The 144179-nt window shown below is 41.5% G+C and overlaps 2 protein-coding genes and 1 long non-coding RNA gene across 7 annotated transcripts in view; 2 read left to right on the forward strand and 1 right to left on the reverse strand.

Annotated features, from left to right (window-relative positions):
* The window catches only part of Dusp19 (dual specificity phosphatase 19), an 11249-nt gene extending 7007 nt beyond the window's left edge, over positions 1–4242 (reverse strand). For both annotated transcript variants that reach the window (XM_075984738.1, XM_075984737.1), the window contains exons 1-2: positions 3886–4242; positions 84–130 (exon numbers count right to left, since the gene is read on the reverse strand). In XM_075984738.1, the coding sequence (XP_075840853.1) occupies positions 84–130; positions 3886–4108 (270 nt within the window). In that variant the 5' untranslated portion in view covers positions 4109–4242. The remainder of the gene's footprint in view (positions 1–83; positions 131–3885) is intronic.
* A 30328-nt stretch (positions 4243–34570) lies between these two features.
* Positions 34571–108131, forward strand: Nckap1 (NCK associated protein 1). Of its 4 annotated transcripts, none has more exons than XM_075984740.1 (32): positions 34571–34760; positions 45497–45514; positions 46470–46580; positions 60523–60615; positions 60904–60960; positions 61686–61828; positions 61910–62000; positions 66147–66284; positions 67329–67377; positions 69782–69938; positions 72561–72617; positions 73429–73525; positions 73789–73895; positions 74764–74896; positions 77475–77556; positions 79361–79419; positions 82285–82430; positions 83930–84062; positions 87037–87156; positions 91143–91282; positions 92454–92585; positions 94164–94382; positions 95007–95137; positions 95319–95416; positions 97286–97379; positions 98000–98082; positions 98425–98505; positions 100639–100732; positions 102271–102387; positions 102794–102903; positions 106384–106473; positions 107255–108131. In XM_075984740.1, exons 1-32 carry the CDS (start codon positions 34653–34655, stop codon positions 107369–107371), a joined length of 3405 nt encoding a protein of 1134 aa, XP_075840855.1. In that variant the 5' UTR covers positions 34571–34652; the 3' UTR covers positions 107372–108131. The 4 variants fall into 4 exon arrangements, with proteins under 4 accessions (XP_075840855.1, XP_075840856.1, XP_075840857.1 ...); XM_075984741.1 differs by having other exon boundaries at positions 60529–60615; XM_075984742.1 differs by lacking the exon at positions 45497–45514.
* Positions 108132–109992: 1861 nt separating this feature from the next.
* Positions 109993–114503, forward strand: LOC142857103 (uncharacterized). The gene is made up of 2 exons (XR_012911763.1): positions 109993–110351; positions 110920–114503. It is a non-coding gene; the product is annotated as an uncharacterized LOC142857103 (long non-coding RNA).
* Positions 114504–144179: the final 29676 nt, after the last annotated feature.

Here is a 144179-nt window from a genome sequence, read left to right on the forward strand (position 1 = left end):
CAATACAGTTTTCCCATGGGATGGGAGAACGGCCATCCCCCTGGATGCAGTCCTAGACCTGAAGCATCCGTCGCTGCATTTACCTTGTACTTCCTCAGTAGCTCCAGATCATGAGCGGCATCCTGTGACCCTGAGGAAATAAATCATATGATCCTGAATACAAACACCACCATTCTGAATCTTCACACGAATTTTATGTAAGGATTCTCTAAAAAACACAACAGCTTGGGGGAAAAAAAAATCAATGTGGGAGAATATCAGTTTAATTTTTTAGAAGGGAAATTTGGTAATATTCACCATGAAAAGTTAACTTTTGTATCCATCTATGGACTTTCCCATTTTGAATAATTTATACTAAAATTATAGATGTTGCGGTGATTACCTCTAAGGATGTTCACACGTAACGTATAAAAACAAAACCAGCAAGCAAAACAACACCAAGTCCAATGTAGGTGCTAAGATAAGTAAAAGATGGTACAATTACATAGCGAAATCTGTATAGCAATATGTACCACTAGAAATAAAAATTAAAATAGGTAAGGCATGGGATACATATTCTCAGTATGTTAGGAAATAAATACGCATTAGAGGGGCTTGGAAGACGGCTCAGTGGGTGAAGTACTTGCTGAAACAGGACCTGAGTTAGATCCCTACCACCCACATACAATCCAGGCATGGTGTGAAATGTACCATAAAAAACAAAAACGTGTTTAAAATCAGAAAGTACATGGAACAAAACACTAAATGTGGGGTTACAGGTGATTTTTTTTCTTACGTGAATTCTATTATTTACAATAAACACCTCTTTGTTTTATAAAAGAAAGGGTATTAAGAAAGTCAGACACCTGCAGAGGAAGGCCAGGCCAGCTGGCGAGGGAACACACAGTAGCTCTGCGGTCCACGGCTCCCACCCACCCACTGTACACCGCTGGGGCTGTGCCTCTCCCGGTCTCTTTCTGTTGAAGACGGCTCCCTACTCTCCAACACAAATTCTTATCTGAGAATGGCCAGTTAGCACAGAGCAGGTTTCACGAATGCTCAAATGGGACATTTACAACGAAGGATTTCAGGACTGTTACTTTCCTGTGACTCTGTTTCCGTACACAACACTTTCCCTGCCGCCCTTCCTTGCCTGAGGAATCGGCTTCCCTTACATGATTTCAGGTCACTGAGCATCCACAAGTACACAGTGGGTCCCAGCTGGGAGGCTCCTTACTAAACACGCATTCTGCTTCTTTCTACTCGGAAGTTAGACTTCCAAAAGATGGGCATTTAACAGACGTAGACGGTGGGTACAGAAATTGTCTGTTCTCTCGTCTTTCTGTAATTTCCTGCCAGTTTGAAATACCTCACAACTAAAAGGTAATTCTCAGCTGTCAACTCTAGGAAGGTTTAACCATGTCGGGGATGGCAAACACGTTCAGATAAATTAGTTTTAATTTAATATTTAGTGAACATACCATCTTTTAACAAATTACTCTGATCTGTTTGTATTTTAAAATAGTAAACCTGCAACATGGCTTAAGTGAAATCCTTTCCTTTCTCACCCTGTGCTTGCGGTATTGAGGTATGTACTCCACTGCGGGGTCTCACTCTGCTGCTGACGCTGCGTTCACCCTGTAGCCCAGGGAGCCGTGAACTAGTTATTTTCCCGCCTCAGCTTCAGGAACAGTCACCACTGCAGCTAATTAAAATTCTGGTTTTTAAAGTATTTACTTATTTATTCATTTACTTTTTTTTTTTTTTTGGTTTTTCAAGACAGGGTTTCTCTGTAGCTTTTGGAGCCTGTCCTGGAACTCCCTTTGTAGACCAGGCTGGCCTCGAACTCCCAGAGATCCGCCTGCCTTTGCCTCCCGAGTGCTGGGATTACAGGCGTGCACCACCACCGCCCGGCTTTTCATTTACTTTTTTTCCCATTTATTGTGAATGTAAGAAAGAAGGGGAGAGAAAGAGACAGAGACAAAGGGCGGACGAAGACAGAGCGTGTGCCTGGGGAGGTCAGAAGCAGCTTCAGGAAGTCAAATAACTGAGATGTGCTCATATCCATATTATCACTCTGGATACAGTGAACGAGATCTGAGCTGTCCTGCTCAGTCAAACCATTCACTTAAAGTTTTGCTGTTCATTTGGTGAGATCATATATTTTTTTCTTTGAGCTGAAAAACTAGATGGCCTTATTTATTCAATCAATTTAAAGAGAGTTTGTAGTGATATTTCATTTGTATTTTAATAAATAAAGCTTGTCTGAAGACCAGAAGGTAAAACCAAGCCACTGGAGGCCAGGCCGTGGTGGCTCACACCTTTAATCCCAGCACTAGAGAAGAATATAAGGCGGGATAAGACTGAAATTCATTCTCTTTCAGTCTGAGGATTTCTTTGAGGTAACAGCTCTCTAGTGGCTTAACCGCTTTGCTTTTCTGATCTTCAGATTGGGCCCCAATATCTGTGTCTGGGTTTTTAATCGTGTATGATAAGTCTTAAAACTCGTGGTATAACGAAAACTTCCACTGCTTGAGTGTTGTCAAGGAAACATTCACAATGCCAGAACAACTTCATCGGGTGTTACTTCAGGAAAAGCAGATGGTTTGGAGGGTAGAGAAACGGCTCAGTGGCTGAGAGCACGTATTGCTCTCACAGAGGACGGAGGTGACGTTCCCAGCACACACACGGTGGTTCACAACCGTCCTTACTCCAGTTAGGGGAATCCGATGACCTCTTCTGATCTCTGGGGTTACCATGCACACACATGATGGACATGTAACATGCATACAATACATGCATATAAAATAAACTAAAAAAATACTTTAAGCAGATGGCTTTGGCGGTCTAGAGAGAATAAATGCATTGCACCACCTAATGTAAGTCTAACTGCAAGCAACACAGTATAATGGCAGAGGGTAAGAGTACATCAGACGTGGACCTGATGCCCAGCTCTGCTGTTTACTAAATCTGGTATCTGTGCAAATCACTCACCCAGTCTTAAAGCCCAGTCCCCAATTGTAACTTGGAGATCTTTAAAAGCATTGTATGTGTATACTTCATATTGTGGGTATATCTAACTCCCGAGTCTGTGTCCATGTGTTATTTTTCTCATTCATAAATATGAAGTAATGCAGATCTACGGGATAGGCTGGTTTCTAAAGAATACCATACTAGATCAACACGATAACAAGCGAGTACTCTCCAGGCGGTAGTGGTGCAGGCCTTTAATCCCAGTACTCGGGAGGCAGAGGCAGGCAGATCTCTGTGAATTCGAGGCCAGCCTGGTCTACAAGAGCTAGTTCCAGGACAGGCTCCAAAGCTACAGAAAAGCCTTATCTCGAAAAAACAAAAACAGAAGCAATAACAACAACAACAAAAATCCCAATCTCTTACATGCTTTCTTCTTTTGCTATCTGTAGGCGATGCTTGCATACAAATTCAGTATTTCCACATCACAAGACATGAGGCCAACAGACTCGTGGATGTAAAATAGAAGCCTTGTTTTCAGCACAGCAAAGACAGACACCGTGAGCAGATGACAGGGGAAGTAAGCTTTCAGCGTCCTTCCAACAGCCAAGGAACCACGTGCTTATTTGCATTTTAAAAGGATATGGTCTTTTCACAAAACAAGAAAACACAGCCTCCCATTAGCCTCCAGAGAAAGTTAAGAAAATAAGAACATTTCTTCTAAAATTCTAGAATCAGGTGTCAAAGTGATAAATGTTGATGTGAAAGAAACATCCCTATTTTTTTCCTAACCTAAAAAAGTAAACATTTCAACTTTCCGTCAGGATAGCTGATGATGTTACTGTGCAAGGGGGATTATTAGGCATAGAGGAAGCTGATGGCAAAGGAATCCAGTTCAAAGGACTCCACAACGCAGTGGCCAGCCAGTCTACTCACCCAGAAGCAGCCAGGGCTTAATAACGCCAACTTGCAGGTCCAAGCTAAGGTCCTGCACGTAGCCATAACCACCCCCACCGCCGGGCTCCGCTTCCACAACTTCAGCTGTGGCATCTTTCCAGGTCTCTATAAGTTTCTTTCCAGTTAGCGTGGTCACCCTGGTGCACTGCTTCCTGAGGTTATTCCGGGAGAATGCTTGGATTTCTTGGTTCAGGGAGTGCATTACATGAGCGGAGGAGGAAAGGCGGCAGACACAAAGACACACCGCCCTCACCGGGCGTCACGACCCGGAGCTGGACCCTGCAGGTGACAGCCACTCGGCTAAGAGCAGCCCGGCCCCGCTGTCCCGAGCGCCGCTGTAAGGCGACAGCTGATTGGCCGCTGAGACACAGGGGCTGATTGGATGCCGCTTCCCACCTGCAGCCGGAAGTTCTGGGTCTTCCGGGTCCGTCACCGCCCCTCAGCCGGGCGGGTCCTCAGTGTTTCATCCCTGCTGAGTTCTGCACGCGGCGTGGTTTTTCTGAAACGCAGTCGGGGAAAGATGGTGTCTCCTAGCTCTCAACTCTCCCAGGGCAGTGGGTTCCGGGACGGCCCGACTCCTGACGACGGTGCGGTGGAGATAGCTGCTGAGCCACGGTCGCCTCCGAGGGCTGCTCCTCCTTTGTCCTCACTTTTTTCCCCTCTGCTGTTACTCCTAGGACAGACGTTGACTAGATAAAACCACTGAGTGTATCAGTGAAGCGCCAGCTGAAGTACAGCGTAAATAAAAGGTCGTCTTAAATAGGTTTCTGTAGATTAGCAAGGCTGAAGATGTGTGTCTTCTGACTTTGCACGCCTTATACAGAAAGCATGGCAGCCGTTCTAGACGTAGTTGGGAAAAATTAAGTATACAAACACAGAAATTCTCCAACCGATAAATAGGGTGACGATTCTGCCTGCTAAAGATGATTTGTTTTGCAAACAAACTGCAAGATTTTTTTCAACTGAAATTTTCCTTATTGACCCTTACTAAATGCAATTTTATGATAATTTGAGTACAATGTATAAAGACTTAGAAAAAATGTATTCTCCAACATTACATACAAATGTTTCTGCTGCTTTTAAAACTTTCATGAAAGTAAGTTTATGGGCTGACTTTTTGTGTTTCTTCACAATTATAGGTTACTGGAATTGCAGGCTCAAGTGTCCTGATAGTTGGAGGTAAGACCTTTGGGAGGATAATTGGTATTGTATTAAAACATATGACAGGATTAATGACTTCATGAAAAGGCACAAGAACTTCCTTCCCTTACTCTGGGCCAGGTAAAGGAGGACAAAGGAAGTTGGGAGAAGTGGGTGTCAGTAAACCAGAAAGTAGGAGCACACCAGGAGCCTTGCAGAGGCTAGCATCTTGATTTCGTATATCTTGACCCCCAAACCACAAGAAGTAAATTTCTCTTGCTTATGCGACACAGTTTATAGTGTTTTGTTTTCTCCTTCAAGTGGAGTTTCGCGCTCACCGTACCTGGCTGGAACTCTGGAGTGAAGTGTAAATTATTTGTCTCCTTTAGTCGATCACAGGCTCCTCCAAAACAACCCTCACCATAAAGCAGTCCATGTACTTATCCGACAGTGAGTACTTACCGCACGCTGCACTCCGCTAACAACTTCTACACACTTAATAATTTAGACATTATGTCATTTTACCTCACCATGAGCTTAGTATATATAATAAATATTTAAACAAATCCACAGTTTACAGCTGGGGAAACTTGGATGCAGGCAGAGTATTTCACAGCTATGTTTTGAACCACAAGTAAAGCCTGGGTGCGTTCCAGTCCAGAGCTTCAGTTTTTTGTTTTTGTTTTTTTTGTTTGGGTTTGGTTTACTTTTGGTTTTTTTTCAAGACAGGGTTTCTCTGTGTAGCAGCCCTGGCTGTCCTGGAACTCACTCTGTAGACCAGGCGGGCCTTGAACTCACAGACATCTGCTTGCCTCTTCCTTCCAATGTTGGGATTAAAGGCCTGAGCCACCACCACCCAGATTCTTTCTTCTTTACTACAGAATCCTGCTTTGCCCCTCAAAGTAACAGTAGTTATAATAACAATATTATATGTGCCAGGGGCTGCATAGTTTAAACACATTAGTGTTTAACTCTGAGTCACCAATAATGCATCCGTGTCACTCTGAGAGAAGAAAGAAAAGAGCTTCCCCTTGGGCTGTTTAACCAAGAGTGAGCCCAGACTTGAATTCTCTACTTGATGTTGCCTGTGTCTCCCATCCCTGTCTGAATCTGTGCCTGCCTGGAGGCTGTGCTGCGACTCTGTCCCTGTCCCTGTATCTCATCTGTGTCAGTTCCTGTATCTGTGTCTATCTATATCTATATTTGTGGCAGTCCCTGTGAGTCTGTCTGTTGTCTGTGTGTCTGTCTTTTCTGAACACTGCAGAAAACATCACATGGGGAGGAATGATATACTTTATAGAAATCTTTAACAGAGTTTACAAGTTCAGTATCAGCCCCAAGTGACCCAGACAACAAGCAGTGCTACAAATATCATTGTTTATCAGTCAATATCCATGTGCTTGTTCAACATTTATGATGGATATTCATTTTAGAATATTGCTTTTAACCTCTGCCGTTTTCAGCCGATGATACACATGTATTTTTATGGATCAGGGGCATAGAAGAGTACATAATTTTAAATTACAGATATGCACTAGCTGGTAGATTTGTTATATTGCTTTATTAATATAGTTTAAACAAACAGGCCGAGTACATGGTAGGATAGCAGTCTTAATTTTTAAGTGACCTCAGGGTGTATTTTTAACTCTGGCTGTGAGGTCCAGCAAAAGATCCACTGTCCTAGAATGTAAGAAAAAAATTATTGTAATCATTACTATAAGGTGCTGTTGTAGTTGTTATGATTATTAGGGGGAATAAAAAATTCTGTTTCGTGGAGCATGTGTTCGAGTAGAGGGAGCAAGCAGGTGTGTTTGTGTGTGTGAGAGAGAGACAGAGAGAGACAGAGAGAGAGAGAGAGAGAAAGAGAAAGAGAGAGAGAGAGAAGGAGAGAGACAGAGGACCATGAAGGAACATTAAATGCTAAACACCATGGTGAAAGAACAGTGTGCTGCTAGCTACCAGTTGGTGAAAGAAGGCCCATCCAATAAAGCAAACTTTGAAACAGGCTTGAGTAACGTGCGGAAGCCAGCATTAGAGGTATCTGGATAAGAGAGTCATACGAAATGTCTGTGCCGTGCACTGAGAATGTGTCTAGACAACAGAATGCTGAGAAGTGGGAGAGGTCAGTGTGGGGCTCAGGATGTGGCCAGGTGGCTAATAAGGCTTTAGGGAGGTAGTAAAGATCAATGTTGGAGGAGATAGGGACAGAGAGATAGCAAGAACTTTGTGCTGTATTCTTAGTGAGATCAGATGTCACCAGTGAGGCCATTGGTATAGTGAGCCCTAAAGTTGACAATTTCTTCAAGGTCTACCTCAACTTCAGAAGGCTAGAGCACACCCCTCACAGAGTGGATGACATCCATGAATGATTGACCTGGGAACCTAGAGGCCGGGTCATCTTCGCCTAACTTGGTACAAATCTAAAAGGTCACTGTAACTGTAAAGGATAGTATATGGTTGGCCTCGGCTGTCATAAAGTCTATTTAATCACGTGACTTCCTTTCCCCTTCCACATGTACTGATCCAAGAATACTTTTTTAAAAGATTTATTATTTATTTTATGTGCATGGGTGTTTTGCCAGCGTGTGTACCTGTGTACATCATGCATGCAGTGCCTGCAGAGGTCAAAGCAGAGTATCAGATCCCTGGGAACTCGAGTCACAAGTCAACTGCCCTGTGGATGCTGAGAATTGAACCTGGGTTCTCATGTAGATCAGTCAGTGCTCTTAACTACTGAGCCATCTCCAGCCGCCCCCAAAAGCAGTTAAAAACATTTGAATGCTAAACTATACCTCAATCTGCTTCAAATGAAGCTGAGTTGAAAAGCAATATGTTACTTATTCTGCAGAAGAAAAAAAATCAGAAGCAACTAAGTTTGTGAGGAGGCCGCTGCTGTAGTCAGAAAGTAAGATGGCGCTTGCTTGGGCTAGAGTAGCAGCAGAAAGGGAAGAAGCAAGGTATATTCTACATAAACGTGTTCCTCACCTTAAGATGAAGCTATGCCCCAAATCCATCTCACGCTGACATACTGTTAGGCTGGAAATACATTGGATATGCTGGACCTATTGAATATTGGAGCATAGTCACACACCCTTAATAGAACATTGTTAGTTTGTTTTTTCTCCTCCGGATGGTGAGGCTGACTGCCAGCTGGCAGCTTTCCCTGCATCTGCCCAGCATTGCAAGACAGCATAGTAACTCACATTGCTATTCTAGGCAAAGATAAAGTTTCAAAGTACATTTTCCATACATGATTATCACCTTTGCAACATTATAAGAAAAAAAAAACATCATAAATCAAAACATTACAACCAGGGACAGTTTGTATATGAGAATCAAACCACAAGGAATTGCTAATAGGATCAATGCAAAGGATATTTGGATAATTCCAAATCATTAGCTGAATAATAAATTCGCCATTTATTAATAAAAGGTTAATGCAGAAATGAGAAGCAATTTGTGATATATTATGTGTTCTGGATAGTCTTATGTCAACAAACAAATTAGAGCTATCTGAAAGGAGGGAACCTCAACTGAGAAAATGCCTCTATAAGATCCAGCTGTAAGGCCTTCTCTTAATTAGTGATGATGGGGGGCCCAGCCCACGTGGGTGGCATCATTCCTGGGCTAGCGGGCCTGGATTCTCTAAGAAAGCAGGCTAAGTGCTTTTTTTGAATGGAAACTGAGAAGCAGTGGATCTGGGGGAGGAGGGACTAGAAACAGGGGATAGGAGAAGCTGCAGTTGGGATGCATTGTATGGGAAAAGAATAAAGAAAAACATTTTTAAAAAAAAAAAAAAAGAGGCATGCCGGGCAGTGGTGGCGCACGCCTTTAATCCCAGCACTCAGGAGGCAGAGGCAGGTGGATCTCTGTGAGTTCGAGGCCAGCCTGGTCTATAAGAGCTAGTTCCAGGACAGGAACCAAAAGCTACGGAGAAACCCTGTCTCGAAAATCAATCAATCAATAAATAAATAAAATAAATATAAAAAAAGAGGCAGGCAAAGGGAGAAAGTCAATAAGCAGCACTCTTCCATGGCTTCTGCATCAGCTCCTATCACCAGGTTCCTGCCCTGTTTGAGTTCCTGCCTGTAAGCCAAATAAACTCTTTCCACCGCAACCTGCTTTTTCGTCAGAAGTTCTGTGACAGCAGTAGAAATCCTAACTAGGACATTATGCTTAAAGTAACTGTTGTTGGAGTACTGGCATCCAGTGGGCAACTATTCACAGGGTCTGAACTTCCCCAGAAGCTATCTTCTGAAAATGTACCTTTTGGGGCTTAAAGATGCCATTCAAATTACTGAACCGAACGAGGGGATGTGGTGCAGAAAATTGGCAGAGAAATCTCATGTATGGTCCCATTCTGGCATCAGAAAAATGGGGAGCCCTCAGCATCAGACGTGAGAAGAGGTCCAGGAATGAGTGGCAAAAGAGACTCCTGAGACCAAATAAAAAAAAAAAGTTTTTTTTGAAACAATGTGGCTTGTGTTGTCATATGCCAATAAATGCCATCAGGGTGACAACTGAGACTATTAAATTTATATTAGATCATTAGATTTAGAGCCACCCTCAATAAAACAGGTATTATATCCAGCACTGTGCTAGCACCATCCCATGTAAGCTGCCAGATAACTCAGTGAAGTAGATACAATGTACTTACAGAAAAAGTTCATTTAATCTGGATAGTAATGGAGTAGCCCTTGGTCACACCTTAGGATTTGTTAGTAACAAGGTTGATTTAATACAGCTCTGCAACATAAGAATCTGTGGACTTGACACATTTTGTAGAGGTTGTATAGAACTATTTCTTACATTTAGATAGCTGCAGTCATTCTTGATAATACTGTGCCCTCCACAGACACGTCCCCAGGCCATTCTTCCCTGGGAGATAGCTCAATCGAGACTCCCTTTCCTGAAGATCTAGGTGTTGTCAAGTTGACAGATTAGGCTAACTAGGGCAGACATCAGTGCACTGATCTTTCTACGTTATCTAGTTTCATGTGTTGTTTCTTGGGAGAGGAACTAAGGTCCAGAGAAATAAACCATTTTTCCAAATGTCACATCACTTGTGACTCCCAGATCCCTTGATTCAATATACAATGCAGAGTCTTTGTATCGAAAGTATTTTGGGTAAAATTATTCACAAAGCTAGCCTGGTGCAGAGGTGTGGGCAGAAGCACCATACTTGGGCCTGTGGTGCTTGCAGGAGAGAAAGAAGCAAAATGCTATGAGAACCAGGCCAGAGAGAAAAGGAGGCATTTCACCCACAGGGTGGCACCACCTGTGTTCCTCCGTGATCAGTAAGGGGCCGTTCTGGGAGAGGGGTCCTTCCCTTCAGGAGCATCATTTAACCTCCGGGCTGCACACAGTCGTGCTAACTTTAATGAGAGCAGGATCACTTAAGGATTAGGATGAGATCAGGCTAGGAACACTCCCTTGTGGAGGGGTGGAGGCCCACAAGGCTCCTCCCTTCCTGAAATCATAAGATGTGAGCATTGACTATGGGTGGGACTCCCCAGCTGTGCAGCTCTTCGCGAGTCACCCAGAAGACTGGGGGTCCCCTCAGTGGTGCAGCAGCCTTTGAGACACCCAGCCTTCGGTAACCCGTTGATTCACCAAAAGGGACTTGAATAGACTCGGTGCCATCTCTATCTGAAGTGATCAGATACTCATTTCCTTTACATATAAATAAATTTATTTTTATTTTATGTGTGTTGTTATTTTGGTTATATATACGTCTGTGTGTGGGTTTCAGATCTTTGAAATGGAGACAGTTGCCACACCTCCCAATAATGCCAATCGCTATGAGTTTATGGGGACCAATTACATTCAAACTTTTCCCACATGGGCTTTTTAAACCTCAAAGCCCACCACAAGTAAAACTCTTCCTCTAACAAGGCCACTCTTCCTAGTTCTTGTAATCCTTTCATATAGTTCCATTCTCTGTAGGAGCTTATGGGACCATTCTTATTCAAACCTCCACAATGTCCAATTTATTATAACTTTTATTTATGACTAGTAATGTCATTTGTTTTATTATTTTGGCATTATGCCATATTCCAACCTGAGGAATTAAATGAACAGTCACATTACAGAAAAAAAAACAACAACATAATATAACTTTAATTTTTTCTAATGAAGTTGAGCTTTCTTCATGTCGTGAATATTATTAGTGACATTAGTAGAGAGAAGGAGCTAGAATTGTGAGAGACCTGGATCTCATAGATTTGTGAGATAATTTTGTCTCTGGATCTACAGCATCCAAGTCTGTGCCATCACCGAGTTCCCGTCACCGGGGTTGTCAAATCTAGACATGAATTCTTTTCTTTACCCTAGGAGTATCAGCATACACTATCTGGATCTTGGTAACTAAGACCCTTGGCTACTAAGTCCCAAGTCCAATTTCTCTCATGAGATGGATGGCAATAGACCTTCTGAGATTCTGACCCCCCCCCCCGTACAAAGGTGTCATTGTATAAAGCCTCCCATCAAGTAACTTACAGATTTTTAAAAGCCGTATGGAATACGAAAACCAAAGTTAAAATAAGATACCCTGCGTGGGTTGGAAAAGGAACTTTAAGATAAGGTTACCGTGCAAAATCCCAAAGACTGGGAGTATTCATTGATTGATTACCCCCACCCAGAATCAGAATTCAGGCTATTATCATTATTGTTGAAGACACCAAACCGGGTAGAAAAATGAAAATAATCAGGATGGGACAGAGCTGGAGGCTTCCTCACGATTGTGTGACATTTTGTCGTGCTTGAAGGAAGTGTGTGGGCTGCTCTGAGAGAATTGCTAGCAGGCCTTCCCAACTATGGAGCTTGTGTTTTATGCTACAATACACTAGGTAAGACGTGTTCACTTGTGCAATCAGTGCACAACTTCTATGAAGAGAAACAACTCTTCCAATTAGATCTCAGGCCCTCCCATAGGAAGGAAGCCATATTTGGTACTGTAAGCCCTGGCAGAAGTCTGTGACTGAGGAAATCATAGGCCCCAAGGCATCTGTATATTACTGCTGCTATCTGTCAGAGGGGGCTTCTGTTCTGCAGTCTGCAATGGTTACTGTGAAGGCATATGGCTGGTGTGGTGATTTGACAAGGAATGGCCTCCATAGGCTCATATACTTGGATGCTTGGGCTCGGGTTAGTGGAACTGCTTGGGAAGGATCAGGAGGTGTGACCTTGTGGGAGTAGTGTGGCCTCTTCGGAGGAGTAAGTCACTGGCATGAGGCCTGCTACCTACAGATCGGTACGTACAGGTCTCATCTATTTATCCAGCACCATGCCTGTCTATGTGCTGCCAGGATCCCCCCCCCCCCGTGGTGACAATGGACTAACCCTCTGAAACTGTATGCAAGCCCCCCCCATTACTTTCTTTTTATAAGAGTTACCTTGGTCATGGTGTCTCTTCACAGTAATGGAACTAAGACATTAAGACAACTAAGATAACTGCTCCAACTGCTGAGAGTGAAGAATTGTAAATGTTAGACACACACACACACACACACACACACACACACACACACACACACGCTCGCACATTGTGGAAATGAAGTGGAAAGACTATAAGGGCCAAAGGAAGGGGTAGAGTTTGGGGAAGCCCATCTTGAGCCAGACTGGCTGCCATTACCCACATCAGAGTCTCATGAGATCAAGTCTATTTCCTCGCGAGCTGGGTGTGTGGTGGCCCACGATTTTTATCCCAGCACTCAGGAGGCAGAGGCCAGTCTGGTCTACAGAGTTTCAGGTCAGCTACATAAAGATCCCGTCTCAAAAAAACAAAAGAAAAATTTCCCTCACGGAGGGAGGGTTGAGGTTCCCAAAGCTGTTGGGGTTCCCAGGGCAACCTTTCCCTGAAGGAGTATCAGCACAATGATGAGTCAATGGGGCGGAGTGATCTCCAGCGCCGTGGTTGCTATCAGTGAGGCACTGGCGGTGCACGGTGTTCTGAGGACACGACTGTTTCGGGTTACTCTGATAAACCAATCAACTCATTGAGCTGCACTTGAATGGAATCCCTTCTGTGGCAGTCTGCACCCTCTCTATCTGGATGACTATCTTTACAGCTTCTCGGGAGAAGTCACACAACAAAGAGCTAAGGGATCAGGGAATGAAGAGCAGGAAGAAACGAGAAGCGAGCACACCCGATAACACGCTTCTCCGCTCTCCAGATAATTTCTCATATTCTCTATCCTCTTCTTTCCCCTTCCTCCTGTGGTACTAGGTATTAAGCCTGCATTCCCGAACATGCCATCCAAGTATCCTACCAGCTCGGTTTTTGCTTTGTTTTGGGAGGCGGTCTCACTGAGTTGCTCAGGCTGACTCTCAACTTATTACCCGCAGCCCAGGCAGACCTTGAACCGGTGTTCTCCTGCCTCAGACTTCTGGGTGTCTGGGAGAACAGGCCTGTGCCACCAGGTCTGGCTTCCTTTGTCTTGGCAGATTTAGAGCGCCTATGCCAAGTAGCACACCGGGCATTTTCCCAGCGTTGGCTTTAGTCTAGCTGAAAACCTCAGTTTCAACAAAGTAACGAAAATGCAAAAAGTAGTGAGCCACAGATCTCGCGTTCCCTCTGCGGCCTGACATTTTGCATGACAGTCTGCCATGGAAATATGTAATCTTTATTAATTCAGAATGACTGCATGGGTGAAGTCTCCTTGTGAATGTTGCACTCAGAATCCTTCACTTTGCATTTCAGTCTCTGGCCCGAGTTAGCGATCCCATCTGCAATCACTGGCGAAGCAAAGGCGCAGCCTGAAATGAACACGGGGGAAGAGCTCCTCCTGCGGTTTCTGGCACCTGCTCCTGATCTGTTCACAGGCATTTAGTAATTAGTTAAATTAAAGCCAGTTTGAGTGCAAATTTCCTTTGTGAATTCAAGGCCTCATAAATGAATTTGTTAACAGTATATTTTAGTCCCACAATGGGGTTTTGTCTTCTTTGCATGGCTGTGTTTATGTTATATAATAATATAAAAAGAAACAATAGGACAGAAATAGATCCTTCTGTCTTCCCTACAAATATTAATCATTTGAGTGTGCAGGGTAATATTTAAGTACTTTCCATTGTCTAAAAAAGCAGGCCTTTTCAAAATGTAGAGAAATTTGGCTTAAGACATAATTCAGAATTTTAATTTTCTGAGATATACTTTATACATATAAAAAGTAGGCTTAGCATAATTGTCAATTTCTTTTTCATCTGTTATTTCCTCGAAAAAGAACATTTTATAACTTACTTTTGAAATTAATATGTTAATTTATCTTATAATTATATGATATATATGTTAATTATGTGGACTATATTACAGTGGTTTATGCTCCAAAAAAACCTCATGACCAGGAAATCAATCAATATACTTGTGGAGTATCTGAAATGAGTATAGTGCCTCATCAAAGGCTAGGAAGGTACAGAAACATCTATTTCACTGAAATTTAGGGATCATCCATTATATGGCATAATATCATTAGCAGAAAAGAAATATTTCCAGGTGAACAACAGCACATTTAAGATGTTGTTTATAAGATGTATTCTACTTTCAGAAAAATTAGTAAGATTTTTTTAATGTACATTCTAATTGATAAAACTCAAATACAAAAACAAAAAAAGAGACTCTGTTTTTCGAGAACCCACAGATCCATAGGAGAGGGGTAAAAACCAATCCAGAGCCGCTGAAGGGACTGCTCAGCAGGTGAGAGCATTTTGTTCTTCCAGAGTTCGGTTCTTCCAGAGCCGCTGAAGGGACTGCTCAGCAGGTGAGAGCATTTCGTTCTTCCAGAGTTCGGTTCCCGGCACCCATATGGCCACCAGCTCACCACACTCTGTAACGCCAGCTCCAGAAGATGTGATGGTTTCTTTGTGGCCTTTATGGGCCCCTGCACAGTTGTGGTGCACACATACACAGTCAGGCATATGCATACACATGTACATAAAATAAATTTTGTTTTGGGAAAAAAACAACGCAGAAAAGAAAAAAAGAAATCATAGAAAGGAATCTTCATTTTTAGCAAAATCATAGATGTAAAACTTAAAACATGTTTGCAGGGACACATCCTGGGTATCAAAAGTACAAGCTTAAATTAATCTTTACATAGTGTACTAATCAGGTGTCCCTAGAATAATCTTTTTTTTTTTTTTTTTGGTTTTTCGAGACAGGGTTTCTCTGTAGCTTTAGAGGTTGTCCTGGAACTAGCTCTTATAGACCAGGCTGGCCTCGAACTCACAGAGATTCACCTACCCCTGCCTCCCGAGTGCTGGGATTAAAGGCATGCGCCACCACCGCCGGGCCCTAGAATAATCTTAAAGGATGACTATATTAGTACAAAGGGGATTTATTAGATTGGTTTACAGGATACAGGCCGTCCAAAAGAGTTGTTTGCATGCCAGGGAGGCTGAGAAGTTGGTGGAAATCGGATACTGAAAGGACAGCAAGATTTCTGGAGAGATATCGTCTTCAGTTCACGCTAAAGGATGAGAAATCCGGGTTAGGGTTATCGTGAAGTGACAGCCACTGCTACCGCAACAGGTTGGACACATTCAGAAGCTAGGGTAGAGGTGAGCAAGCAAAAGTCAGTAGTGCTTTTTCCTCTGGGCCCCTGCCGGAAAATGTTGTGCTACCAGGTCTCCCTCCTCATTTTAATCCTTCTAAGAAACGCCCTTGCAGTCCCACCGACAGATGTGTATCTCAGCTGACAGTCAAGATTAACCATCATATACACACTAGATTATGTAAGCCTTGAAAACCATGCGGAGTTATTTGGGTTTATAGTTTATGATCATTGAGGATGTCATAATCAAATATTATAACAAGAGCTTAAGAAAACATATCTGAGGACAAGCTAGGAAACTAAAGTATTAATTTAACTATAAGGGGCATGGAAAATGTGATGTTGTTAAAACCCCTTTAAAAACCGATGACTTAGAAAGCACTGTTTTAAAGAATAATTAATGGGGGGGTGGAGAAATGACGCAGGGCACTCACGGCTCTTGCAGAGGACCTTGGTTGGTTCCCAGTACCCACATGGTTAGTTCACAACCATCCATATATCCAGACTGCCATGGACAGCAGGCACCCATGTGTATACACATCCATGTAGCATAAAGAAATACCTTTTTCCTACAGACAGAGGAGTACCAAGGGATCAAAGGGATTCTCTCCAAGCTCAGTCGAGTGAACCAGGGACGTTACCCGTGTCACTTATAGGAACAGAGGCGTTTGATTAAGAAACTCCACCAAGATGTCCACCCCAGTCAACGGCTTGTCTCTTCAACAGACATGATTGGGATCTTGGGGTGGGGAGGGATCAAATGAGGATCCCTTGAACCTCCTGAGTCTTGTATTGCTCTCACCTCACTCCATAAAAGAGTGTTAATCTCATGAGGGTCCCATACAGGTCAACACAGGTGCCTTGCTTCAAAATGACTAGGGTGATGTCTTCCCTGAAGAAGATCATTAGACTACAGAAGCCTATCAAAGAAGACATGACTGTATCTAGTCAGTGAACATGACATTGACATTTAATCTATATGGTGTATTTTATTGTTTGGTTATTCTTCTGTTTGTGGGCAAGCTAGCCTATGGTATTGAATGGCCTGCTTGCCTGCAGCTCCCAAGCAAAGGCATTATGGATACACACTACCACTCTGAGCTCTTATTTTACAAGTAATTTTTGTTTTTTTGTTTTTCAGGATGGAGTTTCTTCGTGTATCGTGGTTCTCTGGCTATCCTGGAACTCACTCTGTAGTCCAGACTGGCCTTGAACTCACAGAGATCCACCTGCCTCTGCTTCCCTGAATGCTTGGATTAAAGGCATGCGCCACCATTGTCTGGCTACAAGTACATTATTAGCCTTAGAATTGGACTCAGACTACATCCTCGTACATTTTAAGATGCGCAGACTTTGCTGGCCCTCCTACCCCCAGAGGTCATTACTGAATTAAATTAGTAGCACAGATGATTCTGACTCGCCAGCTGTAGAGTCACACAACTAGTGCTCATCTCTATGGCAACCATTTCTAAGATAAATGTGTTTCTGAACAATGGGCCCAAAATAGGTTATTACCCATTTTTATAGATTTCCACCATAGCAGCAAAAAACAATTTAGAAAAACCCGATGCATTCCTTAACCAATAAGCACACGGACAACAGACACATGCAAACCCGCAGAGAAAATATGTCTAAGAGCGTCTTTGGGTTTGGGGAGAGCTGTTTTCTATATTCCATTTCACATTAGTGTGTGAATAGATTCTCTCTCCGCTGTGTGGGCTCTGGAGATCTAACTTAGGCTTGAGAGACTGACAGCAGAGCCTTCGGCCTGAGTCATCTCTCCAACCCTGTTTCACGCTTTGGGGGCTGAAGCCTCAATAGCTAAGGAGAGTTTCAGAACTGCCCTGACAATCTGGTGAAGACTTTACTTTTAAAAACGTGTGTTTGTGATGGAAGGGTGCACATTTGTGTCTGAGGATTTAGGGCAGCTCCAGGTGTCGTTCTCAGGAGGGCTGCCTGCTTCCTTTGGAGCCTCCACCGTACCAAACTAGGTCCTCTACATGTGGGAGACAGTTGTGTAGTTTGTTCTGAGGGGCCAGGTAGATACAAATGAGCTGGCTTTTTGGAGCCCATTCCCTATGGTGGGATGCCATGCTCAGCTTTAGTGTAGCAGGGAGGGGCTTGGTCCTGCCTCAGCTTAATCTGCCAGGTTTTGTTGACTCCCCATGGGAGGTCTTACCCTTTAGGAGGAGTGGGTGAGGAGAGGTGAGGGGGAGGGAGAACTGTGGTTGGAATATAAAATAAAATAATACATACATGCATATACATACACATGCACGCGCGCGCACACACACACACACACACACACAAAATGCAGGGTCTTTTGTTGACCTGATGCTCACAAATTAGGCTGGACGCACTAGCAAGCCAGCCTCAGGGATCCTCCTATCTCTATGTTCCCTGAGCCTGGATCATGAGGACACACTACCACGTTCAACAGTTTATGTGGGCTCTGGGGTCAAACTCATGTCCTTACACTAACTAGCAAGGCCAAGTGTTTTACTGACAGAGCTATTTCCCAGCCCTGGTCTGATTTTATTGATTTATTTTTATTAGAGATGGTTGCATTTCCTTAGAGATTAGAATATTTTAAATATCTTAATTTTCCAAAAGAGGAGTGATTGAAAAGGGTTCAGGGTTCTCATATTGGGGCAAACACCATCACACAGTTTTATGGGTAGCACAATTTGGTATTGAATTTTTTTTTTAAGGACCCAAAGTTCAGGTGACTAAGGAAGTGAAAGTGGCTCTGGAAAACATTGGGGGGTGAATATAATCAAAACATGTTGTGAGAAACTCTCAAAGAACTAATAAAAAATCCACTGACACCCCCACTAAAATGTACTTATTCTACAAACATATCTCTGCTGGGGTTTCAACCTCAGAGTCACCCCAACCCCAGAGAGCAGGCCCTCAAATGAGTTGACTAGGAAACTGTCTGTAGATGTATGGACCCCTGAAGGCACAGACGCCTCTACTCAACCCTCTACGTTGCCTGAAAGTAGAAACCTGGTTCCATGGATTTTGCGGTTCTTATTTTCAATATCACGTCACAGTTTCCAGTGCTGTTAAATTCTCTGTGCTCCACGATCTGGACAGATAGCATCTCTATGGCAAGTTTTAGTGAGATTCAGTACCTAAGAGTCCTTTTATCGGTGTTCAGTTATTTAGAAATGTCAGTATGTGAGTATGCTGTATGCCTCCTAGAACGACTCCTTTCTTTGGGGTCTACATTGTGTTTAATCTACATTAATGTAATAGTGTATTGGTCTATAATTTGAGAAAAGAATTTCTCTTACGTAGGCAAAGACTCCTCTTTCTTTTCCTGACCACTCAGACCCAAATAATCACACAGAAACTATGTTAATTGCAACACTGCTTGGCCAATAGCTTAGGCTTCTTATTGGCTAGCTCTTATATCTTAAAATAACCCATTTTTATTATTTTGCTTTTTACCACAAGGTTTGTGGTTTACTGGTAAGGTTCCTGGGCATCTGTCTCCTTCAGCAGATACATGGCATCTCTTTGACTCTGCCTACTCTCTCTATCTCTGTTCTGATTTCCCACCCGGCTTTACTCTGCTAAGCCATACGCCTAAACAGCTTCTTTATTAATCAATGGTAATAAAACATATTCACAGCGTACAGAGGGGAATTCCACATCACTCTTAGTGGCAATTTCCAGTAAAATTTGAAATGTAAGAGTAACTGATCACATTTAGAAGCCATAAATAATTTGAACGCTCTTGACAGATTATATCTAAATTAATCTCCAAAAACGTTATAGCCACCTGCAGAAGTACCTCTTTTACTCAAAATCACTGTGGACTGGGGTAACAGCTCAGCTGGCAAAGGCACTCACATCACGCCTGACAACATGGAGTCAATCTCTAGGATGAGCTCTGCCACATCGTCCTCTGACCGTCACGTGTGTGCCTTGGGATGTGTGCGTCCTCACCTACACCCACTAGAAATAAATAAAAATATAATAAAGGTTTTAAAAGCAATTCTTTTATAAACATTTTTTCTGTTTTCTAAAATATAGAATCGTGTTCTGCGGCGGACTTCTTGACCGGTGACGGAAGAACGACCACCACACCAGGATTCCACTCAGAACACGCTTTACTGGAGTGCCCTTGATTGATGGGGGGCAAGGAACGAGGGGGCAGGAAAACGAGGGACAGGGAGCAAAGGGGCAGGGAGCACAGGGGAGAGGCAGCAGGAAGCGAAGGGGAGCAGGAAGCGAAGGGGAGCAGGAAGCGAAGGGAAGGGGGTGCACTTAGGCAGCCGCTTAAATAGGGAATTGGCACACGGGTTGCCCTGTGATTGGCTGCCACCAACAGCTGACACCAGACCGCATCGGGATTGGCTCAAGAATCTACATCCACCGCGCATGCGGGAAGCGGGGAGCGCAGCTCTCAGTGGAATAGCCAAATATGGAGTTGTTTGTAACAAACAAGACAGGGTGTCGGCGCCATCTTGTAATGGCGATCCTGTCCGGCTCACTACAGTGTTCCTCTTAATGTTGATGATCATTTTTCTCATGCTGTAACAAATGAAAAAAATAGGTGTGGGCAGTTGTGAGTTATCAAGAGCAGAAATTTCATCTCACAAATAATACAAATCATAGAGGTTAATATTTCATTATTTTATTATAGCTCTTTTTAATGACTTGAATTAAATTTAAATTTTACTAAATAAGAACTAAATGAATATATTGTCAAACTTGTTAATAAAGATAATTTTCCCAAAGCTACAGATAATATTACCAACAAAACACAAACAAAACCCACTTTCATCTTTTTTATAATGGAAGGAGCGGTCACTATTCTCACTAGTTGAACCAAAATTATTTTATAGTTTACCTGTCAGTATAAATCCCTAGCAAATACTGAGGGAAACAGTCAATAACTCTTCACTGTGAGTATGAATATTATCTGATTAGAAATTCAGAAGCTGTTTCTCCTTATATTTACAGCCCGAGTACTTTTTACATAATCAGATTCTGTGTTCATGCCTCATTGTCTGAATACACTGAACAGGCAATGGTCAGGAGTGTCGTGAAGAGGACAGGCAGCATAAGGCTTGGTTGGTTCATCCTCAGAGTTTGTAAAGGACGGACTGCCTAGGAGAAGAAAAGGCAGTTATTCTGGAGGGGATTATTGTTCTTTCCTGCCAGTGACTCAGTGCAATGGGAAACCCCATGCATTCTTCATCTGACTCTCAAAGATAGTTAGAAAGCAGGGGTCATGTGACCACCATATCACATGCTGTTAGCTTAGATTCCGTTTGCTAGAGACATACATACTTAGCTGATCTCATAAGTTTGGCCCTTTGGAATGGCTGCTGCCAGAAGTGTTGCTTTTGAAAAGAGATTTACTTATTTATGATGTGTGTGTATGTGCACCGGTGTGCACTCGTGTGTGGCAAGAGATGTAAGAGTATCAGATCTCTCCCTGAACCCAGGGTTTGTGCCAGGCTGAAAGCCAGCATGCTCTAGTGATGTTCCTGTCTCTGCTTCCTCTGGGATCTGGGTTACAGAGGTGTGGGGCCCCTGGCTGTGGATACAAACACCAGCACCCCAAGGATCTACCACACCCAGGGCAGGAAAGTGAAAGCCACAGATAGTGCTACCAAATGAATTGTCTATGACCTATGGACCCATTGAAAGTAAGGTTTCACTGGGCCCTGGGTCTTTCCATTCCCTGCCCCTCTACTTCCTCTTGAGTCTTGTGTTTTACAGTATGGATATGAATACAGGGTTACGGTCCAGTGTTCACTACCCTCAGGCTTGGACTGGAAACTGAGGACAGATACAGGGAAGGCATTAGCTAATATGACTACAGACCAGCTACCCATATTCCATCTTGACCTTTACTTGCTGTTGTCTACTTAAAATGTCTGGTTGTATGAAGAAAAAGAACACTATGGGGATTTGTCTTTCGAAATAGGAATACAGAGTTTATGATTCTATGCAAGTCGTGTGGCTGGCGCCGTAGCTGCCAGCAACAAGGGAATTTCCATTGCAAAAAAAACTGGAGTTGTAAAACTGAGGATTCCTGAAAAATTTCTTTTAAAGGATTCTGGTCTTTGGGAAACAGGAAAACCTGGGAATCATACCTGGCTTTGAAAAGAAAACTGTTGTTTCTATGCTAACTGATCGGGAGTAATTTTTAAAAAACTTTGCCATGATTGGGGGGAAAAGCTCAAAAAGAGAAAGAGAAAAAGACATAAATCAGATAATTGATACCAGTCTCTGTTCCTTTGATCCCCCTGGCTACTCTGCTATCAGCACTGACTGGGCCTTTAATTCTCATTCTGATTAATAGTGGGCCCCTGCCTGCATCTTAGACTATATGGCCAATTATATATCAGTTCAGTAAAACTGATGGCCCTTAGATCCAAGTACACCTCTTTAGAGCAAGATGAGTCCATTTTGAACTCATTCACTAAGACCAGTGGGGAATGTAACAGGGCCCTGGATTTTGTAGGCTCTGAGACCTCAGCAAGACTGACTCCATGGTGGAAGTAATACCCAGCCTGTAAAACTCAGCATGTAGATAGCATCACTGCCAACACTAAAACAAAGGCCTAATCTATCAAAGTCTTAATTTTTAGCATAGCACAAATAAAAATAAATCTGCTTTAGATTATTGGCAAAGAAATTATTTCACACTCAAGTTTGGGAAAATATCACTAATAAGTTAAAGCTGGCTGGGCATTGTGGTGAACACCTATAACCCAGAACTCAGGTGACTGAGACAGGAGGATTGCTGTGAATTTGAGGCCACACTTCAAATCTCTGTCTCAAAAAGAAAAAGGAAAGAAAGAAAAAAGAAGAGGGGGGAAAAGGTCAAAGCTGGGGGATGAGTACCCCACAAAATTAGTCTCTCTCTGTCTCTCAGAGCTTTAGGAAACTCAGAACCTTCTCATTAGAGGCAAGACTGTTTCTTTAAGTGAAAAGGACACAAAGAAAAATAAACCACTCACATGAATTGAGCTAATTTGTTCTGCTTGGCCCGAAGAAAACAGTGTCCTCATTACTAGTAACTGAGTATCTTTTTTGTACTGTCTTATCCCACAGTAAACCGAGGCCACTGACCTAACTCTGGTAAGCACTGTTACCTAACGCAAACTGCTCTTTTTTTTTTTTTTTTTTTTTTTCCGAGACAGGGTTTCTCTGTGGCTTTGGAGCCTGTCCTGGAACTAGCTCTTGTAGACCAGGCTGGTCTCGAACTCACAGAGATCCACCTGCCTCTGTCTCCCGAGTGCTGGGATTAAAGGCGTGTGCCACCACCGCCCGGCCTGCAAACTGCTCTTTAACTTTACATCAGAGCAATAGATGGCTTTTTACGTTCTGTTTTTCTCTACCTAAAGAAAACACTAGCAGTTTGAAACAGGATCAGGTGCATCAGTGGGTGGATTGCCACTTGTTCCAAAAGTCCCATGACTTTTAGGGGGGATACTTAGGGGGTGGCTCTCAGCTCTGAAGCATGTGGGTGTCTGGGTGCTGGAGAGCCTGGCCAGTCCTCGCTGCTGCTTCTCTGATGTTTGCCATCTTGGCGGTAGCTTCTGTCTCTTCTTCCTCATGTTGAGTCTTCTTGGGAAGAGGATAGGAAGAGGGTGTACCAGCAACAGATTTCCCAGGATACTGCTTCACACAGAGCAGCTTTGAAAGCTGAAAAACTGGCTGCGTGTGCTTCAGCAGCAGGTTTCAGAGTCTAAATTTGCAATGTTTCTGCAATCGTTCTAAGGCAGATTAAGTATGGCTTATGTCATGTGCGGAAACCATGGACTCGCTATAAAACACTGCATTTAATTTAGGACAGAACAGCCAACCCTGTGCTACTTACAGCAACAGAGAAAGGGAAATTCAGACAAATGACAAGCTGCAGACAGTTTAAATCCTCTTGTGAAGCAGCAGCTTCCATTTTCTCCTTTCCGTGAAAGCATTTGGCCAAGGTGTTCAACTGAAAAACAAAACACATTGGGGTTCACATTTCTATCTCTCCTCCTACCTTCTGTGGGAGCTGCCAGGCCTGGGAGCCAGAGAGCGTGATCAAGAGGGAACTTGGGAGGCTGATACAGTGGGGTATTTGGCCTGGATTAAACGTTGATTATAGAGGCTATTCTGCAGCAGAGGCTAGTGTAAGGAACCCATCAGGAAAGGAAAACTCCACACTCTACAGTTGTAGGTGACATAAAACTTCACTTCTGCCACTTATGGCCAGCGTAAACACAGATACTCCACACAGTTACTTCCTGTTCCAATTATGCCTCCTCTCCCTTCCTCCCTCCCCCCCCCTCCCTCTCCCCCCCCCTCCCTCCCTTCCTCTAATGGTTTCACTATATAGTATAGGTAGACTGGAGCTTCATATATCCTTGCCCCTGCCTGCTATGCTTCCTATTGGCCGAGAGCTGGGATTATAGGCATAGCTCACCATGCCTGGCTCATTTTGCCTCTTTTGATAGATGTTATAATAGAGTTCTGTGTAGGGTCTCTGAAGTTTTCTATATACCTAGGAAAACAACGAGCTCTTTAAAATTGTGCTGGACTATAGATGTAGCTCACACGTGCAAAGTCTTGGGTTGGATGCTTAGCACCAAACAGAAATAACAACAACAACACCCACAAAAACACAGTGCCACGAGTCACACCTCACACCCGTTCCTTGGATATATAGTGTAGGGTCCTTGACCCAAAGCTAGTGGGGAATCTTAGTACTCAGGATAAACATTGTATCAACGTGTAAAGAAAAAGCGATTGCAATCACTACAGTCATTATGCAGTTAGTTGGCCTGCCTTGGGATGAGGGCAGAATTACTGCAGCTTTGCGTCTCTGTCTTCTTTGACTCCGGGGGGAAGATGAGTGAAGATGAGTTGCTCATTCCATTCCTTTCTTCTGAGTCAATTCATAAGACTGAAGTATCATCGCCCTCTTTCAAAACAAAGCAGTCCAGATGAACTCTGTTATTTCCAACGCCGGCTGTGTCAGCCAAGTTTCCTTTCCAGCATATGCAGTTTCTGTAGTTTACAAACAAGCACGTGCATGTTTATCGTGTACAGTAAGTACACGACAGAATCGCTAGCATTTCTGAACAACTTCCCAATGTTTCCTGCTCGGGTCAATCAACTGCATGACTAAAATCCAAGACAAGAAAGCATTTATTAATACACTGTAAATGCTAAATTTCACTTTGCTATTTTAATTTATAGAATCAACTATATGACATGAGTAAAATGGATAAGAGGTGAGATTTTCTTCTCTTCACAAGGTAAAGATAACTGGTTTATTCTTTCATTTCTCATACATACAAACTAAGACCGCAGAATGGGGAACATAAGAAGGACTGAAGATCGGAGTGAATTCTGATTCTAAAGGGCTGTAAAGTATCAATGAGTGGAAACAATTAAAAATGATACAATAAACGGTACAACATTAGTATGGAAACAACCTAGGTGACGTAGAATATCTTCACATTTTTAGTTAAAAACATCGTTGAGAATTCCTTTCCCTTTCTAACTCCTTTCATGTAACCTCCCACCACTTCTCCAGTTCACAGCGTCTTCTATAGTTACGCTTTTGCACGCACACACATGCACACACACACATGCTCACACACTCACATACACGCACACACACATCTATTGGGTCCATTTACTACTGGTCTTATAATCCATCTGTTCAGCGTTGACCACTTATTATCATATGGCTCAGCCCCAGGGAAAACTTATTCTCTGATTTTCTCTCCCTCAGCAGCCATAGACTCCCCGGAGCTCTTTGTCTGGGGATGGGTCCTTGTGAAAATTTCCCCCCATCCGCGTTGGCATATTAACTGCTGTAGTCTTGGGCAGGCGACCACACCGTAGACCTCATGGACCAAGAGCCGCTGTCATATTTAGAAGGGACTGTCTCGCCCAGACATCCTGGTCCACTGGCTCTCACCAGTAGTCTACTTCTTCCATGATATCCCCTGCTTAACTGTAGGGCTGTACTGGAGATTAGCAGCTGGGGTTGGGCACCACAGAAACACCTACTCTCTAAACTTTGGCCAATTGTGGATCTCTGCAGTAGACTCCATCTGCTGCAGACAGCGGCTTCTTCGATGAGTGGCAAGAGCTGCACTGTTGTGGGTATAAGCAGTACTATTGAGATGCAGTTACAAGTCGTATTGGCTGAAGAGATCTGCAGCAGCAGGTTCCTCTCCGGGGTCTGTGGCATCTCCAGCCATGGCTAGTCAGCCAGGTCTCTAGCACCAGGCGTGACCCCTGTTTATTAGGTGGACCTTAAGTCCAACAAGACAGTCACTGTCTACCCAAGACATAAGTACCACTCCTGTCCCGAGGGGACATCTAGCCGTGCTGGCCGTTGTTATGGTTTACAGGCTTCACAGCACTGTCTCATAATATGTGAACCAGTCCTCGGAGAAGATTCCAGGTCAGTTCCAGCTTAATTACTCCAAGTATTGTATTCAAAGGATGTGGTTCCTGGGATCAAACTCAAGTCAGCCATAGCGAGGGCCTTGTGCGGCCAGGGCCTTGTGCGGCCAGGGCAGAGCCATCTCTCCAGTCCCTACAACGCTGAATTTAAGAAGTACTGAACACCTGAATTATTATAAACATTTAGACTGCAAGACGTCTTAATGAGGAGAAATCATCTTATGATGAGTTTGTATACTTTAACATAATGCATATTTTATAATAAAGAAAAAGTTAATGCCCCTAACATTTGCATACAATCACCTTAGAATTATAGTGATTATGGTGTGTGTCTCACATCAAACAGTGAAAATACCATTTTCAGAAATTATTACTTTGAAATAGGAGTTTTTCAAGGAAAGCAATTTAATATAATTAGGCAGGTTTTTAATTTTTTTGGTTGAATGCTAAAACCCAATGCGTGAGCTATTTAAAGAAGGCTATTGTGCATAGCCATCGCCCTCCTCCTCTTCTGCTCTCCTTCCTCACTGTACTCAATTACAAGAAAAGGCCACAGCTTCTATTTTTAGACAAGCCAATGCAGGTACCAATGTCCAGCACACACTGCACAAAAAGGGGCGATAACGATAATGAAGACCGTGAGAACAATGACAGCCCACCTTACTGTTAATTTGCGTCTCCTGGAATGGTCTCACGCAGCAACAATCCAGTGAGTTAGATCCAACCATCTCTGCTAAGGTGAAAAATCAACACTGACAGCATCTTCCAGCCACAGGCCCCGCAGCCATGCCCGCGCAGACACACCACAGGGAGAAACAGAGCTGGGTCTCACCTTTGCGCAGCTGACCTTTAGCTTGGGCTTTGCTCTTCTAAATAACCATTTAAACACGTGACGTGAAGCTTGAAGGAACGCGGGATTTTTTTTGACTGTGCCTGGGGTGGTACTTAGGAACACTCACGTCCTAGGCACGCGCTCGCCATTGTGTTACGCCACCTACCCTAAATAGTGAACATTTTTTCACATACGCCCCATGTTTTGAGAAGTTGAAATACTTTTATTTCACTGAAAAATTAGAAGATATGACAAAACTTTTCTAATCTTCCCAAGAAAATTATTTTTTAAAATTCTGTAGAAAGTTGTGTGTGTGGTGGGGTGTGTGTATTTGTGAGTCCAGGAACCCACAGAGTCCAAAAGAGGAGATCAGGTGCCCTGGAGTTGGAACTATAGATGGTTGCGGGACCCTTGATATGAATGCTAGGAGCCAAACTCTGGTCCTTTCCAAGAGTAATATATGCTCCTAACTATGGAGTCCACCCACAAAGAAATTCTTATTTATGCTGCTGCTGCTGCTGCTGGTGTGTGTGTGTGTGTGTGTGTGCGCACATTCATGCATACACACGCATGGAGGTCAGGGGACAACCTTGGGAGTTTTCTCCTGTTTACTTTGATGTGTGCTAAAGATTGGGCTTCGGCTGCCAGGCTTGCGGGTCAAGCACTTCATCCAATGGGCAATCTCACATGCCCCTGACATGCAAATTCTGCTGCTCTACGTCATAGCATGGGTTAACAGGAGCTCTGCCCCTTTCTCATTGTGAGTTTTGGCAGGACTCCCTTCTCTGCTTCACAGGAGCAATAGGATTTAGCTTCCTACAAGGCTTTGCTATTAAGATGGAATTCAATAACCCGTATCAGACAGTTGGGAAGACATGCACATTCTAAGTGCTCAGATCTGGTGAATTAACACCATTGTCTGGGGTTCTTTTACCCCCACCTCATTAAAACAAAAATTACTTTGGCCTCATGTCAGCTGCTTCCTCCCCATCTCTTTCTTTCTCGCTCTTCTTGCCCTCTTAAAGGTCATGAGCTTGCAGTTTGCCAAGTTCAATGAGCGTGTCTCTACTTAGTTCTCTCATCAGTCAGCGGGGTGGGACGCAGCTTCACGATACAGTAAACACTGTATGTGTGGGGCAAGCTGAGTTCAATGCCCAGCTCTGAACAAAAACAAAGCAAGGCAGTGTCCAGTGGTCATTTGGTTGACCACGATTAGTTGAAATACTCTCTCTTGACCTCCCAGACTCCATTTGTTTATGATTGGCAGGTACCTCGTGGGTCATTTGCCACCTTCATTTCCTTTACTTGGGGCCTACAGTTGGCATCTGTCAGGCATGGGTACAAGATGGACAAGGTTCTATTTTGCTTATTCAACCTACTTTCCAAAAATTATCTAATTTAATTGTACAAATACCAACTTACACTCTCCTCCCCATTTTTTTTAACCTTTCTTTTTTCCTGTTTTTCAAGACAGGGTTACTCTGTGTAATGGGCACTGGCTATCCTGGAAACTGTTTTGTAGACCAGGCTGGCCTTGAACTCTCAGAGATCTGTCTGCCTCTGTTTTCCGAGGTATTAAAGGCCTGCACACCACACCTGACCCAACTCTACTCTTATGGTTCAAATTTGCATTTCCTTGAAAGCCCCATTTATTATCACACTCAGTTTTCCTCCCAAGTTTTGAAAGGACGTTCATGTTCAGAAAAGACCAAATGTAAAACTGTGAGTGGGTCACCTTTGTTTCAACTGGGCGTGGGGATTATCACAGGCTTTTGTTGTTGTTTTCTACTTCTTGAGTTAGGGTTTCACTGTGTAGCCCTGGCTGTCCTGGAACTCACTCTGTAGACCAGGCTGGCCTTGAACTCACAGAGATCTGCCTGCGTCTGCCCCCCAAATGCTGGGATTAAAGGCATGTGTCAACATGGCCCAGCAGGATTATCACAGGTTTAATCTGTATTCCATCTCCAGTTCTGTTCTCTCATTAACAGTACCAAAATTGTATGTCACAATCTTACACAATTGTGTGTGAGGTGCTGAGGACTGAAGATCAGATCTTAATTTTTTATTTTTAAGGCCAGGTCTTTACATACGCTAAAGAAGCAAGCGCTTGTGAATTCCATTGCCAGATATAAAGTCTAAGATTTAAAAATAAACCAAACCAAAAAGGATCAGTAAATATTTGTATACACTCATATGGAAAATAAAAACCTCATGAGTCTTTGGTGTTTTCAAAATAACAAGGAAAATTAAAAGCAGTCGTGCACTGAAGTTGTTCACTGGGTCAGACTTCTTCCCATAGAAAATGCTGAGGTTCTTTGGAAGATCTTAAGAGGGGCTCTGAACTGGACCTTGGCTGTCCAGCACAGAAGCGTTAAGCACGTACGAGGTGCATCACTGAAGATCTAGAACACTGTAAGATGATGCTCTCTGGACGGGAATGATTAAGCTTGGGGCTGTAGTTAATTTTTCATTGCTTTCTTTTTTGTCCTTTTGCACGGGTTCTATTTCTGGCATCTCCTCTGCTGACCGCTGGAGATGGCTTACGTTTCCTGCTGGCTGTCTTGACTGCTCTTCTGCCACACTGTGTTGTACTCCGCTAAGCTCTAGCTCCACCAGGATACCGTTGCACTCTCTCTTCTCAATTCTCTGTCTTGATCATTTTTAATGGCTCAAGTCCCATGTCTTATAGTCTCTGCCATGCTGGAGAACAGAAACTGCAGTAATGATTTAGCATTCACCTTACTATCTATGTTTCCTATGACCTGTGTTAAAACTGTAATAAAACCTCCCATACTTCCCCATAGCTCTTTGCCTAGAGTCAATTCCTCTGTTCACACTACAGTCTGACTAAACACAGTTCTTAACACAATTTTTAAAATGTTAATTCATTGAAAAACTTCATTAGTTTACTATTCTTGCTTTACTGTTCCCACGGTTTGCCCTGTTTTTCCTCTCTGGATTCTATTTTGGCAGAATGCAGCAGTTGCCCGAAGGAAGAGATGAGGGGCATATGTAACTAATGTATGTCTATTACTCTAGTCTTAGGTGCTTTCAAAGAGAAATTTATCCATCTATTTTGAGCCAGAAGTACCAGTTTGAGGTCTGGTAGAAGGAAAACTGTTGTGTTTGTCTTCAGAAACAGGGAACTGTCACCTTAGACTGCAGACATCGTAATCAGAGGGGTTTTAACCTAAGCACACATGGAAATCCTGCCAGCAAGTTTTCTCTGTTCTTTTTTATGTAGAGAAACAATAGAGGGCTGGTTAATAAGCTTTCTCGTTGGGATTGCCAGCCCACAAATATTGACACATTTTATAATTAATTTGTTATTAATTATAAAAGTTTGGCCTTAGCTTAGCTTTTTTCTTATAGCTTATAACTTAATTAACCTAACTTAATTAATCATAACTTAATTGACCTCTTACTATTAATCCAAGTTCTATCACATGGCTTGGTTAGCTTTCCTCTGTCCTGACTTGTTTTGCATCCCATTGGCATCTCTTGCATCTACAGCCACCCCTCTGACTTCCTCTCTCTCTGCTAGAAATCCCGCCTATCCTCTCCTGCCTAGCTATTGGCCATTCAGCTCGTTACTACACCAATCACAGCAATACATCCTCACACAGTGTACAGATATCCACAACATTTCCCCCTTTTTGTCTACCATAGTAAAACTATCTAAGGTAAGAACAATTATCAGGTAATAATTACATCACAATGTCCAGCTCAATGGATCCAGATTGTTGTAGAGTAACCCTTCTATATACTGTGAATGTGTGTGTGTGTGTGTGTGTATTGGTTACTAAAAAACTGACTTGTACCTCCTGTTTCCTCTCCGTCTCCTAGAATCCCCTGTGTGCCTCAATTCTTCTTCCTCTTCCTTTCTCTCCCTGGAAATACCCCCTATACCTTCTACCTAGCTATTGGCTGTTCAGCTTTTTGCTATATCAATCATAGCAATACATCCTCACATAGTGTACAAATATTTCACAACATGCTGGGTCAGCTAACTGATTTAAAAATCAGAAAGTAAGATTCTTCACAAAAAATGATAATCAACACAAACAAAAAACCAGTAAGACAAAAAAAATCAAAACAAAACAAAGTGAAACAAAAAGTTCACAGAAGCAAAACATGGGTTGGAGCTCTTCTGTTGGCCAATTTCTCCTTACCCTAGAGTGTGGTTGATACATTAAGTGGCACTTCATTAGAGAACACTGGTTTTTGGTTTGGGGGGGAGGAGGGGCGAGAGATAGATTACACAAGGTTGAGCTATAAGGAAGTGGGGAGGATCTAGGAAAAGTTGGGGGACGGAAAAACAGGATCAAAATATATTGAATGAATAAAAAAAAAAACCAAAGATCTCCCACATCAACATAAAGCCCCATAGGCTGTGGGGCTGCAGGATGCAATTTCCTCATGAAAAGATAAAATAAAATACATAATTAAAAAAAAAACCCTTCACAAATAGTAAAAAACATTACATAAGCAATTCTCTGTAGTTTCTGGAGAAAGCAAAACTCATGTATCTGTTGTATCTGTCAGGGAAAATAGGTCAGACAATAGCTGTGAACTGAAGGATGGTAACTGAAGGAAACATTCATGGAGATTGGATAGGGCTGAGGGACTGTAGAGGAAAACACTGATCAGATGGATGAAGGAAAAGATATAATCTTACCAACCTATCTTTAGTACAATAAACTTTGTTACAATAAACTTCGTGCATGAATTTTGGAATCAGACAGATAAGAGATCCAATACCAGATCTGTTACTGTCTATGGGGTGGCCCTTCCACAGTTAAGGAATAGTTGTGTGCATGTCATTTTCCTTATTAGCTTAGTACATTTGCATTCAACTAGGACCTGGGTTTTATTCTCCAGCATTGTAAAGAAGGAAAAGCAAATGGACGGGATGGAATGACAGAAAGAAGGTGTGTGTGTGTTTGTGTGTGAGACAGAGAGAGAGAGAGAGAGAGAGAGAGAGAGAGAGAGAGAGAGAGAGAGAGAGAGAGAGATATGGGGTGGGGAGGGAGAAAACAAAATTATATAACATCTCAAAAGTTTCTTCTTGAGATAGGTAGTATAAACATTAATTTAATTTCTATTCCTTATTTTATTTTCTTAATACAGAGATTATAATGTAAGTTGAAGAAACTATTATCATTAAAATCAAGTTTTGCTGTAGTAAACCCATTCCTCAAGAGGCCTCAAATTCATGATCTTTTCTTCAATTATTGTTACACACACACACACACACACACACACACACACAGCCTATTGAGGCTGATGTTTAGGGCTGAACACTTGGAATTGGATTCCTGATCAGGGAGCCCATCCTTGGAGAGGACTCATCTTCTTTCTCCCAGAAGCCATGGTTATAGTTTTTCATTTAGATGGCTGTGGTGGTTAGAATGAGACTGGCCACAACAGCCTTCTGTCTGAATACTCGGTCCCAGGTTGTGGAACTATTTGGGAAGGATTAGCAGGTGTGGCCTTCTTAGAAGAGGGGTTTCCCTGGGAATGAATGGGCTTTGAGGTTTCAAAAGCTCATGGCCTGCTCAGGGATCGCGATGCAAGCTCCCAGTTACTACTCCAGCATCATGCCTGCCTGCCTGCTGCCTGCTGCCATGCTCCCCATGATGGTCATGGACTCTAAGCGTCTGAACGTAAACCGCCAGTTAAACTAGTTCTTTTACAAGTTGCCTTGGTTTCAGTATTTTATCACCTCATTAGAAAAGTAACTAAGACAACTACCAAGTTCAAGACCAGCCTGAGTTACATAAAAAGATGTTATTATAAACCAAAACAACAAGCCTTTCCGCCACAAAGAAACGTCTATTTTCTTACTTTGTCTAGATGGTCAGAATTCTTGCCTTAGCTAAGCTCAGATTGTCATTTAGGACATTTTTGGTGGCACTGCCATTTTGGGGTCCTGCTTTGGACCTAACTCCAGTGCCAGGAGATCTGACACCTTATTCTGGCCCCCGTGTGTACCAGGCTTGCACTCAATGCACTAACATACATGCAGGTTAAAACATTCATACACATAAAATAAAAATAAATGCATCTTTAAAAAACTCTGCTGCCCATCTAGACAGAACTGATCCCTGGTTCCCCTAAGGACACACGCTGCTGTCTGCATCCAGGGCCTTCACATTTTCTCGTCTGGTTGTCCCCAACTTCTCCCAGCAGCTGTCCCTTCCCAGTTTCCTTTGAATTGTCTCAGGTTCCAACCCCAATCTCTGGTAAATTTTTAAAATGTTAGCTAACAGCTTGGCAAGTCACTGAATAAATTCAATTTCCCAATTAGTTAATAACAGAGTAAATAGCTCAACAGATGGTTTCTCTGAGATGGAGGGGAGAGAAATGAGCAGGAGAGCGAGAGCGAGAGCGAGAGCGAGAGCGAGAGCGAGAGCGAGAGAGAGAGAGAGAGAGAGAGAGAGAGAGAGAGAGAATGAATATATGCATTCATTCAAGACAGGCAGGTCTATGAGTCGTGCACACTGACAGAAACTTTTGACGCTTTGGGTGGCACTAGGACTCTTACACAGCCCTTGCGGAAAACCTATTCTGTGTACTCTCTCGGTATCTGCAAGGAGTAGACAGAGTAGCTTTTCAAAATGTCTTAGAAGCTACTAGTGACATTTCACTAGAAAGTAGCTTCGACGACTCCCGTATCTTATTATCTTCAGCATGCCTTTTATTGAAGGTGCTGGGGGCATTTTGTGATTGATTTCAGTTAATGAATACACTGTAAAATCAGCTTATATTAGTTAAAGCCCCAAATATCCAGTGACCCCTGAACCACAGCGGTGGACGTTGTCGCTTTGCTCATTCACGTGGAGACCCAATTTGTTCATGTTTGAAACCCTGTGTGATCGGAAGTGGCCATGCACAAAGAATCCTTGGGAGGTGAGGAGTAGAAAAGTAGAATCGCTGCTTCCAGAGAGGACTGGGATTTCAGGTGGAGGTTGGGAGCGAACCCTCCTTCGCAGAACAAACATTCCTTGTTTGTTTTCTTGCCTACCCCATGCCGGAGCCTATTCGTGTCCCCACCGGATGGGTGCGGGTCCTCGATAAGTCTCCATTCTGATAATCAGGAACTCGAGCGGCCCTCACTTCCGACCTCCTTCCCCCGGCTGGAGGCGGGAGCGAGGCCCGGGAGGCCCCGGAGGCAGCGAGGCCGTCGATGCGGCTCGAGCGGAGCCCACATCAGCCGCGTTCTCCCGGGAGCGTCCGTCGGGGCGTGGGGGGACCGCAGGCTCCGAGCCGCCGGGCCCCCTCCCGGGACACGAGTCTCCCGGTGCCCGCCCGCAGCCCGGGGGCTGCCGAGCCGAGGCGACTTTGGGGGAAGTCGAGGCACGCGGAGCCCGAGGCCGGGCGGGGCGCACAGGGCGCAGTTCCGCCGCCGACCTGGCGGGGGCGCCGGCGCGGCCGATCAGGTGACCGAGCGCCGGTCCCGGCTACGGGAAGCCGCCTGGTTCTCAGCCGCCGCCGCCGCCGTCACGGCCGCCGTCGCCACACCTAGCGGAGGAGCCGGGAAAGGCGGCCCGGCCGGGTGGGGAGGGGGAACCGGGGTGGAGAGCGCCGCGGGTGGAGGCGGAAGGGCGGCGGGCGGGCGGGCGGAAGCGAGCGCCGCGGCTGCTGTGTCACGGCGCGGGTGGGCGCGCGGCATGGGCGCGCCGCGCTGAGGCGGAGGTCGCGGGCGGGCGGGCGGGCCTGAGGGAGGCGGCGAGCCGGGGAGTTGCGCGCCCGGCGGCGGCGGCGGTGGCGGCGGCGGCCGCACCATGTCGCGCTCCGTGCTGCAGCCCAGTCAGCAGAAGCTGGCGGAGAAGCTCACCATCCTCAACGACCGGGGCGTCGGCATGCTCACGCGCCTCTACAACATCAAGAAGGTGCGCACGGGCCGGCGAGGCCGGGCGGGGGTGCGGCGGCGGGGGCAAGGCCGCGGGGGTGGGGGGCGAGCTCGGCCTGCTCGCCCGGGGCCTCGGGGAGGCGCCGCGGCCTCGAGTGAGTCGCGGGGTCGGCCGGGCGGGAGCCATTTCCCGGGCCGGCTCCCGGGCGGGCGACGGAACCGGCCGGGCCGCGCATGGCCGCCGCCGGCGCCCGGGTCTGCGGGAAGGGCGAGCGCGCGGCCTTCCCGGGCTGCGGCGCACGGGCCCGGGTTTCTCGGCGTGGGAGTGGGGGAATGTGGCGCCCGACCCTCCCTCCGCTCCCCACTTGGACCCTTGATTTTTTCGGTCGCTGGATAAAGCACCCCCCTTCCCCCCGACAGCATGTTGACGTTCAGGAGAATTTCATTTTGGAGATGGACAGGAGGGGGAAGTGAGGGTGGAACCGGTTTTCGTCTGAAATAGTTGAGGGCTGTGAGTCACTGGAACAGGAATAACAACCTTTCCTCTCTGCTCCTCCTCGTCTTAGTTTTCCCAACCCTATCTGATGAGCACCAAAGCACCGTGCCTTACAGTACAATGGCTGTGTAAAATAAAAACCAAATCTGTTCCCGTTGCTGTTCCGATGATTTGAGTAGCTAGTGCAACTATTGCAGTCTGTGTCTTCAGATTAGGGAGTGCAAGGCTCTAAATAAGTTAAGAAAAGTAGAGATAAAGATAGGGGGGGGGGGGAATGCCATTAATTTACCTTAACAGGCAAACAATCCCAAGTCCATTTATTTTGAGACAGCTGCCATAAGCCTCTGAATTTAGTAGAGAAGTTTGCTTGTGGTACAGTTTATACCCCTATATCCTTGTGGGTTTCTATGTGTTAGCCATGTTTTTTCTTAATCTCGTTTTAAAACCGTAACAAATATAGTTTTGACCATAGCAATAGAGTACAGGTTGTGTGTGAGTATTGATGAAGATTCTTTTAAAAATTAAAGTCAGAGCATTCCAGAATAAACTTGTCATACTCCTCCAGTTTGATTTAGACACTGTCCTTCTGAAGCACACTGTTTTCAGTTAGTGATACTAAGCGTCTAGAAAGGAAGGATGGCTGTGTTGTTCTGGCTACTCCCTTGGTTTCAATGAATGGTTGTCTCTAAACACAGCCCAGTCTTGACCTGGAATGTCCCCATTCTGTTTGTGACATGGCAGAGCCCTCTGCATTCACTCCTTGATTGTAACGTTTCGGGGTTAGGAAAATCTAATTTTAGGTAGTATAAGTTGTATTGGTGGCAACTTTTGGATTTCACTGCTTAAGAAATTTGAAAGTCAAGTTCTATATGGACTTTTTTTTTTAACCAAGTTGCCGGGTAGTGGGGGCATACACCTTTAATCCCAGCACTCGGGAGGCAGAGGCAGGTGGATCTCTGTGAATTTGAGGCCAGCCTGGTCTACAATGCTAGTCCGTCCTAGGACAGGCTCCAAAGGTACAGAGAAACCCTGTCTTGAAAAACCAAAAGAAAAAAAAAGAAGCCCAGCAAGTCAAATGTTGCTAAAAGTAAGTAGTGCTGCGGTATTGTGGTTAGAGGAAATGGTTATGATGGTTTCCAGAAGAGGAAGTGAGAGTAACATCAAAAGTGATTTGGGTGCTTGAGTGAAATGCTTTCTTTAATGCAGTCAAGTCACTAAACATTTTTATAGAATAAAAACAAGACTGTAGTACTTCATTTTCATGGAAAATAGTAAATGGAGTTTTAAGCGTTTAAACTTATAATTACAGTTTGCTGCCCCTTTTCAAAGTGTTTTTCGCTTCCTGTTTTGGGAAACCGCAGGCTCTTGTGTTGACTACTGAAATGGGAAATAAGTGGATGCCATCATTATATCTAATTGTCGAGCATCTCGAGTTCTTGAAATGCTATAGTTCATCACTTACCTATATTTAGTTTCTTGAAATATTTTGCCTACTTGGCTCATGAATTTCTTATGAGAAGAGTAATTCATTTTGAAGACTAATACTCAGGGCATTATCTAGCACACAAGGCTTTGATTAGTGTTCACCGAAATCGGCTCTGTGTGTGTTAAATGCATCTGTTTATTTTGTGAGAGGGAGAGAGCAAGCGAGCAGGTGTGTGTGGAGGTGAGCTTAGGATAACTTGTTTCTGTGATCAGACTCAGTGCCTTTACCCCTGAACCATTGCTGGCCCTTTGGATAGAATTAGAATCTTTTAGCCTATGGAATTGCCTGCCTATATCAGCTGCCTGTCTAAACCCAGCTGGCTAAAGATCAAAACATTTGTTCAAATAACTTGCCAAAGAAGAAAGATCTGTTTATCTTGTGTTTATAAGGTTCATGTTGTCTGTATTCTTATGGCAATATAAATCACATATTTTTATTTTTAAGTTTTGTGTGTATGAGTGTTTTGCCTGCGTGTATTTCTGTTCCACTTGTGTGCCGAGAGGCCAGAAGTAGGTCTTAGAGCCCCTAGAGCTGGAAGTAAAATAGTTGTCAGTTCCTGCTCACACTTCAGTACCTGGCACAGACGCTCCTATCCATCATCCTATTTTTCCCAGTCTAAAATCGTTAGTCTCAAGTCTTCCACAATCCTATTTACACGCTGCATTTGGTTAACTACACCTCTCTCTAATCAAGATAGGAGCGTCTTGACACTGGATTTAATGTTCCTGGTTTCTCCAGTGCTAGAGAAACATCCAGTGGATAGAGAGTAAATGCATGGGGAAAACCTCTCAACATTGAGACTACCTAAAAGATTAGCTTATGAGCAATCATTTTTCAAGATCCTTTTAAGACCTTTTGAGAGATATTTGAAATTGTCATATATATAAATCTATTTACACATTAACAATTTAAGGTTTTATGAAGTTTGATGTTATTAAAATACTAAAGTACTATGCTTAAACAAGGAATGCTTTCATCATTGTCTAATTAAGTATACATTTTACCAAAGCCCACAATATTGTTAAATTCTTAATACAATCTTAAGAACTTACTATATTCACAAACAAATGACAAATACAATATGGAAAACAATGAGCAAGAAATCTTAGGCATGTGATTACCATTAATTAAACTCTTAATTAAACAAATTTAGCTTGAGTACTGTTAATGAAGCAAACTTAGGCTAATCATGATTTCTAACTGTGTTTCTTTTATTGTAGGTTACATAGTTCTCAGTGTATAAAGTTACTATTTGACCTTGTGATTTCATACCCAAGATTGTGCTGGAAACCAAAATCCAGAGGCTGGGGTTGCTGGAAGTGTTCTGACACCACGCCACACTCCAGCTTCACTCATTGTCTTTGAAAATAAAAGTCTAAAGTGAAAATTAGGGAAGAAGAGTTTTATTTCATTGTTTCTATTCATTCTGATTTTATGTTTTATATATACTTCCTCCAATTTAGCAAAATGTCCTATTTATTTCTTTTAGTTTTACTGATTTTTCTTTCATCTTGTACACACACGTTAAAATGCATCGGGGCCAAATCTTAGCATAAAGGGCTCAGAGGAGCCAGCTCAGCCCGAAAGGGCTTGCTACACAGGCATAAGAGTCTGGTTCAGGTCCCAGCCCCAACCTAAAGTTCCAGATTTGTAATCCCAGCTCTAGGGATACAGAGACAGGTGGGTTTTAGAGCTTGCTCCGCTAACCAATCAGCCTAATCAGCCAGCCCCAGGTCCCAGTGAGAGACCCCCCCAACACACACACACACACGGTTAGGTAACTTCTAAGGAATGACACCAAAGGTGACCTTTGGCTTCTACATATATGTGTGTATGTATATACATATATACAGACATATGTATGTACATGTGCACACAACTACTGTCAACCTATGTAAAGAAAATCACAAAGGAAAATTGTGATCCAGTTGCCCTCACTCCCCCTCACTAACAGCACAACTTCCTTGTGGTCTGTAATTGACAAGGATGTTTGTGTTCTTTCTGGCCGGTGGGTCTCCACAGAACCAGTAGAAGTATAAAAGGTTGCTGGGCAAAATAAAGGTTGCTGTTCTTCCACCTGAAAAGAAGCCTCTGTGTCTCGATCCCGGCACCCGCCTACCCCCACCTTCCAGTCTCTGCTATCCAGCCTGCGCTGGCTGCAGCAGAAAATAAATTTAGCATGTAAAGTTGATACAAAATATATTTTACCAAATACATTTGAGTTAAAATTTGAAATTGCTAGCTTAAAATTTTCTCTCCTTTTAATCCATTATAAAGCCAAACGGAAATCTCCATTGATACTCACTGATACACTAACATAAAAACGACCCTTTCATATAAATTTCATCACAAGTAATCTGTAGTAAAAAGAAAAAATATTCCTTTACTTGTCATTTCTATAAGGGTATTGGCATCTTACTATTAATTGTATATTCCTTTTAGATGTTTAAAAAATTGAATTGGGTCTGTCCACAACTAGATTTCTGATGAACCTACTGTGGAGATTTCAGGAGCAGTGAGATGACTCAGTAGGTAAAAGCCCTTCCGCCAGGCACAGTGACTGGAGAATGACTTCAGAGCCACAGGGCGCAAGGACGGCACTAACGCATGGCATACGTGAGCGTGCCTCCTTCCACATGTCTCTCTGCACCCCCCACCCATGCACACAAAATAAATAAATAAATTTTCTGAGCTGGAGAGATGGCTCAGCACTTAAGAGCACTGGTTGCTCTTCCAGAGGATCTGGGTTTGATTCCCAGCACCCACATGGCAGCTCCCCACTGTCCTGATTGTCAGTTCCAGGGATCTGAACCTTTTCTGGCCTTCGGCGGCACCAGGCGTGCCCACAGTGCACAGACAGGAATTAATACAGACTAAATTCCACAACTTCTGTTCAGTAGACTAGATACAGATACAAAGTAGGTTATAAAATACTCGTGCTAGCTAATATTTAATTTTTTTTAATGTGTGTGCGCGCGTGTGTGTGTGTGTGTGTGTGTGTGTGTGTGTGTGTGTGTGTGTGTATGCCCCAGTGTTGAGGTCAGAGGACAACTTTGGGAGGTTGTTCTTTTGTCATCTGTGTGTTGGGGATTAACTCTGGTCATCAGGCATGAGAGTAAGAGTCTTTAGCAGCTGAGCCATCTAGCAAACTTACTTTTAAAAAAAATAGGCAAGCAGACTATACTTCCCTTAGATTTTCTTTTTCCCATCCAAGTACTAACCAGGCCCGACCCTGCTTAGCTTCCGAGATCAGACGAGATCGGGCGCGTTCAGGGTGGTATGACTGTAGACAGATTTTCTTTTTCCAAAATGAGACATTGTAAGTTGAGAGTCACATTCTAGGTAAAGCTTTAATATTAATTTGTTTTAACCTTGAACAAATTATTTACCATTCTTGACTATAATTTATTAAGTGAGATCAGTGATTCTTAACCTACAGTTCAATTGTCCTTTTTCATCACACATTAGAATTGTCTTGGGAAAAGTTGAGAATGTCTGGGTCTTGGCATGGTTCTAACAAGTCAGGAAGTAGTGGTGGCCCTGAGAAGCTAGGAGAAAACAGCGGTGCAGTCAGCTACTGCCCCCTCTCTCCCCACAGCTAACATTCAGGATGCAGTCAGCTACTGCCCCCTCTCTCCCCACAGCTAACATTCAGGATGCAGTCAGCTACTGCCCCCTCTCTCCCCACAGCTAACATTCAGGATTTGGTTGGTCAGCTAGCTTCTAACTACAGTTTTGGACGGTGGCGCATGGCTCTCTTTAAACACAAGTGTCTTCACTGTATGTGCCTGCCCTCGAGGCCTGCTGGGTGCCGCCCTGCATCTTCTGCCTTGTGAAGCCTGGCTAGGCTGACTGTGTCTCCAGTCTTCAGCACTACTGATTTCCAGTCTCAGGATCTGAAGTAGACAGTCCAGTTCTCCCTCATGGTGCAGTGCTGCTATTAACCTCAGATTTTGAGACTTAAGTTGGCTTATTTATGTCAAGTATTAGTACAGTGCCTGGTAAAAAGGGATGCCTGGGCTTGGAGAGAGACGCCTCACTGATGAAGGGTTCTTACTGTCCTTCAGAAGACCTGAGTTTGGTTCTTAGTTCCCATATCTGGCTCACAGATACTGTGACTACAACTTCAGGGGATCCAACATTCTTCTTTGGCTTCTACAGACACCTGCAATCAACTCTTTCTCCCCCCCCCCCCAAGCTTTAAAAAAGGAATAAACAGAATACGTGTTGTCTGCTGTCCTTCTGTTTCTGGGTCTTGGAGCAGAGCAGACACTTCATAATTCACGCCCCTTCCCATTAAGCCCAGCTCTGTTGCACTGTTAGAATCATTCCTTAAGTACCCTTTCACTACTTGACAGTAGAGTTGACATCTTACTAGTGTTCATACAGAGTAACTGCAGACATGTGTTCTGCAGTGTTTCTTTAAAGATCTACTTAGTATCGCGCACAAGTATCTCAGTGTACAAAACTAAAAAAAAATCTTTGTTTCGTAAACTGAGGTAGTCTGTGTGTTGGAACTCAGACATGTAAGAAATGTGGTGACATAGTTATCTTGCGAATTGAATAGCTGTTAGAAACTTTAATGCGAGTCATCAGAATAATTTTATTTAGAATTGTTTGTTTTGATATGTACAAATGTTTGCTCACAAGTAAATACATGTACCATGTGCCTGAGGAAGTCAGAAGAGGGCTTGGAATCCCCTGGAATTGGAGCTGTGGATGATTGTGAACCACTGCAGGTGTGCTGGGACTGAGCCCAGGGTCCTCTGCAGGAGCAGCAAGTGCTCGTGACTGCCGGGAATTAGAAAACATTTTAGTAAATGATTCTGAAGGATGTAATGGTTTGAAACTCTTAGATCATGATTTTCCCAAGATTTATGCCTGAAGAACAGAAATTATAATTTCTTTATCTTTAGATCTGCAATTACTAACTTTAATTACGAGTTAGAATCATTAATAAAATTACATGAATTTGAAAGCATTTTTAATAATTTTGACACACTTTTCTCTCAGCCTCTTAGTCTAAACTACTAGTAAAGTATTTCTTTTTTTCCCTACTCAGGGAAAGTACTAGTCTAAAGTAGATATGCTGACCAAAATATAGGAGGTGCAGGAGAAAAAAGATTGGAATAGTAACCACTAATTCTGCAAATCAAGATTGTGCAATAGTTAAAAAAAAAGATTTATCAAATCAGTTTTGAGCAGCTGAGTTATGATAAGAATGTAGTATATTTTCATGTATCACCTGGACATCCATCTAGAGATACACCTTCTGGTGTTGAGAATTTAATTTAGAGGTTTGTAGTGACTAAACCCTTGATTAGGTCACTTTGTTTCCCTGAATCTCCTCTGTTCAGGTATGTCTAAAGCACAGTACCTTTGAATACAAGAACTGTCCAGGAAATAGTGCTTCTGTTTTCTTACTTTTGACTGTTCTGTTAATAATCTTTTATGAATAGATAGTGGGATTTTGCGAGGGCATTATATTTGACTTTTTGCATCTTGGCAGGTTGTTGGGGAAACGTAGCTTTAAGCATGTAAGATTGAGCTGTGTAGTCTTAGCTGTAAACACTTGAGGACAGGACTAAAAGGATTTCAATGGTAGGCTAGCAGAAAAAACTCAGAGCTTGTCTTGGTGTTTCTAGTCAAAGGCATTTGTTTTGTGACTTATATGTGTTCTGGAAATCGATTTCTGGTGATATCATTAGATTTTTTTGTTTTATGAGAAAATTTACTTACAGATGTTGAATAGCAATATGAATGTAAAATTGAAAGTTTTACTTTAAAAGTGAGATGTGATTTAGAACAATATTAAAATACTTATGTTCTATGCATTGAGATGAGCATTTTTCCTACCCTGTGTATATTTTAATCTTATGTCCACCTATAAGTTAGGTAGTAATAATATTTTTTAAAAAATATTTATTTATTTATTTATTATGTATACAATATTCTGTCTGTGTGTATGCCTACAGGCCAGAAGAGGGCACCAAACCCTATTACAGATGGTTGTGAGCCACCATGTGGTTGCTGGGAATTGAACTCAGGACCTTTGGAAGAGCAGGCAATGCTCTTAACCTCTGAGCCTTCTCCCCAGCCCCAGTAATAATATTCTTAATTAAATCATTGGGCTGTGGGCCACTTGGGCCAGAGGACAGGTCCTCTCCCCCTCCCTTGTGCCCTCCCTCCCCCTTTTCCTTCTTTTCTTTCTTTTTGTACTGAGCATCCCTACTGGGGGAGGAGGTGGGCGTGTGCTCAGCATGAGTTACATAGCCAGCCCACCAAGGGGGCATGCAGGCTAATCTGGCTAGCCATCAAGCCTCTAGGATCTGCCTGTCTCTACCCTTTCCCAGTGCTGGGATTACAGGCATTCTGCTGCACGGGGCTTTTACTTGGTTGCTAGGATCTCACAGCAGAGTTGAGACCTGATGAGGCATTTCTCAGCTCATGTGGTTAACATGTTTAGATTCAGTCTTGGTTATGAGCCTTTCTGCGTGTGTTAGTACAGATGGCTTTAGTAGCTAAGTGTAGTGATGTTAGTAATTTTATAAAAATTCCTACTTTCTAGGATGACTAATCAAAAGTGAAGAATTAATTATTATTTTGATAGCATGAGATACTTTCAAAAAACAGTAGTGGGAAAATTAATCTTTAGAGACGGATTTCTGGTCAGTTAGAATTTTTCTGCTGTGGTAGTGTTATGTGAACGCCGTGACTGAGCTACAGTGATAGCTCCTTAGTAGTGATTACCTGGGTAATTTAATCAGATCATTGTTTAGGGTTTTTTGTACTTTTCTCTTTTTTCCTGAGTATTTCCTATATAAATATCTTTTCATTAGGTAAAAATGTTAAGTAAGTTGGTTTTAGAAAAAGTAGACTGGAACTTTCGTGAGGTCCTTCTATTTGTATCAGGTTTTCTTTTTCTTTTCTTAAGCGTTCATTGTGTGTGAAGTACACCTGTAAGTCCTTCCTACCCACAAACATGCCAACCTCTGTAGTGAGTATGGAGCTTTTTAGGACAAGTTGTAATTATTGTCTCCAGTTTAGTAGAAGACACCAAGAGATGAAGGATAAAATCATTAACTCTTGATTTTACAGCTGTTAAGTCACCTAGCCAGGACTTGAACATGGGGGTCCTATTTTAAAACTCATGTTCTTGGATATTGTGGTAGAATATATTCTAGGCATATTTGCGTTCATGAGTTCAGTCCTCAGCACCAGAAACCCCAAGTAAAACATAAAGCTATATTCTTCCCGTAAGCAAAACAAATACAGTATGTTGGACCCTAGGGTAAGTGAGGAATAGTGCGGCTGAGAGAGGGCCTCAAGTTAAGGAGGTTACAGGAATGTGCTGGTTCTCGATACCGTGACAGAGACTGTACTGATGACCAGTCTCCGCAGGAGACCGGCTTGGGTGACTGTCACGTTCCTTATTATAACCAGCCCTGATAACGCTGTACATTTCTGAGCACTTCTGTGCCAGTCGCTTTGTTAAAGCTTTACGTGGGTTACTAAGCTCTTGAAACCCTCATGACACTGTGAGGTAAGTACTTACCTTCGCCTGCTTACTGAAGACGAACTGAGACTGGGAAGTGTTACAAATGTGAGGCCCCAGAGCTAGCAAGCGGTAGGGATCGCAGCCTAACTGCTTAGCAGAGTCGGGGTCACCTCTCAGGGGTGCGCTTACACATGCCCACCGAGCACACACAAAGAGGCCATCCGCTTCTAAAAGAAGTTATGTATGATTTTAGCTGTCCACTGAACTGAAATTCCTTTTTTATTTTGTTTTCCATTTAAGAAGAGCTGCTTATATACAGATATCTTTTACGATCTTCAGAAATGGGTATTGTTTTTATTGATAGCTGCTAATACTGTTAAAGTAATATGTAGACTTTTAAATAACTAGAATATAAAAGATACATATCATGAAAAGTCAACATATTGAATCACTTTAGGACTCTGTACTCTTAGGCATGTTTTATATAAGGAAATGCTAATCTGTAGCTGTTTCTAAAGGGCAGTTTCTTAGTTGTATGAGTCTTGGTTATGTGAGTCGAATTCATGTTATATATGGTATCTTGAAGAAAGAGGACAAATTAGAAGACCAGTCTATCAAAAACTATTTCAAAGAAATCATAGCCTGAGGAAAAATAAGTTTATGCTAATATTATGTAGAAATTGATTTGCATAGTAGCCTTGTCATTCGCATTAAAGGTTAAGTTCTAAATTTAAAAAATTGTTTGATCTAATTATGCTGAGAATTGGTACTACATTCCTATTTCCATTTATAAAAATAGGGATGTTTTTATTGGCTTTCTTTATTTTATACTTTGACTTGAAAGCTAGGTGATATTTTAAAAATAGTTTCAATTTGAGCTGAAGTACAAAGTTCATCTTGTAATAATTTATTTTTATTCTTGGCTACCGTTTCTTTTTAAGGTATGTAAAATTTCACTAATGGCTTTTGCTCCTATTTTTATAGCTGCATGTAGTCTTTATTTTTCCTTCTTTTGAGTATTATTTAAGTTGGTTTAGAAAGATCACCAAGATACTGACATGGTTATACACTTACACAGTAGTATTTAATCTATATGACTAGTGTAAACTATATAAATCTATTGTGTGATAGAACTTGCTACTTAAGTACCTTATCAGTTGTAGCACCATACAGTTCTCATTTTGTATTGTTATTCGTAGTCCGCAGTGCATAAGTTTTCTACTGAAAAGTATGTCATAGTTTGACAATCATTGTTTACACGTAATTTTCTCTCTTTTTATTACAATGCTTCCCCAGCAAGGACAAGTTTGGAAGGTTTGCAAAGCTTTTCACCTTCCCTCTGCCCGCTTGCCCGCTTTCAGATCAGTCTCATGTTTCATAACTTCTCTTTCTGTAATCCACAACATAGCCATAGTAAACCAGAAGGTCAGGTTACAGTACTGTACCCCCTCACACATGGCAGACATCACTGGGAAAGCATATGCTTTAAAAATGGAATAAAAAGCAAGAATGATACAATTTTTAATATTTTTCCCCAAGAAAAAGCATCTCATCCAAGCAGTTAGCTGTCACGTACTGTTGTGTTGGTTCTGCTGTTAGCCTTCCCAGTAGCACTTGTGTGGTGCAGAGGAGGCTGCACTGTGAGGTGACCGGATGGGGACAGTCCCAGCATTCCGTGTTTGTGAGAGAGGACGGGCAGGGACAGGGGCTGCTGGTGTGAGGGGACACAGTGTTGTGACGCAGACGTCCAGAGGAGCAGGCAGTACACATTAGGAGTGTAGGCCAGCTTCAGTGTGAGCAGCTTCCAGTTCTTTTGAACTAGGGCTCTTGTGTATTAAAATGTTGACAGTGAATGAGGAAACCATTTGGAAAAGACATTTTCAAACATAAGTCTTCATTTTATAACACTCAGAAACATTTTACTTAATATTTAATTTTGTAATACCTTATTAGCGCCAGATGAAAACAATCCTACCTCAAACCAAAAAGGTTTTTTCATTTCTTTTCCTTTTTTTAGGTTTGAGCTTTTTCCTTCACTGCTGTTCTGCGCTAACTGCTTTAAAACTTTCCATGCGTTTTTTTCAGTAGAAGAACATCTCTGTACTGTCTCCCATCGCATATTTCAGCTGTGACAATCCCTGCACTTTGCCTGTTCATTTTATCACCTGCTCACCAAAACAATAAATCTTCCTAATTTCTGATTTCAGATGTGCTATTCTTGATTTTAGGAAGATAGATTTCACTTTTCTCATTGCTGTTGTCTCTTTAGGCGTGTGGAGACCCCAAGGCTAAACCTTCCTACCTTATTGACAAAAACCTGGAGTCTGCTGTGAAGTTCATAGTCAGAAAATTTCCTGCTGTCGAGACGCGCAACAACAATGTAAGTCGTCCCGATTTTCTCCTCAGCGCCACCCGTGTGTGAGAAAAGCAGTGTTCAGTGGGGTGTTTCTCCCATTAACCTAACGCTGTGTGCAGCATTTGATGCACAGACTTTAGACCTTGCTTAAATGCTTTTAAAGACAGTATTCAAATCTCTGAAATTAGAAAACTTCTAGCAACATGTTCTTTCTTTCTTTTTTTTTAATATTTATTTATTTGTTATGTATACAATTCTGTGTGTATGTCTGCAGGCCAGAAGAGGGCACCAGACCTCATTACAGATGGTTGTGAGCCACCATGTGGTTGCCGGGAATTGAACTCAGGACCTTTGGAAGAGCAGGCAATGCTCTTAACCACTGAGCCATCTCTCCAACCCCTCTAGCTACATGTTATGCGGAAAATTGAAATTGTAATTTCTTACACTATTTTTTTTTGAAGTTAATGCATAGAAGATAAACAGTGCTCCAAATGTGTGTGTGGTTACTTGGGGCATCTTGTTATCCTTATATCATTAACGTAATTTTCTTTGGAGGTTGGCAGTGGCTTCACAGATCTCTTACTGCTTTCATAAACAGCTGATTTTGCTTTTAAGTTGTATTTGCTTCCCTGGCATTTTCTTGGCTTCCAAAAGCATTTGTGGAAGTTAGTGAGGTTATGGTATAAGGTCTTTATTCCCATATTAGTTCCTATGTGAAAGGTTTTTTTTTGCATAAAGTTTGGTCATATTTAATCTTTCTACTGTGTTTATTTGGGGAAGTTTTTTAGAGTAATCATAGAAATAACCAATTTCAGAATTTTGTTTTACTGTAACATACTTATAAAAGTTTTATTGACTTGGAATCTTTTCACAAGGCATCATTTTGCTTTTATTTTTCCTTGATGTTCCCATACTGCAACCCTTGCTTTCTTTTTTGCTTTATAAAAATTTAGTCTAGCAATTTCTCTTTATGAGTGCCCCGGTCTTGAGAATCTATTTAAAAGGTAGATTGTCACGTTTTTATCCTCAAATGATATGTATCGTAGGTTTATATTTCTCTTGTTTCTAATGCTTAAAACATTTTAATGTAGAGAGAAATGTTAGTCAGAATTAATAAAAATAAGTCAGGTACTCTAAAAAAAATGTCTTGGTTTAGGTTGCTTGTGCTTTTTAAATACTTTTTTTAAAGTCTGTTTTTGTAGAAGTTTGGGTTGGTAAAAATCTTAATTTTATAAAAGATTGAATGTATTTATGTATTAGGGTTTTATTTATTTATTTATTTATTTTTGGTTTTTCGAGACAGGGTTTCTCTGTAGCTTTGTATCCTGTCCTGGAACTAGCTCTGTAGACCAGACTGGCCTCGAACTCACAGAGATCCGCCTGCCTCTGCCTCCCGAGTGCTAAGATTAAAGGTGTGTACCACTGATTGATTGTGTAAAGGAATCACAAAGAGATCCTGATAAGAAAAATTATTTTCAAAGCACACACTTTTTAAAAGACAGTTAATTAATATGATTAATTAAAAAAAGAAGCCAGCATGATGGTATTTCACTGAATAATTTCCATACAAACAAAGTAAATAGAAAACTTGTATTTGTTTGCATTGCAAAGTAAAATAGTTGCATAATCTACCAGGTGTGGTAGTGCACTGTTTTGGGCAGAGACAGGCAGCCAGATTGGTCTACATAGGGAGTTCCAGGCCCCCAGAACTGCATTGAGACTTTTTCACAGTCTCTGTGGAAAGGCCAAGTGTTAGGTGTGAACAGTAATTTGCTCTCATTTGAGAGATTATGAACTCATCCGAAATGACAGAGTTTTAGTGGAAATCTGTCACTTAATTCTGTATTGCTTGTTTCTATAAAGTATCTGACGTGAAAATGTCTTAATTTAGCATGGTAATTTTCATATAGCACATTTACTGAATATGAGATCTTATTAGGACCTGATTAGGTACATATTAACTGTTTAATAATAATAAATATTTTCTTAATAACCATTTAATAGTTTTTACTGTTCTCAATATGCTTGGCAGACACTTGTAATGATACTACTCTGCTGATCTTTGTCCTTCAATAGTATTTCTTCCTTTTTCAGTATTAAAAGCATAAAATTTGATAAACACTATTGATATATTTCACATGCTGTACAATTTATCTCTGAAGTGTGAGGATTAAGGTTTTTAGTGTCTTCCCAGAGTCATTCTGAGTCACAGGTACTCTATTATTGGCCCACACGAAATAAACTGTTTATGTTTTTAATGTATTCAACAACCCTGTCACTTTTAGAGCAGTTACTCACCCAGAAGAGACTCTGCTTCCTGAGCATTCGGGATCCCTAATTCCCTGCCAGCCTCCCGGTTCTAGGCAAGCACTGATGTATTTATTCAGTGTCTGTGCCTATTCTAGAACTCTTATGTAAAGATAATCATGACACGGAGTATTTTGTGACTGGCTTCTGCCATTTAGTACAGTGCTTTCCAGGTTTATCCAGATGCTAGCAGATTTCACACTTCACCTCTTATTATTGTGAAAATTATCCTGCTGTGAATGTAAAATATTTTATGGATTCATAAACTAATAGATGTTTGTATTGTTTTCCTTTTCTTGACCATGAATAATAGAGTATTATGGACATTTTTTGTGTGTAAGCATATATATATATATACTTAGTTTACTTTTAATGCTCATATTTTATGAGTAAACTGCTGTGATATGCATGTTTTCTGCGTTGAACCTATAAAATTGATAACATGATGTTAACTGCTGGGATTATATGTACAGTTTACTCTGCAGAGCTTGTTTGTCATATGCTTTGACAATTATTCCGTATATGATACTCTGTGCTACTTGTCTTTTGTTTGTTCACAGTGTATTATGTATTGACGCTTTCCTTTTTTTTTTTTTTTTTTTGTTTTTGGTTTTTTTAAAACAGGGTTTCTCTGTAGCTTTGGAGCTTGTCCTAGAACTAGCTCTTGCAGACCAGGCTGGCCTTGAACTCACAGAGATCTGCCTGCCTCTGCCTGGGATTAAAGTGCTGAAATTAAAGGCCTGTGTTGACTCTCTGAGAGGTTTTGTATCAGTTTTAGTCTGGGTCTGCTAAATAGTGGTGATAGACTGCTGGCCAGTTTAGATTAGGAAATACGAAATTGTTGGTTAATGAAGGTTACACACCTTATTGCAGCACTCAAGAGACAGAGGGAGGCGATCTCTTGAGTTTGAGGCCAGCCTGTTCTACAAAGTGATTTTCAGGCCAGCTAGAGCTATATAGTGAAACTCTCTGTCTCCAAACAAAAATTAGTTGATGTAAGTTTAAAGATTTGAATGGCAGTGTCTGGGATTCATGGGAAGTGGCAGATTTCCGTCTGCTCTTCCCTGTCATCTTGTGCCACAGAACATGCTCGTGTGTGCCCACGGTTGGCACTGTGCTTGATTCCTGCTTTACAGGTAGCACTGTCCTCCGTTTGAGGAAAGGAACTCAAGAACAGAGATTGTTTTCAAGAAAATTAAAAGTTTTTTGAAGTTTCTAAAATAGATTCTTTACGAAAAAGGTTACTCTTACAACATTGCAGCTGAGACTGTTTCTGGTTTTGGTCTCTTCTTTAGTAACTGGCCTCTTCTTCTCTCTAAGCCTTTTAACTCTGGTGGAAGCCATGAGCACAGCCTTGAGGGGTCTGTGAGAGAGAGCGCTGCTGTTGGCAGTGGGGTGTTAGGTAGTGCATCCTCGCCATTTCCATCTTGTTCTTATTCAGGGCTCTTTGTGCACAGTTACTGTGTATTCAGTTCTGGATTTAGGGAGAAAAAGCTGTACCAAAGAATGAGGGGTGCCTCCATTCCCCAGCTATAATACTGAACTAAATGCTTCAGATGCTTCTGATTAAATTGATGAAATGAAGTTTTGTTATAACCTACTGGTCTTGTAATTACAGTAGCCACTTATTTTGTCTTTGTATGTGCTAGGCTGTGTATTTTAGTAGATTTCATTTAATTTCAGACTGTCCAACTTATTGAACTATTAATTTCCATTATCCTGAAAGTTCAGCTGTAAAGATGTCTGCATTTCTTCTAGATGTCTGAAATCTATTCTGATCCAGTGTGAGGAATACAGTGGAAACCCATTTAGAACAATACTACTGTTCATAGGAAAATTTTAAATATCCATGTGTGCATATTTAAATTCTTGCTATTTTTCAAATACTTTCAACTTAGTTTTTTTCTTCTAGTTTTTTTTTTTTAAATAAGAAAATTACTACCCTGTAATCCCAGTTCTTAGAGGGTAGATACAGGAAGCTTAGGAGGTCAAGGACATTTCATTCACAGTTACAAATTCTAAGCCAGCCTGGGCAACATGAAACCATGTTTCAAAATGCAAACAAACAAAAGAATGAAAAAAATTCTGTTACTACAAAAATTTTCTTTATGCATTTGTATATAATATTTTATTTCCCAGTATAATTGGGAAATATTAGTCACTGCCAGATATGTATAGAATTTATCTTAGGGTCTAAGAACAAGGACATTGTTGGCGTGTAGAGGGTAACAAAGGTGACACAGGGATTCTGGACCAGAAAACAGACAGTTTTCAAAATACTTTGAAAGCATATGCCTCATATACTTCAAAGTAAGCTGATGAAATTCCATTTCATCATAACAAACTGGTTTTATAATTATAGTAGCCATTTATTTTGTCTTTATTTGTGCTGGGCTGTACATTTTGGTATATTTCATTTAATTTCAAACTGTCCAAATTTTCATATTTTCTTTTCTTTTTTGGTTTTTCTAGATAAGGTTTCTCTGTATATCCCTGGCTATCCTGAAACTTGCTTTATAGACTGGTTGGCCTCAAACTCAGACATCCCGCCTGCCTTTGTGTCCCAAGAGTTGGGATTAAAGACATGTGTCACCACCACCGGCTTAAAATCATATTTTCAACCAAAGAAAAATATTTTAAGTTATAGATATTATATATCTTATATATTCTTAGGGAAGCACAATATTACAAGAGGCTATGCAACAGAAAAATTATTTTCTCTTTAAACTCACATTTTTAAACACTTTTTTTAATCCCTGGTGCTTGATAATAGAGAATATCAAATATTTGATGAAGAACAAGCCTATTTAGCACCGACATTCACTTGTATTAAATACTGCCTTAGAACTATGAGGACCCAAAATGTTTTTAAGCTAAAAAATCCCAGTGCTTTTTAAAAAGCAAATTAACTCTCATTAATGATGTTGTAGGTAGGGTTCCTGAAAATAACCTTGTAAAATAATAAGATCCCCAGCTTTAAAAACCAAAGTCTGTTGGTGTGGTAGTGGTTTTGGTAGATGCAGGACTGCCTTTGATATGCCCACTGTGTGAAGGAGGTTGAAGGAAATGATAAAACACTTAAATTCCTTCCTAGGCAGCCCTTAAGGGCTTTTCTTTTCTTTTTTTTTATGATAGAAAACATTTTTTTTTTTATTAGACAGGTATCAAGAGTCAAAGGGCTTTTCATGGTTTGCCGTGGTTTCCGCTGTGAGGATGGTGTAGTGGTTAGGGTGAACTTTGGAATTGGAACCGAGGTTATGGACCAGCTAAGATATTCAGGAAACATCTGGCATCTAGAGGCGCCATTTTTCTTCTGTCTAAAATGAAAATAATTCCCATCTGAAGGAGTTGAATATGCCTTAAGGCATTCAGTGCACTCTGGGAGGTGATTTTAAGAACAGTAGGTATTGTTTGTTACCTTACCTCCTTGATTCCTTGTTTTACCTAGAGCCAGTAGGTTTCCAAGTGACCCCTCCCATTGCGTCTGTGGCTTTGATGAACTAGCATGCTGCTTTCTGTGGTTTGAATGTCTGCTATCCTTTGAGCAGCTCCATGTTAGGCAGCAGACTTTGTTTCTAGTATTGAAAAGTATTCATTTTTCCTTTCTATTGTGTTCCCTGCCCTGAGCCATTATCATGGAACTTGCTTGTTTAAACTAGAATCTTTATAGTCTCTGTTCACTTTTATAAAACTGCAGGCTGGTTATTTGGGGCTTGTCTTCAGCTCTACACAGCCTCATGAACTTAACCTCATTCAGGTATAAGTTGTCTGTTGAGACAGGTACTGTCTGTCATAAGCCAAACATTGATTTTCATGCTTTCTAATCTCCCCACTTGCTATTCCTTTCATTCTTCAACAGGGGGAGTAAACCACACCAGTATTTCTCTCTGGCATCTCACATACCAAACCATTCCCTCATTTTTGAATCTCTGATGTCCGGGAGATATAACTCTGATGTTTAGGAGGTATAGATCACAAGTAAACTTGGGTTTAGAAGGAATCATCATGATATACAGTATTATAAACTTTGGCGGTGTACTTCAGTATGAGTGCATGTATTTCCTGATGGGAGCTTGATAGAATGTTGGTTTTAATTAAATTGAACTTTAATTCTAAAAACTAAAAGAATTTCAGTTTAGTGAGAAATAACACAGGCAATAATATTATTTTAAATAACAACAAGAAAGAAGACCTGATGGTTTTAAACAAATATCGGTATTTACTGGGGAGAGGAAACCAAAGAAAGATGGGCACAGTGGAGGGTCGTGTACAGCAGGTAATGTGTTAGGTTGAGAGGCCCACAAAGAACTGAGTAGAGACACTGCAACAAATTGTACGTTTTACAAGCGCCAAACTGAAGTGACTGAGGTAAAGCAGGTGTGGTTCTGCTTTAGGGATGTGTGAAAGGCGACTAGTGTCACCATTTCTATACTGTACTAAACAAACAACTCAGAACATTTGATTTCAGCCATGAATGGCTGTTCTAGCTCCGTTGTATGTTAGACATACTTTGAACTACCTCTTTAGTTAAAATGGGGAAGTTTTCTTAATAAAATGAGACAGTTAAAAAAAATTGTACGTTTTAATCTGGAACTCAGGTTAGAGTTAGGAGTAAGCTAAGAATCAAAGAGAGCATTGTTGGGATTTTAAGAGACTTGAGAAAGTGTGTTAACCATTGAGGACAGAGAGAGGCTGACTTGATAGGAGAAACTGAAGTAGTGTCCTGGCTCAGCTCCTGTTGATGATGGAGTGAGGTTGTGATCAAGTCAGCGTGTGTATCTGCTTTCTCTTACTGTAGGCTTCATCAGGCACTTGTAAGAGGGAGAGAAGGACCTGGGATAGTTGCAGTGATGGGCCATTTAAACTTAAGATGGACAAGAAAGGGACTAGGCTATGATGATGAGTTGACTAGTCAAGGGAGCCTCTGAGCTCAGAGCTTTAGTGGAGGTATATTCTCTCTCTCTCATCTCCAAGCTTCTCAAGAATGATAGATGTCTTAAAAGAAGCCACGATAACTTACAAGATAAATTTTATAATTTTGTTTTTGGCTTCCAATTAAGGAAACTACCATTCTGCCCCGTTAGTATGTACCCAGATAATTCATGACCTTCCTCCATCAGGCTCCCTGTCCCCACAGCACTCAGCTGTGGCCTTTCTTCCTGTGTGCACAGCACAAGACCTTTCCCTTTCCTGTTGTTATCAGTTGGTGAGTGGCTTGAAGCAAATGTGGGAAGTATAGCTTCCCACCATCTTTGAATTTCTCCCTAGAAATAGTTGTAGAACTGGCTTCTCAACTGTGTGTTTACCTTCGGCACCAAACATGTCTAGTGAATCCCTCACTGTCCTTCATGGTTCATGTAGTAGTCTGTCTTCAGACTTCCTCAGCTTCTCCCACAGTGTCTCATGCTTCATTGCAGTATTTGTTCACAAAGAAGGAATGATTTATTTAGCAATCAAATTTCGTTCACTTGGCTATCTGTCTCAACTGAAAACTAGGAAAGAAAGCAGGTCTAACTGAAGAAAATCCAAATTTTCTCTAACAAAATAAAAAATGTCTTTATAAGATATGTTGTAGCAGCACTGATTATTCATAATTCCAAACTGGCAACAGATCCCCATCAACTAACTGACTAATGAATAAACAAAACATGATTAACACTCCCTATTCCTAACTGAATTTCTGGAGGCTCAAAGAACACTACTGATACACAGTTATGCTACAACTAAACATTAACGACATTATACTAAGTGAGGGAGTCAATGAACCAAGCTGTGCACACTGTTTGAGTCTGTGCTACAGAAAGTGTTTAGAAAAGGGGAGGTTTATTGAGACAGGAAACAATTATTATTTGCACTGGGCTGAGAGTCAAACCTAGATTAATTGCCAGTGAGCACAGGGAACATTTTTGGAATGATGGAGATCTACTAAGCTAAATAGGGTTGGTGGCTTAATAAGTATAAATATACTAAAATTATACAAATGTATAATCTTTGGAAATAAGAAGTGATATTCTCTAATCACTGAAGTTTATCCACGGGGCTTTCTGCTTCATAGCTTAGCTAGTTGAGTTTTCTTAGTTCTACAGGAATATATGTAATTTTAAACACACTATGCATTAAAGGGTACTACTTTTCCTTGGAAACATGATTATTGAAGGGAGAGAAATAAAAACCTTAAAAATACAGTGCCTAAGGGGCAGGAACAGGGGAGATGGCTCAGTGGCTCAAGTTTGGATCTCAACCACATGTGTAAAAGCTGGCCATGGTAGTGCGTGTCTGTAACCCCAGTGCTGGGGGAGGGGGGTGGCCTCAGAGACAGGGAGACTATCAGAGCTTGCTGGTCAGCCAGTCTGTCCAAATCAATTATATATGGAGAACTTTTAGTAGGATCCTATGATCTTTAAAAAAAAAAAAAGGAACAAAACCTTTGTTTTATTTTGAATTTTCAGGTAACTTTAAAAGATTTATTTATTGGTATGCACATAGCATTTTTTTAGTTACTTCTTTCTTTTATAGTTATCTGTTCTGGAATGACATGATCAAATAGTTTGCCCAGTTTTGGGGATTTAATAAAGCAATTCAGTCACTGTATATCTGTATATGTTAAGATACCCTCACCTGGGAAATGAACGTATACCAGGTTTTGAGTTCACTTAGTAAGCAGAAAAGTTTAAGTTAAGGCCTTCTTTATGTTTTTCCTTTGGGAATCTTGAGAATCACCTGTTTATAGTGCACTCTGCACTCAGGCTGTAGATGCTGGAGCTCTGAGGAAACAGCCCCGCCCCCGTTCCTGCAGAGCTTCGTTCGGATGGACGTGGTAGACTACAAAGTGGATAAGTGTGCACTTTCTTCTTGAGATGGGTGGGTGAAGCACAGTTAATACAAACCCAGAGACAGACATTGGGCTTCAACCTGAAGGTCAGAAGAGCAGAACTGCGAGCCACCGTCTCTCACCTCCACCTCAGTCCAAAATGGCCATCCTGCCTCCAGGGATCTCAGAATGAGACTGGGTCTGAGAGCCGTCTCCTCCTGCCCTATAATCCTCTGTAGTTCTGGGATTAAGGGCCTGCACCACTGCTGCCTGATTCCTATGACCAGCTAGTATGGCTACTGGGATTAAAGGTGTGTGTCATTGTTGCCTGGTCTGTAAGGCTGACCAGGGCAGCTGTTTTACTTTTCTGATCCTCAGGCAGGTTTTATTTATTAAAATACAAATGAAATGCCGCTACAGTGTGAGAAAGAAATAGGAAGCAAGGAAGGGTTTTGAGCAGTGGTTCCCACCCCTCCTAGCACTGTGGCCCTTTAATACAGTTCCTCACATTGTGGTGGCCCCCAACAATAATTATTTTTGTTGCTCCTTCACAACTGTGACTTTGTTACTGTTATGAATTGTAATGTGAATATTTTATACACAGGATATCTGACATGCGATCCCTGTGAAAGGGCCATTTGGGAGCCACTGAGTTAGGGACTAGTAGGAAGGAAGCTTATGTTAGACCAGTAGCCCTCAGCAGTGTGGCCTTCGCTGAGAAGGGAGCAAAGGACGTCCAGACGTGACTAAGCAGAGGCACAAGCTCTGAGGTTGGTGGCATGCCCCAGGGCCAGTGTGCCGGCTACTGCACGTAGGGGCTACTGAGAAAGAAAACGTCAGGTGCCTGTGAGATTATATTTTATTTTAAGCATGCCAGGAGATTACTGACATTTAAAACTTTATTTTGAAATAACATTAGACAGACATAAAGTTTTAAGGATCACAGAGCTCTCACTGCCCTTCCCACTGTGTAGCGTATTGCATGACCTCCATTAGAACTGTTTCTTCTCAAGGGGTGTGTGTGTGCTGTGCCTTCAGGTGCACACTCTGCTGAGCCCTGTAGAGACACCTGAGGATCACAGGTCCAGAGACCAGTTAGGGAGTGGGAGCTAGGGCAGCTCAGAAAGGCATATGAGCCCTTTCTTATTTAAACTATAGTGTGGACTCTTACCAAGACACTGAACAGTTTTCCTGAAACTAGGCTTCTTGCTTTTCTGGTTTTGTGTTTTGTTTTTGGCATAGTTTTGAAACAAGATGAGTCTGGGCAGGAACTCTCAATCCTGCCTTAGCTTCTGATTGCTGGAATCACAGATGTGTGTCACTATACAACCCAGCGTTTTTCCTTTGAGAGCAATGAGCTAGACCAAGAAAAATATGTTTATATACAGCAACTTCAGTAATGAAGGTGATAACTATACTTAACACCTCTAGCCATGTTCTTGTGTTAAAGATTAGTGAGTTAGTCCTGCTAAGTGTTGGTTCCTTCAGGGATTTACTAATGCCTTTCTTAGAAAGTAACAAAAAGTAGCAAGTGCTAAATTTCAGTTTACATTTGTCTGTCTGAAAAATGCTATCTTAATTCAACTGAGATTAACCAACAAGATATTCAGTGTAAAAATGCAATTTCCATGTCTCATGTATGCTCTATTTCAGATTTTGCTTACCTATTTTAATATTAAGGACAATGGCACTGGGCCAGAAAACATAATGAAAGCATTATACAAATGCTTTGCTAAAGTATTTTCATGTATCACATGAATAGGCTTTTCAGTTGTTGAATACATGATTTTCAAGTAGAACCTCTGTAATGTTCTGCTGTATAACAACACCAGTAATTATTGCACGTGCATGTTTTAAATCATCTCCAACTTTGAACCTGGCATTGTTTTTAGGTTTATCATTCACTTTGAAAACAAAAATGTATTTCTTTCTGTTTTTTCCCTTGTAGTTGAAGCCTGAGAATTATATTGTCTGACATCTTTCATTCATGGTTTTATGAAGTTTATTTTCACTAAAATAGGGAACTTAATTGTGACCAGTAGGTAGAATCATATGATGCTTTAAAATACTAGATGAGTGCTGGACGCCCAGTGCGTACTCAGCAAATCCTTGTTTAGGTTTAGTCTGCGTACTGAGTAGTGTTGGGATTAATGATACAGTAGTTAGTGTTTGCTTGTTTGGAGTAATGGTCTGGAACCTCCTTTATTATTCTCCTAACATTTAATACACAGTGTGTAGGTGTTAGCCACTATCCAGTATTGTCACGTGCCAGTTTATACAATTGCTTTGGTTAAGTCTATCGATTAGTTTCCACGTGGTAATGAAGGTGTTAGACTTTGAGCTGTTAAGTAAGCCACTTACCCTTTTTTGTTTGTAATATTGGAGATGGACTGTCTAAAAAGCATTTCTTCCCAAATACGTAGTCTGTCATTATGATCCTTCATTTAAGACATTTGGATTGAATACTTCCTGATATGTAGAGCTGTTTTTGCAAACTAAAGCCATGAGTCTTGAGCGCTGGCTGTCTCTATTGCTGGGATTACAGTGACAAGCTAGAAAGCAGTGCCTGCCCTCAGGAGGAAGGTTTTGTGCTGAGGGAAGATGTTCAGTCAGGGATGGTTTCTGGAAAATGGTGTTCGCATTTAAGATGAGTGGTTTAGGATAGTGGGATTTGGATATAAATGTGAGATTTTGATAGCTCTATAGGGAAACAGTTAGAAATCATGAACTGTGCATAGAAAATAGCAAAATTGGTTTACTGTGTAGTCTGTGGATGGATGTAGGGGAGATTGAGTCTGGAAAAATAAAGGGACAGGCTGTAGAGAGCATTAAAAACCCCCTCGCTTGGAACTTCCCGTGTACTCACTGTAGCTGATACAGAACCTAGTAATACTTGCTTTGGGAAAATTAAAGGAGAGATTTAGACCAAGGGGCTTCTGTTATTGGAAAGGGAGATGGTAGGTGAAGACAGAACACATTGAGAAGAATGAGATTCTCATCTTGGCTGTTTTTAAGTAGATGATTAACTTTGCTAAATTTGTTTTGGGTCTTATAGGTAGTACATGTAATTTTATAAAAATTAGTCATAATAATTTTATAAAAAACTATAAATATATATTACTTTCTTGATACATGAAATGAAGGTTTGTGTAAAAGATCATTAAGGTTTATAAGAGCATGATGTGTCATTAACTGCAGATTAGGATGTTGAGGTGGAAAGGAAGGCACTGTTAATATTTGCCTTAGAGGAATTAAAATAAATTGGGATTAAAAAGTCCCAGAGCAGCCATATTATGCTCTTCATATCTTTTTGTTTGGTTGGTTTTTGTTCTTTTGAGACAGGGTTTCTTTACATAGCTCTCACTGTCCTGGAACTCACTATATAGACCAGGCTGGCCTGATTTTCACAGAGAGATCCACCAGTATCTGCCTCTGAGTGCTGGGATTAAAGGTATATACCATCACACCTGGATTTTCATATCTTGTTTTTTTGAGCCTTTTCTCTATTGTACATTGGAACTAAATTTATAGAACTGAAGAATACAGAGAGACAGGGAATTGTTCTGAAACATATATATTATACAAAATAGTTAACTCTTCTCATAGAGGGAGGACACACACTTGACTGCAGGTGTATAACTTTTTTCATATTTTTGGGGAGAAAGAAGATTGAGTTACTCATGTTTCCCAGACATAATTCCTTCTTTATATGTCCTTACACAGAGGTATGTAGGGTGTTTTGCCAGACTGCTTGCTGTTTTCAATCAGCTTTTCTGGAAGACAATTTTAATGATGTTAGGCTTAGTTTTGTAAACTTTCTGACTTACCATAATGGCTCGATATAGTTATGTGTGGGGATGTCTCCTAGTGCTCCTATGTAAGTATACATGACCTTATAAGGACCTGGACATGGTGTGGACTTTTGGTACCATGCTGGACATTTTTAAATGCTGTCTTGTAGTTTTCTCATGTCCTCAGTGCTTCTCAGACATTTCTCAGGTATTTAGATCACTCGAGCTATGTTGCTTAAAAGGCAGATTCTTATCAGCAGGCCTGAGGAGGGGCAGAGATTCCGCCTTTCTAATGAGACTCTAAGTGATAATCGTTAGACAACACACAGAATATCCAGGCTCTGGATGGCTGCCTGGGCACACTGTTAAATAAGGCATCAAAAAGGACTGGTCTCCCAGAGATGATGGCAGTAGTTGATTTACTAGGGAAAGGTGGTACTTGTTAGCTCAGTAATTCAGCTGATTGTAATACTTCACATTTCCTTCTCTCATGTCTGAACTCTATAGTCTTGCTTTTTTTTCATTTATTTTTTGTTCTTGTGATTTTTGCTTTTGTTTAAAATATTATTGTGTTCTGTGGGTCTGATCAGGGAACCGTTACTGTATTTTATGTTTGTATCTACATTTTATTTTGCATGCGTAACGTGGCTTTGCCTGGATGTTCTTTTTGGTAAGTTCCAAATTTATCTAGCATATTGGTTTTTGTAGTGTAAGCTGTAATGTTTTACATCTTCTTTTCTCCCATTTTTAGTGGACATAATCATTTGTTTTAATTTTTTTAAAGCGTTCATCTGACGTATTTTCTCCTAACATCTCCAGTTTTCTGTTGTAGTGCAGTCTGGTACTAATCCGCCTTGGCCTGTTTTATGGCCTCCCGCTGTCAGCTGCTGATTGCATTAGTGGTTGCCCTCTCAAGTGATTAGGTTTGAAAAAAACCTTAATCATTTAGAAGTCTAAAAGCTTGTGCTTCCATATAGCAGCCATGAGAAAGATAGTGTGCAGTGAAACTTGATACTTCGGTTCTTTCCTAAAATAAACTCTAATTTTGTTTTTACAGCAACAGCTTGCACAACTACAGAAAGAAAAATCAGAGATTCTGAAAAATCTGGCGTTATATTACTTTACATTTGTAGATGTTATGGAATTTAAGGTATGTATTTTAATAAGTAAACTTAAAGATTACAAAAATGAATATTTGTTAACAGTATAAATTGCATTGTCACTTTTGTAATAAAAATAGAATTCTTCCAGAACCAAAGTCTAAAGTATACTTTATACATTTGTGTTTTCTGAATTTAAAAGTTACTTTCTTGGGGCTGAAGGTGGGGCTCAGTGGTAGAAGGAATACTTGCTAAGCGTGCAGAAACCCTGGCTTTCACCCTCAGCACTTCCTCCAGAAGTCGTACCAATAGAGTTTAGTTTATGCTTTCCTTTTCAGGACCATGTCTGTGAGTTGCTGAACACTATTGACGTTTGCCAAGTCTTCTTTGATATTGTGAGTATCATTTTGCGGAAAATTTCTAATTCTCTCTGTTTCCAAAGAACTCAGGGAACCAATTATTTTTCTTTGAATAAACATTTTATAGGAGTATACAAATTATAGCATTATTTATTTGGCTTGCTGAATAACTTTTTAAAAGAAAACTTTTATCATACATTTTTGTATGTTATTGAATATAAGTCTTAATTCATTTGTAAAATAGCTGTTAAATTTAGCATATTATCATAATACACCCAACTATAAAAAATTGAACAGTATTTTTCTGTAGTCATTATTGATAGAATTTTCCTTTGGATGACATTTTGTAGGTACAGAAAGTTGAGGTAAGAAATGTGTCCATTAACTTAATAGTAAAAATATCAAAAATTCAATACTTCTTTTTGCTTTATGAGATTGGTACCAGTCTCCCTCCCTCCCTCCCTTCCTCCCTTCCCTCCTCTCCCCTCCCTCCCCTCCCTCCCCCCTCCCCTCCCTCCCTTCTGGTTCTGTCCTTTTCATCATCCCAGCTTGAATACAGTAGCCAAAGTCCTTTTCTTTCTTCCATGAAATCGCGTCACAGACAGAACATTGCTGCCATAGACCCAGATCTTACATGTTTAGAGAGAGACGCTAGAAATCTAGAAATGGGAACAAAGCTATAGAAATGGTATGTAGATTTTTGTGTGCTTCAGAGTTTTACAGGTAGGAGTTAAACTTTTTGTTTTGTTTTGTTTTTCTAGACTGTGAACTTTGATTTAACAAAAAACTACTTAGATTTGACTGTAACCTATACAACATTAATGATATTGCTGTCCCGGATTGAAGAAAGGAAGGCCATCATTGGACTCTACAACTATGCACATGAAATGACCCACGGAGCAAGGTAGACAGACGTCACACAGATTCTTGTAAAGCTCTTGATCTGATGGCTTATCACTCACTTGCATTTGATGTGTGTTCTAAGTGACCGAGAATACCCACGCCTTGGTCAGATGATTGTGGACTATGAAAACCCTTTAAAGAAGATGATGGAAGAATTTGTCCCCCATAGCAAGGTAAGAACCATGTTTTAGATGTGTAACCATACATGTAAGGAATTGCTTAAGCTTGGGGAATTAAAGAAATAACTTAAATAACTTACTTTGGGGGTATAAATTATAATGGCTATGAATAACTTTTTTATTTGTGAGTTAGGTAATTGATTTAGATGCATGATTGTGTAAAGACTTGGGAATGCAGTGATTCATTTAAATGTTAAATTGAGTATAGTAAAGAGTGCAGTGCGGTCTCTCAGGTCGGCCAGTACACTCTGAAATATTGTACGTCACTTAACCACCTTTATGGTCTTGAACTTTTCTTTTGACTAAAAATATCTTAAAGTAGCAGTCGCTCATATGGATGTTATAAAAATCAAAGCGGTCACTTCATCAGAAAAAGTTGAGATACATAATATTGCATTAGATTTGTCTGGCGGGAAGGTTGACTCTTGAGTGTCCTGAGAGGTCAGACTGCTGTCAGACATGGACATGACCATGGTCCTGGTTCATTGGGACTTCCAGACTGCAGACGGTGGAGACTAGAAGGGACGCCATTAGAAACAGTTCAGGAGCAGCGTGCTGCATGAGAGCTGAGGGTTCCCTGGGTTTGCAGTGAGGCCTGGAGGTGCAAGGGCAGCTTTGCAAACAATGTCACCTTCATGAGCATGTGATAGGGTTCAAATGGGGATTTGCTAGACTTGAGGTAGCTATCGGGGATTTCTTCAGTCTAGCATCCTTGGCAGTGTGCTTGTTCTTGAAAGAATATTAGTTTAGTTTTATAAAGAATTTAGAGATGACTCTGCAGTTAAGAGAATTGATGACTCTTCCAGAGGACCCAGGTTTGATTCCCAGCATAAGGCTTTTGCAGGCACTGCACACATGTGATGCACAGACATACATTTCAGTCACATGCAATAAATCATTTAAAAAAGAGTTTACTATATAATATTTCATCCAAAGACTTTAGAGCTACAGTGTTGACTCAATTTTAGCTGTATTGTGTCTTAGTCTCTTGATGAAAAAAAGATTGCAGGGATTTTGTGGAAAATGTATGAAATGTCTTTGAAAGATGTTTTTTTTTTTTTTTTTTTTTTGGTTTTCGAGACAGGGTAACAATCCTGTCCTGGACATCACTTTGTAAATCAGGCTGGTGTCAAACTCACTGAGATCTGCCTGTCTCTGCCTCGCAAGTTCTGGTTTTAAAGGTGTGTGCCACCACCACCCGGTGAAAGATATTTCTTAATGAAGTGAATTTGGTGGGAAGAAATCTTGTTGTGGTAACTACCCTGCAAGCAGGGTCCGTTGCAGACCTACATGCTTCCAGAAAACTTTAGGAGGTGCCTCATCCAACCTCATCATTTATAGGCAGAGACTGAAGACTGGCGAAGATGACCAAGTAAAACCCTTGGCAGCAGTGCCTAAACCAGGACAAAGGCTCTGCTGTTCTTTGTTAATAATGCCATGCTTCTATGATGCTATAATTTTTCTTGACTTTCAGTTATTATCAAGAATTTTTCAATGTTTTCTCATGAAAATTTGAGGATATTTTTTTCAGTTTAATTTCTTTGTATAGTTGTATTTGGTAGGTTGAACATTTATAATCTGAAAACCCCAAATTTAAAATATCGTAAGTCTAAAGCATTTTTCTTCTGAGCACTGACCTGATATCACATGTGCAAATTCCCCTGACCTTATGCTCAGGTTGCTTTATAGTTTTGTGTAAATGTATAGGGCATATGAATATATTTTGTGTTTGAAATTGGATATGTATCTATTCCAAAATTAAAAACTGTCACTTCTAGCCGGGCGATGGTGGTGCACGCCTTTAATCCCAGCACTCGAGAGGCAGAGGCAGGTGGATCTCTGTGAGTTCAAGACCAGCCTGGTCTACAGAGCTAGTTCCAGGACAGGCTCCAAAGCCACAGAGAAACCCTGTCTCGAAACCCTCCCCCCCAAAAAAACAAAAAAAAACCCTGTCACTTCCGATCCCGAGATTCTAGTTAAGAGATATTCAGCCTATACCTGTAAGTTTTACATATATTTAAAAAATATCTTGAAGTTAATTAGGTTATTAATTTGAAAGAGTTTGAAACAGGCTAATGAATGTCATCACACTGAAGTACCTACCACTTGTGAGGATGTCAGTCAAGCACTAAGCTTGTTGTCTGCTCCTTAGCCGAGTTGTTGCTCTTCTTACCACTATTGTCTTCCCTGCCCTTCTTCCCTCTGTAGGTCTATTCTGATGTTCCTCTGATCCGGTGTAGGCTTGTTTTTAATTTGACTACTGCACACTCTTTTCCCCTTCTCTCTATTGACGTCGAGATACTTCTTTAAAGTTCTTTCATCTTTGAAAGTTCTCAGTTGGGATTAGAAAAGAAGACGTGGCAGGACCGTGTGCCTGTTTGAGGACTACAGTGTGGTGGTTACAGTGAGCAGTCGTTAGCACTTAGCAGATGATTGTGCATTACCTAGGAACAGTATTCATCTGAGTTGGATTAGTTGTTTCCTAATGTTGATTTTTCTTATGTTTCATGATATTTCCCAGTTTTGTAATTAATAGAATAGCTATCATCTATCTGCCATTTTTTTTTAAACTAACCACATAATTTAAAACGTTCTTAGTTAACTACATCAGAATCTTACCTGAGAATTAATAAAGATTCCTGGTTTCTTCTTGCAGAGATCAAGCAAACACATTTTAATGGAGACCTAGATCCCTTTCAACTGGCAATTTGGTTAAAGAAAAGCCCTTTACAGAGTTCTTAGGCTTAGGCAGGGATAGACACAGCACAAAGTAGGAAACAGCTTGCCATGGTGGCGCACACTAGTCCCAGCACTTGGGAGGCAGAAACAAGGGTCTCATGAGTTTGAGGCTGACCTGTCTACATAGTGAGTTCTAGGCCAGCTAGGGCTACAGAGTGAGACCCTGTCTCAAAGAAAAGCAAAACAAAAATTAGCAATAAAGAAAGCACCAAATAGGCTGGAGAGCTGGCTCAGATATCTTAATACTTACTCCTAGGGCTAGGGATGCAGTTCAGTTGATAGAGTGCCTGCCTAGTATGTAAGGAACTATGAGTTTTGTCTCCAGCTTCCCACTTAATTGAGCATAATTATATGTACATACCTGTTATCCTAGCCCTTGGAAGGGGAGGCAAGATTAGAAGTTCAAAGTTATCCTCAGCTACATAGTGACTTTGAAGCTAGCTTGGTGTATGTGAGACCCTGTTTCAAAAAACAATGAAAAGTCTTTGCTATGGGCTAGGGAGATGCCTTAGTGGTTAAAAACATTTTCCATGCAAGAATGAAGACATGAGTTTAAATCCCTAGAGCCCATGTAGAAGCCAGATGCAATAGCAAGGGCATCTGTAGTCTAATATTTCTACAGAAGATGGGAGACAGAGCTAAGAGAGTCCCCAGAAGCTCAAGGTCCAGCTAACCTGATAAAGCACTGAAATACCAAGAAACACTGACTCAAATAAGGTGGAAGAGTAGGACTAACCTCCCAGAGTTGTCCCCTGACTTCTGCAGGCGTGTCTCTGTATTTACACAGATGAATCCATGCACATAAAAGCTGCCAGAAAAGGAAGGAAGGATGGACTTTTAGGCATGTGATCACAGACTCCTTTCCTTTTAGTGAGAATTGTTAATTTAAACTTAAGCATGAGAGTTCAGTGCTACTGTTTGAGAAATATATAAATAAAGAAGATTCCCAAGGTTAGCACACAGTTTAACCTTTCAGTAAGTAGCTTGTGGAGCTGGAGAGCTGGCTTTTCTAGAGGACCCAGTCAACCCCCAGCATCCACATGGCTGCTAAAACCCTGTAACTCCCGTCCCAGATGATCCTGTATCCTTGGAGATCTTCTGAACTCTGCGAGCATCGTTCACATACATGTGCCCAGACATACATGCAGTCAAACCACCATACAGGAGATAAATAAATACTGCAGTATTGTTCTGTTTTGTTCTGTTTTAAAGAAAGTAACATGGTTTCCTGATTAAAGATCTTGCCTGGGAATATAGACTATAACTTTCGCAGTATTTAAAACAAAAGGAAACTGAAACCCATTATAGAGCGTGGTTGGGGTCAGTCATGCACAGCCTTGAGGCCGAAGTGTAAACGGAAGGGAAGCACACCTGTTCTTCACCTTATTCTTGTTTTCTCAGTCTCTTTCAGACGCACTGATTTCTCTCCAGATGGTGTATCCTAGACGGAATCTCTCAGCAGAGCAGTGGAGAAACGCCCAGTTGTTGAGCCTCATCAGTGCTCCCAGCACAATGCTCAACCCAGCCCAGTCCGACACTGTACGGTCCAGTTCTGTGCAGTCACTTATCATTTGAACATGTTACTGCATTTTCTCTAAGTAACATTGGCCTGTCAGGTTTATTACAAAATGAGCATAAAAATCACACAGGGGTTTTAAAAAAATTCCTCAGCTCTAAAAAATTGAAGTTAATACAAATGACAGTTTTATTTTTTATTTTGGGCTGATGAGATGGCTCAAGGCATTTGCCACCAAGCCTGACAACCAGAGTTTGATTCCTAGGCCTTGGTGGAATAAGAGAGCCAACATGGGCATGCTTGCCCATACAAATAAATGTAATTTTAAAACATTGTTTCTGTCACTGTATAAAAACTTGAAGATGTAGACAAGTATAAAGAAAAAAGCAAACCTGTCGGGCTGGAGAGATGGCTCAGTGGTTAAGAGCATTGCCTGCTCTTCCAGAGGTCTTGAGTTCAATTCCCGGCAACCACATGGTGGCTCACAACCATCTGTAATGAGGTCTGGTGCCCTCTTCTGGCCTACAGACAGAATATTGTATGCATAATAAATAAATAAATATTTTTTTTAAAAAAGCAAACCTGTCAAATCTTACCAATTAGAGAAAATCATTATCATCCGCTATATTTTTTTTTAATTACTCTCCGCATATGAACATGGCTGCTGCTGTTACAGAGAAAGCGCACAGACCATGGATTCACGTGGAAGGAGATGTAGAGAGAGGATCCAGGCACACAGTCTCTTTTCACATGACTAAAATAAATCTTTTGGACAAATGGAAACTCTTAAAGTAAGCTCAAGAAATTGGAAGCTTACCATTCTCCAGGAGACAGTTTGGCAACAGTATAGTTCAGAGATGGTTGAGGATGTGCAAAGGCTACAGTTCACATTGTCCTCTGTTGGTTGCAGCTTTAAATAATTATTGATTCTTACCCAGTGTCTCAGATTTCTTGTATTTGAACCAAGAATTGAACAATAAGAATTAATAGCACAGGCAGAGAGACACTAAGTAGGAAGTTGTTTAAAGAATTTATATTAAGCATGGGTGTGTCTTTCTTTTTTTAAGATGCCTTGTGAATACCTCTCCTTGGATGCAATGGAGAAATGGATTATTTGTAAGTAAAATGGGTTAGTTATGGGATTACCCCTTAGGTTAGAGCTTCAGTGAGAACTAGCTGGTGACTTGCCTTTATCTGTAGTGAGCACCTGTGTGCTTTTCGCTCACTCATTTCCCATGCTGATCCCAGCAGGATGTAGGTAGTCAGTAAGTGCGGAATCTAAAGTTAGGTCACATAGCTCCACAGTGACAGAGACCTGGGAGAGCTAATCCCCTGCCCATTACCATGAGAATAGTTTGCGGTAGTTTGTGCTTTTTCCTGATGTATTAACTGTCAGCTGTCTATTAGTGTTTCTCCAACTATGATGAAGGACCATTTTTCTTTAATACTTTAGTAAAATAATGACTGAGCAAGTATTAGACATAAAAGCCATAGTTTTGTTAGATTTGGCATAATCTAACAATTAGATATTATTAAGTTTGCACTTAAAATGACTACATATTTTGAAATAATCAACCTGTATACAAAATATCATTACAGACTGATTCTTCCAGTAACATTAAATATGAAAGAGGAATTTATTAGCACATACCACCTATACTTAGACATTTTAGTTAGTTTTGTTACTTTTCAGATTTGTAAGAGTAATATTTTTTTCTTAAAAGTTTACATTTTTGTGCCTTACCTATGAAGCTAATTTTAAAGAAAGGTGAGGTGTTTGAAGTGTTGATTATGCTGGATGATGTAATGATTCTTAGTTTTCACTTTGTGTTTGGCTGTGATTGAAGAATGGGTCTAGGTAGGTAACCATACAAGTGTCCTGGTTAGGGTTTCTGGTGCTGTGATAAAACACCGTAACTAAACACAAGGTGAGGAGGTTTATTTCACCTTACATGTCCTGACTGCAGAGGGAAGTCTTGGCAGAAACTCAGGGCAAAAACCTGGAGGCAGGAACTAATGCAGAGGCCATGGAGGGTGCTGCTTACTGGCTTGCTCCTGTGTTTGCTGAGCCTGCCTTATAGCTTCCAAGACCAGGGTAGCCTCTGCTCAGTGGGCTGTACCTTCCCACATAAATCATCAATGAAGAAAATAACCTACATGCTGCTTACAGCTCCACCTTTTCTCACTTGAGGTTCCTGTGTCTTAGATGACACTTGCTTGTTTAAATGACACAAAACTAGCCAGGACTTTGGAATTAGTTTTAAAAAAAATAGGGGCAACTATAGAGAAGAAGAAAAATTTCAACAAAAGTTGAGACTGCATATGTAACAAGTACTAAGTAAATGTTGAATGAATGAACCATGCTTCATGCATTGGTGTAGAAGGCTAGAGAGGGCATTTATAAACATATGTGTAGCATTAAACATCTGTGTGGGGTTTCCAGACTAGGTAACCAAAGGTAAAAAATACTTAGAATCCATGTCAAGAGAGCATGTTGTACTTTAAGAGTTAATACTTGGACTCCCCCCCCCCCCCTTTCTTTTTCTTGAAACAGAGTCCCCTGGCCTATCCTGGGCTAGCTTGGGACTCATTATGCAGACCAGACTGGACTTGAACTCACTTCTTGCCTGCCTCTGAGTGTTAGGTTAAAGATGTGACCCACCATGTCCTGCCTGCCTCTGAGTGTTAGGTTAAGGATGTGACCCACCATGTCCTGCCTGCCTCTGAGTGTTAGGTTAAGGATGTGACCCACCATGTCCTGCCTGCCTCTGAGTGTTAGGTTAAGGATGTGACCCACCATGTCCTGCCTGCCTCTGCTACTTTAGTATTGCTGGTTTTCACTCATCCCTTTAGCTGTAAAAGAATGATACAGTCTTGACTACTTCACAGAGTAACCACGTGGGGTAGTGTCTGCGAAGATGAGTAGACAGGCAATGTTATTACTCTAGTATTCCTTCTGGTGACTACAAAAATTGATTACTTTTATCTTTCAGTTACTTTAACAGCTGTAGTGATTACCATGGTATGTGTTAATTTCTGATCTTTTGCTTAAAATGTGTTTTTAATGTTTCTTTTTTAAAAAAAAATTTCATTCATAACCTCCTCTTAAAGGATATTTTCCCCTTTTGTTAGTGCATCTTCAAAGAACTTACTCTGCAGAATATAGAAAATGATAATTTAAAATATTGTTCTTAATGGTGGCGCATTTGGGAGGCAGAAGTAGGTGGATCAGAGTCAGCCTGGTCTACAGAGTGAGTTCTAGGACAGGATGCAAAGCTACACAGAGAAACCCTGTCTTGGAAAACCAAATGTGTGCGTGTGTGTGTGTGTGTGTGTGTGTGTATGTGTATTGTTCATATACATATGTATATTTTCACATGTGTGTAATGCAATATGAATCACTTAGGAATCTCTATTCAGTGATGGAGGGTATTTCCCCATCTGTAGAAAGTTACATTGTAACCAGAGGAATTTGTTTGCAGTACTTTTAACTTGTACTTGTTTTTCTTTGTGTTTGAAGTTGGCTTTATTCTGTGCCATGGGATGCTAAATACGGAGGCTACCGCACTGAACCTTTGGAAGCTTGCTCTTCAGAGTAGCTCTTGCCTCTCTCTCTTTCGGGACGAAGTTTTCCACATTCACAAAGCTGCAGAAGATTTATTTGTAAACATTCGGGGGTATGGTATTTTTGCTTTATTCATGTTTGGTAGGAGAAGGTGATGAGTGCAATGTTTTTAGTAACAGATTTTGGGGTTAGAGCGTTGGCCACATCCTACAAGGAAGGTGTGGCCTAGACTGTCTTTGAGCCTAGCAAGTTGCTTTTAACAACATCCTGATAATGGCTCCTATAGGTGATTTTACTAATTAAAAATCTTTAGGGTTTCTTACCCTTTCAAATTTTGTGTTATAGAGAAATATGTTCTCTTTTTAATTCACACATGATTTTATACATAATTATTACGAAAACAAAATATAGGATATATTTCCCAGCATGGTGTCTTTAGCGTTTAATTCCAGCACTTGGGTAATACAGGCAGGCAAATCTCTGACTTTGAGGCTTGCTCGGTCTATAGAGTGAGTTCCAGGATGGCCAGGGCTACACTGAGATTGTCCTGTCTCACCCCCAGTAAAGAACAGAGTGTATTTATACAAGTATTTGAAGCAATCAAAAAAATGCCTTTAAAGTAGGGCCGACAACACGGCACATAGGGATCACGGTTCTTGATGGCAGAGTCTGCCCAGATGACGTATTAGTCATTCTCTGCAAAGCAAATACATCTCTGAAATGATTGTCAGTATTCTTTTTGTTGGTATCTTTAATAACTTCATTCTCTTGAGGACCTGTAGCCAGTATATGAAAAGCCATGTTGAATTCACATGTGAGAGCAGTCATATAATGTTTTGAAATAAAGAGCACATAAAATACCCCAGAATTCCTTATACTTAGCTGAATATGTTGGATAAGGTAACCGGGGAAAAAAGTGAAATTTGTATATATTCATGTCCAATTCAGTATTTCATAAAGTTGAGACAAAATGAAGCTTTATTAGTTGTTAAAAAAATAAAAACGTATCTAGCACTGGTAATTTGAACCAGTCTTGCATCCTAGTGGGCCTGTACATTACCCTGAGATGCAAACTGAACACAAGTTCTCTGGCATCACTGATGTTTTAGGGAAAATAAATAGTTCTGTGCACTCTGAATAATTTATTATTTTTGTTTCCAAACAGAAAATAAAGTTTAGGGATATGGCTCAGTGACCTTGTGTGTGAATAGTCTGGAACAGTTGTCACATACCGTGTAGGATGTCTCTGTCTTCACAGATGAGCCTTTGTACCTTGTCAGTCACCACTGCATTCTTACTCCTTCCTCTGTTACTCCTGAGAGCAGTGTCCTGACTTCTGTTGTATTGACCAGAATACTTTAAATACATGAGCATTTAAATTATGCAGTTAATGTTAAATATTTTCAGTGAAGTTATGCATGGTGTAAGTAGTAATACCGCAAAATTATCTTTGATCTGTTAGATTTTTTAAGGACTTATTTATTATTATTTTATTTGAATGAGTTTTTGCTTTCATATATGTCTGTGTACTATGTATGTGCTGGTGTCTCAGGAAGCCAGAGAAGGTGTTGGATTCTCTGGAACTACAGTTATGGATACTTGTAGAGTTGTGAGCTGCCATGTGGGTATTGGGAACCAAACCGGGTTCTCTTCCAGAGTAGCAAATGCTCTGAACTTCTGAAGCATCTCTTCTCTTCCTGCCCTAGGTGTTGTGCTTCCTGTTCCCATGAACCCTCTTCTTCATTTCTCTTCCTTTGTTTTTCTGTTTTGAGTTATCAGTCCCATTAAAAAGAATTGTCATAGTCAAGTCATAAAATGAATGTGTTCATTACAAAGGCCTATATAGACTGCTCGAATGTAGAAATTGGGTTTCATCGTAGTGTAAATAGCTCAGCTAAGTTATCAGGAAGATTTTTTTTTCCTTTTATGGATTTTGGGTTTTTATCAGTAGTATTCATGAAGTTATTTATTAATACACTTTAGTGGTATTTCTGAACTGATTAATATTGGAGTTCTGTTTCTTTTACGTTTTATCAGGGTCTCATGTAGTCCTGGCTAACCTGGGAGTCACTGTAGAGCAGGCTGAGTTGCATTCACAGAAATCCACCTGCCTCTGGCTGAATGCTAGAATTAAAGGCACGCACAACAGAAGAAATCTGTGTGTGTGTGTGTGTGTGTGTGTGTGTGTGTGTGAGAGAGAGAGAGAGAGAGAGAGAGAGAGAGAGAGAGAGAGAGAGAGAGATTATGTAAAAATAAGCCACAGTTCTCTCTTAAAAACAATGTGATCAAAATGCTCTCCTGCCTTAGCTTTTGTCCACAAGGCGCCTGCACTCAGAGTTGCTGCTGTTGATCCTCACTTGTATCCTCTTAGAACTGAGGTGTGCTTATGAACAACTTGCTAGTGTCAGAAGCAGTCACTTTTTGAGTACTTGAGAGACTGGGACATCACTTAATTACATCAAAAGGAAATTTTAATATATCTAGGGCCTTAGGAAATAATACAATTTTCATTTTACTTTCGGATTTACTGTAACTATTATCTTTCTAAGAAGATTTGATTTCAGTATGTAAAGTACTTGGAAATACGTTTTAGGTAGGTAGGCCTCACCCTTAATTTCCTTTGTAAATTGTTTTTGTTGTTGAAAATAAGTATTTCAAATTGACTTTTTATTTTGTTCACTCTTTTTGACTTTCAAATTAAGATTGACGCAGTTCATATTTTCCTTGTACGCAGCTACAATAAACGTATTAATGACATAAGAGAGTGCAAGGAGGCAGCTGTATCACACGCGTGAGTACTTTTATCTGTGAGGAGTTTCTTCCTAAAATACGGCTTTGTTTGATGAGGACAGGCTAGTGATTGTGAGACACAGAGGACGAGAGCCTTGTTCTGAAGAGAAGTAGGTTGTAGCCTCTGTGACTAGTGTGGATCTCCCAGGTTTGAAATACTGATAAAATAAGTTCCATGCAGAAGACTTTTGTTTTAGTTGTTATTTGTTTAAGAATTATTTGACATGTATTTAGTTAGTGAGAATAAGCATGGATGCATGACTGTGCCTGGGCCCAGCACCTTTATTGTGGCCAGAGGATACCTTGGGGGAGCTGGTTCTCTCAGCCCACCATGGATGGTCTGGGTTGGTGGCAGGTGCTCTGTAGTCCTTCCTGTTTGCTCCTGCTGTGCTTTCCAGGCTATGCTGATTAGTGTGCACTCTCATGGAAACTGTTCTATTCTTACACGGATGCAAGCAGTGAGAGAACGTGGCACACACAGGCAGTATGTTAACGCCTCACCTTGCTCCAGTTTTATATTCTAAAATTAAGAAATATATAGAAATGACTGTACTTAAGACCTGTAAACAACTTTCTAGTTTTCATATAAAATAATTCAATACCTCAACATAGTGATTAAATATGTGACTTCATGGTCTCCATGAACTTAGAGAAGATAGGATGGTGAGCTGGCCTGTCCATCAGTCTCCTACCAGACATAGAGAAGACAAGCACACTCTAGCTTCAAATCCTCACTCTCTGTCTTGTTCCCTGTGCCTACATTTTCCTCCTGGGGGAAGCACGAGTGACTGTGACGATCTCTTTCTCTACAGCGGCTCGATGCACAGAGAAAGGCGCAAGTTTTTAAGGTCTGCACTGAAAGAGCTGGCGACTGTCCTCTCTGACCAGCCTGGCCTGCTGGGTCCCAAGGTAACTGACGGATGAATGCTCCTGGCTGCAGCATAAAAGCACGGCTTCTTTAGGGAATTTGACCAGAGCTTGAGCCAGGGATGGACTCGCTGACTTGGGCCTCGACATCACCCTTCTCTCTTTTCCTCGCTTCTTAGGTGCACACTCATCTTCGTGGCACTGCAGTGCTCTGTCTGGGAATGACCACCTCTTTTAAATTTAGTACAAGAATATGAGCAATTTTATTTTTTAATCATTGAATAATTAGTCTTTTTTTTTTTCAGGCACTTTTTGTCTTCATGGCATTATCTTTTGCCCGTGATGAAATTATCTGGCTACTGCGTCATGCAGATAACATGCCAAAGAAGAGTGCAGATGACTTCATAGATAAGTGAGTTAGTCACATTAGAGGAACACCTACTTTCTGTTTATTTTTGTTTATGGGTTGTGAGTCTGCGGACTTATATTAAAGCAAAGATGTTTTGAAAAACTCTTTGGGGTTCTTTATATTTGTAATAGAAGAAATACTGATAATGTATTACACGATGTAATTAGAATACAAAAGCTCTAAGACTTTTAATAGTTCTATTCATTATAGTAGTGATAAAAAAAAGTTGTTCTTTGGCTCTGCCCAGTAATATATATCCTACACATTTGGTTTTCAAAATTAGTACTGCACAAAATATTAAATAAATATCATAGCATGGTCTCGTTGCCATCAGTGTAGCATTTAAAATATCTTTTTTATTATTTTTAATTTATTTATTTATTAAGGATTTCTGCCTTCTCCCCGCAACCGCCTCCCATTTCCCTCCCCCTCCCCCGATCAAGTCTCCCTCCCTCATCTGCTCAAAGAGCAATCAGGGTTCCCTGACCTTTGGGAAGCCCAAGGACCCATTTGAAATATCTTTTAGTCCCTAGTTTCTCAGTCAGAGTAAGATAATTGAAAATAGAAATGAGTGCATTTAGAAAATCTTATATCTTGTTAATACTCTGACAATTTTTTTTTAAAAATCATGTAGCTGTGAGAAGGGGAATTTTTACTTGTGTTTGAATATTCTGCTGCCAGTTTTCAGTCTTACCATTTTTTCTTTTCATGATTTTATTGCTATAAAAGAATTTTACAAGGAAGTAATTGACATTAAAAATTAATAGCCTTTCTTAGGGAAAAGTTCTAGAAATAATACCAAAACCATGTAGTATGTTCTGTGACAACAGCGGACTTACTCTCTGAAACCTTCCTCTGACTTTTTACAAAGGCACATTGCTGAGCTGATATTTTACATGGAGGAGCTCAGAGCGCATGTCAGGAAGTATGGCCCGGTAATGCAGAGGTACTATGTGCAGTACCTCTCCGGCTTTGACGCTGTCGTCCTCAACGAGCTCGTGCAGGTAGGAAGTCTCCTAACTCCCACCCGTTGACATAAACTGCATGTACCAAATGGGGTAAATAGAAACAAGCCCTGGTCACTTTCTGCCAGAGAGACCATTGTCTGCAGGTGAAGAAACAGGAACTTACATAGTTGGTCATTTCATGGAGTTTCTGCGCACGAGAATGAACACAGTATAGAAATAGCTGCTTTTTCCTATGATGGATGTGTATGCTAGCCAAATTCGAGAGGGCCTTGCAAAAGAGCGTAGTTCTAAATCAGCACTTGGGAAGATCATGCTGGCCCAGCGTGGCTGAAGCATTGGTAGAGGCTGAGAAAGAAGAGAATCCCTGCAGCAGACCAGGCGCGCTGATGAGAGCCTGAGCTCGGGTGAGATGGCAGTGCAGCTGGTAGGGAGGACACCCTTTGATAGCGAGTTATAAGATGGCAGTGAGTGGAAAGTCTGTCTGAATCTTGCTCAGGTGTCCTAATTTTATTTTTATTTTGGAATTTCCTCTGGTTTTTAATCTTGGCTTTTTGTTAAAATTTTTTTTCTGTAATTTCTTTGGTCTTTTTACTTTAACATAGATTTTCTTTACTTTTATTTTGTTTGTTTTATTTTGCTTCACCTTATAAACTCAAAGGTTTAATTAATGTAAATCAATGAACAGTAGGAAAAAGGACCAATAAAATTTTCTCTAAAGCGCTGGTTTTTCTGGCTCTTATTTTTTTCAGCCACTAGGTGGCGCTCAGGCTTTTTTTTTTTTTTTAAAGATGGACATTAAAGTGGACCAGAATTGGGAGCCTAGGCAGTTTGGATGCTCACCTTACTAGACCTGGATGGAAGTGGGTGGTCCTTGGACTTCCCACAGGTCAGGGAACCCTGATTGCTCTTCGAGCTGATGAGGGAGGGGGACTTGTTCGGGGGAGGGGAAGGAAAATGGGAGGCGGTGGCGGGGAGGAGGCAGAAATCTTTAATAAATAATTAATTAATTAAAAAAAAAGACAGTATGACAAACATCCTCACATGAAAAAAAAATAAAAAAAAATTTCCCAGAGCATTGTTGCCTTGTAATTTTATTTACAGATGAGTTTTAGCCTATCATTGCTTTTTACTATTTATTCACAATAGCATATAATTTTATGATAAACTCAAACTTCCTAGTTTCTTGTAATTTTTAAGACTATTGTAGCACTTTGGATACTTACTAAGAAATTTTACAGGTTTTTGTTATATTTCTAAAATGTTTAATCCACTTAATCTGTATTGGCATGTTTTATCTAAAATAGCACTAATACTGAAATTTCTTAGCATTTCTTTTGGGATTGTAGTAAGATTAGTAACATTAGCAAGAATAATAATATTAAAGTTGCTATGCCTACCAATAGTTCATCTTTTTAAGTTACTTTAGCTGTAAAGGTAGAGAAAATAATAATTGTTGAAGAAAAAGGGCAAATATAACTAATTGCCCTTTGGTATCTCATAAGAAGCAGAGCCAGTGTTTAGACTTAGGTCTTAACAGGAAAGACAGCTTTGTGCTTTCTTCAGGGTACATTCACCGTGCTTCTAACATTTGCTAAAGTGTAAATGTAAAAGTAAGGCTGCAAACCTGTTAATGAAGTTTGTTGTTAATGATTTTAGTTTTTATATTATATTGATGTATAAAGAACAAAATTTAGCATCTTGGTTTTTAAATTTATAGTTTAGTGACATTTACAGTGCTGTGTAGTCTTAGTGTTTTCAGACTGTATTTATACACTGCTTATGAGCTAAGCATCTATTGTTGTTTAATTTTTTTAATTCTTTAAAAAGATTTATTCATGCCGGGCGATGGTGGCGCACGCCTTTAATCCCAGCACTCGGGAGGCAGAGGCAGGCGAATCTCTGTGAGTTTGAGACCAGCCTGGTCTACAGAGCTAGTTCTAGGACAGGCTCCAAAGCCACAGAGAAACCTTGTCTTGAAAAACCAAAAAAAAAAAAAAAAAAAAAAGACTTATTCATTTATATTTTATGTGTAAGGGTCTTTTGCCTTCCTGTAGGTCAGTGTGCTGTGTGCATACTAGGTGTCCATGGCGGCTAGGAGAGGGCATGGATTGCCCTGAACCTGAGTGGCAGACAATTGAAAGTCACCGCGTGGTGCTAGGAATCAGATCAGATCCTGGAAAAGCAGCCGGAGCTCCTGACCTCTGAGCATCCTCAGCCCATCTGTGCTTTTGTTGTTGACTTTAGAGTCAGGGTTTTAAACCTTAGTTCTTTACGTCTATTAAAAATGTTTTTATTTGTTTCAATTTTGATGGAGTGCATATTCCTGTGACCAAGAGCAGTCCCAGCATCTGGTGGATCCCCCACAGGTCTCTGACCGCCCTGCTGCTGCAGGTTCACCTTCTGGAGCTGCTCTCATGCATGTGGGATCCCACTTCATCGTTGATTTTATTTCTTTCATTAGCATAGTGGGTTTGAGATTTATTTTATAGTTCAGATCGGCATTTCATTCCTTTTTTTTCCTGAGCAACAATTCTGTAGTGAGGATGTGCCGTATTCACTTGCTGATGGGGCTGTGAGTTGTCTAACTAGATGACTTCATATTGTTGTTTTTTAGAATCTCTCTGTTTGCCCTGAAGACGAGTCAATCATCATGTCGTCTTTTGTTAACACTATGACTTCCCTAAGTGTGAAACAAGGTAAGTTAGGGCACGTTGTCTTTCAGTTAGAGATTCAAATTAAATTTTATACAGTCTTCTCCTTTATGTTTGGATATGTTTGATCTGTTACCTTTGTCTTAATTTAGTTCTGTCAGAGTGTAGATTTCCAAACTGGATTTCAGGTGGTGTTCATAAAAGTTTAAGAATTATTTTGTGATGTTTGTGTCTTAGGAGAAAAGGACGCATCTCTGACCGGAGGTGAAATGGTGTAGTGAATATTGTGACGTGTCTGTGTGGCTCTGGCTCGCCTGGGTCAGCAGTGCGCTAGTGTCAGGGATAGCAAGTTTATCTGAAGCCAGGCGCAGTGGGAAGGCAGAGGCACCCCAGCGAGACCCTGACCAGGAAGCCAAGTAATAGTAATAGTTTAAAGTCTGTACCAGTGACTTTATGTCTGTTGTCCCATTTAATCCACAACATTAAAAAAAAATAGTTACTACTTTTATTTGTCATATTTGGAAACTCTGAGTTCCCTAAAGTGTTATGAGTTAACCTCTCAATTATTTATAAGTAAGACTAGTAATTAGAGGTTAGGTATGCCAATCTCAAAAATTAGGGTTGCACCTACACCTGCTGACCATTGTTCTGAACTTTCTGTTCCGATAGTTTGATGTGTTTTAGTTTGTGTTCTTTATAAAAAGATGTCAAGAAGCCTGCAAAGATGAGATCGATAGCTGAATTTTAGTTCTGTCAAGCTTTCTGCTGCATATATAGCAAGGAGCCTGCTACAGTGTTGTGTAGTGGTGCTTGGTTTGTGTGGCGTTACCTTGTGGAGCTTGTGCTGACACTGTGCTCTCTCAGGCTTGCGTTGTAACCACATGAAGACTCAGCTCTTCCACAGAAGCCTGCGTCTCTTGGCTTGGAGAAGGGTTGCAGTCTTAGTGCCTGAGTTAAAATATATTGGTTTCATTTGTTTACTTAGAAAATTCACTTAACATAAAATATTCTAACTGTTTTTCAGTGCATCGTTCAGTCATGCCACTCATTGCCCAAGCATTAATCTAGAGAGCTTCTCCATGCTGGAAATTGGAGCTTTCTCTGTTGCTTAAACTCCGCGCTCTGCTCCTCTCTGTTCCTACATGGGAACACTGCTCTACTGAGCACTTTTGTAAATTTGCTCTACAACAGTACCAAGTGGAACCGTGCAGGTGTACCTTTGTGGCTGGCTGCGTTTTTGTTGTTTTGAGACTGGATTTAGTATATTACTTTAGGCGTCTTCCAGCTCTTGAGCTTCTTCTGCCTCAGCCTCCCAAGTAGCTGGGATTTCAGGAGAAAGCCACTGAATCTGTTTCTAAGTCACTGAACATGCAATCAGTGTTCAGCCATATGTAGAATTTTCTTCCTATATAAGACTAATATTCTTTCGTGAGTTCTATGATGTTTTATTAACGTACTCATTTTTAGCAAACACTGAAGCTGTTTTCAGTTTGAAGTATTTTGAATTACCCAAGTATGACTGGATGTACAAATACCATTTTGAGACTCTTTTTCTTTTAATAATATACCCAGAAATTGAATTGTCTTAGCTGTTTGTTTGTTTGTTTGTTTGTTTTGGTTATATTGGTTTTGAGACAGGATCTCATTAGGTAGCTCTGACTGTCCTGGAACTGTGTAGACCAGGATGTCCTAGAACTCATAGACATCTACCTGCCTCTGTCTCCTAGGTGATAGGATTAAGTCCTGCACCACTAGCCCATTTTGTGCCTTAGTTCTTAAAGTATAAACTATAATTAGTGATTTGTAAAATGATTAATTTCTTTTGTCTCCCTTTTTTTCTTTATTACAGTTGAAGATGGGGAAGTATTTGATTTCAGAGGGATGAGATTAGATTGGTTTAGGTTACAGGTAAGAATAACTTGATTTTTATTGTTCTGTTTTGTTTGAATATAGTATAGTTTTATAACTTTTGAATTAACTTATTGAAAAAAGTGTCTTTTCTGTGATAAACCACAAAAATTAAATATTTTGTACATTTTTAAACATGTATAAATAATATTTCTAACAAGCCAATGTAGAGGTTTTTAATAAAATAGGTTATGATTGTATGATATGCATAAATTTATAGCCCTAGTTCTCTTGATTATCCTGCTTCATATATTTAAATTTAATATGAAAGAAGAAAGTTTCTTTTGACAGAGCACATTTAAAAAGCTATAAACTTTTTAAAAAAGTTTTAAAAAGTTGGGATGTGAATGCTTTACAGTGCTTAGCATAAATAGCACTTCCATTATAATACCAGAGCAGCTGCAGACAATACACGGTGTTAATGTATTTCAATAAATATTTATAAAGATAGGAACTGGTCTAGCATCACCTGATCCATTGCCCCAAACTTTTACTTCTGAACTACAGAACTGCATAGTTTTGGATTTCAGTAGGGTCACTTTATATATAATTTTTGAGTTGTTTTTTTTTTTAAATCAATCCTATTGTGCAGTAGAAGGCTGCTTGTTTGTTCCCAGCTGCTCAGCCCTGAAATAATTACACAGAAACCATATTATTTGCAGTACTGTTTTGCCAATAGCTTAAGCTATTTATTGCTAACTCATCTTAATTAACCCATCTCCATTAATCTGTGTATTGCCACAAGAGACTGTGGCTTACCCAGTAAAGTTCTGTCTCTGGCGGGGCTACATGGCTTCTCCTTGACTCTGTCTTCTTTCTCTCAGCATTCAGTTTAGTTTTCCTGGCCTACCTCTACTCTTCTAAGCCACTGGCTGAAACAGATTCTTTATTCATTAACCAGTAAAAGCAACACATAAACAGAAGGACCTCCCACACCACTGTTGTCTTTGTGTACTGTAAATTAGCAGTAATTTGCTGTCTTTATTGTTAGTAGTTAAGAAGGACCTCCCACACCACTGTTGTCTTTGTGTACTGTAAATTAGCAGTAATTTGCTGTCTTTGTTGTTAGTACTTACAGAAAGAAGAGGGAGTTACCCCGTTTAAGAGTTTTATAATCTAACTATGGAGAGAAGGCATGCAAAATATAAAAAAAATAAAACATTTGAAAATGTAAAAGACTGGGGCTGGAGAGGTGACTTAGCAGTTAGGAGCACTGGCTCTTCCAGAGGACCAGGGTTTGATTTCCAGTTCCCACATGGCTCACTGCTGTCTGTAACTTTGGCTCCAGGCAATTCGATTCCCTCTTCTGGCCTCTGGGCACTAGGCATTACACACAGTAAATAGACATACATCAGGACGAAATATCCATACACATTAAATAGATGAATAAATTAATTTTTTTAAAGGATTGAATGAAAAGATACTACAGATATAAGTGTTAGCTAGCTAATATCAGCATTGGGAGGGAGAAAGCTCAACTGGTAGTAATAATGTTTATACAGAGTTAGAAATTAAACATGAATTTAAATATGAAGGTAGCTTGTTCAGGAAAAGGACAAAACGGAGTTAAGTAAAAATAAACAGTTGAATATGAAGTTTTCCCGTGAGGCGGAACTATGGACGACAGTCGTCTGTCATCACAGTTGATTCCACACGTGGAGGAAGGGGAGTGTTAGAGAACAAGCATGGCCGGGAGCGGTGAGGGCTCTTCAGATACTGACAGTTCTTAGAGTGGAGCCGAGCCACAGGGTCAGCCTTTGGAGAATCACGGCTGTGTACTTTGTCCTCACTGGCCTCTGATCAGTTTTGATTCTGAGATTGTTATTTTTTTAATAAATCATTTTCATGGTTCACTTTTTCCTACTCTTGAGACCTTTTTATCTATGCATTATTAGTCATTTTCCTCCTAACAGTGGTCACATTCCCTAATCACTTTAGTCCCTTAGGCTAAAGGGACTAGGAGTCCTGAGGAAGAAGCCCCCTAACGGCCAGAAGTGTCAGCATCTGGAATTCTGTTGCCCATCACGGTTAGCCATTTCCCACAGTGACTTATCTGAGTGACTATTCCAGCTGTCAGACACGTTGTCAGCATGTCCTTCTAATAGACTTCTGCCCTTTTCGCTGTCTATCCACACCCACTTTTCCTACTTCTTCCATGAGCAGCCAACGTTGTTAAATAAAAATGGCCATTACACAGAGCCCTCAGCCGTTCACCCAAGGGGTTGAACCCTTTAGCATGATACATAATCTGGTTGAATCTTCCTTCACCACTCCTCTTGTTGCATCCAAACCCTGGTCACTGTGACCTATATTTATCTGTAAGCACCCCTCCTGGGACTCTCCGTTATTCACAGACAGGATTCTATTATTGGATTTGCTATTCAAGTCATGGAACTTCTTTCTCCACAGCCCGCTTGAGAATGTTGGTTAAGTCTTACCTTTCTTTGTCCATTCATTTTAATAGTTTACTTAACTTGCATAAGTTTGTAGAAGCCATCAGATTAGTTTATTATGTTGTCCAGTGTTGTGTGTGTGTGTGTGTGTGTGTGTGTGTGTGTGTGTGTGTGCGCATGTGCGTGTGCAGAGCAGGGCACACATGGAGTTGGAAGAAAACCCTTGGGAGTCAGTTTTTTTCTTCTACCATGTGGGCCTAAGGGATTGAACTAGATCATTTGGCTCAGCCACAAACAGGTCTACCTGCCGAGCCAATGCACGAGATCCCACTGTGAAGAATTGTAGAAAACAGTGTTACTGGTACAGTTTTAATGTTTTTCAATAATGGACTCCCCCCCCACTTTATAATGACAAGATTTGAGGCATTAGTGTCTTCCTAAACTATTGTTGTTTGTTGTTGAACTGCTACAGGCATACACTAGTGTCTCCAAAGCATCACTTAGCCTTGCAGATCACCGAGAACTTGGAAAGATGATGAATACAATAATATTTCATACAAAAATGGTAGATTCCTTGGTGGAAATGTTGGTAGAAACATCTGATCTCTCCATATTTTGGTATGTTGTAATTTTCTTTAAATCTGAACTGGAAATGTTTTTTATCTGAAGCTGCTTGATTGGTTTTTGTTAGTACAGTTCTTAAGATAGTTCAGTAAGGGAACAATAGACTTTTAAACTTTCTAACAAGCTGGGACCTGGAGACTCACACCTTTAATCCTAGCACTTAGGAAGCAGAAGTAGACAGATCTCTGAGTTCAAGGCCAGCCTGGTCTACAGAGTGAGTTCTAGAACAGCCAGATCTACACAGAGTTTGCCAAATTGAGGTTTTTAGGTCTTTTTTTTAGTTACTCCTAAGAGAAACTGTTCATGGAGTGAAGTGTCTTTCTCGCATTCTGTTTGAAGATGTGAATCTCACATTACGGGCTCTTTTAAATATTTAATCTGAGTGTAAAAAAGTCATGGATAAATCAAGGAGAGCAGATATTGGAAGTTAATGCCTGGTAACCTCCTGCCTCTAGTTTTAGACAGTTGAGTCACAGGAGCGTGTGAAGCACAGCCTCTCCTATTACACTTAGTGCTAGCATGTACTTCTCTCATTTCCCTCTCCAAAAAACCTGTTTCCTAAGGGAATCTATGTTATTGTCTCCTTTCTGTCTAAAATACTATGAGGAGTGAAGGAGTGAACTAGGCTGTGGTCAGACTCTGCTTCCTGGCCTGTTGTTAGGGGGTGACTTGGGACCCCATAATGTGTCTCCTAAAGTGTGGAGATGTCTGCACGGATGGTAGTAGTGGTGTCCAGGTGTAGCACAGAGATGATTATCAAAGGCTTTTTGATTTTAGCAGTTTGTTAGGATAGCTTTTATTACTAGTGCTAGAGAAGAAGTCAGCAGGACTGAAGGCCTGCTTCTCAGGAACACACTTGCCGGGTTTAGTGCCCTCTCCTCAGTGTTAAATTTATGAGAATTTTAAGATTATTTGGATCTATTACCGTCTGATCCAAAGCCTATCATAGAAAGAGGATGAAACATTTTTGTTTGGGTTATTTTTTTTAGCTCTAGAAAGGTTTTTACTATAAAAGAATATAGTTAGAAACTTCTTCCTCTATTTTTAGAGATAAAAGCACTTTGTATAATATTTGTTTTGTAATTTTCAGTCATATTTTATCCATATTTTAAAGTTGATGGCATATGATTATTTAGTACCAATATTTTTCTCATTGATATTTAAAATAATAGTGTCCTTATAATTCCTTAGCTATGATAAAATTTGAAGATAAGAATTTTTAATGCGTGTATTCATACTCTGTAGATATTGCAAGTTATGTGTTTTAAGTTTTTGTTTAAAATGTTTTAATGTTATTGGAAGAGTATTACTTTGAATGAACTATCGATATGTAAAAAGTACTTTGGGGAGACATTTTTAAGGGAATAAATGTGATCGTTGGTAGCCTTTATTCACTGGAGTTTAAATTAACCAGCCATTGGCACTGTGTCATTTTTTGTTTGCATGTAAGCTGTGGTGTTGCTGGTTGATGCCTTTGCTGTCTCTCCTATCAGTTTTTACAGCCGTGCTTTTGAGAAGATGTTTCAGCAGTGCTTGGAGTTGCCCTCCCAGTCGAGATACTCCATAGCCTTCCCTCTCCTCTGCACCCACTTCATGAGCTGCACACATGAGCTGTGTCCCGAAGAGGTAACTTCAGTGCAGCGCTGTGCTTTCTACAGCAAAGCTGGATCAGATGGGTAGCCAGCCAGATGTTTAATAAGACCCAGTTACTTAAGTTTTATTCTCACCTAAGCCTCTTTATGTAGATCGGGAAAACACTTGAATAAATCCATGATAAAACACCGATCAGTAAGATGCATGATAGAGGTGTGGCAACTAAGAATGTACTTGGGTGAATAGGCATGCATGTATATCAGTCTTTTACCCTTTAAAATAACCGATACGGCTGGTATTACTGTTTATAGATTCAGTAAATTGACTATTGGATTTAATATTTAAATTTATGTACTTTTCATCTTAACACTGAAAGGACTTGAAAATTGAATTTATGGATTACTGACTCATTAGCTTCATGGATTTGTTAGGTAGAACCCAGGTTTGTACACTTTGAGGGAGATATAAACACACAGCTCCTGAGGAGAGCTAATCAATAATTTTGGAAACCCTAAGTATCTGTTAAAAATATACTGGGTATTAAAAGGAAAGGCTTAGCTTGGAAAAATAAGTTTCAGTCATCTGTTAGGCTGCATGGGGATATAGTTATGATACAGAGTGGGGTGTAGGGTAATCCCAGCACTCGGGAGGCTGTGGCAGGAAGATGACACATTCAAGGCTAACCTGAGCTACCTAGAGAGACCGTCTCAGAAAATAGTATTTATAATGAATATTTTAACTGGCTAAAAAGAATAGAATTTTAATGTTCTTACTACAGAAATCAAGTTGGTGAGTAATTGAATCTTTCTCCAGTATACACAAAGATGATGATGTCAGGATGCTGGGAGTGACTGCTAGGGGTCTGCAAGGCCCCGGGTTCATCCCCAGAATAAAAGAAAGCCATACATAAATAAAACATCTAATAGATGCACTTATATTTGACAGCCAGTAAGGAAATAAAATGAAAAGATCTTTTCTCTAGTCTTTAAAAGAATTATCATTTTATAAGTGTGGCAAGACTATACATTGAAAGCGAGAAATGTATCTCTGTGTAAGTTAGTGTTCATTCTCTTTTCTTAGAGCTGCAGGATGTGTTGAAAAGAAACTTGAGGTAGCATATCTAGCTTGTGAGTATTCCATGGCAAGAGCACTTTGAGAAAAGTTGAGGCCACAGAAAGCTTTTTGGGAACCGAAAGAAAGACTTGTGCGACCTGTTAAGAGACTCAGCAGAGCCTGATGGCCCAAGCCTGTACTCTGCACTGGACGGGCAACTTAATGAGAGCCTGTCTCAAAATAAAAAGGCAAGTGGAGGTTGGAGATGTAGGTTTTTTTGTAGCGTACTTACCCAGTTAAACTGTACCTAGTTCTGGGTTCAAGCCACAGTATCTCCCCTCCCCCCAGAATCCTGAGCTGCCCCACATACAAATTGACCAGTATTTAATATTGGCTACAGTCTCTTTTGTTTGGATTCATATTAAAGTTTTTAGGTCACTTAAAATAAAATTTAAGGTTGATAAATTCAGAAATGAATATTTTATGTGTTAAGTACAATTATTTTGACAACATGCAGACTTTCTGTATGTTACATAAATATGGAAGACAGAAGGAAACTTTTTCTTAATTTCTCTTTGTAAAATATCTCGTGTATAGTAGAGAATTTATGCCTTCATATATTGAACATTCTAGTTCTTTTGTTTGGTTGGTTTGTTTGTTTTGTTTTGTTTTGTTTTGTTATTTTTAGACAGAGTTTCCTTGGGTATCCCTGGCTGTTCTGGAACTCATTCCCTAGAGCAGGCTAATTAAATATTTTTAGTTAGCAATTCGTTTTGTTTTGTTTAGTTTTTCAAGACAAGGTTTCTTTGTATTGCCCTGGCTGTCCTGGAACTCAAACTTTCTCTGTAGATTACCCTGGATTTAAATTCACAAAGATCTACCTGCCTCTGCTGTGCTGGCATTAAAGGTATTTGCAGCCACCACTCGGCTCTAATTATTTTAACAAAATCCCTCCAGCTACAATCTACCAAACTAAACAAATGCAGACTCCTGTAGAGATAAGTAGGTTGTCTATTATATATATATATCTATATATATCACATAGATATATACATACACACACATATACATGCAGATGTGTTAATTCTATTCTGAGATAAAATACACCATTTCCCACTACTGTATTCAAAGAATGCATGTTTCCTTCTCCATCCTCAGGAAGTAGGAAGAGAAGAGATAATTTCAAAAATTTTAAATGTCTCATTTATTTTCCCAACTTGGTTTCTAATACTTTTATTTATCTACTTGAGCTATTGCTTATTTAAAACTTATTTATTATTAGAACTATTTTAGAATTCATGTATTAACTATAATTACATTTAGAAAACTAACTGCTCATGTATATTGTAGTTTAGTTTTAGATACTGATACCTAGATTTAGAATGTGGTGAATTTGAATGATGAAATACATAGTTTGTTATCTTTCTTTCTGAGACAGTCTCAGTCTTGTCATCCTTCTGCCTCAGTTTCTCCAGTGCTGGGATTTCAAATGTGTGCTACCATGCCTGCTTAAATACATAGTTTTCTTTGTTTTTAATATTTATTTATTTATTTATTATGTATACAATATTCTATCTGTATGCCTGAAGGCCAGAAGACGGCGCCAGACCTCTTTACAGATGGTTGTGAGCCACCATGTGGTTGCTGGGAATTGAACTCAGGACCTTTGGAAGAGCAGGCAATGCTCTTAACCACTGAGCCATCTCTCCAGCCCCTTAAATACATAGTTTTATACTTTGTAAATAGTGATCTTTAATCATAATTTTGCTACATTGCTATAAAATACATATTTTATGTGAGCCGTGCAATCCCCCAGAATCATAGTTTAATTCTGTAGTAAAGAAAGCAGTGCATATCTGCTTTTCTGCCCCTCACAGTAGAACAGGACGTATTTCGAGTGTTTGTTCTGGTGACTTTCTTGTGACACGGGTTGTTTCCGTCCTCTGCCTGCCAGCGCCACCATATTGGAGATCGCAGTCTTTCCCTGTGTAATATGTTCTTGGATGAAATGGCCAAACAAGCTCGAAACCTCATCACTGATATTTGTACAGAACAGTGCACTCTTAGTGACCAGGTAATAATTTAAGTTTTTCCAACAGATAGGAATTTGTGAATGCAAGAAAGCAAGTCATTAGATTTTCATTTATTTTTCTTTTTATAATTCCAACTCTCAGAAAGCCCAGTTATTGCCTGTTCTTGTGAACTTCATTGGTAGACCTTATTGCAGATGTAAAGGCTGTCCATGTCTGTTCTTTTCTCAAGAGACATGTATTGTCTACTTGATTTGGTTTTTGTGATTTTAGTACTTGATTCCATTATTTTGTGACTGCAAAATGTTCTTTCAGTTCTCTTTTTTTCTTTATTTAAAAAGAAAACTGTTGTAATATGGGCGGCGGCGGGGCTGCGTCCCCAAACACCCCAGCCACCTGCCCTGCCCGGCTAGCTTATGCCCCGAAATAATTACACACAAACTGTATTCGTATAAACACTGCTTGGCCCATTCTCTTCTAGGCTAATTCTCACACCTGGACTAGCCCATTTCTAATCATCTGTGTAGCGCCCCTAGGTGCGCTTACCGGGAAGATTCTAGTTCAGAGCTTCATAGCATGCGTCTTCCCTGGAGCAGGTAGCATGGCGTCTCTCCTGAGGCGTCTGCCCCGGAGAGCAGAGCTGTGGAGTCTGACCTCACTTCCTCTTCCTCCCAGCCTTCCCTTCTGTTTACTCCACCCACCTAAGGGTGGGCCTATCAAATGGGCCTAGCAGTTTCTTTATTGCTTAACCAAGGAAATCAACAGATTGATATATGACACTCCCACATCACTTCCCCTTTTTCTGTTTAAACAAAAAAAGGAAGGCTTTAACCTTAACATAGCAAAATTACATATAACAAAACAGTTATCAAGTAAAAGTTACATCAGAAACATTTATACATATAACAAAATTGACCTTAAATCTCTATCAATGCAAATTATTCATACCTATATCATTTCCCCCTTTAAATGTAAAAGAACATTTATAAACTATATTTGGGAACATGGGCGCAGTTTTTTCTCTCCAAACTGCTTCCTGCTGAATGGGGGCGTCGTTAATCAGATTATTTAGGGTGTAACCTGTGTGCCAGGTTTATCTCAGTTGGCAGTTGAGCGAAGCAATTTTCTGAAGATGTTCACAGCAACCCTTCAGGAGGACGTGGTCCATCATACCAAATCGGAATAGAAGAAATCCATAGAGTCTCATCCTCTGTGAAAACAAAAGAAGACTCTCTCCAAAGCATCATATCCTTAGACCCAAATTCTGAAATCGTAATACCCTTATATCCATTCTGGTTTAGCTTGGCAGCCCATGTAATGAAATGTCTCTTTGTACTTAGCTCCTTCACAGTCAAAAATTTTAAAGAAAACACAATGTACATAATCCAGACTCTCTGTGAATTTTCCATCTTTACGCGGCTTATTTTTATTTATATCTATAACTATCTGTACTCTGTCTCTTTAAAGACTTTACTTTTACTTTTTTCTTTTTAAACCATTAACTTTATTCTCTATATTCTTTTTCTTCTCTCTCCCAAGCCTACGTACATTCATCCAACAGTGTGACTCGTTTAGCGGTCTGAATCTGTCCTATTGTGAATCTGCAATTTTTTACTATCCAGGAGCACTTTTGATTTGCGCCTTTAAATCATTAGGCGCTTAAGAATCTAAGCTGAGACATTCCTAAGCTAACTTTTTGCTTTTTGAGCACACATCTTTGACCAGGCTGTCTTTGAACTCTCAGAGATCCGCCTGTCTCTGCCTCCCAGGCATTGGGATTAAAGGCGTGTGCTACTACACCTTGAACTCACAGAGATCTGTTTATCTCTGCCTTCTAAGCACTGGGATTAAAGGCGTGTGCTACCACACCTTGAAGTCACAGAAGTTTGCTTTAAGAATTTTAACTTTTAGTCTGCATATATTTTTAACACACTTTAAACCATTCAGAAATTTTCTGTCTTTGAATCTCTCTTTACTGTATATCTCTCTTTTTCTGATGACAAGAGCCTTTAATTTGCCAAGCAATATCAGTAGGACTAAAGGCGTGGCTTTGCCAGCTAGATCCAGTCCATTCCTTAGCTTTCCAGCCTCATGGCTGAGGTACAGGCTGCAAGGTCCCTGCCAGCCAGCGAGCTACAACAGACAACACTCAAATCCTCTCTCGGTAGCCGGCCCTCCTGCCTCAAACAGTCAGAGTTTGCCCTGGCAGGACAGCCCAGAAAGCCGGCATTTTTAAACGGCACAGCTTTTTTCCTGCTACGGCTGAAAACCGAAAAGCATGTGTTCAGCTTTTCATCAACACTGTTTAAGTGTTTTGTGGCAGGACCTCTTAATGAGCCGCAGAGTTTTGCAGCTAAAGCTGAGTCAGGAAGCCTCTTGAGGCTACCAGGTAGGAGCGGCACTCAGCACTTTAATTCTGAGACTGAGCGTGCAGCACAGAAATTCTTTTCATCCAAGTTACATCCAGATCTGACACGCAGAGCACTACGCAGTCTGAAAACACATCTCTGTATGGCAGCAGAAATCCGCCATGCTCTTCCGCCTGCCTAAGCCTGATTCTGCCTTCTGCCCAGGAGCAGGCGCGGAGCTCAGAGTCATCGTCAAGGTCTCAGAGCACTCTCCTTCAGATCCCAAGCGGGAACACAAACATAAAGCCAGATTTTGCACTGGCGGCACAGCCCCGGGAAGCCACACTTTAAAATAACGCAGCTTTTTTTCTGCTGCTGTTGCTGAATCAGGAAATCTCTCTACAGCACACCACCAACAAACAGCAAAAATCTGTGTTAAACTCTCTCTCCCTTATTTTTAAGCCTTCTCAGGTTTTGTAAGTGGGTTTAGTTAGCCACACATCTGGGCGTCATTTGTTGTAATATGGGCGGCGGCGGGGCTGCGTCCCCAAACACCCCAGCCACCTGCCCTGCCCGGCTAGCTTATGCCCCGAAATAATTACACACAAACTGTATTCGTATAAACACTGCTTGGCCCATTCTCTTCTAGGCTAATTCTCACACCTGGACTAGCCCATTTCTAATCATCTGTGTAGCGCCCCTAGGTGCGCTTACCGGGAAGATTCTAGTTCAGAGCTTCATAGCATGCGTCTTCCCTGGAGCAGGTAGCATGGCGTCTCTCCTGAGGCGTCTGCCCCGGAGAGCAGAGCTGTGGAGTCTGACCTCACTTCCTCTTCCTCCCAGCCTTCCCTTCTGTTTACTCCACCCACCTAAGGGTGGGCCTATCAAATGGGCCTAGCAGTTTCTTTATTGCTTAACCAAGGAAATCAACAGATTGATATATGACACTCCCACATCAGAAAACAAACTACCTTTTTTTTTATTCTACTCAACCAACTCCCTCCCCTCCTCTCCACCTAACCCCCATCAACCCCGGATCCGCTCCTCAGAGCGGGTAAGGCACATTGCTTTGGGGAAGGTCTAAGACCCTTCATACTATATCTACATTTAGTAGTTGTGGTACTTTAGATTTTTCCCAACTGCTTCTACTTGGTGGTATAACTGTAAAGGAAAGTAACAAAACACTTGACTGTTTCCCTCTATTTCCTAGGTGACTAGTAAATTATTTTATACTAAGTGGGTTCCTGGAATTTACCATGTTTGATAATTTTGTTGTTGTTGTTGTTTTTTTGTTTTTGTTTTTCGAGACAGGGTTTCTCTGTAGCTTTGGTGCCTGTCCTGGAACTCGCTCTTGTAGACCATGCTGGCCTCAAACTCACAGAGATCCACCTGCCTCTGCCTCTGCCTCCTGAGTACTGGGATTAAAGGCGTGCACCACCACTCCCAGCTAGATTGTTCTTTTTTTTACATCCCTCTCCGTACTTGCCTTATCTGTTTTTACTTACCTTTTGAGTAATAACTTGAATAAACCTTGATACTTGGATAGGTGTCTACTTTCTTCCATGCTCCCCACATTTCTGTCCTATTGCTTGTTTGTCCAGACGCGGCTAAGGTGTCCTGTGTTCGTTTATACACTCTGGGAAATTGGTGCAAACGTTAATGTCATTCTTACCCCATTTCAGTTGCTGCCTAAGCATTGTGCCAAAACCATCAGTCAAGCAGTGAATAAGAAGTCAAAAAAACAGACTGGCAAGAAAGGGGAACCTGAAAGGGAAAAGCCAGGTGTTGAGAGCATGAGGAAGAACAGGCTGGTGGTGACCAAGTAAGCCTTCCTCTTTATTGTGTCTGTTCTGGTAAGGTCTTTCCCTGCGATATTAGAACAGAGGGAGACTATGGTAGGAATTAAATAGATTGTCTTTTCTGGCCCACACCAAAAAGATTATAAATTTGATAAGCTGCTATTACTTTATTCTAAAATGTAGATTTTTTTTCCCTTTCTTTTCTTTTGTTTTTGTTTTTTTTGAGACAGGGTTTCTCTGTGTAACAGCTCTGGCTGTGCTGGAACTCATTTTGTAGACCAGAGTGGCCTCGAACTCCCAGAGATCCACCTGCCTCCTAAGTGCTGGGATTAAAGGCATGTGCCACCACTACCTGGCCTAAAATGGAGATTTTTGAAGATGCATGACTCTCGCCATTATTGGGACATGAAACCCAGAAGAAACCATGTCAGAAGGAAAGGGTTATTGTGGCTTATGCTTTGAGGGTATGGTTAATGCTGGTAGAGGAGGAACAAGGTTGGAGCTGGAGGCCCTCCTCACATTGTTTCTGCAGCTAGGAAGCAGGGAGAGAAATGCTTGGTGCTCAGCTTGCTTTTGACTTTTTTCTCCATGGGCCCCAGCCCAAGGAAGGACACTGTTCCCAGTTAGCATAGGTCCTCCCACCCCTGTTTACCCAATCTAGAAGCTACTCACAGACACCTTCGTGGGTTTATTCTCTAGGTGACTCTTGATCTGTCATGATGACGGTCATTATTAAACTGACATATATAATAGATGGTATTTGTCTTGATGTACTAAAACACTCTGGGAGATTTGTTAAGTTTTTGATTGTTGGGAAGGAAAGCATAAGTGAATGTTTTTTGTGAAAATGCTCTACTTGTTCCTAAGATGAACACCATTGCCACTTTATAACACTGCTCCTTCTCAGAGGGAGCTAACAGAGCACCGTCGGGAGGAGGTTATTGATGCTGAGTGCAGAATAAGCACCTCTTCCTGTGGTCGCTTCGTGTGTTCATTATTAGCTGAATGTAAAGAAACATGATTTAAAAAACGCCTGATGAGTTAAACCTAAACACTTTGAGCTATTGGTTTAAGAATAAATAGAGAAATCAAATTCTGCAGAATTCTCTATAAGTCTTGCTATTTTTATGAAACTGATTTGGAATTGTTTATGATGAAGTATCATTTTAATTATTATGTTTTGCTGTTTTTTAGCCTTGATAAGTTGCACACTGCACTTTCGGAGTTATGCTTCTCCATAAATTATGTCCCGAACATGGCAGTGTGGGAGCACACCTTCACACCACGCGAGTACTTGACCTCTCACCTGGAGATACGCTTCACCAAGTAAGAGCTCATGGGCTGCTGGCGCTGCGTGTTCATTGTCTGGTGCCCATCTGACACGCGTCGAACTGCAGTACAGATAGTAATGGACTGAGAGCCGTGTACAGCCGTGGACTGAGATTTCCTGGGCAGCAGGTCCCTGTCCCATACTTACCACTGATTACTGACACTGCGAACATCAGTCAGTGTCACCTGAGGTTTAGCTGTCCTACGCAAACAGTAGGTGATTTGCTGATCTGTCTTCAGGCTTATGGCTGGCAAGTGGCTCAGTAGGTACGGTGCTTGCTGCTGAGCAAGCAGACACAAGGCAGAAGAAAAGACTTTTCAGCATCGTGCGCTAACCGCCGCATGTGCAGCATGGCACGAATGAGCACACACACCTGTGTAAATAACTGTGATTTAAATTTAAAAAAATTTAAGGGATTAGGAGGGACTAATGCAGAAAAAATCAGTTAGAGAAGTGTCATAGGGTTTCTATTGCTTTGAAGATACCATGACCAGGGCAACTCTATAAAGGAAGACATTTCACTGGGATTGCTAGCATTTTTAGAGGTTTGGTTAAACATCATGGTGTGTGACATGGTGGCATTCAGGCAGATGTGGTGCTGGAGAAAGAGCTGTGTTCTAGACCTTATCTACAGGCAACAAGAGAGTGGTCTGTCTCTTTGGGCATGACTTTAGCATATGTGAGACCTCAAAGCCCACTTCCACAGTGATATACTTCACCCTACAAGGCCACACCTACTCCAACAAGACCCAGCCTTCTTATTAATAATAGTGTCACTCCCTGTGAGCTTATGGGGCCAATTACATTCGAGCTACCAAAAGAAGTATTTTTAAATTTGTGTTACTTTTTAGCCTTATCTATACAAGGGGGATAAAGTGAGTTGTAATGTGCTGTTTCATTGTCATTCTGTTTTAACTATCATGCAGTTTGTTGAAAATCAACATTAAGTCAAGCAGACATTTATGGATAAGTGATCATCCATGTTGTCAACCTTAGATGCAGCATGCGTGCTAAGTGCTTAATTAAACAGTTTCTGTAGTTGCATATTTACATATCTTTGTAGGTGTTTGGAAATTTCTTCACACTAGACAGATCACCTCCAAACAGTAACTCTTTTTTTTTTAGTTCTGTTTTAAACCTTAGTTTATTTTGTTTATGAAATGTTAGTTAAAAAAAAAAAGAAATGTTAGTGATGGTAACTACATAGTCATGTTATTAAATATTGGGATTGTAGTTCATTCCCATAAAATACAAAAAGCATCAAGCAGCAGTGTCCTGCAGATTAAGCTATCAACGGTTAAATAGCTCATCATCCTTGCTGTATTAATACAGTTTTTAAAGTCCTTTTTATGTTTTACCATTATCATTAATTTACATTCTCAGAGTGTTTTTTAATCATTTGTATTCCTAGTCCATCATTTTTAGGTAATTAAGATAATGACAGTAGTAATTTCATGGCTTTATTTTATAAATCTTTCAAAATTAATTTTATTGCATATTTGATATTAGATGTTAGCAGATTGAGTAGATTGTTTTCATAAGTGGGAAACTCTTACCTCTTTTATTATCCCCAGATCAATTGTTGGAATGACTATGTATAATCAAGCTACACAGGAGATTGCAAAACCATCTGAGCTTCTAACGAGTGTAAGAGCGTATATGACTGTACTCCAGTCCATAGAGAACTATGTACAGATCGATATCACCAGAGTATTTAATAATGTTCTTCTTCAGCAAACACAACACTTAGACAGCCATGGAGAACCAACCATTACCAGCCTATATACAAATTGGTAAGGAACACATTTAGAAATTTTGAATGATTGAGAGTTTTGTTTTATAATAAACTCCTTAGGGAAAATAATTTTATGGTTGTGCTTGTATATGAATATATGTGTACTTCATGTGTGACTGGTGCCCTCAGAGGATAGGGAAGAGCATCTGAGCCCCTGAGTCTGAAGTCACAGCCAGTTATGAACTAGCACGGGATGCTATGATGCAAACCGGGGCCTCTGGAAGAACAGCCAGAGTTCTTACCGTCAGAACCGTCTCTCTAGGGCCATGTTCTCATTTATTTTAACAGTTGACTTCAGACTTACATGTGTATACTGTATGTATACAAATATATACTGTAATGAATTTTTGAACAGATATTTTTTATTCAAAAATTTGTTTTGGGAAAAAACGTGTGTTGAGAGCATGAGGAAAAGCAGACTGGTGGTGACTAAGTAAGTCTCCTCTTTATTGTGTCTGTTCCGGTGAGGTCTTTCCCTGCGATAGAGTGGAGACAATGGTAGGAATTAAATAGATTTTCTTTTCTAGCCCTTACCAAAAAAATTGTAAATATGATTAGTTGTTGGTACTTTGTTCTAAAATGTAGGGTTTTTTTCTGGTTATAAATTTACTTTTCTCTTTAGGTACTTGGAGACTTTACTAAGACAAGTCAGCAATGGCCATATAGCTTACTTTCCTGCAATGAAAGCATTTGTGAATTTACCCACAGAAAATGAATTAACATTCAATGCAGAGGAGTATTCTGACATATCAGGTGAATATTACATACTAATGAAGACAACCTGATTGTTTTACATGATAACTTGATCTGACTTGTTTGTTTTGGCTATTAATATTTAGTTTGTAAGATGAGGTTGTATGTCATATGTAGTATGTCATTGTTTCTTAATATATTTGCTCTGTCAAGAAACTGAAATTAATTCATTTCCTTTCAGAAATGAGATCATTATCAGAGCTCCTAGGCCCATATGGGATGAAGTTCCTGAGTGAGAGTCTAATGTGGCATATTTCATCACAAGTTGCTGAACTTAAGGTACAGAGTCCTTAGGAACCCACCTTGCTGTCCTTGTTTGCAGTGTTGGGCTTTGATCCTCCAACCTCATGTGAGTTGGCAAGTGCTCGGCCGCTGAGGACATCTGCAGCCCTTTTCTCATTTTTCAGTTTGAAACAGGGTCTTAGTAAACTTCAGACATCCCGCACTAGCCTCCCAAATAGCTGGCAGTCTAAATGTAGGCTGCCAGTAGGCTGCCAGGCTTGCCTTTAATTCACCCTTAGACAGTAACTCTTGTGAAGCATTGTAGGAATGTGAGAAACGTAGAATTTTAAATTAACTTGACGTGAAAGTACCAACATGTAAATAAAATTAAAACACTTAAGAGGCTCTGAGTGGTATCTTGGCATAATCATAGGCGAGAAAGCAAGAGGCCTAAAAGGGGAATTAAGTTGCAAAAGGGACTGAGTTCAGGTTTCTCAATGTTCTTACTCATCCTTAGTTCTGGTGCAGAACGCTATGTCTATGTGGTTATGTTCAAATGTAGCATTTGAGTGTATTGCTTTCCACCTGACCACAGATTTCTGCATGAACATTATTAAATTATTGGGCAGTTAGAGATTGAATGTAGGGCCTCTCACATGCTAGGCAAATGCTCTACCACTGTCGCATACCTGGTGTTAGGGCAGGAACCTGGAGGGAGGAGCTGATGTGGAGTAGTGCTCCTTTCTTACTTCTTCTCCATGCCTTGCTCAGCCTGTTTTCTTACAGAACCCAGGGCCACAACCTGCAGTTGGCTGGGTCCTCCTCCATCTATCGCTAATAAAGAAATTTCTGTACAGCCTGATGTTATGGAGACATTTTCTGAATTGAGGTTCTCTCCTTTCAGATGACCCTAGCTTGTGTCAAGTTGACATTAAACCACACACTTAGCTCAGTGTGTTTTCTTTTCTCTTAAATCCTTTAAGCTCGGTAAAAAATGTCTTTAGGCTGTGTAGTGTTTAAATAAAGATATTAAAGGCAGCCACATTTTAAATGACCATTTTTATCATTTAAGAATGTATCAGTGCTAAGATGAACTATATTGAATAAGTACATATATATGTATGTAGCAGTAGGAGCAGCGGGGCTGTGTCCCCAGCACCCCGGCCGTCTGGCTAGCTTATGCCCCGAAATAACAACACACAAACTGTATTCATTTAAACACTGCTTGGCCCATTTCTATCTAGCCTCTTCTCGGCTAACTCTCGCATCTGGACTAGCCCATTTCTTATAATCTGTGTAGCCCACGAGGTGACTTACCAGGGAGATTCTAGCCTACGTCCATCCTGGATCAGAGCTTCATCACATGCGTCTCAGAGAGCAGAGCTATCACGTCTACCCGGGAGAGGGGAGCATAGGGTCTCTGAGCTCACTTCCTCTTCCTCCCAGCATTCTGTTCTGTTTACTCTTCCCACCTATGTTTTAACCTATGAGGGCCAAGCAGTTTCTTTATTGCTTAACCAATGAAATCAACAGATTGATATATGACACTCCCACATCATATGTATATGTATAATATATATAATGGCTGTAGATCTTGAGAGAATTTGAATTTGGGTCACTAAAACTTTTGGAACTTACCAGAGTATAAAAGACATGTTTTAAAAGACTGCTTTGCATCTAAGCATACGATGGCCCTTATTCTTGCTACTCACCTCTGCTGAATTTCCTGACCCCTTCTTGAATTGGAAAACATTAATCTTATGTAAACAATGTTGAGATCCTTTTATTAAAACAAAATTGTATAGCACAGAACATCTGGACTTCATGAATTTTGTTTTTTTATTTTCCAGTTGTAACTCACAAGTAAGTTCTTAAGTCATTAACACAAAGCTCTGTGCCTGACTTGGTCTGACTCTTTCTTTTTAGAAACTTGTGGTGGAGAATGTTGATGTGCTAACACAAATGAGGACCAGCTTTGACAAGCCAGACCAGATGGCTGCACTCTTTAAAAGATTATCATGTGAGTAATTTGTGGTACTTTTAATAAACATTTGAAAGATATAATATATAATATTTCTAGCCAAAATTTGTAACATAATGCAAGCAGCAAATTATGCAAAGTGTTCATTAGCATATGAAGAGAACAAGAAAAAAATTGCAGTCAATGGGACTTTTCACTGTATATCTACTTCAGCTTTTTGCTGATTTTTGGTCTTATATTTTGGGGAGAGGGGCAGGGAGAAACAGAGTCTTAATCTAGGCTGGCTTTAACTCACAAAGGTCTGCCTGTCTCTGCTTTCTGAGTTGTTGGGATTTAAGGAGGTGAACCACTATACTGGCTTTACTTGAGTATGTGTTGATTATTAGCAAACATTGAACCTATTAAATTTAACACAGTAAGTCTACATTAATTAGACTGAGGATAATTAACTTCAGAGTCTGGAACCTCCTAAAAGTCAGCTTCCCTGAAATGTCCAGACACTGAGCGAAGGCTCTTTAAACGCATGTCCAATCAAATTGCAGCTAGTTTTGGCATTTATTTCAGAAATACCAAAATATTTTGATTTTTAGAATTTTCTCCAAAGTCAAAAAAGTTTATGTATTTGTTTTTCTTCTTTTCTCCCCTTCCTTATAATTTAGCTGTTGACAGTGTATTGAAAAGGATGACGATAATCGGTGTTATTTTATCCTTCCGCTCACTGGCACAAGAAGCACTGAGAGATGTAAGAAATCATTTCCATATCATTTCTTTATTTTTCAAAAGTTAAAATTAGCAGCAATATTAAGAGTAAAATTGCGGTTTGCGTAGCGATGGTAAATAAAGTACATTTTGGTTTGGTATTGAAATTAGGTTGCTACACTATTTCAGCTATTTCTACATTAAAGTGTCCCTTTTGAGCTACTCATCTTAGCACTGAATGCATATCATTTCCCATTATTTTGGCCTCTTAGAAAGGTCCAGTGAAGTTGGTGAATACATTGTGCAAACTTGACTTTCCAGATGGTAACGTTTCCTAGATGTGCAGCTGCTGGTGCTGACCTTGTGTCTGTTCGCTGTCTCCTAGGTTTTGTCCTACCACATTCCTTTCCTCGTGAGCTCCATTGAGGACTTCAAGGACCACATTCCAAGGGAGACTGACATGAAGGTAGCGCCTGTGTGGTTTGTAGTTTATAGTGCGAGGCTCAAGTTACCTGGGAGATTAATAACAAAATTAAAAATGTAGCAGACCTGAAAATAGCATGCATGCCTGTGTGATTGCTTCACTAAGCTCTCGGCACCAAAAACTCCCTAAGCATTTTGAAAGTCAGTCTTCTTTGATCAACTAAAAGTGCATAAAATTTGTTTTAAAATTGATCATTTTTCCCCCTTAATATGACAGCTTTTTCTTGAATGGTCATAAAGCAGAAAGATGAGTTGTTTTAAATTCAGTCCTAGTCAGTTTTAAAAGTGGGTAATTACTAAGAACCACTTCTAGATTCCCCAGTGCTAAAAGATTTTTTTTTCTTAGTGTGGTTCAGTGGTTTTGAGTTGTGACATCAGTTTTCAGTCAGGTTCAGAATATTTTTATCATCCCCAAAGAGCATCTGTACCCATAGCAGGCACTCCCCCCCGCCCCCCCATCCTAGATGGCTATGTTGCTGACTGCAGACTGCCTGTTTTGAGTATGCTGTAAATCGTACAGAAGATATTCTTGACTCAGACTTCCTTAACGTAGCATGTTTTCATGTTACAGCATGTGTTAGCACTCCGTTTCAGTGTTCCATTGTATTAATATGCCATAGTTTGTTTATTCGGCCATCATTGGAGATAGGGGTTGCTTTTACTTCTTTGATGTTGTAAATAATGCTACTTTGTTTATCTACATTGATGTTTTTGTTCTCTTGTATAAGGAATGGAATTGCCGGTTTCTGTAGAAATGTATTTAGTTTTGAGGAAGCACCAAACCGGCACCTTGTTTTATATTACTATCCACACTCAGTGAAGGTGCCAGGGCTTTCTATATGCAATCCTTGTCTTCGTAATTAGAGCCATTTAGTTGGTGCACAGTGATGTCACACTTTTGGTTTGCATTTCCTTCATTTAAGAGGATGCCACACATGTGTTGATGTGTGTATGGCTTCTTTAGAGAATGGTTTATTTGGATCCTCAGCCCGGCTTTAGACCACGTTGTCATCTGTATGTGCTGAGTTGGCCCTTTCTTTCCACCTTTGCCTGGCACTAGTGGTTGGTCTCCAGTTGCCAGGCTTATGCAAGTGCCTCTTTCTGCTGAGTCACCACTGGCCCACGTCATTGTCCTCCGTAGATTCACCATCTGCACAGTCCCCCCTCCCCCCAACCTTTTGCAGTTGCTTGATGGTATCCAAGAATCACGAGTGCTTTAATTTCAGTGTAGTATAGTTTATCTGTTTTTTCTTTTGTTTGTAGTTTTGCAGTCAAATTAGATAAACAGTGTCTTGACAAAGGCCATCAACAGTTATGTGTATATTTTCTCCCAAAATTTTAGCTTTTATGCTATGTCCTTGATGCATTTTGAATTTATGTTTGTGTGTGGTGAGGAGTGTGTGTGTGTCTCTGGAATTTAGTGCATCTGTCTAAGGTTTATTAACTGTAATATCAAAGATAACGAATTATGTACTCAGTTTTTAACTGAACTATCAGCCTATCGTGAATAATTGGGATCTGTGCATGTATGATGTAGAAAATTACTTACTAGAAATTGCTTTATCAGATTTTTAAAGTAGTGTTTTTTAAATTTTTCTGTAATTGATTAAGCATTAAATCCCTAAAGTTTTCCATCAAATAACTGTGGACTTGAGCATAGATTCAGTATTGTTAGTTCGCTTTTATTTGTTCTCTCACCCCCGGCTTCTACTGTAGCCCAGGATGTCGGGAACTCAGAGTACCCAGACTGAAGTGCTGATAGCACAGGTGTGAGCCACCACAACTGGCTTCATGTATTCGTTTCTTTTGACTTACTGTTTTACACTCATGTTTCCAAGACAAATAGTAACTTTAGAATGATTCTGTGGAACTTGCCACAGAGGGGCTACAAATTTTGTTTGTACAGTGGGAAGCTATAAGGAACAGTGTTAGATCTTTGTCCAGTGTGGGTTACCTACCCTGCCATCCCTAAAGTTCAGCCAAGTTGCTAAAATCCTCTAATATATTTGTAGGCAGACTGATTTAAACCGTAAATGCTTTCTTGTTAAAGTGAACTTTCTCAGATAAAATCATTTGTTAAAATGATGATTTCTTTGTAACTCTTGTATTTCGTCAGGTTGCAATGAATGTGTATGAGTTATCATCAGCTGCTGGATTACCGTGTGAGATTGACCCTGCCTTAGTCGTAGCTCTTTCCTCACAAAAATCAGGTAAAATGCACTACCAGATGAGGCTGTAAAGCCATTTCGTCAGTGCCAAGGAACAACACCAGTTCAACTTTAATGAACTCAGGAGGAGGAAGAACTGTGAACTATAGACTGAGGTGGAAGGACCAGTAGAGTCAGAAGGAAATCAACAAAAGCTGGGGGAAAGCTCCTCAGAAGGTGGAGAGGGAGCCATCAGCTGTGCAGCGTGGGTGAGCGTCAGTGCAACAGCTCGCAGATGAGCAGGACAGAGGGGTTGCAGACACTAAGTGTGAGACAGCTCTGTCGGGAATGAGGACATAAAGTTACAATAGCTAGAGGCATCGGGAATCACAGGTAGACCCTGCACATTCTACGCCTAAGCTGTGCCCCAGGTTATGAAAAGGATTTTCTGAGATGGAGAAGTTGAGAACATTTGTATGCTGGTGGAAAGACTGCCCTTAGGATACCCAGGAAATTGGTAACTAGAAAATGGTGTCCCGTTTTAATTATAATACATATATGCCAAAAAAAAGGTAGATACATAACCCTGACAGTTTAGAAATTTTAAGGCCAGTTCTTTGAAACATAGTACAAACTGTTCCACATAATTCTGTGTCTGTCTACAGTGTAAGTAGGGTCTGTTTTGTTTGTATTGAAATGTCCTTCTCTACTATTGATTTTATTTTATTTTTAATTTTTTTATTTATTTTATGTGTGCAAGTGTTTTGTCTACACTTGTGTTTCTGCACCAATTGCATGCCTGGCACCCAACGAGTGAAGAAGAGGGCATAGCCCTTCTAAATGGAGTTCCAGATGACTGTGAGCAGCTGTGTGGGTGCTGGGAACTGAGCCCAAGCTCTGCAAGAGCAGAAGTGCTCTTAGCCACTGAGCCTTTTCCAGCCCCCTTTACAGTTCCTTTGAGCCAAAGTATAGTCTTTGCGTTTATTAGTTTTCTTATTAGTTACACTTTGTTTTCATCACTCAAATAATATATTATTGCTTTTTTATGATCAACCAAAATTTTAAAATAGGTGGTTCTTTTCCTATGATCAATCCATAGTTATATAAAATTGCAAACTGAAAGGTACCTAGAAGAAGTTCCCAGGTATCAGGTAAGAAATCAAGGCAATACAGAACAATTTAAATGCCATAAATATTTTTGTAAAGGTTATAATATTTTAGAAAATATTATAGAAAAGGTCTTATAGCTATAGTGTGTGCTAGATATTCTCATTCATATCTGGTTTCTTTTGTTTTCTAGAATGGAGAAATAGGTAATGCTATCCCCTTTTCAGTATTGGTATCCTTTAAGCAATATTTAAAATGATATTCATAGCTGTCTTAGGGAAAGAAAGGGATTTTTTTCTTTCAGTGAATTTTCAGATTATGAGATATAAAAAAATTATAAATAGCAATATATATGGTGTTCTCATAATTCTTTATCAGTTTTCACTTAGTAATTTAGATTAAAAATTTTGTTGCCTTGTTTTCTAGGTTAGATTATTAATTTTAAATAATGTTGAAGAAAAGCTTGATTTTTTTTTATTCATTTTTTTCTTTAGAGAACATTAGTCCAGAAGAAGAATATAAGATTGCTTGCCTCCTGATGGTCTTTGTAGCAGTCTCCTTGCCTACACTGGCCAGTAATGTGATGTCGCAGTACAGCCCTGCTATAGAAGGTACCTCTTAAACGTGTGCCCACACTGACGTCCTTGCTTTTAATGTCAGATAGGCTTTTTGCTTTGAGTAATTTGTGTTCTTTTCTGATAAGATATAGATTAAGTTCTGCCAAATAATAGCTTTGCAATGGCATCTGTTTCTTTTTTGAAGCTGTAGTTCTCTGAAATATGAAAGGTGTAAGTCAGCTCGAAAGTGCAGCAGAGGGTGGGTACATGCTCTAGAGAGACGTCATGCTCTAAGCAGCTTAGCCTTTTCGAGAGTGTTTGCCTGCTGATGAAATACTGGCCTGATCATTGCTTGTATTGCTGTGATATTAAACACCCGGCTCGTAACAGGAAAGAGTCACTCTTAGTCACACTGCCGTTTGTGTCGCCTGCGAGTCAGCTCCTGTTTGTGCTTTCGCAGGGCACTGTAACAATATACATTGTTTGGCCAAAGCCATCAACCAGATCGCTGCAGCTTTGTTTACAATCCACAAGGGAAGTATTGAAGACCGACTTAAAGAATTCCTGGCGGTATGTCTATTCAAATATCAGAACTCGTGACATTTTACAAGCTTTAACATTTCATTTAATGTTTTCCGTTGATGTTTTTGTTCTCAGTTTATTAACATACAAACCTCACTTACATTTTAATGTTTTGCTTTTGGAGGAGAACAGGTTATGTCAAGTTTATCATTGTTTTCCCCTCGGCTTAAATGTCTCCTTCTCTGCCATATGGCCTTTTTGCTTAAACTGATGTTTGGAGAAGAGATTTTCTTCACTTTTGAAAGGTTTTTTTTTTTCCTTTAAAGAAAAATGGAAGCAAAGAGAGATAATGTGTCCTTTAAAAGATAGAATTTACTCATATCCGTTAAGTTAGAGATCACAAAAGGGGGCAAACTCCACAATAGAAACATTGCTTGAGAGCTGTGATGGATAGAAAGCCTGCACCTTGACTAACAGGTGGGCAGCCGGGCTAAAGGATGAGGACCTCTACGAAATACCAGGGCCCGAGGAGTGGTCCATTAGTTAAGATTATTTGCTTCCCAGTTCCCAGGCCTACATTGTGTAGTCCACAACCTTCTGTAACCCCAGTTCCAGGGGATCTGAAATTCTGGCCAGCGTGGCCCTGGCACATACACGGCATATTCAGGCACTCACATGGAAGAGAAAAACAGTAGCAAAAGGCGTTTTTTCTTACTTCCACTTATTTGAAGAAATGCCGTTAATGAGTACAAACTCAGAAAAAAAAATATGATTTACGGGGCTGCAGAGATGGGTCAGTGGTTATGGTTAAGGATGCTTATTGCTCTTTCAGAGGAACCAGGTTCAGTTCCTAGTACCCACATCAGACTTTACAACTGCCTCCTAACTCCAGGTCTTCAGATCTGGTGCCCACTTATACACAAACTCACACAGATATATACACACACACAAACAAAAATAAATAAAATCATAAAAATGTGACTTGCTACCAAAAGAGAGTAATGTTAAATCTGTCGGTCAGACATGGTTTAATATGGTTTTTTTTCTCAACATATCTTTTTCTCAACATCTTTTTCATACTTTGCTTAAAGAAAAGAGATGAAGCAAGAAACTCTAGAATATTTGAATTTTTCTTTGTTGGAAATCCTGTTAGCTATTAAATTTTAAATTATATATATATATATATATATATATATATATATATATATATATATATGTAATCTACAGCAGTAACTTAAGGAGAAAACTAAAGTTTAAAATTAGTACTACAATTCAGTTGTTTTTCTTTTATTTGATGTATTTTGTTTTGGGTTTAATGTCCTTCCTTGCAATTACTATGTATTAAAATTTCCCTCTTATTAATAAGACATGCATTCAAAGTCTCCCACCACAAGAGGGTACCTGAAGCCAGGGATAGGACTGAACCACATACATATATGTACACTAATTATACACAGTAAACTATTAACACATAATAAATTACTAGTGGACATGATAGAAGACGTTTACCTATCTACAATAAACACCTTAGGGGAGTGTGTTGTACTGTGTTCACCCTGTGGTACTGACGTGGCACAGGTGTGGCTGAGGTAGATGAAGGTGAAGGTTGCAGACACTGGCATGAGAGTGAGGCAGGACCCTCTCTGGAGGATGCTGATCATCAGGCCCTGAGAGCGTTGTGACCTGTACCCAAGGAGAGTAGTGCTAAGGCCAGCATCAGACATGGCTGGGTGTAGTGTTGGACATTAGTAGCAGATTACGTTGATAGTTGGAGATTCTTTAACAGAAGCCTTTTAGAGGACTATTGTAATCAGCAGTTACTGTATTTTTAACACATGAAAGCATTGATGAAAGGTTATAATCCTTCAGTGGCTGTTGTTGACTTCTGTGTTCTCTTCTACCCAGAGACTTTACTCTGTTAATCTTGTCTTTCCGAGCCTGTGCAGTGGGAAACACTTCGGCATATTTCAGTAACGCCAGCTTGTTGGTTCTGCTCTAGGTTCCTTTTCATCTTCCATGTTGTCTGTAGAAGACTCGGGTTATCACGGGTCCTCATGTAGTGACCCCTCCCTGTGCACTTAAGTGTGTTCCTCATCCAGTGTTTTAGCTGGTTCTTCTTGTTTGTCTCTATTTTTCCGTCTATCTTCGGAAAGCCTTTAAAGTAGCTCACCCATCACTGTACCCGTGAGTTCCTCACATCATTTCTAGTCTTTACTGAGCTATTGCAGGGGTAATGGATGTTGGTGCATCCATAACAGCAAATAGTTTTTGGTACTGCATTGTATCCAGGTTAGGGTTTCATTTGCTGGTTGGTTACAGTCAAATACCAGGGAGGCAGATTTAGCCTTAATAAACTAAATAATACTCTAGTCAGATTGGATCACTTAGCATTACATTTTCCTTCCTTCCTTTCCTTCATCATCATCATCATCATCATCATCATCGTTGAGTTTTTTTGACACAGGGTCTCTCTATGTAGTCCTGGCTGTTCTGGAACTCATAGAGATCAACCTGCCTCCAGAGTGCTGAGATTAAAGATGTTTGCCACCTTGCCTGGCCCAGCATTACATTTTTTTTTTCTTTTTGCAGAAGTTCAGGATGGTCAGATATTGTCTCTTAGTTGTAGACCTTTTAATTCAAACACTTCTTCCAACATTTTTTCCTAGTCCTGGTATGTGTGTAAACAATATGAGTTGCCTGCACCCTGGTTACATTTTATACCTGAGGTCCTTGTGCCCACCATTCTGTGCTGTGGCATACACCATAGCTGTGACCCTCAGTTTGACGTGTGGCAACAACACTACAGCACATGCCCCTTTGCAGATAAGTCGCTTTTTCTGGAGATTTCAGAGTCTGGCAGACACTTTCTTCCTGTAAGGATTTCTGCATTTCCATGGGGAGGAGGGACTTACTGCTCCTGCTCCTCCGTGGCTGTACAGTCGTAAGCAGTGCTGCTGGGTGTGGGCACCGTTACATAGCAAGGGTCCCTTGAACACACGAACTGCATGACCATGTCATTCAGCCAAGTAACTGATGACCAAGTGACTAATAAGCAGGTGCACACTTAGTGTGGCTGTGCTGGGCAGAGGGACAGCTGTTCCTGGGAAGAGGGAGCAGAGTAAGACAAGAATCCACAACTTAGAATGGCATGTAATTCAAATTTAGGAACTGATGGTTGGAAATTAGAAAATTCTGGAATTTTCTGTCTTGTTTTCCAGCTGTGATTGGAAGAAGCATCAAAAGCAAAACCATTTGTAAAAGGATGGGCTCCCGCATAGTTATTATAGATACTGGGAAGGGAGAAAACAGTTTGGATCATCTTAGGAGACACACTTGAGGAAAATGTCAGTTTTAATGAATATTTGATTATATGTATATCTTAATTGTTGATGGATGTAAGGTCTCTAGCTCATACATTATATGTTGAGTAACTCAAGCTTGTTGGAGCTCAAACCGTACTGAGAACGAACAAATAAGGGAGCTATGTTTTATTGCCAACCTCACTGATTCCACGTATGTACTTTAAAGCTTGCGTCCTCCAGTCTACTGAAAATCGGCCAAGAGACAGACAAAACTACAACAAGAAATAGAGAATCCGTTTATTTGCTTCTGGATATGGTACGTCTTGTTTCAACTTAACTAACCTTTACTAAAATAAAGGAAGATCCAGTCCTTAACATAGCTCTTCTTGGCAAGTCAAAGTTGTGTTGTTTTGTTTTTCTTTTGCAATTTTTGATTTTTGTCCATTTCCTGTGTTCACTCCATTCAAACCATGCACTGTAAAGACTGGCACCACTCCCATCTAGCTGTCGGGCAGTAATAGAGAGTAAGACTCCTGGAGGATGTGCGCAGATGTTGTACTTTCCTGATGTATCAAGTTCAGTTCTCTGAGCTTCCCTGTGGCGGTGTCTATGGATCTGCCCCAGGCTCTTCTCAGAGTAGCTTCCTTAGCCGTGGAGAATCAGCAGAACTCAGAGCGCCATTGTTTTCCCCAGATGATCTTTCTAATCGCCTACATAGTGGTCTTTTTTTTTCCTTTTGAGTTCTAGAGTTTACTGCATGCATTTAATTATAGCTGACTTTTTTTTTTTTCACTTTCTAGCTTGGTTTTTATTTAGCTCTTTAATGTGCCATTACATTTTAAATATTTTTGTGGTCGCCTTTATGTTTAGAGTATTGCTGAAGATTTATGTTCCATGTGTTCCTATTGATTAATTGATAAACTTGAAAAACCACATTAACAGTATTTTGGTAGAATTCACTGTGTGGCACATTTGTATTTTAGATCTTGAAGTAGAATAGTTGGTATCTGTTTCTAATGAGAAGAATATAGGGTTGTTGTTTACTACTCACGTTGAGTGAGTAACTTGACTTCTGACATGTTTTCTTACTTTTCCAGATTGTACAGGAATCACCATTCCTAACAATGGATCTCTTGGAATCTTGTTTTCCTTATGTGTTGCTGAGAAACGCGTACCATGCTGTCTACAAACAAAGTGTTACATCTTCTGCATAGAATATTCACTCAAGACAAGCACGCGGTTTTGTTGCCTTGTTTATCTGTAAACTGTGGAGCTGTTTTACCTTAAAGCCTGAAAACACTTTTGTGGATCAATTTCTTCATGCCGTTGTGTTTTCTGATCATTGGCTTCCTAATATGGTGTAATACGGTATACTTGGTTGATTTAGTTGCACATTCTCAAAACTCAGTGAAATTCTATGATTTTAGAGTATCCTTTGTTTGGAATACCATAACATTATGTTTTTGATAACTGATAATGAAAAAAGCCTTGCTTGTTTATTTCTGAAAATGAATTGTATTTAGTGATTATTTTAGATAGTGATACGATAGCACTCATCTGTGTGTAAATTATTTCCTAGAGGGAGAGTTCTGATCTGTACCTATGGTTCTCACAGAGATCAAGAGTGGATGTGCATTTGTGTGATGCTTACGAAGACATTTCCACTTTATTTTGAACATTTGCCAAACTAAATACTCTAACATTGTTTAACCTTAGAAATGTTAGAACCTGAGCATTGGAAGCAGATTGAGTCTCTCAGACAGCAGCATATGCTGTTGCTGTAGAAAGCCTACTGATGATCTCATCCCATGCTGCCCGACTGGCGTCAGCACCTCCGCGTACCTGCTGTATAATAAACAAGACACTTGTCAGCTGTTGATACAGGTGTTAGTCCCAAACCACTTTTTATATGTTTTAAATTTTGAAATTCAAGTGTATCTGCCATAACATAAATAAACACTAGACTGTATCATATTTTGAATTATTTCCTTAAGATCTTTGGAAATTTATTCAAGAATATGAAATTTTTAGTTTAAACTTTGTTTAAAGTAAACATAGGTTTAGGGATATCTTATGATAGCAATCCGTTATTGCAAAATTTGTTTAAATGTTTTAGAAAATATTCCACTGGGGAAAAACCTGGAATTAGGAAGTAAGACTACATGACCTTGTTTTAAATATAAGAACTAAAAGACAGCATGTCTGTGCGTGCATGCGTGTGTCATTGGCTTGCTGATTTTATCGATAATCAAATGGAGTTGTTGAAGAATACGGAAAAGTGGAGAGACTATAGAGCTAATGTGTGCTGCTGAGGACTGCGTCAGCCCTGGGTGGAGGCTCGCAGAGCCTCTCTGCTTTGTGGTTGACGGGCAGAAGGGCATGGTGTAAGACAGCCTCTTCCGCTCTGCCTGAAGACGAGAGCTGTTGTTCACAGCTGTTAGATACTCCGGTGACATTACTTCCAAACTCACTTTTAAGACACTCAGACAAGGTACTTTGTAATTGCTTTCAACTCACGCTAAGGTCACCACCAAACTGTTAAGATTTCTTTTATAAGCTGGGCGATGGTGGCACATGCCTTTGATCCCGGCGTTCGTGAGGTAGAGCCAGTCTTCAAACTCTGAGTTTGAGACCAGGCTGGTCTACAAAGTGAGTTCCAGGACAGTTCAAGCTACAGAAAAAAAAATTCTTTTTAATCCCTTAGTGACTAACCAGTAAACTCATTTCTCCTTCAGTATGGTTTGGTATTTGTCGATGGTGATATAACTTTATTGAGGCACTCTCATAAACTATGTGCTTCTCGTTATTTTCAGATATCACAATATTACTCCTTTTCTAAATTCCTTGTATTTAGAAAAAAACAGGAAGCTGCTGTTTTCTTATGCATTTTCTGCATCATACAATAACTTGAAAAATAATATCCATAAACTTTGGGATAGGCCGTGCTCCCCAAGCTTCACATGTTGAAATGTAATCTCCGGTGTAACGTTGCGGTGGCCTGCGGGGTTGATGATGCACTGAGGGAGGAGTTCCTTGTGCCTACCACCATGTGAGGACACAGGAAGCACTATCTGAGCCAGCCGGCAGGCCGTGAAGACGCCAGGTCTGCCAGCACATTAATCTGGAGATTCCCTAATAGCCACCCAGTCGGAGGCATCTAGTTAAAGCAGCCCGAACAGACTGACGTCCTGGTTCTGGGGTGTTACCTGTGGAGCAGTGTAACTGGCTTCAGAATGAAAATACTGCTTCTGAATTTGCAGTTATATGTCATTGTTCAGTGGTGTGCACAGCACTTACGGAAAACTACAAGTATCACATAAATGCTGTATTCTAAAGACATAAAGGGGGAGTTCAAGTTACAGCTAAGATGAGTATATTTACTTAAAAGGACATTGAATTGTTAATAAATGAGAATCCCAGACTAGAGAGGGAGAGGCAACAGGACTAAGAGTTGAGGCCAGGTGAGAACTGCTTCATCGCAGCTTTATTCCTAGACCCAGAACCTGGAAACAACCAAAGAATGGATCAAGGATATGTGACACATTCACACAATGACATCGTGGATTGGAAGACAAATGGATAGAACTAGAGGAATCCTGAGTGAGGTGACCCAGACCCCGAAAGACAAGCATAGTATGTTCTTACTCATAGCGGATATTAGCTGTAACGGATAACTGTGCTCCAGTCACAGAGACTAGGTAACAAGGTGGGCTCACGGGGGATGCCTGGATATCCCTAGAAGGGGAAGTGGATCTTGTGAGTGGACTGGGATGTGAGTGGGGTGGGGGAACATGAGAGATGAAGTTGGGGTGGGTGGGAGGGGAGAATACTGAAAGGCGGCTGGAAAGGAGGGGAGCACTTCAAGGTCAGAACTGATGCCCTGGAAACTCCCAGGAATCTACAAGGACTCCTGGCAATCGTGGATACGTAGCCTGAACGGGCCATCTCCTCTGACCAGGCAAGACTTTCAGCAGAGGAATTCGGACACCACACAAACTTTGACCTACAGTCTCTCCTGCCTATGGGATGTGCTGGGTTAAAAGTGGCACAAAGATTTGGATTTGCCAACCAATGACTGGGACTCATGCCATGAGAGAGCCTGCCCCTGCCACTGCCCGGAGCACCTGGACCCAGATGTTGGATGACCCAGAGACCTAGGATAGAACCAAACGTTACTGGAGAAAAAAAGTCAACGTAATGATTTTCTAATGATAATCTGCTATACTCATAATTGGTGACTACCCCAATAGTCATCAGAGAGCCTTCATCCAGTAACTGATGGAAACAGATGCAGAGACCACAGCCAAGCATTTGCTGAGCTCAGGGCATCCTGAAGAGAGGGAGGAAGGATTGTATGAGCCAGGATGTCACACTGGCTTGCCTTGTCCAGCTTTAATACAAGGGGAGGAGCTTAGTCCTACCACAACTTGGATATGCCATGTTTTGTTTATACCCATGGGAGTCCTGCCCCTTTCTCAACAGAAACAGGAGTGGATTTGAGGGATGTGGTGAGAAGAGGGGGGGAAATTGTGGTCGTGATGTAAAATAAGTAGAAAAGAAGGAAAAAGAAAGCTAGTCTAGCAGGTCATAACCTACATGATGACTTGTTGGTACACATATGGATGTCATAAAGCATGGGGAAGTGGACACAGTTACTTATTAACCTTGCAGAGGCTAACACTAAGGAGCAGAGAATTCACTACTTCCCAGGTCAGAGCTATTATTTCATCCCTAATTTTTTTTTTCCCTAATTTTTTTTTAGCTACAGTCCCAGTGTACAAGGATCTGTTGTGCTACCTGATGCAAGGTCCAGCCGGAAGAACTTGGGATGGCAAAGCAAGGAAAAATTTAGCCTTGGCTGATGCTCCTGACAGTCCATGCCAACACTACTGACTGAGGCAGTAATGAGAGTAATTTATTGAGTGCATCACATTGTGCTGTGTATGTGATGTAACCTGGGTATCGTTCATTTAGTTCTCAGTCCTATGTGATGGTGAGCCCGTCCACTGGAGCTCAGAAAGGGGACTTTTGTGTGAACACTGCAAGGAGCACGGGTGAAAATGCAAACCTAGTCCAGGAGTTGCAATTTTTGCCTCCTGGATTATTCGCATATGAATGCGGAGTTTCCCACTCAACAACATGTAAATTTTTGTACTCACTAAAATACAAGGCATAGAAAGCAACGCTTAAGTTCTTACACCACTCAGGCACTTTCTTGTCCAAGCTTCTTCATCCCAAACTTCCCCACTTGTCATAAATGAGAGAAACTGTCTCTCAAATAGGTCTCCTGCGGAGAAGCAATAGAAGTATTAAAACCCGCGTTAAAGGGCGTGAGTGTTGCCCTTCTAGCCCACATTTTTAATATTGTACCATGCTCTCTTCCAAGTACTAAAGCAGTTTCCTTGATTGGCTGGGCGTGGGTACTCTGCCCACTCCTTGGTCCTTACTGATCCTAATTTTGTTATTTGCATCTGTCACCTCTGTTGGCCTCAACTTTGTGTGTTGAATCAGACTCCTTTGTGCCTCTGTTTCCATGTTAGAGTTCGAATCTGAAATGCTTCCCATACCATGCAATCAAGCTGGTACCAAGCCAGCAAATGGGTTTTGAGTAGTCCGTGGATCCTGATGGGTCAGCCTTGGTTCTCTTCTGCATTGCTGTGTCAAGTCCCCTGATAAAAGTAACTTAAGGAGTTAAAGGTGGGTTTCCAGTCACAGTTTGGGGGAACAGTCCATCATGTAGAGAAGTCATGGCCGCTGGGGTGTGAGGCAGCTGGTCACTTTGTATCCTCAGAAAGCAGAGTGACAGCCGACGCTCAGTTCCCTTGCTCGTTTTTATGCAGTTTGGGAACCCAACCCATGGAACTGGTCCCACAATCACTTAGGATGGAGCTTCCCACCTCAGTTCCCCCAGCTACTCCCGACTACAGCCCAAGCAGCTGGGCACACCTCTGAGGGAATTTCTTGATTGGATGATTTGTGGTCTGGACCACACCTGGCGGCAGCTCACATAAAGGAACAGGCAGGCAGGAAGTTTTTGCTTTTTGCCTGTTTGCCCTCACTCTGACTAGTTCAAATACCCTGCTGCTGAGGCATTCCTTCTCTTTATTAGAACCTATTTCTAATATATTGTGATATAGACTGAAGACCAGCAGAGACCTCAGCCTCCGGGACTTTACTCTCCAGAGATAGCTGTTGTTGGACTATCTGGACCACAGCCTGTAAGCCGCTTTAATAATAATAAATGTAATTATATATATGTCCATCTATATAAATGTATATGAATATAAATTTATATTTATTCTATCAGTTTTCCTAGAGAACCCTAATACACCAGCCAATCTAGAAACTCCCAAACATGCCTAGAGGCATGAGCCACAAACTTAGAGTCATGGTGATTCTAAGTTCAGTCAATTTGGCAGTCAAGATAAAACCATCACAGGCTCTGGCTTAGTCAGCAGCAGATTAATCCATATGGGTTTGAAATATGACAATTCCTGGGAAGTGGTAGAAACCGGAGGTGGGGACTACTTGGAAGGAGAAGGTCAGTGGAGACAGTCCTGTCCTACCTGCTGTTGCTGCTTCCTGCCTGCCATGGATGGAGAGGCTCTGTTCCCCCATGCCTCTTCACCATGATGCTCCATCTCGTCACAAACCAGGAACAGACAACTGAGATAGCACCAACGTGTATTTCCTCCTTTAAATCATCTCAGGCGTCTGTCATAGCAACATAGGTACTATGTCACGTATTATTGATATTAATACACCTCTTAATTTTTTAAAAAAAATGTATTTACCTTTTGTGTGTAGTAATGCTATATCTGTATGTCTGGCGCTCCAAGAAGCTGGAAGATGGTGTCAGAACTGGAAGGACAGATGGTTGTGAGCAACCACATGGATGCTGGGAATTGAACCCGGGTCTTCTGGAAGAGCAGCCAGTTCTCCAGCCCAGATGATTTGCTTTTGCTTCTTCAGAAATTGTCTTCAGGTTATCTTTCTTTTAGCAGTATTATATCATGAGTATGTGACATATTCAGGTGTGGCTAGAATCTGAAAATCTCACATTTTAAGTGAAAAAGAATGGTTTCCTTCATTTTAACATATAGACAAGGCTAAAATTAATCTTAAGATTATGCTGTGGCATATATACATAATAATGTGTATTCTACATGTAATATGTGTAAGATGTCATTGTGACACTCAATGGTGACAATTGTTCCTTGGCAGCCCCTCTTCTTTTCTGCATGCTGTTCCCTGACCATACAATGGAATGCTCTCTTACATTCTGACCTAAACTCCTGTTCATGTTCTAGGTATTAAGTTTAAGTATCAGTATCCCCGCTCCTTAAGGCACCATTGTCTGCTTCTTCTCAACCTTGTGGATGCCTTTATAATAGAACCCACTGAATCATAATATGGCTGTCTCATTCTCAGAGTGTCTTGAGGTTAGGGTCTGTTGTTTATTTGGGTATCTTTCTGTGTGGTCTGGTCTCCAGCCCTGTATAGCTCAGAAAGTGTGTGGAAAGGTGGAGAAGGGTGGTGGCCAGGCAGAAGCCGCACATCTCCTTCCCTGGAGCTGCCCGTTGCTTCACTTCATGTGGGGAACAGTGATTGTATTTTTCTTGGTTCTAGTGTTGTTGCTGAGCCTGCTGAGTTATGGGGAATTAGAGGATTTCCAGTACCTTCATGGTGACAGAGAGAAGGGTCTTCTGCTATTTCATACAGCAAGATAATTCACTTGCCTGGGAAGTTTGAGAAAGAGGCAAAGTAGCATCGGTGGGATATCAAAAATATTTTCCTTGTTGGAGAAAAAAGTTAATTTGGAAATTTAAGAGGACTCACAAAGCAACCCTGGCAGTTACTGTCCATGAATAAATGATATTTCCATCCTAGTGACTCATCTGAGCTGGAGTCAGTACTAGGGCTAGTACAATGCTGGGGCTTTGTGGCCCTAACTGTAATCCTACCTCTTTGCTGCAATTCCTCCTGCACCAGGCTGGCTTGGTGATCTGATGTCGCCAAGCGCCAGGGATTAATAAGCCTTGACATTTTATACACCAGCTTTGCTCAAGATTGCACCGGCCCTTTCTTTGGCAGCTGATCACACAAGGAGAACCGGAGAGGTTCATAGGCTCTCGGGACAGCAGAACAACCTTGGAGAATGAATGTCCTCGTGGCTGCAGGTCACAGCACCAAGAGTGACTAGAGACGGCGGCTGATGGCCTCTGGACCCCGGAGTGAGCTCTGCTATATCAGTTGTGGATCCAGATGCTACTAACAAGGAAACTGTGCCACGCCCCTATTCTGAAGTACTAAAAAAAACAATAAAATAAAAATTTAAATGTGGAATGGCTTCTAGTATGCTTATAGCAGACAACTATTTATATAGCAGAACTTGATATTTAAACAATTGTGATTCTTTTTTATATACTGTAACTGTTACTCATTGACAACAGCTTATGCTGGAGAGGATGTGGGATAAACAACACTCCTCCACTGCTGGTGGGAGTGAAAACTTGTGCAGCCACTTTGGAAATCAGTATGGCAGTTTCTCAGAAACTTAGGAATCTATCTACCTAAGACCCAGCAATACCACTCTTGGGCATATACTTGAAGGATGCTCAACCACATCACAGGGACACTTGCTCAACTATGCTCATAGCAGCATAAATCATAATAGCCAAAACCTGGAAAACAACCTAGACGCCCTCAACCAAAGAATGGATAAGGAAAATATTGTACATTTACACATGGAGTTTTACAAAACTATATAAAACAATGGTATCAGAAAATTTGCAGGCAAATGGATAGAACCAGAAAAAAGAAATCATCCTGAGTGAGGTAACCCAGGTCCAGAAAGACAAACACAGTATGTACTCACTCCTAAGTGGATACTAGACATAAAGCAAAGAATAACCAGGCTACAATGCACAGCCCCAGAGAAGCTAGGTAAACAAGGGGGACCCTAAGAGGGATGTATGGATTTCCCTGGAAGGAGAAATAGATGAGATCTCCTGGGTAAACTGGGGGTGGGAGGACAACAGAGGAGAGGGGATGGGGGATGAGAAAATGGGGATCAAGAGTTTGGGGAGGGACTGAGTAGGAGAGCGGTGAGAGGGAGATCTTGATAGAGGGGCCATTAAGGGGTTAGGGAGAAACCGGGTCATTTTGTCAGTTGTGACCTAGCATTCAAGTCGAATCTTTGCTATGACTAAAAGCAAAACGCTTGCAATTGTGGACTCTTCTGAGCAGGAAAGGGACGTATTTCCTATTATTTCCCTATCACAGAGCATGGCTGAGCCTGTATAATATTGTATTTTCTCATTTTCTGCTGAGAAAGGAGCCATTCTTGAACATGTAACTTAGTACCTCAAAATTATAAGGTGCTGAAAGATGCCCCGGCCTTTCAAGGACATGAGTCCACGCACGGTGGAAACTCTTTGATCCCTGCTGACTTCTTAACTGAAAGGTTTGAAGAAATCTTTTGGCACAGGCAGAAGCGGAACTGCAATGGCTGTTTATAGTAGGTGGATTTTATCATTGGATCAGAAAGTATTTGTCGAAGCCAATTCTTTAGTGCCCCATGGGCAGTGTGTTGCCCTACGGACATAGTTTCTCACATCGAGAAACTTTTTTAAAGCTAACATCCAAAGATATTTAAAACAAGTCTGCATTTTCTTTAACAGCCCCGCATCTGCTGAGAAGTGCGGAAGCCTTCTGACTACTGCTTTCTGTTTTGTTTTATCTTTTTCCCCCATGACGTAATTGATATCATATCGACTCAGTTGGCCACAAGCTTTTAAGGGCTAAGTCTATTTGCTGGATTGTTTGCACTCCCTGCTCACCTGAGAGACATGAAGTGTCTGTTGTGAAAACATGAATAACAGACGCTACTCTCAGGAGGCCTATCACAGTGGGCATCAGTGCAGTGACCGCTCTCTACTGAGCTCATGGGAAAACAGAGCTGTATTCAATACACTGAGGCGCTTTCTCCTCACATTTTTTTCTGTTTTTTTTTCTTTTAAGTAATTTTCATCAGTAAGCTCCCCACCAATAAAAACAGGTGCTTTCCAGCCTAATCTTTCAATTAACTGAAACCAGGAGGAGTGGTGTAGGGAGGTTTTGCAAACTAATTTGTAACGCTGCCAGCTCCAAATCATGATGATGGCTCAAAGGGACAGAGTATTGGTTTGTGTGTTCACAGTGGGCAAGTCTGTGCTTCGTGTTTTCCTATGGTCAGTGTATAGCAGTATATAAAGAATGCGTTAGCTCTGTGGGTTGACAAAATCTTAACTTGAGGGCTGTCTCGTGCGTTGACTCCTTTCCCGTGTACTTGATTCTGTACTGCGTAGGGCATGGTGAAAGTCTGATCACCCAAGGATCTATTTTCTGAGCTTCGTTGGATTCTTTGCAAGGTCCACACAGTCAGATGCCATGAGGAACTCCAGATCTAAGTCAGATGCAAGAAGGTAAGAGTTCCAGGAATCATCGCTGTGGCTAGGCAGCTGGTAGGCTTATCCATGGCTCAAGACTACAGAGAACTTCAGCCGTAGGATCGGTGGAGCCCATTGGCTGGTAGGAACTGGCAAGCTATGTGGTTCGGTGTCCTCTGGGGTAACAGTGGCATCCTTCCTGGACTTTCTGTGCTTCTGGTAGCCCAGTGTCCCGATCTAGGTTTGTAGCATGTGGCATGCTGGTTAATATTTCATAGAGTTCCTCTTTATTTAACAAAACTGTACTGTTTGTTCTTGGCTTTTAAAAGGTAAACACACAGATCAGTAAAGTAGGCTCCCTCTCCCACCTGATGCGTGGGAGTCTGGAGCTGGAGCAGCTAGTTGTCTTGCGCTAGTCCTAGTGATTAGCTCAGGTGCTCTGTAAGAGGAGCAGCCCCCGGAGTCAAAATGGTGGGTTTCTGTACAGGCGAACCCAAGTATTGTGGAAGAAAAATGCTTCAGTGGACCCTTTGTTGTGAGTTACACCGCTGCCGTGTAGCGGATGTGTGTGAATGCGGTCCCGTGGAGGAGGTTGGTTACAAGGCCACGGGGACTCCGCACATCCAAACTGCCGTAACCATTTCCCCACATGTCGCGCAGACCTCCAAGCCTCTGACACTTCTTTCAGAAAATTTTGGATCCCCCTGGATGCAGAAGCTCACTCACTATTCGGCCTCTGGGGGCTGTTGCTCCTACCAGAACACCTGTGTAATCGCCGTGGCTAAAGCAAGACAGCTGTTCAAGCTCCGTGACGGGGACGGAGCTTCTGCGGCACTCAGCTGAGGATGGGGTGGGTGGCCAAGGTTGGCCCTGATTGGAATTGGTGGGATCCTGACACAGCCTAGAGCGCATTAAGATAGCTCTTTTAACGCCTACTCGTCGCTGCTTTGGCTTCCACAGCATTTCCACGAGGCCAGGTAGTTGTACAAACTGGTTACAGAAGCAGTCTCCGCAGGAAACTCTTTCTCCTTGATGCCGAGCCCAGCAGTTGAATCCCTGACCACGTTTCTCTTCTGGACCGCCTGTGGTTTAACTATGCCTTGGTCCCACACAGCGCTGAGGCTTGGCCCCGGTTTAATGGTGTTGAGGTCTTTAGGAGGGTTCTGGGCTTCTCTTAAAGTCTTGAATTCTTGCTCACACATGGCAGACTGTTCATCACAAGAAAGGTTTACTGTGAAGAGCACTCGGCACCTCCCCGTTCTTGTACAAGCGGTTTTTCTTCATGTTTGTTCCACACTCTCATAGGTGTCCATGCCGTATAAATCAGCCAACCTCATTATTGAGTTACAGCTACCCTCAGTCAGCTCAGAAAGGACTCTGCCGTTTCCCCGTTTCCCTTTGTATATTGGTCTTCACTGAATCCCCGTTCCACGTCTCACAGACAGGGTTCCATGTGTGTGGGTACTAAATGAATCAGGATTTGTGACGTTTGCCCAGGAGGACTTTAGACCTTAGTATAAATCTGTGGATGTCAGAGAACGGCAGTGAAGGTCTTTCTCAGGCATAAGCAACAGCTCACGCCAAAACGCAGTTCTTGTTAAACCTCTAGTTTCATTCTGAATCATAAACCAAGTTCAAAACGAAGAACAAGTTGGGCATGTTGGTGCACGCCTGTAACCCCAGAGTTTAGAAGGAGTTTAAGACCAGTGTGGACTTACACTAAATTCCTGACCAGTCTGGGCTCCAGAGTAAGACCCTGTCTCAAAACGTGAGCAAGAAACCAGAGCACAGAAAACTCTCTGTTCAAATTGTTTCTATTTTGGCCACTTTGCATTCTAAACTCATTCTCTGGGAAAATTTGGCTTTAAAAATGGTCGATCACAGGCCAGGTGTTGGTAGTGCATGAATTTAATCCCAGCACTTGGTGGGCAGAGGCAGGTGGATCTCTGTGAGTTTGAGGCCAACCTGGTCTACAGAGCAGGTTCCAGGATAGCCAGAGCTGTTATACAGAGAAACTCTGTCTTGAAAAACCAATAAACAAACAATCAAATAAATAAATAAATAAGGAAGAAATATAAAAATAAAATGATTGGTCACTTCATTTCAAAAGCTTACAGGAAAAGTCAGTAAACTTACGCCCATCAACACATAGTAAATGAAGGAACACGTGTGGTTCACAATGAAATTTTATTCAGCTGTAAAAAGGGAAAAATTACCATGCAACAGCATGGGTGAAGAGTCAAGACGTGCTGAGTGAAACAAGCCACCCGCTAGGGACAGCTGCTGGGACTCCTCTCTACGGTGGTACTGAGGGTAGTCAGTTCACAGAGACGGAAGGAAGCGACATCTGCGGACAACCCCACGCTGATCCCCTTTTGAACTTCTGATCACCCTACCTCCATCTCCCAAGTTCTGGGATTAAAGATGTGTACCTCTGGCAAGACTACGCCTCTTTTTTTTTTTTTTTTTTTTTTTTTTTTTTTTTGGTTTTTCGAGACAGGGTTTCTCTGTGGTTTTTGGAGCCTGTCCTGGAACTAGGTCTTGTAGACCAGGCTGGTCTCGAACTCACAGAGATCCGCCTGTCTCTGCCTCCCGAGTGCTGGGATTAAAGGCGTGCGCCACCACCGCCCGGCTAAGACTACACCTCTTAATGGTTTCATCACCTCCTAAACAGTGCCACCAACCAAAGACCAAGCATTCAAAGACAGTGTGTATGGGGGACAGTTCTCATTCAAACCACTATAGTAAGAATTTTAAATATATATTACCAAATTGTGTGGCAATTTTTTAAAAATTTATTTTGTTTTCTTTCTGTCGGGGGGGGGGTCACTTTGTAGCCCAAGCTAGCCTGAACACCTGATTCTTGTGTTTTCTCTTCCCAGGTGTTTACATTACATGAGGGTGTGGCCTTGCCTGGCTCATACGATGCCTTTAGCTGTACAGACCTTTTAAAAAAGCCTTCTGTTTTGGAGAGAAGCTGGTTAAGGCTCAGGAAGTTCTAAAGGAAATAAAAATTCCATCCTGTAAAGAAACTTTTTAAGCCAGGAAGTAGACAACTCAAAGGCTTCAGGAAGTCCCTAAAACTAGCCAGATTTACTAGGCTCCTTTCTGCCCAAGCACACATATACAGTAAAGACAGCTGAGAGACACTCTCAAACCAGCAAGACTGCAAACAAGATTCTTAGGCCAGCTGCACTGCCTGGAAGAGATGAAAAGACACTCTGCAGCCTGTTGAGCTACCAGGACTGCAGTACGGTCTAGGTGCCCAGCTTTTGTGAGCTGTCGTTCCTGCTAAGAGGAACTTTGGTGATGCAGCTGTCTTTGAGTCATTTCTGCTCCTGTAAGTGACCCCTTACTCATAGTCCCATAAGTAACCCCAATTAAACTCATTGGTTCAGAAGTTGTACTTTGGTGAGGTCCCTCCTTTGAGGTATCATTGCTTCTGGGGGAGTAGATGTTTATGTCTCCCCAAGAAGAGTGTCACGTAAGAGTGTCATTTCTAGAGCGACCATAGTTTATCTTTTCTTTTAGGGACTCATTTTGTCTGCTTGTGGGTATGTGTACATGAGTATAGCTGTCCCCAGAGGCCAGGCTGACAAATTCCCTGGAGCTGGAGTTACCTGTTACGGGTACCCGACATTGAGACCCCTGGAAGAGCAGCAAATGCTGTTACATCCCTGCCGCCCATGGTTTCATATTATGCTAATTGCCTTCCATTTATTATAATTACATCCCCGTGGAAAACAAGTGAGAGAGCTAGTTCAGTAAACCTCCATTCTGGCTTCTCATCCAGCTGGTAATTGGTAAGTTCCCCATCTTGGCTACAGAGGTACAGCCACCGTTCTGAATGGCTAATGTGTTCCCAGAATTTATGAGCAGCATAGCAGCCTGTGCTGTCGGCTCCTGCATTCCCCAGGAGAACTGGCTCTGGAGGAGAGCAGAAACTAGAGCCCACTGGAACTGCTGGTGCCCAGCCAGCCTCGGGCTTTTCTGCTTTTAGCCCAGCATGTTCACATCTATCAGGGGCAACACAAATAATGCCTAGGGCACTGCTGCTAGTGTAGCTTGGTACCCACGCTGACACAGACCCCCGTGCCTCCCGGGGGGGGGGGGCGGACTAGACCGTGCTCCTTTCTCACTCCAAGGCCAGAGTGTGGTAAGTTTCTCAGACCACTGATACTCAGCACCTGCTCTCAGGTCACAGGGATGTGGGGCCCCATTTAAGGGTTCTGACTCAGGTTCTGGCGTTAGTCACAAAGGGTTTATTTGGATGCACAGTTTGAGGGTACAGCATCACGGTTGGGAAGGCACGGTGACTAGACTGTGAGGTGGCTGGGTCACATTGTGCCCAGGTGCACAGGGTGCAGAAGCAAAGTGTATGAGTCAGGGTTCTCTAGAGAAACGGAACTGGGAGAATGTGTGTGTGCGTGTGTGTGTGTCTGTCTGTCTGTCTGTGGCGGGGGGAGTACATACACAGGATTACCGTTACAGCCCTGCTATTCCCACAGTGGCTGTCAGGGGTAAGTCCGAGAATCCAGATTGCTCAGCTCACAAGGCTGATGGCTCAACTGATCTTCATTATATGCCAGAATTCCAAAGAAGTCGGCTCTAATGTCAGTGAAGGAATGGACTTGTGAGCAAGGTGAGAGCAAACAGGCAAAAAGAGAGTGTTTCCTTCTTCCTTGTCCTTCCTATAGGGGCCACGAGAAGATGTTACTGAAATCAAAGTTGGGTCTTCTGGCCTCCGATGAATCAGTTAACTAGAAATCCCTCACAGGTGTGCCTAGCAGCCTGGGTCATTAGTTGGTTCCTGGTGTGGCCAAGTTGACAACCAAGAGCCGCCATTGCAGAAAGATAGGCGCTGTGCTCAGCTCACTTTGTCGTTGGATTCAGTCTCAAATGCTAGGCTCAGGGGTGGGGCTGACCCCATAAGGTGCTTTTCTCTCCTCTGTCCAGCACCTCTGGAAATACCAGGCAGATAGATGGCTGGGGGTGTGTCTGTTAGGTGTTTCTAGATCAATCAAGTTGATCAGATAGATGGCTGGGGGTATGTCTGTTAGGTGTTTCTAGATCAATCAAGTTGATCAGCTAGATAGCGGGGGTATGTCTGTTAGGTGTTTCTAGATCAGTCAAGTTGATCAGCTAGATAGCGGGGGTATGTCTGTTAGGTGCTTCCAGATCCGGTCAAATTGATCAGATCAACTATCATGCTGACATGCTTACAAACGTGTGTGCTTTTCCTGGGGTAGACGGTCACCTTTTTTTAAATTAGATTTTAATAGTTCATATTACTCATTAGATTGTTTTCAAAGGAGACGGAGAAAAGGCCAAGCATTATTGACCAGCACGACCTGTATAGAACATCTGTTCAATGACCGCGTGCAGCATGACGCATTCCTGGAAGAGTTCCGCCAAAGCAAAGCCTCTCACGTTGCTTTTCTCTGTTAGTAACTCCCAGTTAAGAAAGGCAAGGGTCAGCAAATGGGTAAACATTTTTAAAAACCTTTTGCCTTTTCCTCAGGGCTCCTTGCTTCCCCTTCTCTGTAATCTTTCTTAAAAGCTGAGGAAAGCTATGTAGGAAACTGTGAGAAGATTATATCTTACATGTCCAGTCCTGGCTACAGTGAGCTCAAGGCAAAGGTCCACCATGTCTTTGGTTGCCTGGGTGTCACACCGAGCTGGCTCTGCTCCTGGAAAAGCTACACCGTGTCTTAGTGACAAGCAAGGTCTCGAAGGGAAGGTGAGATGAGGTGGCAGAGGCAGGAAACTTGCAAGTGTCATGAGGAAACCTGGTCTAGAATCTAGAATGCTCCTCTCTCCTCCCCACTCCACCCTCCATACCCAGCTGTGTGAATAAACTCACTGGGGTTCTTGGAGGTGGGAAATTAGGCCAGCTATCCTCAACTGTGGGTCATGACCACTTTGGGGTATCACATCCTAGATATCCTGCATATCAGATATTTACATTATGATTCAACAGTAGTAAAATTACAGTTATAAAGTAGCAACAAAGTCATTTCAACTCTTATTTTGAAAAGAAACGCTATAGCAGAGGTTCTCAGTGTTCCTAATGCTACAGCCTTTTAATACAGTTCCTCACGTTGTGGCGACCCCCAGCCAAAAAAAAGAAAAATTTCACCGCTACTTCCTGATTGTAGTTTTGTACTGCCGTGAATCGTAACGTAAGCGTCTGATACGCAGGATGTGTGATATATGACCCCCGAAGAGTTGCGGCCCATGGGCTGAGAACCTCTAATTTAGAAACACAGACTCTGATTTCCAAACACCCAGAACGCGGAATGTTATGCTAAACCTAAACAAAGCCAAACCAAACTGATGCTGGAAAAAGAAAAGCCTATTTCCACCCCTCTGTGTTAGCTGAACTGAGCCCAAGCAATTAGTAAAAAATAAAGTTGAAATTCTGTCGTTTTCTTCTGCCAATACACAGTGGTTCCCAGCCTTCCTAAAGCTGCAACCCTTTACTACAGCTTCTCATGCTGTAGTGACCCCGTATGATAAGATTATTTGCATTACTACATCATAACTGTAATTTTGCTATTGTTGTGAATCGTAATGTAAATATTTTAGGAGACAGAAGTTTGCCACAGGGGTCACGACCCACACGTTGAGAACCACTGACCTCTAGGTAGACACTACACGACTTTAGTCTTGTAGGGAACAGGAAATGCAATGAATCAATCTTTTATTATTGTCAGTAGAGATGTTTCTACGGTGCTCTCACAAGTCATCGGACTGGGAAACAAATGTATTAAATTCTAGCTTGAGTATTAATAACTAGCGTCTGCTGAGTTATAGCTTGTTTGTATATTTAGCAGGGCTTGGTAACAGGAACTGGGTTTGCTCTGTTAACTGGCAAGGTAATTCGTTACCTGGGATTCTGAGATGAAAGGAAACAGGCATTTGACACTGAGCATGGGAGCCATTATCAGCGGTTGCCTTTCCTGGTGAGAACACGAGAAGAGGTTGATACATTGTAGCTCCTTAGTTTGAATGGAAACAAGTTGGGGGTTGGGAAGAGGGCTCAGCAGATAAAGCACTTGCTGTACTGGCATTGGGACCTGAGTTTGAATCCCCAAAGCCCATGCCAACTGTGGTAGCAGCATCTCTCTCCCAAGGCTTCTAGAGCAGGATGGGGGGTGGAGACAGGAGAATCCCACCCCTCCCCCCAGGCTCACAACCTACTTGTTTGACAAGAACAAGGGAGACTATCTCATGAGCCCTGTTGTTGAAAGCTTTCACCGTATGCCGTTTCTACCCCAGTGCCGTTTTCTCAACAGCAGCTCCCAGGAGACCACAAACATTGCTTCTTCGATAGTTTTCCTGCGCTGCTCCAGGACAGGCCTTCTGCTATATATCAGGTAAAGTCCCAGACTTCCAAGGTGGGAAAGGAAATATTCTTTTATGAAAGTTGGCACAGAGACTGGGTATTATATTAGAAAGGACCCACTCGAAGGTGGTGTTCTCTGGCGGAGGTAACCACATTCCCTTCCTTGTAACTGGGCTGAGAAGACAGCCCCTGGTGGAACAGCACGAGGGAATAGGATGCCAAAACAAATTTCCTGTTGCCGGAACTCCAAGCCAGTCATACTTGGGCTGTTAAGTTAACACAGAAAAATCATTTAAATGACTTACACTAGGAAAAATAGAATACGCAAATCAATTAGAAATGTTTCATACACAATCCATAGGCCATTAGAATAGTCTTACTCAGAACTGGATACTCCTTCGCTTTGACAATCTGAGCTGTTTCACAAAGAAAACTTGAAATGACTTTTAAATCATGTTTCAACTAATGGGTGGTTTAGCATCCTAAAACTAGAAAAAATCAATTACACCTCAACAGCACCTAAGAAATCAATGGTTCAGTTGTTGCTAAGGGATTTTGAGGAATTTTGAAGCTCAGATGGCCTGGGAAATACAGCTCTGCCTGCAACAAAACCCAAAGGTCAAAAGACTGCAATTAGAAGCTGTGACTTGATGGACCTGGAAAGAGGACACAGTGGTCAAGGGTACCTGCTCCTCCAGAGGGCAGGTTCAGTTCCCAGCGCCCACGGCAGCCCTCACAGCACAGGGTTCATGAGCACCTGTAACTCAAGCTCCAGGGGATCCAGTGTGCTCTTCCGGCCTCTGTACGTTCCACACGCATGTGCACACACTCACAGACAGACACACATGGGTTAAAAATAAAACTCTTTTGAAAAAGAAATATTGGGACTTGAGAAATAGTAACATAGAAAATACAATATTTTTCTTTCAGAATGATATGATACCAGATATGATAAAGTATGGTAACTGGTTGATCTATTTTAATTTCTCATAATGTACATAATTTAAATGATTTTTTGGCATTTGGAGTAATATTTCCTCCTTGAGGAACATTTATATGTTTGCTGAAGAAAATCAATGTTAATTCAGGAAATTTGCAGCTAATCAAAGAATACAAACCTTAAAATCTCCCTGAATTTCATTCCTCAGAATGTTTTTGTTAGATATTTTAATATCTATAGCTATATATAAAAGCATACTCTATGGGACACTCTGTATTAAACAATTAAAATCCATATCTGTCCGCAAGCATATATAACATATTCTAGAACTGTGTTTCTATAACTATATCTATATTTGCATCGCATCCACAATTATGTATCTATCCTGACATCTTCTATCATTTATCTCATAGTTTTGATGATATACTTTCATAACATCATGTAATAACCCTTGTTAGATAATAATTGTGTTGTATGTGTGTGTATGTATATGTTTGCGTTTGTGTGTGTGTGTTTTATGGTGATTATAAGAATGAGATCCACGGTCTTGTGCATGGTAGGTAAATGCTGTTTCATAATTTACACTCCTGCCTTGCTTGATAATTTCAAAATTTTTCAATCTATCATGAACATTTCCTTATGCCGTTTTCTTTTCCTTTTCTTTAGTTCAAATCATTTCAATAGTTTATACTTGCATATCATGTACTAATATCTGATTCTTCACTGGGGAACATTCACAGGTACAGAATTCTGGGTTAAGGTGGAAGAGTTCTGCCCTTTGGTGGACCCTTTGTTCTGCAGACAGCTCACTTCTATTTCTCCCATAGAATTTGACAGGCCTGCTTCCCTGCCTCATGCCAATAATTATTTTAAGATTTTATAGGCTCTACTTAATATGAACAACTCAAAGTACCACACACACACACACACACACACACAGAGACTCACACACAGAGCCACACACAGACACACACAGACACAGAGACTCATGCACAGCACACACACATGGACACATACAGAGACACACAGACACAGAGACACGCACAGAGACTCACAGACATAGACACACACAGACATAGAGACTCATGCACAGAGACACACACAGACACACACAGACACAGAGACTCATGCACAGCACACACACATGGACACATACAGAGACACACAGACACAGAGACACGCACAGAGACTCACAGACATAGACACACACAGACATAGAGACTCATGCACAGAGACACAGACAGAGACACACAGACATAGACACACATAGACACAGAGACATACACAGAGAGACACACATGGACACACACGCAGAGACACACAGACACAGAGACACCCAGACACACACACAGACACACACAGACAAAGACATACACTGTAAATAGCCGTTGTCCTTGCTTAATTCTGTGACTTAAGTCATGAGACTCTTCAGGCCACCTCTGTGACTTTTCCAGTCCTTCCATTTCCCCAGCTACAGAGCCTCCTCAACACTCCTCCAACCTGCCACCACCCACCCACCTCAGGTCCTGTGTTCCACCGTGTCTGGAACTCTCCTGACCCTGACCTTCCCCTTCTCCACGGTTCCACCATGTCTGGGACTCTCCTGTGTCTCACCGTGTCCGCCCACCTCAGGTCCTGTGTTCCACCGTGTCTGGGACTCTCCTGACCCTGACCTTCACCTTCTCCACGGTTCCACTCGAGCATTGGCAAAGCCCCTCCAGCAGAAGTGTGTGTGTGGGGGGAAGAGCCTGCACTTCATTTGGGAAGAGATTATTGGCTCTTCTTAATAGGATTTTGAAATAGAAAGTTATTGAGGCACAACTTAAAACGTTGAGTGTACTAGGTATTACTGGGATTGCCTTGCTTGCTGAAGAGTCAAGCATTAGGTCTGGAGATGAACACAGCTCTGTGGTAGAACACTTGCCTACAACTTGCCTACCAGGCGTGAGGCTGCAGGTTCCATCCCTCACCCCACCAACAAAGGCAAAAAAACCTTCTACCACCCTTTTTTTTTTTTTTTGCAGATTTGTGTAATTTCCCACGTTGCTAATGTCTCATCCCCTGAATATCCAGTCCCATCACTGCCAAACTATTTGAGGGACGTTTTCAGCATCCCAAGAATGTATGGGCATTGGGCTGCATCAACCTTCTCATTTTTATTTTCATTTGTTTGCATGTAGAAAACACGACAGATGCTTCGGGAAAATGAGTTTAAGATCACAGATCAGTCAACATCAAAATGAAGTATTAGATATTGTGGTGTTGAAAGTGCTTTGGCCGTTTCTGCAGTGTGCTATGGTTTCTGCCAATGACACCCAACAGCCATGGGTGGTTGTGAGGATGAAGTGAGAGGAAGGATGAACAACACTTTGAACCATGCCCAGCACGGAGTAACTTAGCCTCACGCTTCTCTTCTCCTCATCGTAATTGCTCACGGCTGTTGCCCTGCAGTTAGATTCACCTCTTTTCCTGCCCCAGTCCTGTCCTCCCTCTCCCTCCCCCAGCCCCCTGACACCAAATTCTCCTTTGCTTCTGGTTGGCTACAGATCTTCAGCCCCACCCATCCCGAGATGTTTAGGAAAGCAATTCCTAAACAGATCCGGTTTCTTTCCTAAGAATCCTGGTGCCAGCCATTAAGATAAAACGTCTTTCCTCCCCCACCCCTAAGCACTTGAAGATTTATTTAAGTTACAGATACAGCCCGGATTCAGATCACGTTTCACCCCCGTGTCCCAGTTAATCTGGCTACAGTTTGCTTATTGACCACACACGTACTCCTTTGCTTTGTTAGGGGAGCACACGCTCCTGGCAAGCCCTGTATGTCTACATTTGGTTCTCGCTCTGGGGCAGGCGAACCCGGTGAGCAGCTGCCACTTCACCTCCTCCACCAGTGTCTTTAAAGCTGGAGAATCCCTTCCTTTACTTAAATGCTTCTCGTGAGACTGTCATGACCATTTGATTTTAAGTCAAGAAACAAAGTCAGAATTATTCGTCACTCTAGAGAGAGTTCAAATTAAAACTGGTAATAAAGCCAAGTACAAGGCCACCATAAGGAGACAATGGGGAACAGAACTGTCTAGAAGGAACTGGCACTTGAGGTGCTGTGTATTTATACTGCACCAAGGTCACCTAAGTTTTGTCTGATTGAGCTAAGAAATGTACGTTTTTTTATAAAGGAAAATAACGTCTTTCCGACGCTTCTGCACTATTATGCTGATCTAGCAATAAAAATATGGGGACTCATTTTAAAACCTGATCAAGTGAATACATGAAACAGTAATATATGCAGAACTGGGTTTGGTGGTGGATGCCTATAATCTCAGCACTCGGGAAGCTGGGAAAGTTTGAGTCTAGCGTACAATGCATAGATAAGACCCTGTATGAAAACAAAGCAAGCATATTCCGTGTGTGTGTGTGTGTGTATGTATACAGAGGACAATCTTTTTCAGTTGGCATGACATGCTTTAAATCATTCCCCAGAGAAGGAGTGGAAAACCTGAGTTACTTGGAGACCATTTGAGGCTCAGCAAACAGCGGTTTCTATTGGCGGAGCCATGGAAGTATAGCAGTGTATGGGTACTAGCGTGATGTGTACATGGGTGTGCCTGCAGGAAGGGTGCACCTTTGCAGCCGCTGGGGCTGTATTTATGATGTGGAGGCAAGGTAGACTGCAGGAAGGGTGCACCTTTGCAGCCGCTGGGGCTGTATTTATGATGTGGAGGCAAGGTAGACTGCAGGAAGGGTGCACCTTTGCAGCCGCTGGGGCTGTATTTATGATGTGGAGGCAAGGTAGACTGCAGGAAGGGTGCACCTTTGCAGCCGCTGGGGCTGTATTTATGATGTGGAGGCAAGGTAGAAAGGAGGCTTTTCTTTCTTTGTCTGGCTGAGGGGAGATGTGGGATGTGTTTACTTATCTCGTAGGGCATTTTGCATGAGCATTGCTTAGGCAGGTCAGTCTTCACTCCCTGTATTATCCAGGGATCCATCAACGCCCATTCTGTGTCTCCTGGTGTTGACCAATAAGAGAAATGTCCTGAAAATTTACCCTCCTTGAAAGGAAGAAGAAAGGTGAAGGGCATCTATACCATTCAAGAGCTGTTACCTAGCAACAATGATTGAAGACAAGCATTGCGATGATAAGGTGAGAACAGTCTACCTTCTTGCCTGCTACGCCCTGTCTCGGCAGAGCTTGCCAGCTCAGTTATTCGTATTCTAGCAAAGAAGGGCTATTCCATTTATGATGTGAAATGAAAGCAACTTAGAAGGGTTTTGTCAGGAAAAAGTAAAGATGCAGAGAAATGAGCAGTGGCAGTGGAGAAAAAAGTCAAGAGGAGGAAAAGGAGGGACAAAGGCAGAAAATTAAAGAAGACAGAGAAACAATTTTAATAAAAGAAGACAGGGAAGAAAGAAAGGGACAGAGATGTGTTCTGTGGAAGACTGGAGCTAAGAGATGGCTCAGAGCTTAAGAGCACTGGCTGCTCTTCCAGAGGTCCTGAGTTCAATCCCCACCAACCACATGGTGGCTCACAACCATCTGTAATGAGGTCTGGTGCCCTCTTCTGACCTGCAGACATACACATAGACAGAATATCGTATACATAATAAATAAATAAATATTTTTTTAAAAAAAGAATTTATTCCATATTCACTAAAGAAATGGACCCTGGAAGCAGAAGGTGAACCAGTTACTTAGCAGCTTTGTCATGAGGTTAAGTGCTGTACCATTGTGCCATTGTTAAAATCTCAGAGCCCAAAACATTCCCTAGAGCAGAGTAGATCATCTATAGGTATTTGCTGAATGAATAAACTCATGGTTTTCATAAAAACAGGCTGCTTTGTCTTTGTGTCCTATATCTTAAAAGCAAACGTTAAATTCCCATCACCCAGAAAGGTAGTGTGTAATTGGAAAGGCTGAACTGACTGGGTTTTTGGAATTGAATCAGTTTGACTTCCATGGAGATGCTGCGCACATCACAGCTGCTTTGACTCTTCTTTTCGACTAGAAAAGTAAGTCCTAGAACCCAGAGAATTTGCCACTTCTCTGTGTAAACCCCTCCACATGCCATTTGCAGAAAGCTCGTGGATGGTCTCCTTAGGAAGGAAAGGCACCGCCACAGAAGTTGTCATAGCCAAAGCCAGAAAATGCTTCACTGGCAGCCACCAGGACTATCGCTAAATGGTGAAATCCCTGGCTTTAAGGTGGACATAAACTCTTACACAAAACAGGATGTGCAATAATTTATTATCTAATTTCTTTAACAAAAACCTATGAGCAGTATAGGCAAGTGCACAGGGGAGTCCGAGGAGCGAAGAGGCCCAATAGAGTAGCTGCCATGAGACCGGGAATGCTTCGAAGCTTCCACATGGGACAAGGATGCGGGGTTTTCTTTTGAATGGAAACGAGATGATGATTTCAAGAGCAACCACTAGCCGGGCGATGGTGGCGCACGCCTTTAATCCCAGCACTCGGGAGGCAGAGGCAGGTGGATCTCTGTGAGTTCGAGGCCAGCCTGGTCTACAGAGCTAGTTCCAGGACAGGCTCCAAAGCCACAGAGAAACCCTGTCTCGAAAAACCAAAAAAAAAAAAAAAAAAAAAAAAGAGCAACCACTAATAATTGCTAACATTTATTAATATTTAGCAAGCACTACTGTAATTGCTTATACATTTTAATTTAGTTTTCATAGCAACCATGTGCAATCAAGGACTGTAATATTGTCCACTCATAGGGGAGGAGATGAAGACTGGGAATGAAAGGTTAAGACCTTTGCTCAGAGTTACCCGCAGAAGTGATGCCTTCAGCAGTTAGGGACAGCACAACAATGTGAGTCAGGGAAGACAGAAGTCCTTGGGAGTGTGCCAGAGGCGAGTCCAAGGCATAAAGTGCTCACTCTGTTTAGAAGCTCTGTAACCGCTCCTGGCTGCGTGCGCTGTCATCCTCTCATATTATTTTTTGTAAAAATTGTCATCATCTCAAATTCTTTGTAAAAAAATTCTCTTGTCAACATTTTAAATGAAAATAGCACAAACGTTTATCTTTGGATGTTGTGGATGCAATTGAGCTTGAGACCAAGAAAAAGATCAAACATGGTGGCAGAATTCAAGAAACCTGGAACAAAAGGAAAATTCAAGACACAGGTTTGGGCAATAGGAAAGACCTTGGAGATAACCAGGTACCTTCAGCAAATGCAGACTATGCAGCTGATAAAACAGACTCAAGGCATTACTGAGTGAAGGTTCTGGAATGTTCTTTTCTGCGAGTGCTAAGATTTGGAAGTTGTGTTTCTCAGTCAGCATAAAAAGGATGCATGATTTCCTGCTTTGTGGCCACAGCACTTAAAAGATTTTCTACCCACACCTGCTAGCTACTCCTGACCCGGATAACTTTCCCTAAAGAAGATTCTACAGAATAAAAAAGTATCTATTCACATTTAGACTGAGTTGACTAGTCGTTGATAGTGGGAACAGTGCTCTGTAAGGAACAGTAAGCGCAGAAAAGACTTAGGACACGCCCGTCAACCCTGACACACTGAAAACTGATAGGAGCCTGTACAACTAGGGGTGATCAGGTAAAGGGTGTGGTTCTAAAGGCGAGGCCGATGTAGGCTACCAGAATGAGGAAAGGGCTCTTTTTATCTTAGTTATCGGCTTGAGTGGAGCAAATGCTGCTTTTGAGAGAAGGATTGTGTTGACTTGGAGAGAGGGAGGCGAGTGGTATGGCCTGGTGAAGACAGCCTGGCATAAATGGCTGGGGTAGGACTTAGGATCTAACAATCCTGGCTCAATCCTTAAAGGACCTCACTAAAACTAGAAAAGGTAAATCTTATCCTAAGGTTTCTTATGCTTCTTCAAGAAGCATGAGCCTGGGGAGGCTGATCACCAGGACTCTGGGTACAACCTCAGGATAGGTCTTGAGACTGGCCTCCCTGAAGCTCTGATATAAGGGTCACAGTGGGTGATTTCCAAGAGCTGATTGTTTGCTTCCCTTCACCCCACTAGAGATGGATCACATTTCATTAGGAAAATGTGTTGTGAAATTTACAATCCATTCATTTTTCAGATCAAATTCTCTTTCCCTCCCTCCTCCCTTCCTATTTTGTTTTGTTTTGTTTTGTTGAGACTCACTATGTAATTCAGGCTTTGCTGGAACTCACTATGTAGGGCAGGCTGGCTGGAATGCACAGAGATCTATCTGCCACTGACGTGCTGAGATTAAAGGAGTGTTCCACCACATCCAACTCATATCAAATTCTTAAAGAACAAAAAGTTACTGTGGTAGGAATAAATAATACACATTAAAGTCTTCATTCATTCTCATTCATTCCCACAATCTACATTCATTGATCATCAAATAAAATATTATGCTACTAAGAACCAAGCTCATCTTTTTGTGTTTGGTTGATGTTACTTATAACATCCTCCAGTTCCATTCATTTTTAGCACAAGTAACAATACTGCATTATTTTTGGCAAAACAGTATTCCACCATACATATACAACACATTTTTTTATCCATTCATCTGCTGCCAGGCACCCATGTTGACTTCCTGTCTTGGCTGTTGTGCAGCAGTAAGCATGGACCATAGATAGTTCATTGGCATGAGAATTTCAATATATTCAGGCAGGATGGCAGGATCGTATGGAAAATTTAGTTTTAATTTTTGGGAAGCCCCATATTATTCTCACCAACAGTGTGGAGGTATCCATGTCTTCACATTCGCTCCAGTGTCTGTTGATTTGTGATTTTTAAATTATAGACTTTCTAAACAGGTAAATACCAAACTGGTTAAAGACGCACATCAGATTTTTAGAGTGTGTGGTGGTTTGAAAGGAAATGGCCCCCAAAGGGAGTGGCGCGATTAGGAGGCGTGGCCTTGTTGGAGGAAGTGCGTCACTGTGGGGGCGGGCTTTGAGGTCTCCTACACTCACTGATATCACCTATTCTCAAAATCATTTTTATGGCTTCTGGTCAAGATGTAGCCAGCACCATATCTACCTGAAGCCACCATGTTCCCTGCCATGATGATAATGGACTAAACCTCTGAAATTGTAAGCCACCACCACAAGTAAATGTTTTTCCTTTGTAAGAATTGCTGTGGCTATGGTGTCTCTTCACAGCAATAGAAACCTGAGACAGAGCATCTCGGCACAGCAGGGCGTTCAGCATCCTTCTAATCTGCTATACATGGTTTGAAGTGCTAAAAGGGAGGACCTTAATTAAGGCTCAAAGCTTAAATGACAGGAAGAGAGAGGCTCATTCCCCCTCCCGATTTCATCAGCAGGCATTGCATACATGCATTGAGACATCTCGCTGCATCCTATAAACATATGCAATTATCATGTGTTAATAAAAATCAAAATAAACCTGGTGGTGGTAGTGTATGCCTTTAATCCCAGCACCTGGGAGGCAGAGGCAGGCGAATCTCTGAGTTCCAGGCCAACCTGGTCTACAGAGAGAGTTCCAGGATCGCCAGGGCCACACAGAGAAACCCTGTCTTGAAAAAAAAGCAAACAAAATACCAAAATAAAAAATTCCATGCTGAGGACACAAAGATGGGTGGAGCTTAGCTCCTCTCTTCACAAGCGGTCCTGCCCTGGTGTGGGGCGCATCATGTTGTCACGTGATTCAAACGCTTTCGGATTGGAAGAAAAGTCACCACATACATACCCCACTATGCTTCAGCTTCAGAATTTTCCAGGAGCGGGGTAGCTTCATTTAGCCTCCTCAAATCTGTGTGCGAAAGAAAGAAAGAAAGGGCCAAACCCTTAGTTAAATAATGCCAGGTTATAGCCGGGTGGCGGCAAATGCCTTTAATCCCAGCACTCAGGAGGCAGAGGCAGGCGGATCTCTATGAGTTTGAGGCTAACCTAATCTACAGAGCAAGTTCCAGGACAGGCACCAAGAGCTACAGAGAAACCCTGTCTCAATATCTCAATAATAACAACAACAACAACAATAATAATAATGCCAGGCTATTGTTTTGTTGTTCTCACAGCCCATCTCAAGGCCTTAACTGTGATGGGCTCATCCTGCATGTCATGGGCTCATCCTGCATGTCATGGGCTCATCCTGCATGTCATGGGCTCATCCTACAGTAGCTCACAGAAGAGTCTAGCAATAGTGTTATTTAGTTTTACAATTCTATTCTGATAACAAGTGGTATTTTTACTGGGCAAGAAAGACACGTAAGGTGCCTTGTGTCATAGGTGGTTTTAAGCCTTTCCGGGTTAAAGCATTTTTTATTTTGTTACTAACCACATTAGGTTTTTCTCTAGAAGTCTTCTTTTTAAGGTGAGCTTGTGAAGACAGGAGATGAGCCCTAACTGCTCTGATAAGGTGAGCTTGTGAAGACAGGAGATGAGCCCTAACTGCTCTGGCAAGAACAGACGAGCTGTGGTTGTTCACACAGATCCAGTGTGCACTCCACGCCTTTTCCACCCAACAGAGCCAGAAGGGGACACATGATTTCAGTCATTTGTGGTATGATGCATCCACATTTTGGGTTATCCTTTCTTAATCCTTAGATTATAAGTCCTAAATTCCCTGCTTTGAACTGAGCAAACTCAGCAGCACTAAATTTAGAAAACAAAACAAAAAGTCCCAAACCAAACTAACCAAACAAAATCCGTGAGGTTTTTTTTGTTTGTTTTATTTTGGTTTGTTTTTAGAAAGAAATGGATGTTTCTGGAACATATTCAAATCATTGCACTAACAAATCTTTAATTGGGGGCAGTAGGTTTGGTTTTAGTCGCTTGGTCTTCGTGTTTGTTTGCATAATGTGTATCTGCCGACAAGCGGCGCATGTACAAAACGCAGTAACTTTGTGGTTCCTTCTGTCTGTTGATGCTATGAACCCTCACTGTCCTGCCATGTTAACACTCATGTGGACTCTAATTAGAAACACGTGATTCTTCGGTCAGATCAGGACTGTCTCATCAGAGGTAGGAAGACAGCAGTGTTGATAATGTGTAGGGAAACTGGCTGGAAAGCTTCTCTTCTTTGCCTCGGTACAGTAAAGGCTACTACCTGAAAGCCTTGCTTGCCCAAGGACAGATGACTTTCTGGGATGCTGGGGGTTGTTGTTCATCTACTACAATAAGTCACGTGTTTTCACATCAGTAAACAAGGGTTGTTGCCCCACCGGCAGGGGATGCGGGATGTGCTTCCTCACACATAGGTGGGAGGGAGGCAGGCAGGAAGTACATCAGGATGTACACTTGCCCCCAGCAGGACAAAGGTGACAAGTGCCATAGCCGCGTGTGTGTGTGTGTGTGTGTGTGTGTGTGTGTGTGTTGTGAGCACCCGACTGACCTAATTCAGCCACCGTTCTCTAGGAATTCCTGGTATGGGCCTGGTCAATGTCCATCTTGCTGGCCGGTATTAAATAAAGCTTGCTTTAATTTGATAATCATGGATTTAATCTTTCTGCTCACAATTTTCTGGTTTGACAGTGCTGTTCCAACAGGATCCCAAGCCTCCACGATTCTCAATGGTCTTTTGCCTCTCTTCTCTCTCTCCCTAAATTACTGTCAATAGCGAAGACATTCACAGGTTCTTCTGAGAGAAGACAGTGACTTAAACTACAAATGTTTTATTGAATTGTTTCAACCTTAAAAAATAGCTTTAGAAAATCTTAGTATGACCAGCAGATAGACGGCTAAGTGAAAATTTAGCTAGATCAACTAGACTTTACATCTGTGTAGAGGGAGAAAGAAGAGAAGCAAGAGAAACCTCGGGTGTGTGGAGAGAATATAGTGTGGTCTAAAGTGTGATGGCCGAAAGGCTTGGGGAATTTGTGTAACATGGAAATACCTTCTGGAGCCCCAGAATCCCGTTTAAGTCTGTAGTTTCATTTTGTCCTGTTTCTCTTGTATGTTTTCTCATACTATGTTAAACATCTACCTCTATCAGACACTTACTTCCATGATGTTTTGACAATGGCCTCCTTTAGACACATCTCAGGTTCACGAGAACACCTCCTGAATTAATTGCATTGGTGAGCTGATGGAAATAAAACAAGCAGAGAGAATCCTGGTGACAGTGAGGATAAACCTGGAGAGTTGTGTGTTGAATCCCAAGCAGGCTCATGCAGATGTGTAACCGTGTCTATGGATGTGGCCTGAGAATCTTACAGTACTTGATAGCATTAGCCTTGGGGCGGATCAGGAGTCTGAACAACACTCACAAATAACACAGCAATGGCCCTGGAAAAACATACAGTGGCTGGAGACCGCCTCGGGCCGTGGGTTTCAGAGGGAGGCTGTTCAGCAAACCGTCTGTTCCACTCCTTGTTTATGTAGTGTTTAGTGTCTAGGGCATTTTGTTTACAGAGAGGCAAAGAACAGGCGGTGTCAGAGGAAAATTGGTTGGAGCGGGGCCATGAAATACAAGAAGAGAATGAAAATCGAAAGCATTAGGGTCCTTGTAAATAGTTTCTTGCTTTATTATTCTGAAGCTTCTTTTCTTTGACTCTGTTTATAAAGGCAGCTAACATTAGGTGGGCATGGTGGTTCAGGTCTGTGGATCCCAGCAGTTAGATGATGAAGGACTGAGGATCAGGAGTTCAAGGTCACTCTCAGCTACCTATCAAGTTCGAAGTAACCTGAGTTATGTGAGACTTTGCTTCAGAAAACAAGACAAAACTAAACTAAAATTAACTACAATAGATAATATTCTTAAAAACGATACCTTTAGATCTTAAATTCCATCGTGTTTGGTGGGGTACCGCTAAGTCACTGTGGAAAGACCTCATCCATCTTGTTATAAAGGGTCCCTGAGTGGATAAGACAAGATGAGACTCCTGGTAAACCCAAGAGACTCCACCACCCCCACTGCCACCGCCACCACCAAAGGTCTATCTGCTATCAACATAAAAACACAACTCTCACCTCAAAGAGCATAAAAAATAGTTTATTCTGCAGTCAAAATTGTATAACCATGGCCCAGAAATATAGGTTTTGGCTACTGCACATACATGTTCCAATGTGGAAGCAGTTTCATAAAATTTTTATAATAAGAGAATAAAGGAAGCCTGAAGTCAAGGTGCTTTTCAGAGACATTGGTGGAAACTTTAAGTATGCACTTACAAGCAAGCAGAAAAATCTCAGCTGTAGGCCTCAGATGCTACCTGAAGACTCCTAGCCCTTTGGCTGGTAGAAACTACAGTTTTGTTAATACACTACAGAAAGTTTCTATCCATTAACCACAATCAGCCAGAGGTGGGCAATGGATGACTATTTAAAGGCTAAAGACAGCCCAAGATAAAGCGTAATTAGACTCCGGGCCTGCATCATTCCAGCATCCCATGGTCATTGAAGCATTGAAGTCCAGTCAGTCCATCAGTCAGACTTTCAATCACTCCATCAATCAGACTTTCAGGTTTCCTGTTGAAGATAGAACTGCTTTCTGGAAACTTTCACAACGAGAACCCACGTTAGAAACGAGATCCGGCAGAGAAAACAATCGATGTTATCACTGATGCAAGTTCCCCGGAGACCATGGCTGAGTGGGTGTCGCTAGTTTGACCCCACTTAGTCAGGACAGGTCTCTTGAGTCCTGGCCCATTGGGTTTCCTCTGCGGGCTCCTCAGGGTGATGGCAGCGGCACCAAGAGCTCTGAGTTCCAGAGTGTCCAAAGACCTTGCTTCACTCACAGGAGTTGCTCTTCCGCCTGGACTGCCCCCATTGTCATCCCTAGGGGGAACGGATGTCTTCTCTGTCTAGGAATGTGTGGCTACTTTGCCTGCAGACAGAGCTCGCCATAGCATCTTCAGTTCCAGGGTCCCCGCATTCTTTCTCTAGTGTCTTTTGCGTGTCTTTTCTTGCTTGGACGGTTTCATGCTGTGCTGGGCACAGGCAGCCTTCAAACATTTTTTCCCCCTTGAAAAATTTAGCAAATATTTGCCTTTTCTATTTCTAGCTGTAAAGCAGATACAGCACAGATTTCCTTGTGATAAAGCTGACCTTGAGAGCACACAAAGGTTGAGCACCAATGGAACCAGCCACCTTTCCCCCTCTCTTTCTCCAAACAATTTATTTCAAATTCGGATAGTTAGTAGTAATAGGGGGAGCGGCGGCAGGGTTGCGTCCCCAATACCCCAGCCGCCCGGCTCCGGCTAGCTTATGCCCCAAATAATTACACGGACACTGTATTCTTTTAAACACTGCTCTGGCCCCTTTCTAATAATCTATGTAGCGCCCCTAGGTGCGCTTACCGGGAAGATTCTAGCCTAAGTCCATCCTGGGTCGGAGCTGGGGCATGGTGTGCGTCTTCCCTGGAGCAGGTAGCATGGCGTCTCTCCTGCGTCTGCTCCCGAGAGGAGAGCTGCGGAGTCTGACCTCACTTCCTCTTCCTCCCAGCCTTCCCTTCTGTTTACTCCACCCACCTAAGGGTGGGCCTATCAAATGGGCCTAGCAGTTTCTTTATTGCTTAAACAATGAAATCAACAGATTGATATATGACACTCCCACATCACTTCCCCTTTTTCTGTTTAAACAAAAAAAGGAAGGCTTTAACCTTAACATAGCAAAATTACATATAACAAAAGTTATCAAGTAAAAGTTACATCAGAAACATTTATACATATAACAAAATTGACCGTAAATCTCTATCAATAAAGCAAAATCTATACTAATGCAAATTATTCATGTCTATATCACATCCCCCTTTAAATGTAAAAGAACATTTATAAACTATATTTGGGAACATGGGCGCAGTTTTTTCTCTCCAAACTGCTTCCTGCTGAATGGGGGCGTCGTTAATTAGGCCTTTCACGGTATAACCTGTGTGCCAGGGTCATCTCAGTTGGCAGTTGAGCGAAGCAATTTTCTGAAGATGTTCACAGCAACCCTTCAGGAGGACGTGGTCCATCATACCAAATCGGAATAGAAGAAATCCATAGAGTCTCATCCTCTGTGAAAACAAAAGAAGACTCTCTCCAAAGCATCATATCCTTAGACCCAAATTCTGAAATCGTAATACCCTTATATCCATTCTGGTATAGCTTGGCAGCACATGTAATGAAATGTCTCTCTGTACTTAGCTCCTTCACAGTCAAAAATTTTAAAGAAAACACAATGTACATAATCCAGACTCTCTGTGAATTTTCCATCTTTACGCGGCTTATTTTTATTTATATCTATAACTATCTGTACTCTGTCTCTTTAAAGACTTTACTTTTACTTTTTTCTTTTTAAACCATTAACTTTATTCTCTATATTCTTTTTCTTCTCTGTCCCAAGCCTACGTACATTCATCCAACAGTGTGACTCATTCAGTGGTCTGAATCTGTCCTATTGTGAATCTGCAATTTTTTACTATCCAGGAGCACTTTTGATTTGCGCCTTTAAATCTCTAGACGCTTAAGAATCTAAGCTGCGACATTTCTAGGTTAACTTTTTGCTTTTTGAGCGTATATCTGTGGACCAGGCTGTCTTTGAACTCTCAGAGATCCACCTGTCTCTGCCTCCCAGGCATTGGGATTAAAGGCGTTTGCTATTACACCTTGAACTCACAGAGATCTATCTCCCTCTGCCTCCCAAGTGTTGGGATTAAAGGTGTGTACTAGGACACAAAACAACTCTCTTCCTTTTTTGTTTTTTGCTTTAAGAACTTCAACTTTCAGCTTGCATATATTTTTAACACACTTTAAACCATTCAGAAATTTTCTCTGTCTTTGAATCTCTCTTTACTGTATATCTCTCTTTCTGACCACAAGAGCCTTTAATTTACCAAGCAATATCAGTAGGACTGAAGGCGTGGCTTTGCCAGCTAGATCCAGTCCATTCCTTAACTTTCCAGCCTCATGGCCTTTCAAGGTCCCTGCCAGCCAGCGAGCTACAACAGACAACACTCAAGTCCTCTCTTGGTAGCCGGCCCTCCTGTCTCAAACAGTCAGAGTTTGCCCTGGCAGGATGGCCCAGAAAGCCGGCATTTTTAAATGGCGCAGCTTTTTCCTGCTACGGCTGAAAACCGAAAAGCATGCGTTCAGCTTTTCGTCAACACCGTTTAAGTGTTTCGTGGCAGGACCTCTTAATGAGCTGCAGGGTTTTGCAGCTGAAGCTGAGTCAGGAAGCCTCTTGGGGCTACCAGGTAGGAGCGGCACTCAGCACTTTAATTCTGAGACTGAGCGTGCAGCACAGAAATTCTTTTCATCCGAGTAACATCCAAATCTGACACGCAGAGCACTGTGCAGTCTGAAAACACGTCTCTGTATGGCGGCAGGAATCCGCCATGCTCTTCCGCCTGCCTTAGCCTGATTCTGCCTTCTGCCCAGGAGCAGGCGGGGAGCTCTGAGTCATCACACGGTCTCAGAGCACTCTCCTTCCGATCCCAAGCGGGAACACAAACATAAAGCCAGAGTTTGCACTGGCGGCACAGCCCCAGGAAGCCACGCTTTGAAATGACACAGCGTTTTTTCTGCTGCTGTTGCCGAATCAGGAAATCTCTCTACAGCACGCCACCAACAAACAGCAAAAATCTGTGTTAAACTCTCTCTCCCTTATTTTTAAGCCTTCTCAGGTTTTTTAAGTGGGTTTAGTTAGCCACACGTCTGGGCGTCATTTGTAGTAATAGGGGGAGCGGCGGCAGGGTTGCGTCCCCAATACCCCAGCCGCCCGGCTCCGGCTAGCTTATGCCCCAAATAATTACACGGACACTGTATTCTTTTAAACACTGCTCTGGCCCCTTTCTAATAATCTATGTAGCGCCCCTAGGTGCGCTTACCGGGAAGATTCTAGCCTAAGTCCATCCTGGGTCGGAGCTGGGGCATGGTGTGCATCTTCCCTGGAGCAGGTAGCATGGCGTCTCTCCTGCGTCTGCTCCCGAGAGGAGAGCTGCGGAGTCTGACCTCACTTCCTCTTCCTCCCAGCCTTCCCTTCTGTTTACTCCACCCACCTAAGGGTGGGCCTATCAAATGGGCCTAGCAGTTTCTTTATTGCTTAAACAATGAAATCAACAGATTGATATATGACACTCCCACATCATTAGTGATAGAATAGCCATACTGTCTGCAATAATTTACAAATGCAAAAATGGAAATATAACTTAACATACTTTAGATCTATATATGAAGTGAAAAAATCTTAATTTCCTCTGTTCGGGAGAGAAAAAATAAATTTAAAAGGGGAAAATAGGAAATGTATGGATGCTTTAGGAACATTGCATTTGTGAAAACAAACAAGCAGAGTATGTTCCCTCATAGACAGAACCTAGAAATTTCTGTTTCTTTAGCGCCGTGGTTCTCAGCCTTCCTAACGATACAATGTTTCAATACAGTTCTTCATGTTGTGGTGACTCCAACCATAAAATTATTTCCTTTGCTACTTCATGACTGTAAGGAATCATAATGTAAATACCTAATATGCAGAATATCTGCTCTGAGACCCCTGGGAAGGTCATTTGACCCCCATATGAGTCGAGACCTACAGTTTGAGAACCCCTTCCGTAAAACGGCAATAGTTCAATAGAAGCCTTTGGTAAGTGTTCCACGAGGAGAAATTTTCCCTCTAGCTGTGACTGTTCTCTTCTTTGCTCTCGTCTCTGTCAAAGCTCACTGAGAACTGTTGTATACACTTCTCCTTTCTTCTTAAACACTTCAGGGGCCATCTTAGTCGACCGCCGGCCTGACCACATTCTTCAGAGAAAAAGATGCTTGCGAGCAAGATGCATAGCCGGTGTAGAGCATGACGACCCCTCTAGCCCCCTGCCACACGCGGCATCTTTAGCCACAGGTCATGCTCACCACATTGGTGATGTGCTCAGTCTGACAGCAGCCAGTCCTTGCACTCTGCACAAATCTGCCAAGTGTGGTCTCAGAGATACCATAGCTAAAGCGTTGCAACCTAGAAGAGGAAACGCAATGTTCTGAAAAAACAAAACAAAACAAAACAAAACATGTGCATGGATGACGTGAAAGGAGAAAATAAAATGAAAATATGAACCTGTAATTTGGTGACATGGAATGACAGAACTTCACTTGCGAGCCAAGAGTTATTTCAGAGGTACACTGTGAAGCCTTCAGTAGCTTTGTAACCCGCCCCGTTCATTATTGTTCATCCACCAGTCTATCAAAACCTCACCTTTCAATTACCCTCAATTTCAATTACACGCAGAAACGACTTGACGAAAGCAGGCATGGAGCCGGGTTTCTGGGACAGTTTCATCCAAATCCTTTGAAAAGAAATGTGTTCTCTGCAGTTTTTTTAAATTTGTTTTTTTTTTTTTTTTTTTTTTTTTTTTTTTTTTTGAGATAGGATCTCATGTAGTCCAGGCTGAGCTCAGACTCGCTATGTCTCTAAGGAGAGCCTTGAATTTCTGTTCCTCCTTCCTTTGCCTTCAGAGGCTAGGATTGTAAGTGTGCACCAACACCCGGAATAGGTGGTGCTAAGGCTCAAACCCAAGGCAATGGTAGGCAAGTGATCTACTAGCCACGTTCCAGCCCTAGCTGACTTAAGGATCCAGGTCAGTGCTTGTCTTAGTTAGGAGTACTGCTGCTGAGATAAAATATCATGTCCAAAATCAACTTGAGGAGGAAAGGGTTTGTTTCATCTAATGGCTTACAGTTTATTATCCAAGAAACTCAGGGCTTAGGAACCTGGAGGTAGGAATTGATGCAGAGGTCATGGAGGAATGCTGCTTATTGGCTTACTTGACATGGCTTGCTCAGCCTGCTTTTTTATAGCATCCGGGACCACCATCCCAGGGATATCCTATATTAGTCATCAATCAAACAAATGCTCCACAGACTTGCCTACAGGCTAACTCTGGACATTTTCTTAATTGAAATCCCTCTTCCAAAATGTCCACGGCTGTATCAAGCTGACATAAAACCAGCCACTCTTGAGTGGGTTACCCTGAATTTTTCCTTTCCAGTGGAAATCTCACTGTAACATAAACAAGAGCTTAGTTGATCTCCCTCAGTAAATCTACACGGTTGGCTACTGTGCTGTTTTTCTATGCTGTAGAGAAAACCTATTAGAATTTATGTTTTATAACAGTCTGCACCCTGATTTGCTTGTTGTGTTATTGACCACAATCTAAAACTGCTTGGTACTTAGAAGGTGAAAACTAAGGACTCAATGAAATCCAAAAAAATGGATTATTTTTCCAGAACCACAATATTTTGGTACCTTTCTCAGAGACTGTATTCTACTTCATCTCCAGAATAACTTGTATTGTTTCTTCTATGTCCTGTTCAGTTTGACCCTATTAGACACACACTGTAGATCTGAATGGGTTCGGGTTTCAATGTGTTAATCAGCTACATCAACACCATAATCAGAAACGTTAGAATAAATAGTTTTAATGGACACTCCCCTCCAAGGCCTTCTCAGGAACCAATATTTATTTTTATTCAAAGGAGATCACATTTTCACATGCAAATTAGAAGTTTTTACTTTTAAAAGTAGGAAAACCAGGAAATTCAACAAGAGGAATGATGTTCTTGTAGAATATTTAATTGAAATTTTTTTTGTGATTACTAGTGAAATGTTTTGACACTGGAATCTCTGTCAGATGAAATGGAGAGTTTATAGAAATGTTGAGCTAGTCAACGGCTCAGTGGCTAAGGATGTCTACCGCCAGGCCTGATGATGAGGGTTAAATTCCCAGGACCACGCGGTAGAAAAAGAGAATCTAGGGCTGGAGAGATGGATCAGCGGTTAAGAGCATTGCCTGCTCTTCCAAAGGTCCTGAGTTCAATTCCCAGCAACCACATGGTGGCTTGCAACCATCTGTAATGAGGTCTGGTGCCCTCTTCTGGCCTGCAAGCATACACACAGAAAGAATTATCGTATACATAATAAATAATAAATAAATATAAAAAAAAGAAAAAGAGAATTTATTCCCACAAATTTTCCTCTGACCTTCCCATGCCCATGTGGATACATACACACTATAAGTAAATGTAATTTTTTTTTAATTATAGAAATTTTATATTAGAAGAAAATGGATTTCCCCATGTGATCATTATATGTTGTTTGCTTAACTGCACCATATTTTGTCTCTATCAGGCCATGAGAAAGGATAGGTAACTTGCTCTCTCTACTTTAAAATAACTTATGATGTTACAGCACACAAATATTCATAGCAGCCTTATTTATAAGAGTTATACGTAGAAACTCAACAATTGGTAGATGAATATACAACATTAGATATATCCATACAGGAGAATATGTATCAGCCAGATAAAGCAATGAAGTACTGATATATTCCCAAAGATTCATTGTCCAAAGTGGAAGAAGTCAGTGGCAAAGTCTACACATAGGTTGCATGTGCAGAGTTTTCCCATCCTGTGAGTTGCTTCCAA

Source organism: Microtus pennsylvanicus, chromosome 9, assembly GCF_037038515.1.
Source record: "Microtus pennsylvanicus isolate mMicPen1 chromosome 9, mMicPen1.hap1, whole genome shotgun sequence".
Lineage (NCBI taxonomy): Eukaryota > Metazoa > Chordata > Mammalia > Rodentia > Cricetidae > Microtus > Microtus pennsylvanicus.

What these genes read in the sequence shown, in the direction of transcription:
- Nckap1 (XM_075984740.1), top strand. Translation starts at nt 34,653, where the DNA reads ATGTCGCGCTCCGTGCTGCAGCCCAGTCAGCAGAAGCTGGCGGAGAAG. An exon ending in TCTGATCTCTCCATATTTTG is followed by an intron (nt 82,431 to 83,929) that starts GTATGTTGTAAT and finishes CTCTCCTATCAG; the next exon opens with TTTTTACAGCCGTGCTTTTG. An exon ending in CAAGGGAGACTGACATGAAG is followed by an intron (nt 98,506 to 100,638) that starts GTAGCGCCTGTG and finishes GTATTTCGTCAG; the next exon opens with GTTGCAATGAATGTGTATGA.